Consider the following 127,886-nt stretch of genomic DNA (forward strand, 5'->3'; position numbering starts at 1 on the left):
TTTAGTCTGTTGATGAGTAACAGCCACCCCTTATCCTGTCCCTCCCAAGCTGGGGTTTAATAACACTCCATTCTTTTCATCTTTACCTCTGAGGGGAGGATTGTCAAGGAGAATATTCACAGTTAAAGTATCGAAACCAACAAGGTACGACGGGGAAAGGTGCTAAACTGGGAGCCCAGAGATCTATCCTAGTCCAAGCCAGTTCTAACTAGCTTCCCTTTGGGCCTCAGTTTCCCCATCTGCCAAATGAAGGGGTGGAACTGTTCAATACTCAAAGCCTATATAGATCCCTATAAATTAGGAATCACAAACTTCCTGTGATTTTATGTTGGATTTATTCCCCAATCATGAGTCATCAGTCAATCTCTGACCTTGCAAATACAAATTCCTCACCAGTGATGGAAATTAAAGCACTTAATTCTCTTATGAGTAGGTTGTACACTCTGAATGATGTGTACTGTACTGTCTGGGAAGTCGAGGCAAAGGAAATGGCTCTTTAATCCCTCCTGGGATCTAAATGGAAAACAAGACAGGCTGTGACATCAGCTCCCATTTCCTCTGTGATCAGACTAAATAATACAAATATCAATATTAAATTATGCGTGCACACTTTTTATTTTTGCCTTCCACGGCAAATCACAGTGAATCCTTTGCTCTTAGCTTTTAGTTCAAGGTTACGTAGGAAGAACAGGAAAGATGAACACAGAATTACGGCATTTTTAGAAATGCAGGCAACTTTAAAGATTAGACCCAACCTCTAATCATCCCATCATCGAGGAAGAATGAGGGGTCCAAGACGTGAAATAGCTCTATCCAGTGTTGACTTCCTGAAGCGTATTTTCTCAATTTGCCTCACCTAAACCCACTGTCATTGGACAATACCGCCACCCACGTGCCAAATAAATAAGCACTTTTTGAAAAAGCCAAAAAAGAGAAGCGAATCTCTTTTCATGAGTTTCCTTCATTACAACTAGATGAACCATGCAAGGGGAAAACTGAATTCACCAGGAGGAACGTATCTGAGACAGGAATGGGTCATCCTCCTAGCCTGTATCCAACACAATTCTTCACTCCAAGATCTAGCTATCCCATATTTCTATCCACTACCTACTTCTGTCTACAGGTACGCAAGCACCAGACCTAAGAAAATTGTTATGAAAATAATATTGCCCTTTAACAGGCTAGCCATTTGCTACCATATCACCTACCAGGTGTAAAGGTGCTGCTTTAGCTGGGCATGGTGGCGCTTGCCTGTATCCCAGCTACTTGGGAGGCTGAGGCAGGAGGATCCCTCGAGCCCAGGAGTTTGAGACTAGCCTGGGCAACATAGCGAGACCCTGTCTCAAAAAATTAACTTAAGAAAGTACTGCTTTAATTTAGGGAATAAAATTCAAATGCTTAAAATCTGTTCTTTTCACCAAGAAAGATGATTTTTGGCTAATTTATCCCATCTTTCATTTCCTATGAAAGTTACTCAAAAGCATCTCCGCAGAGAAAATAAATTAATTGATAGTTTCATATGTGAGCTGTTTTTCTAAACTTGATCAGCATTAGGGTTTGAAGTTACTGGAACCACGTAACAAGAACTCACCCCTTCCCAATCACTTCGCCTCACTATTCGGATGGATGAGATTTGCCTTATTTTTACATCTATCCTATTGTGGAACACACACACACTGACCATTTTGATGTCTGACCAAATTTGATGATATTTTCAGTCATACGCTCCATACCAGAAAGTTCTAGAGGACACAATTAAAATTCAAGATGCATAAGTTGTTTTAAAAAATGCATAGACTGTTAGAACTGGAAGAAACTTTCAAAAGCATCTCAGTATATGCCTTCGCTTTCCAACTAAACAAATGGAAGAACTGGGTGCAGTGGCTCATGCCTCAGTCAGGAGACTGAGGCAAGAGGATTACTTGAGCCCAGGAGTTTGAGACCAGCCTGGACAACACAGCAATATTCTATTTCTAACAAAATAGAAAAAAATAACCAGGTGTAGTGGCACGTGCCTGTAGTCCCAGCTACTCAGGAAGCTAAGGCAGGAGGAGGACTGCTTGAGCCCAGGAGTGTGAGGCTGCAGTGCGCTATGATCACACCACTGCACTCCAACCTGGGCGACAGAGCAAAACTTCATCTCTTAAAAAATAAAAAAGAAAATTAGCCGAGCGTGGTGGTACACGCCTGTAGTCCCAACTACTCGGGAGGCTGAGGCAGGAGAATCGCTTGAACCCGGGAGGCAGAGGTTGCAGTGAGCCAAGATCACGCCACTGCACTCCAGCCTGGGCGACAGAGCAAGACTCAGTCTAAAATAAATAAATAAATGAATAAATAAATAAATAAACAAATAAATAAGAAGAAAGAAATGGAGTTGCAGTGAAATCAGATACTCGTCCCTCATCACACCACTAGTTGGCAGCAGTGCCAGATCTAGAGTCCATGTCTCCAGTGTTCCTGTTCATGTTCTTTCCGCAGTTCTTGCTGCTTTCAACATCACTGCAGGCTTTCTAAACACTCACAAAGGGTTGGCTGGAGGCTATTCCTTGGGAGTCAGTCCCTCCCATTCCAGAGCTGCCTCTGCTATTCCATTGCATGAATTACAGATGCAAAAGGTTGCTAAAGCTAGAATAAGCAGATGAGTTCCCTTTCTTGCCCCAGTGTCTTACATTCTGTCAACCAGAAAGTTGACCGCGCTTATAGTTATTAGTTGCTCTCATAGTAAATTATTGTCCTAATTTATCCAAAGTCCATTGTTGCTATGCAATATGCAGTCAAGAAGGAACATTCTGGTTTTGAATTATGTGAGCAATTCAGTCATCTGGCTTGTGTGTAAGAAGTAGATATGGCTAGTTGGCACGCGTAACTTGGGGCAGCAGCCTACTAACTCTGTTTGGATGCTTCTGTGACAGGAAATCTGGTTGCATCAAACTCCTGACTCTAGCGATGTCCATCCATGTGGGCACTAACTGTTAAAGACTAACAGATGAGCAGTAGGGTGCAGGGGAAAGATAATTCAACTTGACATGATAATTATCTGCATTAGAACCCTGCCCGTGCATCACCAGCAGAATGACTTTAGACTTTAGTGCACTTTAGACTTCAGCCGCGATGTTCCAGATAAAGGGCCTCACACCAAAGCTGGACTTGGTTTCTGAGCCTCCTTCTATTCACCTGTAAAATGCTGATCAGATTTGAACTTGCTTTATACATATTGTGTTACTTGGCTAACAGTATTTTAAAGACCTCTGTGCTTCAATAATCTGTAAAAAGGCCAGGTGCGGTGGCTTATGCCTGTAATCACGGCACTTTTGGGGGCCGAGGTGGGCAGATCACCTGAAGTCAGGAGTTTAAGACCAGCCTGGCCAACATGGTGAAACCCAGTCTCTACAAAAAATACAAAATTTAGCCAGGCGTGGTGCTGCGCACCTGTAATCCCAGCTACTCAGGAGGCTGAGGCAGGAGAATCACTTGAACCTGGGAAGCAGAGGTTGCAGTGAGCTGAAATCACGTCACTGCACTCCAGCCTGGGCGGCAGAGCGAGACTCTGTCTCAAAAAAAAAAAAAAAGTTTCATCTTTGTCTCTTTGTTTTAACTTACGTAAAGTTTCAAACATACTCAAGAAAGACTAGAATAATTAACTAAAATGAAGTACTAGTCACCAGCAGTTTTTAATATTTTGCTTACATCACTTATCACTCTCAATACTTTTTTCCGCTCTGAGGTATTTTTAAGCACATTTAGGGGCCAGGCGCGATAGCTCACGCCTGTAATCCCAGCACTTTGGGAGGCCGAGGCGGGAGGATCGCTTGGATCCTGGAACCCAGGAGTTCCAGAACAGTCTCAACCACAATTAGCAATAAAAAATAAATAAAAATTAAAGCACATTTGGGCCAGATGTTTTAAAGATCTCTGTGCTTCAATTTTCTAATCTAGGAAATGACGATTATAATATCGAATTCACGGGGGACAATTATATTGAATATTCAATAGATGTTAGTTATCACTGTTTACAGTGGTACCTATGTGCACAGCCCCCTCCAGCGCGTAAAAGCACTTTACAGCGCAGCGCTCCAGGCTCAAGACAGATGTTATTGTTGTTGTTGTTGTTATTATTATTATTATTTGGGACGGAGTCTCGCTCGCTCTGTCGCCCAGGCTGGAGCGCACTGGCGCGATCTCGGCTAACTGCAACATCCGCCTCCTGGGTTCAAGCGATTTTCCTGCCTCAGCCTTTCAAGTAGCTGGGATTATAAGCACGCGCCACCGAGCCGGGCTGATTTTTGTATGACAGATGTTATTAAAGACAGCGTGGAGAAACCAGAGCCTGCGTTGCTGAGATTGCGGCCGCCCACTTCACACCGCACTTCAGATCCGCCGGCTCAGGACGTGGATTGTCCCTTGCAGGCATCCATCGTCGAGTGTGGCAACGAGGGGGCGGGAACAGGAAATGAGGACAGGCCGAGTTCCGGGCGCGAGGCTGCCACTGTGGAGAGCGGAGCGCGGCGGCTGGAAGCAGCTAAGACAGACCCGCGATGTTCCGGATTGAGGGCCTCGCGCCGAAGCTGGACCCGGAGGAGATGAAACGGAAGATGCGCGAGGATGTGATCTCCTCCATACGGAACTTTCTCATCTACGTGGCCCTGCTGCGAGTCAGTGAGTGTCTCCCGGGCTGTGGCTGTGAGACCAGCGGGGAGCTCACCGACGGGCACCCTTTAACTCTAAGGGGTCATCGGGCCTTTGAACTGAGCTGAACGGTAGCGGGGAGCAAGGAGGGTGCGCGTTGAAGGCGACGGGCATATGCGCGGTTTGAGGTCTGCGGGTCAGGGTCCGGGCACTGAAGTGCACGTGGTGGCCGGCGCGCGTGGTTAATCATCCTGGTTCTCCCAGCTTTAAGAATGTTTGAGCTGCCGGGCGCGTTGGCTCCCGCCTGTAATCCCACCCAGCACTTTGTGAAGCCGCGGCGGGCGGATCATTTGGGGTCAGGAGTTCGTGGTGGCGGGCGCCTGTAATCCCAGCTCCTCGGGAGGCTAAGGTGGGAGGATTGCTTGAATCCAGGAGGCGGAGGTTGCAGTGAGCCCAGATCGCGACACTGCACTCCAGCTTGAGTGACAGAGCAAGACTCTGTCTCAAAAAAAAGAATGTTTTAGCTGAAAGAGCTCAAGTAATGATCCCTAGAGGAACCTCCTCGTTTTTGCAGACAGAGAAACAGAGGAAGAGAACCAGAGTTCTGTTTCTTGGGAAGAAACAGCCTTCTTGGGAAGGTTGGCCCAAGGTCACTCAGCGATTCAGTGAATGATCTTGACCTAAAATCCAGAACTCTTAACTCAGTACCAGGTTCCTTCCCTTTCTTTTCTTTTCTTTTTTTTTTTTTTCCTCGAGTCAGAGTCACGCCCTGTTGCCCAGGCTGGAGTGCAGTGGCGCAGTCTTGGCTCACTGCAACGTCTGCCTCCCGAGTTCAAGCCATTCTCCCACCTCAGCCTCCCGAGTAGCTGAGATTACAGGCGCACGCCACCACGCCCGGCTAATTTTTGTATTTTTAGTAGAGATGGATGTTTAACCATGTTGGCCAGGCCGGTCTCGAACTCCTGACCTCAGGTGATCCACCTGCCTCAGCCTCCCAAAGTGCTGGGATTACAGGCGTGAACCAGCGGCCGGGTTCCTTCCCTTTCAAAAGTACTGACCTTTGAAATCCAGAAAGTTTTGCTTCATTTCTGTTTCTTTGTATAGAAGGTGAAGTGAGTCATTACTTTTTTGGAAAAAATGGGAAAAAAGAATATGGGTCTATAGGATTAATGCAAATATTTGAGGTTTTTTTTTTTCTATATTTTACAATTGACAGGAAGTTACTCCCATTATATAGTCTTGACAGTGGACCTTTGAGGGAGGCAGGGCCTAAGATTCTTTATATCATTTTACAAATGAGAACTTGATTTTCACAGGGGACTTAGCAAGGAAGAAAGGTATCAGAGTTATAGGAACACTGAATATAAGAACTGGAAGCAGCTTTATGATCAGTTCTCAAATGCCCTGCCTTCTCGTTCTCAATTCAGTATCCTTTCCATTGTTCCTTGCTGTATATTATTGGCCAGCCAGTCTGGATGGAGCGGCAGCGATGGTTCAAATAAATGAAGGCCATACCAAAGTCATCCTATTGAAGGCTCATGTTGGGCTTAGGCCAGAGCTCACTGATACCGAGATCTCCCTTATTCTGTGTCTCTTTCACTGTCTATGGTATTACTCTGCTTTCACAGAAGAGCGAGTCTTGGGGAACAGAAACACCCATATCATCCTAATTCAACAGCTTCTTGCAACTTCCAAATTTACTTATTTCCTGCCTTCTGCCTTTTTCATTGATCTAGCTGCCAGTGAAATATTTGCTGCTTCTTAGTGACCTTTGTATTTGATATGAATTGTTTATTTTCACTTTTAAGTTGAAATATAATTTGTATATTATACAATATACCCATTTAAGGTGTACAATTCAGTGGTTTTTAGCAGTCAGTTGTGCAGCCATCACAATTTGACAATATTTTCTTTCCCCCTAGAAGAAACACCATACGAATTCATTGTTACCCCATTTCCCCTTTTCTCCAGCCTTTCACAACGACTAATCTACTTTTTCTCTATGGATTTGTCTAGTCTGGATTTTTTTTTTTTTTTTTTTTTTTTTGAGACAGGGTCTTGCTCTGTTGCCCAAGCTAGTGTGCAGAGGTGGAGGCTGCGGTGATCATGGCTCACAGCAACCTCGACCTCCCAGGCTCAAGTGATCCTCCTACTTCAGCCTCCTGAGTAATTGAGACTGCAGGCACACACCACCACGCCCTGCTAATTTTTTAGTTTTTGGAGACACAAGGTTTCATTATGCTGCCCAGGTTGGTCTCAAACTGCTGGGCTCGATCAATCCTCATTTCCTCCTCCCAACGTGTTGGGATTACAGGTGTGGTCCACCACACCTGGCCCTGGGTATTTCATTTAAATGAAATCATCAAATGCATGGCCTTTTGTGTCTGGCTTATTTCACTTAGCATAACATTTTCAAGATTCATCCATGTTGTAGCATGTGTCAGAACTTCATTTTGATGGCTAAATAAGTTTCCATTGGAAGGATGTATCACATTTTGCTTATCCATTGATCATTTCATGGATTTTTTTCTGTCGTTAAGAATTAGTAGGAAAAATTGGATATACTGCTGACTTTATCAGCTTCTGACAGATCTCAGTGTCTTCAGTTTAATATTAACAAATTGAGCTGGGCACAGTGGCTCATGCCTGTAATTCCAGCACTTTGCGGGGCTGAGGCGGGCAGATTGCTCGAGCTCAGGAGTTCAAGACCAGCCTTGGCAACATAGCGATACCTCGTCTTTTAAAAAAATACAAAAATTAGCCAGGCATGGTGGCATGTGCCTATAGTCCCAACTATTCAGGAGGCTGAAAAAAATAAATAAAATAATGTTAACAAAATTCTATTAGTATGAGTATTGAGAAAGAAGGTGATTTGGGTAGCTTTTTTTTGGTCACAACACTTTTACACAGGACAGTAGTATCACTTCTTTAGATCTATATGTCGACATTTAGTTTTCTAGACATTTCTATGTACATGATCTTACTAGACCCTCTTAATGACTGAGGTAGGACCGTATCAGATGTGATCTAGAGTATGTTAAGTGATATATAGCTAATCAGTAAGAGACCCAAAATAGGTGTCCAGCTCTTCCGGTTCTCTAGTTCAGTGTTTTCCCATATCCTCTGCCTTTCAAATGAGTTTTTAAAGGTGAAAAATGCCCATTTGTTTCCTCTAGAGTTTTGTTCCTTTTACAGTTAAAATAAATCGCCAGAGTAAAGGATTGTCATTTGAAAGAGAATTGGATTTATACTTTATGGCCCTAAGGGGCAAACTATGTGGAGAAAAGGTTTTATGTAGTATAAGAATGAAATTTACAATAATAGCTGAATGACAGTGGAATGGGCTGCTTTGGAAGGCAACTAGTCCCTTTTGCTGAGCTGTACAGGCACATGCTTGACCATCACTTGGAGTTATTTTCAAAAACATGTTGAATAAACCTGATAATTCTATAATGTAGCCTATGGGCTAATAGATTTGAAAACTAATTTTAGATTTGTTTTTCTTTCAGCTCCATTTATCTTAAAGAAATTGGACAGCATATGAAGACAGGACATCACATATGAATGCATGATATGAAGAGCCTGGTTACAGTTTCGACCCCTCTCTGCAAGTGAATAGGCCCAGAAAGGTGTAAGAGACTCTTTGAATGGACATAAAATTCTGCTTGTTAAGAACAAGTTTGGCTCTGGTAACTGACCTTCAAAGCTAAAATATAAAACTATTTGGGAAGTATGAAACGATGTCTCGTGATCTGGTGTACCCTTATCCCTGTGACGTTTGGCCTCTGACAATACTGGTATAATTGTAAATAATGTCAAACTCCGTTTTCTAGCAAGTATTAAGGGAGCTGTGTCTGAAATGGCACTGTCTTGTCAGTCATTTCTGTTTACTTTTTTCTTCTGCCCAGAGTGTATTTGTGAAGAGTCTCTTATAATTTGTTAATGTTTTGTGGAAATCAGCACACAGTCACAATGACATTTAAGCACAGGATCATTATTAGTCTATGTTTTTAATAAACATATCAATTAAGAAAAATTGGGTTTCTATTTTTCTTTTTGCTGCAAACCAACAATCACTAGTGAGACTTGTATTATATTGAGATTATTGCAAGCTTCAGTAAGTTCATCTTGTTTTGGACTAGAGAATTTGCCAATCCTGATGAAGTGTCATTGTGTTTTATTGCCAGGCAGTCTTAATGAAAGGTAGCATTACTGCTTGATGCTGAGTATATGAAATATTAATACTACCAAAGGAAAAAAGTACTATATTTTTAAGCCAAATAGTTCTCCAAGTTTGTTGAGTGGAGAGGGGATAGTCCTTAACCTTCTCCCCAGGAGCAACTACATACACCTCTTTTTAGCTGATTTTATTGGTATTTACCTTTTTGTCTCTAAATAATGTGATGGTCGTGATTGGGATTTGGGTCTCTGTCCTCTCCTTAGTGCCATCACTCACACGTATCTTGTCATCTCTTCCTTCCAAAGGAGAACGTAGTGTGATCTTGAGTAAGTTAGTATCATTAAGATTCTGAGTATAGTACCTGGTTTTCTTTTGCTGTATATCTTTTTGTTTTTTTCTAGGCTTGGTTTTTCTATGGAATTTCCACTAAATCAACTAAACTTTTTGCCATTTATCTAAATCATTCACAGCAATCAGCTTTATTAGGTACTCTGTTTCATTTTCCTGAGTAAGCCTTTCCTGGAGTCTTCTGACCTGCCCCTGACTGGACTGATAGCCTTCTATGCCTGATGTGTGGCTATATTCTGGGAACTGCCTTCTCTATGCCTGATGTATGGCTATATTCTGGGAACTCCCTTCTCTATGCTGGATGTGTGGCTATATTCTGGGAACTCCCTTCACTATTGTCTGGGAATTCCTTTTCTTCTCTCTTATTATATCTCTTGTTTTTTGTTACCTAGTGTCTTGGTTTACTCCCTCATTTGATGGAGCCTATTTTCTCCCGCAGTGTCCTCCTGAGAAAGGTAGCATAGGAGGTAAATGACCTTGCTGGTCTAAAAATGTCTTTTTTTTTTTTTTTTTTTTACATGGAGTCTTGCTCTGTCAACCAGGCTAGAGTGCAGTGGCATGATCTTGGCTCACTGCAACCTCCACCTCCCAGTTCAAGCGATTTTCCTGCCTTAGCCTCCCAAGTAGCTGGGATTACAGGCACGCGCCACCACGCCTGGCTAATTTTTGTATTTTTAGTAGAGACAGGGTTTTGCCATGTTGGCCAGGCTGGTCTCGAACTCCTGACCTCAGGTAATCTGCCCACCTCAGCCTCCCAAAGTGCTGGGATTATAGGCGTGAGCCACCATGCCTGGCCTTAAAAATGTCTTTATTCTATAGTTTGCTGAATATAGGGTTCTAGATTAGCAATCATTTTCCTTCAGAATTTTAAAGCAAAGCCTCTAGCTTTCAGTGTTGCTGCTGAGAAATCTGAAATCATTCTGATTCCTGATTTTTTTGTGGGACTAAATATTTCTTCCTGAGAAACAAGGATCTTTGTTCCTAGTATGCTTATATTCCATGATGACATCATTTAGTGTGTGTTTATTTTAATACACTGTGGTGGGCACTTGGTGAACCTATTTAAACTTGAAACTTGTATCTTTATTTCTCAAATTTTGTAGGTTTTAAAATAATTTTATTATTTTTTATTGGTATGTAAGTGTATATATTTATGGGGTGCATGAGATATTTTGATACAGGCATACAGTGCCTAATAATCACATCAGGATAACGGGATTATCTGTCACCTCATTTATAATTTCTTTATGTTACAAACATTCCAGTTATACTTTTAGTTATTTTTAGATGTACAGTAAATTATTATTGACTGTAATCACCCATTATGCTATCAAATACTAGAACTTATTCATTACATCTAACTATGTTTTTGTACCCATTAGCCATCCCTGCATTCCTCCCCTAACCTTTCCTAGCCTCTGGTAACCATCATTCTACTCTGTCTCCATGAGTTCAGTCGTATTAATTTGTAGCTCCCACCAATGAATGCTTATAGGTTTTTATTGATTTCCTCCCCTTCTTTTTCCTTCTGTTCTCTTTTTAGAATGATGGTACTTTTAATATTTTCTTTTTCCTTTATAGTCTATTTTATCTATAATTGCTTTTCTCTTTTTTTGTTTCATGTTAGATGCTTTCCTTGGTTGTCTGCTCACACTTAAAAACTGAGAACTAACATGGATTAAAGGCCTGGAGTGGAGCTTGTTGATGTTGAACTTTGCCAAAGGGCCATCTATCGGGCCATTTTTGTTGAGAAAACTTTTTGCGTCTGTATCTTTAGTTATTCCCTATTGAGCTGGTCATTCCTCAGAGAACAAAGACTTCCAATCTCCCAAGTGCTGAATGAGGCCCTGCCAACGTTCTGGGATTCAAAGGAATAGGGCTGTGGTGAGGCTTAGGACAGAGAGGTGTGTTTGTGTGTGTGTGTGTGTGTGTGTGTGTGTTTCAGTATCCAGTACGCATTTGCTCACTGCGTCTCTGTTTTGAGTATAGTACCTCTGCCCAAACTGCCTGGCATCCCATAATCTAGAGACCTTCTATTTTACCCTTTTCAGAAAATAAACTTTTTATTTTTTGGAGACAGAGTTTTGCTCCAGGCTGGAGTGCAGTGCACGATCTTGGCTCACTGCAACCTCTGCCTCCCTGACTCAGACGATTCTTGTGCCTTAGCCACCTGAGTAGCTGGGATTACAGGCGCACACCACCATGCCTGGCTAATTTTTGTAGTTTTAGTAGAGATGGTGTTTCATCATGTTGGCCAGGCTGGTCTCGAACTGCTGGCCTCAGGTGATCCGCCCATCTCAGCTTCCCAAAGTGCTGAGATTACAGGTGTGAGCCACTGCACCTGGCCTAGAAAAAAAAACTTATCATTTTGAGAGGGTACTGTGTAATGGAGGGTGTTTTGCTGCATAGAGTTGCAGAGAGCATCTGATTACTTAAACCTTACACCAATTCTTATTTTAATGTCTACCCTTCTACCCCTTATTGCTAGAGGCACCTGAAGCCACTAGTTTCTGAGCCTTTTAGGGATACCATGATATAAATTAGGTTGTGAGTTTTTGTTGTTGTTTGGGGGTTCTTGTGGGTTTTTTTCTTTTCCTACTGCTGGCTCAAAATTCAGTTTTTCAGTCTACTGATTTACTGTTGATCTACCTATTTTCCAGCTTCTAACATTTTATTCCTGTTTCCTCTTTTCTTCCATCCTTTTAGGTTTATATCTTAGAACAAAAACCTTTACTGTCATTTAATGGGATTTGTGGGAGGGAGTGGAGGTGGATATACATGCTTCGTCTACCATCTTTACCTGGAAAGCATGTATTTTAATTCTGTGGCTTTGTATTTATTTCTTAAATTAAGAAAGTGTAGTGTATGGCACTGTGGTCATATGAATACTGGCTCTAAAGACAGGCAGACTTGATTTTGAGTGTTGGCTCCAATACTTACGAGATGGGTGATTTTCAGCAAGTGAGCTCTGAATCTCATTTTCTTTAACTATAAAGTTAGGATAATAGAAACATCTCTCTACTTCAAAGTGTCGTAAGGATTAAGTGAAAAAATGCAAGTAGAGCAGTTGGCACAATTGCTTGACATTTGGTAAATGTTATTAATGGCTAGTCTTTGGTATAAGGCATTTAGAAGTGATTTGTGCTGGCATTCACGGCATAGATGGATCTCATTCCTATTTCCAGATGCTCTGAGATAGCATACTCATCCTCTAATTGTGTACAAACTTCAAACTTACCAAACACTTAAGTTCATTATCTAAAAATAGCCTTAACCAATCAATAATAATGCCATTTTACAGGTGGAGAGGTTGAGACTGCAAGTTTCAGCGGCCAATGAATAGCAGCTGGCCAAGGCCTAGGGGACCTTTTTTTTTTTTTTTCATTTAAAAACATTATTTCTAGTCAGTCTGTGCTTATCCAGGGGACTTATAGTGTTTATTTATTCCTTGTACCCCATCCTTACATGCTTTTCTTGGAGGAAAATAGTGTAATTGTTACCCTGGATTCTAGTGTATGTTCAGGCTGGAGTAAGAGAAAATGTGATGGTTCAGCTTTTGTGACCAGCTTTTTAACTTTCAGGCCATAAACGCCACAGAGGGGTTCAATACTTGGAATAAGCAGTTCTGAAACAGTACATTAAGAAACAGTTGGAGAGATATATACAGTTTGTTTGAATATGTAACGTGAAATAAGAAAGAACCATAGCAAATTTGAGTTTGGTAAACTCTTGAAAGGGGTACGTTGAAAGAAATGGGGATAGTGAAAAATGTTTATTCTCCACAAACAGGTTACCAGCTGAGTAGGAATGTTGCTCCTAAATTAAGGTAGTGTTCTTCCTGCTGTCAGTGCAACATTAAAAAAAAAAACTGCTTTATCATTGCTCTTTATAGTTCTTCTGTGGAGTAAGTTAGTATTACAGTTAACAACGTGTTCAGCAGTTCACAGGCTGGAAAATTTGGGCCTACATTTGGAATGAAGAACAAGTACAGGAATCAGGACTTCTTGTTCTCTTCCCCCTCTTTGTTTGAGCTAAGCATGTCTCTTATAATATCCAGGCACCAGTCTTTGTACTCGATTTTGCTTTTATAGCTTGATCATGTCATAAATACTGCATGTAGCTCAGTCGTCAAGCCACTAAAGCAGGGGTTGGCAAGCTTTCTGTTGGGGCAAATGGTAAATATTTTAGGCTTTGTGGGCTCTTACGATCTCTCAACTCTGCCAACTGCAGTTGGTAGTATGAAAGCAGCCAGGGACAGTATGTAAATGAGTGGGTGTGGCTGTGTCCCAATAAAACTTTATTTACAGAAAAGATGGCTGGCCGGATTTGTCCTACAGGACACCTTCTAAAGTAAAGAGCAAAATTTGGCTAAGTGTGAAATGGTCACCAAATCACTTTTATTACTTTAAAGATGTTCATTCTATCATAGATCAAAGCCCTGAGATTACAAATTCATTCATCAGCATTACTGAGTTCCTGCTATGTGCCAGGCACTGTGCTAGGAGTTGAGGATATGGACGGGCAGGGGGACTGCCTTTTTGAGGTCTATAATCTGCCATAAGATGCCATGTGAGTAAATATCTCAAAGACCTGAAAACCTTGCTGGAGGCTCAGAGAAAACTTACCTGAAAACATGACATTTAAAGGAACCTGAAGGGTTAGGTCCAGGTTATCTACGGGGAATAGGTAAAGGGAGGGTCAGGCAAAGATCGTGTTGATCAAGGTGGGGAGTTCAGAATTGTCCACTTAAAACAATATTGGATGCAATATGGGTACTGCATTTGAAGGAGAGGTCAGAGGGGTATATGAGCAGCTCAGCATTTGTTTAGATATGTGTAATGAGGAAAGAAAGGCATCAAAGAAGACTCCCTGATTTCTGGTTTAAGCGCAGGGTTGACGGTGCCATTTGCTGAAGTAAGGAACGAGTGTCAAGGGGAAAATAATGGGTTCGATTTCGAGCCTGGGAGGCAGTAGGGAGGACTCCCTTAGGAGGAGACACACAAAGTAGGTTTGGGTGAATAGGAATTGGCCAGATAGAGCGGGGCATCTTTGAAAAAGTGTTAAAGCAGATGTATTTGAGGAAGAAAGACCAGTGTGACTGAAGTGTGTTGTGCACAGAAGAGCAAGAAAGCCTCAGTCCTTCCAGAAACTCCTGTTATTTATTGTTTTCATACTTGAGTCTTAAGAGATTCCATTCTGACATCTGCTGGCTATTGTGTATACTGCAGTTCCAAATTCCACTACACAAGAACAACCTTTAATAACGTATTTTTTGAAATTTGTCATAATAAATTTGAGATAAAACACAAGACCTTTTCCTTACTCTGTGTTATGGACATCACCCAGGAGACAGTGAACAGTTGCTACTTACATGCTACTTGTGTATACTCAGTATTACAGATATGCATATGTGGTGTCGGTTGCCTACTTTAGCATAAGTACACAAAACATAGATATCACATATATAAAAGTTGAATATACTTGTTACTGAGATGTAAAACATTACAAAATCATTTATGCACTTTGTCTTTTAAACATACGAAATATTTTCAGAGTTATGAAATATGTTCTTAAATTGTTTCTTTCCTTCAGAAATAAAACACAGCTGGTTTTAGTCCAACAGTCATTATAAGGCTAAAAAGATCTATTTTAAGCATGTCTAATAGTTTTTCATCTTTTTCTCAGTCACATTAGCAATAGTAGAGTTGACCCTTGAACAACACAGATTTGAAGTGCACAGGTCCACTTACGTGCAGATTTTTTTCAAAAAATGCATTGAAAAATTGGAGATTTGCAACAATTTGAAAAAAGGACACATATGTAGTCTAGAAATATTGAAAAAATTTAAGAAAAAGGATGTCATGAATGCATAAAATATATGTAGAGTGTAATCTATTAGTGCCATAAAATGCACACATCTATTATAAAAAATTAAGATTTATCAAAACTTATGTACACAAACAGACCATAGATAGCATAATTTGAGGTCAAGAGAAAGATGCAGTATTAAATCATAACTGCATAAAATTATCTTTTGTAATAGTGTAATACAGTAAGTCCATAGCCACCTCTTGTTGCCACTGCAGGGAGCTCAAGTGTTATAGGTATCCACTTAAAATGCCATGTGACACTCATCTCTGCATGAGCAGTTCCTCTCTCCAGTAAATTGCGAATCAAAGTAAAAGCGATCCCTCTCTGTCTCAAGTATTTTTTGTGTTTAATGCCATACCACAAAACTTTGAATAACTCCATGGGATCTATACAGAGTGCCACTAGTGATGCTGGAAGTGCTCCCAGGAAGCAGAGAAAAGTCATGACATGAAAGGAAAAAGTTGAATTCTTGATATGTACTATCGATTGAGGTCTGCAGCTGTAGTTGCTGATTTCAGACATGACTAATCTTGTAAACAGACAACCTAAACTTAGAATCTAAATAAATACAGTGTAGTACTGTCAATGCTTTTTCTCTCTGTGATTTTCTTAACATTTTCTCTAGCTTACTGTGTTGTAAGAATACAGTATATAATAGATAATGATACAAAATATGTATTAATCTATTTTTTATGTTATCAGTAAGGTTTCTGTGCAACAGTAGGCTATTAGTAGTTAAGTTTTTGGGGAGTCAAAGTTACATGCAGATTTGTGACTGTGCAGGTGTTGGGGCCCCTAACTCCCACGTTTGCTCAAGTGCGGGGTATTTTCATTTCCACTTAAGTCTACAGAGGCCAAAAATGCAAAAAAGAAAGAAACTATTACATAAACAGATGTTCAAAGATACTACTGCATTTGAAATACAGTCACTTGAAATGTTCACTAATCAGCTTACATATTCAAGTATAAATTCGGTGAACAAAATGATTTAGGGGCAGCAATATGTAATGTAAAAATTGTGGGTTGTTGGAAAGTAGAGACCTGTCTACATGGAAAGAACACTAGAATTAGGATTTCAATGTCCTAGATTATAGTTTCAGCTCTGCTATTTATCATGTGACTATGTGAGTCAGATTTTTTAGTTGCAAACACCAAAATCCAATTTTGACAGAAAAAGAAAAGTATTTTATTAAAAGGATAATAGGGAGTTCAGTATCACCAGGAGGCCTAGAGAATTAGGCTTGGAGAGTAGGCAACTGGAACATCACCCTTTGTTCCTTGGTCATACTCCACAGAGCTGGGGCAGTGAGGACACCATTTCTGCTGAATATTAGGTGCCACCACTTACTTTGCCAAAGCCACAGGCACAGAACCCTGGATCATGGCAGCCAGTGTTGCTCTAAGAACTTGCCACACTTGCCACGGTCCCAGAGAAAATTATTCCAGAGACTTTATTGTGTCTCTGGTTCTTAATTCAAAATCAAGAGTAATTTGTAGCATTATAGAATCACAAGGAGAAGCAGAGACAATACCCGGAATTTCCACTTCTACAGTGAAAGGCATGTTCTGCTTCCCAGCAAACTCATAAAAAAGGAATTCCCAAATGTAGGAAGGGACCTCAGATCCCGGGCAGCCAAAAAGCATGGCATGTCCACTATGTTGACCTGGGACACCACTCTGTGTGAGCCTACTTTTTCTGGAAAGCAAAGTAAATAAAGCTTCCATGGCTGAGGAGATTGTGTGTGTTCACTTACACATTTGCCAGTGAACACCAACCAGGTGCCAGGGTATAAAGATGAGTAAGTTTCCTCTCAAGTCTAATGGTAGGAGAGAGGCATGCAGAACTGAGATGAGGGCAGAAAGAAGAGAGGGCTCAACTGTAGTTTGTGAATGATGTTCTTATATTTAAATAGTTATATTTTTGGCCGGGTGCATTGGCTTACACCTGTAATCCCAGCACTTTGGGAGGCTGAGGCAGGTGGATTACCTGAGGTCAGGAGTTTGAGACCAGCCTAATCAATATGGTGAAACCCTGTCTCTACTAAAAATGCGAAAGCCTATAGTCCCAGCTACTCGGGAGGCTGAGACAGAAGAATCGCTTGAACCCAGGAGGTGGAGGTTGCAGTGAGCTGAGACTGAGTCACTGCACTCCAGCCTGGGCAACAGAGCGAGACTCTGTCTCAAAAAAAAAAAAAAAAAAAAAAATCCCTGGCCAGGTGTGGTGGCTCACGCCTGTAATCCCAGAGCTTTGGGAGGCTGAGGCGGGTGAATCACCTGAGGTCAGGAGTTCGAGACCAGCCTGGCCAACATGGTGAAACCCCGTCTCTACTAAAATACAAAAATTAGCTGGGCCTAGTGGCTGGTACTTGTAATACCAGCTACTGGGGAGGCTGAAGCAGGAGAATCACTTGAACCCGGGAGGTGGAGGTTGCGGTGAGCCAAGATCGTGCCATTGCACTCCAGTCTGGGTGACAAGAGCAAAACCCCATCTCAAAACAAACAAACAAACAAAAATTCCCATGTGGCATGTGATGCTTGCACCACTAATAGGGAAGACAGCTTGCTCTTGTAGGACACTGCTGTAGCACTTTGAAAGTCAGCTGTTTTATAGAAACACCAACATGATAATGTTAGCTGGCACAAATCCAGAAACTCAAGCTTTTGATTGTTTATTGACAGTCATATCTGGACTGCCAGTTTCATGGAGTAGGATACTTTTCAAAGGATTAAATATGGCATAGTTTTGTCAGTCAGCAAGGTAAATCATCAGGCTCATTGCAGTGTGAGACTACCCCTGTGGTCTTTCTACTATACCTAGCTACTGTACAACTTTGTGTCTTAAAATAAATTGTTGGCTTTAGGTTTTAGTGTTTGGTTTTCCTGTTTATAAAAGAGACCAGCTACATGGTAACTTAGACCTCACCCAGAATCATACCACATTCATCATATGGTAATAACAGATGGAATACATTTTTATGGAACATATTCTATAGAACCAGGGACTGAAAAAGGTCAGTAGGACCACGGGGTCAATTATTTCAGGCCACAGTTTCATGTAATAATTTCTTTTTCACAGTATTCTTGGTAAATTATGTTTCTATAGATGATATTCTCTCGTAAATTCCGGAGGTCTGTATCCAACTCCTTTTTTTTTTTAGAGACAGGGTCTTGGTTCGTTGCCCAGGTTGGTCTCAAACTCCTGGGTTCAAGCGATCCTCCTGCCTCAGCCTCCTGAGTAGCTGGGATTACAAGTGAACTGCTTTTTTTTTTTTGAGACAGAGTCTCACTCTGCTGCCCAGGCTGGAGTGCAGTGGCGCACGATCTCTGCTCACTGCAACCACCACCTCCCAGGTTCAAGCGATTCTCCTGCCTCAGCCTCCTGATAGCTGGAATTACAGGTGCGCGCCACCACACCCACCTAATTTTTGTGTTTTTAATAGAGACAGGGTTTCACCATGTTGGTCAGTCTGGTCTCAAACTCCTGACCTCGTGATTCGTCGGTTCGACCTCCCAAAGTGCTGGGATTACAGGGGTGAGCCACCACGCCCAGCCGTGAACTGCTTTTTTAATCACTCCACTTGGATGACACACAGGCATCTCAAAATTAATTATTTTTAATTGATAGATAATTGTACATATTTATGGGGTACAGGTGATATTTGACTTATGCATACAATGCGTAATGATCAAATCAGGGTATTTAGGATATCCATCTCAAAAATTTATCATTTATTTGTATTGGGAGCATTTAAATCTTCTAGCTATTTTGAAATATATAATAAATTATTGTTAACTATAGTGTGCTATCGAACACTAAAATTTATTCCTTCTATCCATGTTCGTACCCATTAACCAACCTCTCTCTATCCCCTTCCCCTCCCAGCCTCTGGTAACTGTCATTCTACTTGCCAACTCCATGAGATCAACTTTTTAGCTTCCACGTATGAGTGAGAACATGCAATATTTGTCTTTCTATGCGTGGCTTATTTCACTTTACATAATGACCTCCAGTTCCATCTGTGTTGCTGCAAATGACAGGCTGAATAGTATTCTGTTGTGTATATATGCCACATTCTTTTTATCCATTCATCTGTTGATGAAGACTTAGGTTGCTTCCATATCTTGGCTATTGTGAATAATGCTGCAATAAACATGGGGATCCAGGCATACCTTTGATATATACTAATTTCCATTCCTGGATAAATAGCCAGCAGTGGGACTGCTGGATCATATGGCAGTTCTAGTTTTACTTTTTTGAGAAACCTCCATGCATTTTTCTATACTGGCTGTATAATTCAGTGTATGAGATTTCCCTTTTCTCCATGTCCTCACCAGCATTTGTTATTTTTTTGTCTTTTTGTTAATAGCCATTCTAACTGGCAGTGTCAAATTTAACAAGTTCAAATGGGAGTTCTTGATCTCCCCCCACTTCCAAATATATTCCCCTTACAATAGTTCCCATTTCAATAAATAGCACCTCCCTGGGCCCAGTTAATAGGTTCAGCTACCAATCTCTGCTTCCACTCTTAACTCCTGTCTTCACATAGTAGCTGACATACTGTTTTAAAAGGTATCAAATCCTCCATCCCCTCAATGGCTTCCTGTTACATACAATTTTAAAATCCTTGTCCTGGCCTACTAAGTGCTGCATGATCTGGCCCCTACCTACCTTTCTGACCTCACTTATACTGTTCTTTCCGTTAAAAAGCTTAGACAAGCTAGACGTTTTCCATTTCCACAAACAGCAATTTTTTCTCCTCCAACCCAACCCACCTGGCCCAAGAGTTTTCACAGGGCTTACCCTGCCTCTCTTCCATTTGGCTAACTCTTTATCTTACTCTGAGAGGTCTTCCTTGACTACCCTTCCTTGGTCCCTAATTTATTTAGTTTTATTTTTGAAACAAGAGTCTCGCCCTGTCACCCAGGCTGGAGTGCAGTGGCACAATCATGGCTCACTGTTAACCTCGAACTCCTGAGCTCAAGTGATCTTTCCTCCAGCCTCGGCCTCCAAAAGCGCTGGGGATTACAGGCATGAACCACCACACCTGGCCCCTATTTTTAAATTACAGCTCCTTCCGTGTATTTTCTACAATTTTAAACACATATTGGTTTAAATGACACTTGATTACCGTCTACCTTCTCCACTACAGAATTAACTTCAGGAGACTAGGAACCATATCTGCTTTGTTCACTTTTGTGCCCATAATAGTAACGGCACCAGCAGCAACAAACATACAGCGTTTACTTTGTGGCAGGCATTATGCTAAGCGCCATACATACAACTAATTTAATACGTACTCCTAGTACATTGTCTGGCGGGTAGCCAATGGTCAGTTTGTTCAGTGAATGAACCCAGCCCCTACATGCTCATCTACAGGGTGCCTAGCACCCCTGGAAACTGCTCCTTACACTGTTAGATAACTGGTGCTCGCAAGAATCTTATTTACACTGTATTGGCCTTAGCATGCCTCCCTGCAGTTTCCACCCACTGGTTCTATTTCTGCCCCTTCCGGGGCCACGCAACACGAGCCTGAATCGTCCTTCCGCAAGCTCGCCTTTGCAGTACCCGAAGCCCCACGCGCCCCCTCCTCGTCTCCCTTCCTCCCGCCTCCCGGTGCCCCTACTGCAGATACAGCTTTTCTGCGCGGTGGTCGGGAAGCCCAGCCCCGGCCAGCCAGCTGCTCCCGGCATCCTTCGCCGCCTTGCGCGTCACATGACGGCGGCGGCTCCGCACGATCCCCAGGCAGCTGTCCGCCCCCGGGCGGGGCTGGCCGCACGCCGCAATCCTACCGGCTACTGCGGCTGCAGCGGGGGCGGTGGGTGGCTTCCAGGGCACCGGCGGCCGCGGCCCGGACTCCGCGGTGGGCGAGCGCCCTGCGAGGTAAGCGGCCGGTGCGCAGAGGCTGCGGGCGAACTTGCGCGGCCGGGGGAGGGGACCCGGGGCGCTTCCCCAGGCGACCGACCCAGGAGGCGCCGCTCGGTCCCGGCCGAGGCTGAGCGTCTGGTCGGGCTTCGGGCATCAGGGGTCTGGCAGGACCATGAGGCGTACCTCAGGCCGCCCGCGGCTCCGCGGTCTCCCGGCACCCGGAGGCTCAGGCGCGCCGACGGAGAGCTGTGCCTTGGTTTACCCTCCCGTAAAACTACCGGACGCGGAGGATGTATCTCCGCGGTGCCTCCAGCCCTGAGATTTTTGAGTGTGTAAGTAAAGTCGAAGAAGAAGCAGCTGACTCTTGGGATGGGAAGAGCCTTCACCTAGGAACGTAGGGGCAAATATGGGGCTGGGCACCCACTGTGTATTTTATGCAAATCTCAAGCCTCTCAGACGGTTTTTTCACCTTTAAACGAAACGTGATAACCCCTGTCCTGCCTCGCTCTCAGGACTACAGTGAAGAGCAGAGGGGAAAGTCATTTGAGGAGCCAGAACTCTGGAGTCAGTTAGCTCTGGTTCAGATCCCAGTCCTGCCACTTACTGGCTTTGTGACCTTCAGCCAGATTGATTCCTCATCTGTGAAAAGGAGGTAATAAGCTCATGGGTTGCTGGGAGGATTAATTGTAAAGGGTTTAGCACACAGTGTCTGGCACAAAAGCCTCAGTAGATAATGCTGTTAATATAAGCATTATTAGTAAGCTAGAGATTGCCCCACGTGAAGGGTTTTTTTTAGCAGAATAATCGCATTTGTTTCTATATTTTTAGTCCTGAAAACTGCCGTTTTGGTTTGTAAGACCTTCCCTTTTTCTCATTCTGGGCCCCCTTTGCCTTCTCTTTTACAATTGGCATATGAACCTGTTGTTCCTACCATGAGTCAGGCTGGATGGGAACATCAATTTACTTGAGCAGATGGGTATCAGATTCCCTCTGAGGGGAGAGAAAAGTGCCAGGCATGTGTAGCCACCAAAAAAAAACACAGTACGGTGATTGACTGTCAGAGCTGGAGGATGCCTGGGAAACCATCTAATCCAGCTGTCTCCTTTGCAAATGGAGAGACTGGACCCAGAAGGACGACAGGACTTTGATTTTGCTCAGGACCCAACAGAGTACTGGCAGTGGGTAGTGGAGAGGACGGACCTTTTACCAGGCACTGTGCTTTCCCTCAGTTCTAATCTCATTCTGCATTTATTCAGCAGCTATATGGAACCCCTACTCTGTCTTGTACACCTATTAGGATCTGGACATAGAGCTGTGAACAAGATACACATGGTCCCTGTCCTCAAGGGGCTTTTTCCAGAGCTAGCTATGTTAGTTTGAGGTTATATAATTATATATATATATATCCATCTCCCTGCCCGTTCTCAGTACATTTTTAAATAATAAGCTGCAGCTCCCAGTGAGCTTACCTCATAGCAGCTGGCCTCCAGGGATAGGAGCACACAGAGAGGCCTGAATTGTTTCATGATTCCCTCACACCAGTTCCAGAGCCTTCGCTGGAGCCTGGTGATATTTGAGAGACTGGAGAAAAAGCTGCTTTGTCAGGGCTTTTAAGAAAGGATTTCCTTCTGCCCTGGAGCACTTGGATTTCTTTGTCTTTCTGGTTTTAGGCCTCTTATTGTTTTTAGATTTCTGAGAAGAGCCGCCTTCACCGTAGTGCCATCATTTTGGTTGCCGTGGTTGTCAGGGGAATTGTATTTTTATGATCGCACAAGTAGCTGTTAAGCAATAAATGGTCAAGCAGTCACCAGGTCACCATGAGTTTCCATTCTCTGGTTTGTTTCAGTTGCAGTGCAGTTACTATCCCTTCCTTCCGTCCCTCCTTTTTTCCTTCAATAAACGTTGGTGGCAGTGCCAAGAGGAGTGGGAGTGAGTAGAAATAGATAAAAACATACGTAGACTCTGGCCTTAGAGACCTCAGATTCTTTGGCAGGGATAAAACTGAGGGCAGATTAGTGGGGGCTCTGATGATGTAGATAGGGAGTCAGCAAGAGCTCTCAGAGATGGGAGGGATGGTGTCCTGGGCAACCAAGAAGACATCACTTGCTTTTCACAGGAAGATGTGAAGTAAACAAATTCCTTTTACCTGCTTCAGTCAGGAAATACATGGAACAAGCATTTTGTTCTTTCAGTTTGCCTTAATGAATGAACCTATTCTTGAGTTACCTGTCATGGGTTTTGTTTGAAATATCTGCTAATTTCTCTCATTTCCCTCTTTCTGTTAGTTTAGTGATTATTAGTTTCCCACTCGTCTAAAATGTTTGATTCTGTATACATAAAGGAATGTATACAAAGAGACATTTGATTAAGATTTTGTCTATTTCAGTTTAGATGTTTAACATATATGTCTCATTTCACAAGTTGGGTTTAAATTCACTCTTGTATTTCCTTATTTTTTTCTAAGTAGACTCCCAAGTCCTCTCTAATGCCCTTATTAGTGAGAATTCCAGTGTCTCCTTCTCCAACCTCTCTGGGGGCTTATACATTCCAATGGGGTCAGTCTTACTGTCACTCTCCAGAGGAGAGAGAACTGCATTGTCTGAGCAGTCCACACACATTGTCATTCCTGACACAGCTATATGGCATCACTGTTGAAGAGCTGTCCTACACAGTCCACGGATGTGTGATCACTGCTGCTCAATGCCCTTATTGGACCAAATCTCTGCCAGCATGATTCCATGCTTGGTTTCCAAGGTTAGAGCTTGTTTCATTTATGCTTGCGTGCTCAGCCATTCTCCCCAAAGCACCTCACTCTGGGCTTTTGTTGAGCTTTTCACCAGGCTGGGTTCCCCTGGTCTCCTAGAGAGTTCTCTTTTAGGGCATTTGGGGCCCTTCCTGCTAGCAACCTTGGTCATGGCCATCTAGACCACCCAAGAGATGTCTCTGTTTTCAAACTTCTTATCAGAGTTTGTGAGCTCAGTCCCTTCTCTTCCTAACCTTAACCCAAATAGCTTTGGCAAATTGGTTCCGCATACTCTCCAGGGTTCTGCCTACCGAGGATTCTCAGGAATGACAGCCTTCAACAAGATAGCTACCCCAGGACTTTGGGTGCCTACTCACCTTACTTTTTGATATGTAAAGAGGGGTCGTCAGGTCACCCTGAGCCACATAGATTTAGGCATTCTGGAAAATTTACTTGGCATGTACCCTGTTAGGGATTTTGCAGGCAAGGTTTTAATTTAAAAATAAAGGATTTTAGTTTTCTCAATTTTTCTAAGAAACAATAATCAGTATATTTATTTCATTTATTTGTTTTAACTTTTTGAATATGAAATACAGCAAATATGCATGGTAAAAAACACAAATATATAGTTTAACAAATAACTCTAAAGGAAATACACATGTAATCACCAACATGTCAAGAACTGGAACATTGCCAATACTCAGTACCTGCTTCCAAGTCATAATTTCCTACCCCAGAAGAAATCATCTTGTGATAATCATTTTTTTGCTTCTCTTTGTAATTATATCACCTATGTATATATCCCTAAACAATATAGTTCTAAGTTTTTTAACTTCATACATATAGAATCATACTTTTGCATTTTGTGTTTTGCTTCTTTTGCTCAACTTGTTTGTGAGATGCATCTATGTGGCAGCCTCACTTATTTTCGTTGCTAACAGTGTTTCATGGTATGACTGTGTCACAATAGATGTCAATAGATGTATTCATCCTGTGGCTGATGGATACTTGAGTTGCTTATAGTTTCTGACTGCCAAGTACGTCCTTAGATATTTTCTGCTGTATTTGAATAAGTTTTTTTACATTATATATGTTAGAAAACAATTGCTTTACTAGATAGTGTCAAACAGTTTACTTTCCTACCGGGAGTATATGAGAGTTCCAGTTGCTTCTTATCCTGGCAAATAGTTGGTTTTATTGGTTTTAATATTTTAACTATTTTCATGTGTGTGTCATGATATTTCTTGTGGTTTTAACTTGCTCTCCTTGGTTACTCTTGAGGTTGAGCACTTTTTTCTTTTTTTCTTTTTTCTTTTTTTTTTTTGGAAACAGGGTCTTGCTTTGTCACCTAGGCTGGAGTGCAGTGGCATGATCATGGCTTACTGTAGCCTCAACCTGCTAGGCTCAAAAGATCTCTCCCACCTCAGCCCCCTGAGTAGCTGGGACAGCCGGATAATTATTTTAAGTCTTTTTGTAGAGACCAGGCCTTGCCATGTTTCCCAGGCTGGTCTCAAACTCTTGGACTCAAACTGTTCTCCCACGTCAGCCTCCCCAAGTGCTAGGATTACAGGTGTGAGCTACCATGCCCAGCCCTTGAGCAGTTTTTTGTTGGTTAATTGGATTGCCTCTTTTGTGAACTGTCTATTCATGTCTCTTGCCATTTTTAATTTTTTTTTTTTTTTGAGACAGCATCTCACTCTGTTGCCCCAGCTAGAGTACAGTGGTGCGATCTCGGCTCACTGCAACCTCCGTCTCCCGGGTTCAAGCGATTCTCTTGCTTCAGCCTCCTGAGTAGCTGGGACTACAGGCACGCGCCACCACGCCCAGCTAATTTTTGTATTTATAGTAGAGATGGGGTTTCACCATATTGGCCAGGCTGGTCTCGAACTCCTGACCTCGTGATCCGCCCACCTCAGCCTCCCAAAGTGCTGGGATTACAGGCGTGAGCCACCGCACCTGGCTGATTATTAAATTTTTTAAACTGATTTTTCAATAAGGAAATATATAAAGGAAATATATATATATGGCTCTCTTTTCACCCTCTTAAATGGTGATATCTTAGATCCCATTCTGTAGAAGCAGGGCATAATATAGGGATTCTTGTATAAGTGAGACTGTGGGAGAAGCCCTCAGGATGAGGAGTATGAGGAAAGCTGTACTGGGGGAGGAGAGGCACAGCCTGATGAGAGGGCAGTTGCAGTTTTCTGGAGAAAGGGACATCTGTGAGTTGTTCTCAGCTGACACCACATCTCAGTGACAGGTGTGCTAGCCAGTAGAGAGGATCTGGGTGGAACCAGTAGTATTCTCTACAGTCCACTTCTTGCACCATACAGATAGGCTTGCTTCTTACATTAAGTTCATTCTATCCAGGTACAGCTTCTCCAGGATTCTGGTTAGTCACAAATCCTGGGAAAACTTATAAGAGGAAGATTAGTGAGACAAATTACAACCCTTGCTGCAGCAGTTGGTCCAGAAATCTAACAAATACCCATATCATCCTCTTCCACCATCCATTTTAGTTTCCCCTTCTTTGTCCCTTGAATGTATGATAGAACTTGGTGATGAAGCCACCTGGGCTTGGAGGTGTGTTTTCTTTGCAATCTTATTTTTGACCACAGATTCAATGTCTTTAATGGTTCTAGGGTGATTTTGTTTTTATAATTTCTTAGCTAAGTAATATTTTCCTAGGAGTTTATCCCTTCATATTTATTTGTATAAAGTTGTTTATAATTTTTTTTTTTTTTTTTTGAGATGGAGTCTTGCCTTGTCACCAAGCTGGACTGCAGTGGCACAATCTCAGCTCACTGCAACCTCCGCCTTCCGGTTTCAAGCAGTTCTCCTGCCTCAGCCTCCTGAGTAGCTGGGATTACAGGCACGCACCACCACGCCCAGCTAATTTTTTGTATTTTTAGTAGAGATGGGGTTTCACCACATTGGCCTGGATGGTCTCGATCTCTTGACCTCGTGATTCACCCGCCTCAGCCTCCCAAAGTGCTGGGATTACAGGCGTGAGCCACCGCACCCGGCCGTTTATAATATTTTCTTATCCTTTGGTGTACAACATCTGTAGAGATATCCACTCTTTCATTCTCATTTCATTTTAATGCTTTTTTTTCCTTCTTCTTTGGTTTTAGCAGAGATTCTTTTCAGAGAACCTGCTTTTATCATCAGTGATAGTCTTCATAATAAATTTGTTTTCTGTTTCATAAGTTCTGCTCTGTTCTTTATCTTTCTCTTCTATTTTCTTTGGATTTATTTTGTTCTTTTTCTGACTTCTTGAAATTGATGTTTAGTTTCATTAATTTTTATCTTTTTGATTCTTTCTATTTAAGGTTATACATTTTTTTCCAAATTCTGTTTCAGCAGGAGTTCACAAGTTTTGATATGTGGTATCTCTGTTGTTTATTTCTTTTCTTCTTTTTTTCCGAGATGGACTTTCACTCTTGTTGCCCAGGCTGGAGTGCAATGGCACAATCTCGGCTCACTGCACCCTCCGCCTCCCGGGTTCAAGGGATTCTCCTGCCTCCTCAGCCTCCCAAATAGCTGGGATTGCAGGCATGCGCCACTACGCCCAGCTAATGTTTTTGTATTTTAGTAGAGACAGAGTTTTACCATGTTGCTCAGGCAGGTCTCGAACTCCTGACCTCAGGTGATCCACCTGCCTTGGCCTCCCAAAGTGCTGGGATTACAGGCATGAGCCACTGTGCCCAGCCTTCTTTGTTGTTTATTTCTAAAAATATTCTAATTTCTATTGTAATTGTTTCTTTAACCAGTAGATATTATATTCGAGAAATGTGTTTTGTAATATCCAAACATACTAACATTTTCTAATTATCCTTTATTTATGACTAATTATGACTGTGGTCAGTGAGCTTGTTCTGTTTTTGGTTTGTTTGTTTGTTTTTACAGTCTCACTGTCTCCCACATTGGAGTACAGTGGTGTGATCATAGCTAACTGCAGCCTTGAACTCCTGGCTCAAGCAGTCCTCCTGCCTCAGCCTCCCCAGGTAGCTGGAAAGACTACAGGTGTGAGCCACGGTGCTTGAAGCTGTATAATTTTAATCCTTTGAAATTTCTTGATACTTCTGTTAGAGCTCTGTTTATGGTCAGTTTTTATAAATGTTCCATGTGTGTTTGAAAGTAAAGTGTATTCTACAGTTATTGGATTAAATGTCCAATGAAATTCCATTAGATCAAGTTTATTAATGGTGTTCAAATTTCTTTATCTTTACTGGGTGTTTTTTTTTTCCTATGAATTACAGAGGGATGTGTTTAAATATCCAAATCTACACAAGGTGTATTTTTTTCCATTAGTTGCATCTTTTCTGTAACTGTTTTAGGTAAGTCTCTTACGAATAGCATATAATTGGGTTTTGGTTTTTTAAACCCTGGGAAAACTTATAAGGAAGTTTTAAAGTCAGGGAAAACCCTGACTTTGTCTTTTAATTAGAACATTTAGTCCATTTTCATTAATAGCACCACTGATGTATTTTTGTTTAGGTCTGCCTTATTTTATGCTTTCAATCTGTTTGTCCTGACAGTTCTCCATTTCATTATAGCTGTCTTCCCTTCTTTGGAGCTATTTTTCATCATTCACCTTTTTTTTTTCTACTAATGTGGATGTTGAACACTTTTTCTTAATGGTTATGCTTGAAATTTCAATTTGACCAAAGTTGATAGATTTCCTTTATAAGTGGTGAATATCCTTACTCTTTTGGACAGACAGTACAGCAACCTTAGACCACATGAACTCCATTTATCCTTTTTCCACCTTAGGGTAGGGGAGGTGTAAATACAATGTATCAACTTTGATTGGAGTCTTACTAGCCTACAGAGAGAAAAAGGAAGAGAGTAAAGAATTTGCCTGAGAAAACGAAGTAAATTGTTTTCTTGAAAACAGGAAATTGCGGGGGTGGGGGTGTGTGCCAGTGGCTCACACCTGTAATCCCAGCACTTTAGGAGGCTGAGGTGGGCGGATCACCTGAGGTCAGGAGTTGAAGACCAGCCTGGCCAGCATGGTGAAACCCCATCCCTACTAAAAATACAAAAATTAGCCAGGCGCTTGGTGGCAGGCGGCTGTAATCCCAGCTACCCGAGAAGCTAAGGCAGGAGAATCACTTGAATCCAGGAGGCGGCAGTTGCAGTGAGCCGAGATCGTGCCATTGTACTCCAGCTTGGGCAACAGAGCAAGACTCCATCTCAAAAATAATATAATAATAATAATTTACTTGAGAAAACTGTGTATTTGTCAGGATTTGTTTGCTTGTAGGTGATCAGCTTAAACTATCTGAACTTGAAAAAGAACATCAGTTGGCTTTAAAAAGAAAATGTTAGTGTGTCCCTGGCCCTTTGATCTCTTGCAGTCTCTCACCTTGATTGTCTGAGTTTGGCTTCATTGCTCATATGGACTCTTTTGAGTTGCCCCATTCCTTGCAAGGGGATGGGGGATTCTTACTGTCTTCTTTGGGTCAAGTATCCATCCTATGAGGTAGAGGACTGCAACATTCTCAGTGGCAGCCCCAGCAGGACTAAATAAAGTAGAAGCAAGGTTCCCCTGAGGACGCAGAAGAGGGAAGGTGCTGGGCAGACATAGCTAAGGCCAGGTGCAGTGGCTCGTGCCTGGAATCCTAGCACTTTGGGAGGCCGAGGCGGGCGGATCACCTGAGGTCAGGAGTTCAAGACCAGCCTGGCCAACATGGTGAAACCCCGTCTCTACTAAAAAATACAAAAATTAGCCAGGCATGGTGCCTCTTAGTTCCTTTCTTGGAGTACTGGGGTTCCCTAACTTGTGAAGTGATGATATAGGAACTTCTAGCCTCACCATCACATATATATAAACTCATAGATCATGAAATAAAAATGAATTTGATCCTGCAATTGTTATGCACTAAAATATCACCACACAATAAATGTTTACTCATAGGAATTGAGGATAAGCATACTACATTTTGGTTGTTATAAGTGCTCATTAAGATGATATGTAAGGCTGGGCATGGTGGCTCACGCCTATAATCCCATCACTTTGGGAGGCTGAGGCAGGAGGATTGCTTGAGCCCAGGACTTTGAGACCAGCCTGGACAACATAGTGAGACCTCATCTCTAAAAAAATAAAAAATAAAAATTTAGCTAGGTGTGGTAGTGTGTGCCCAAAGTCCCGGCTACTCAGGAGGCTGAGGCTGGAAGATCACTTGAGCCCGGGAGTTTGAGGCTGTAGTGAGCCAAGATCACATCACTGCACTCCAATCTGGGTGACAAAGCAAGACCTTGTCTCAAAAAAAAAGAAAAAAAAAAAACAAAAACAACAACAACATATAAAAAGCACCTGGCATTTAGTACGCCCTCAAAACACCCTTGCCTGCCCCTTCAAGGACACGCAATAAATTTATGTGAGAATCAGTACTAAAACCCAGATCTGGGGACCCCCCTGCAACTCCCCTTCTGTCTCCTAGGTAAACCAAAATGAACAGGCAGTGCATTGAAAGGAGAGGGGGTCCTTATGGCTCCAAACCCACTCAGAAAGCACCATCAGAACAGAGCTTTCTGGTTTATGTCATCAAATTTCAAAGCTGAAAATAAGAAACAGATGGTTATTTCTCACGCTAAAGAGAGCTACAGTTTGAAGAAATGATGAAAAGCCCAGCTGAAGTTTTTCTCATCTTCAAATTTAAGTTTCGTCTCATTTCCAGTGGTGTGTGTACAGGGCTCTTTGGGGTTATAATATTTTACTATTACTTTAGAACCGTTTACTCCACAAAACTAGGGACATTTACTTTGATTTGAAGAAAGATTTTAAATCATTAATCCATTACAGTTGCTCAGTTAATACAGTTTGTAGTTATTTACGTTGTGCCTATGAGGCTTGTGTGCCTCATAATGTTGGAAGAGAAATTTTTTCTTTTCCTGTCAATACTAAATAGAGTTCTGAGCAGCCCTTGATTTTTTTTTTCACTTTTTTTTTTTTCTGTGACAGAGTCTCACTTTGTTGTCCAAGCTGGAGTGCAGTGGTGTGATCTCAGCTCACTGCAGCCTTCAGCTCACTGCAGCCTCCACCTCCCAGGTTCAAGCGATTCTCTGCCTCAGCCTCCCAAGGAGCTGGGATTACAGGTGCCCACCACTATGCCTGGCTAATCTTACTTTTTTATTAGAAACTAAATTCCAACACTTTGATACTAATGTGGCCCTCTGTAAGTAGAAAGTGTGTTTCCCTTGTTATACAAACGTGAAACAAGAGTTAAGTCACCTGCCCTCATGATGAGTCTGCAAGGGAGAGGCAGAGCCCAAACTAGAGTGTGAATGAAGCCTGCTGGGTCCCTTTTGTCAGAGTCATTTCAGCACGCATAGGGCCTTTTGTGCTGGGACTCACGGCAGCTCCCCATGGTCCCCCAAATTAACTAGAAACTGTTTACCTTTGGCTAAGGGTGTTCCATGTGAACTAATACAGGTGGCCTTTCTCAGTGATCCCTTCAGACTCCTGGAGCTGCAGCCAGACTGAACCTCCCAACATGTCCTAAGCCCAGCTGAAGATTTTCTACCTCAGGGGCTTTTGCTGATGCTGTTTCTTCTGCTACAGCCTCCTTTCTTCCTCCTCTGAATGTCCCAGTCCTGTGCAAATTTCAGAGTCCAGTTCAGATACCAGCTCCTCCATGAAGCTTGGCTTAGTGGTTAAAACAGAGTCTTTGGGGACAGGCTGGGCTTTAGTGGTTCTGCACCTCTCTAACAAGTGATTGGGGCAAGTCATTTGTCACATAAAGTTTAGTTTCTTGAACTGAAAAATGAAGACAGTATTAATTTCAGTCATTGCTTCTCAAATTTAGGGTGCACATAGGTTCCCTGGTGATGTTGTTAAAGTGCCAAATCTGATCCAGGAAGTACAAGGTGGTGCTCAATGTCTGTCACTTCTGACAAGCTCCTAGGTCCTGGGAGCACATTTTGAGTTGTAAGGCTTGAAGAGATCTTCAGGGAATAAGATGAAATAATGCATGAAAAGCATTTAATATTATGCCCCTCAAATAGCAGTACTTAGTAAAAGCTACCTGCTGCTGTTTTTGTTGTCTTCCATTATTATTGGTTTGTTTCCCTAGCTGGAGGTCACATTTTTGTTCTTTAAACAAGGGCTTTCCCTTTTTTATGGCACTGTATTAGTCTGTGCTCACGCTGCCATGAAGAAATACCTGAGACTAATTTATAAAGAAAAGAGGTTTGACTCACAGTTCCATGTGGCTGGGGAGGCCTCAGGAAACTTACAATCATGGTGAAAGGCACCTCTTCACAGGGTGGCAGGAGAGAGAATGAGTGCAAGCAGGGGAAATTCCAGAGACTTATAAAAGCATCAGATCTCATGAGACTCAATATCATGAGAACAGCATGGGGGAAACCATGCCCCATGATCCAGTTACCTCTAGTTGTCCCTCCCCTGACAAATGGGGATTGTGGGAATTATAATTCAAGATGATATTTTGGGTGGGGACACAGCCAAACCATATCATTCTGCCCCTGGCCTCTCCCAAATTTCATGTCTTCATATTTCAAAACACAATCATTCCTTTCCAACAGTCCCCCAAAGTCTTAACTCATTCCAGCATTAACCCAAAAGTCCAGGTCCAAAGTCTTATCCGAGACAAGGCAGGTCCCTTCTGCCTATGAGCCTGTAAAATCAAAAGCAGGCTAATTACCTCCTAAATACAGTGGGGGTACAGACATTGGGTAAATATACCCATTCCAAATGGGAGAAATTGGCCAAAGGGGCTACAGGCCCTTTGCAAATCCAAAATCTAATAGGTTAGTTATTAAACCTTAAAGTTCCAAAATGTTCTCCTTTGACTGCATGTCTCATATCCAGGTTATGCTGATGCAAGGAGAGGTGGGTTCCCAGCCTTGGGCAGCTCCACCCCTGTGGCTTTGCAGGGTATAAACCACCTCCTGGCTGCTTTCACAGGCTGGTGTTGAGTGTCTGCAGCTTTTCCAGGCACATGATGCAAGCTCTCGGTGGATCTGCCATTGTGAGGTCTGGAGGATGGTGGCCTTCTTCTCACAGCTCCACTGGGCAGTGCCCCCGTGGAGACTCTGTGTGGGGGCGCCAACCCCACATTTCCCTTCTATACTGCCCAAGTAGGTGTTCTCCATGAGGGCTCCGCCCCTGCAGCAAACTTCTTCCTGGACATCTAGGTGTTTCCATACATGCTCTAAAATCTAAGTAGAGGTTTCTATACCTTAGTTCTTGACTTCTGTGCACCCACAGGCTCAACACCACGTGGAAGCTGCCAATGAGTAGGGCTTGTACCCTCTGAAGCAATGGCCCGAGCTGTACCTTGGCCCCTTTTAGCCACGGCTGCAGCTGAAGCAGCTGGGATGCAGGGTACCATGTCCCAAGGCTGCACAGAGCAGAGGGTCCCTGTGCCTGGCCCAGGCCCATGAAGCCATTTTTCCCTCCTAGGCCTTGGGCCTGTGATGGGAGGGGCTGCCTTGAAGTTCTCTGACATGCCCTGCAGACATTTTCCCCATTATCTTGGTGATTAACATTCCTCGTTACTTGTGCAAATTTCTGCATTGGGCTTGAATTTCTCCCCAGAAAATGGGGTTTTCTTTTCTGTCACATCCAGTAGGCCAGTCATTAAACCTTAAAGTTCCAAAATGATCTCCTGCAAATTTTCCAAACTTTTATGCTCTGCTTCCTCTTGAATGCTTTGCCATTTAGAAGTTTCATCTGCCAGATACTCTAAATCATTTCTCTCAAGTTCAAAGTTCCACAGATCTCTAGGGGAGGGACAAAATGCTGCGAGTCTCTTTGCATAGCAAGAGTTACCTTTACTCCAGTTCCCAAGAAGTTCCTTATCTCCATCTGAGACCACCTCAGCCTGGACTTCATTGTCCATATCACTATCAGCATTTTGATCAAAGCCATTCAACAAGTCCCTAAGAAGCTCCAAACTTTCCCACATCTTCTTGTCTTCTGAGCCCTCTAAGTCTCTAGGAAGTTCCAGACTTTTCCACATTTTCCTGTCTTCTTCTGAGCCCTTCAAACCATTCCAGCCTCTGCCTATTACCCAGTTCCAAAGTTGCTTCCACATTTCAGGTATCTTTACAGCAGCACGCCACTCTCTGTGGTATCAATTTACTGTATTTGTCTGTTCTCATGCTGCCGTTAAGAAATACCTACAACTAGGTAATTTATAAACAAAAGAGGTTTAATTGACTCACAGTTCTGCATGGCTGGGGAGGCCTCAGAAAACTTACAATCATGGCAGAAGGCACCTCTTCACAGGGTGGCAGGAGAGACAATGAGTGCAAGCAGGGGAAATGCCAGATGGCTTATAAAACCATCAGATCTCGTGAGACTCACTGTCATGAGAACAGCATGGGGAACCGCCTTCATGATCCAATTACCTCTACTTGGTCACACCCCTGACACGGGGATTATGGGGAGTATAATTCTAGATGAGATTTTGGGTGGGGACACAGCCAAACCATATCAGGCACTAAGCATTTTTCCCCTTGAATTGTGGGATTTCTTTGGTTTTCTTTTTGTCTTTCGGTTGTTTTTTGGTAGACATATCTTTGTTCTGCCAGACTTGAGAGCAGGGTCTTTATCTGATTCCCACTGACTCACAAGGTGCTAACCACTTGGTCTTACACACAGCAAGTGTTGAATACATACTTGGATTCTTATTTACTTCTTGTTTTATTCCACAGGGATCTGTGTGGCAGCAGGGAATCTATAGCTAATGATTTGAGTAGTCTCAGCTATGCTAATATACCAGATAATGATGAGGGTGATTATTTATTCAGTGAATGATTGTTGAGCACCTGCTATGCGCCAGGTATAGTTCTGGGCCTAGTACAAGCCAGTGATGCAAAGTTTCTGCCCTTCAGGAGCTTACGTTTTACTCAGGAGAGACAGACAATAAATGAAGAAAAACATTTAATTCCACAGTGAATTTCCTCCTAAAGGTGCCCAGCTCTGTCACCTGGTGCTCTGGGTCCACAGGTGTGTTTCCCTTTTCCCGTGGTTCATCCCTGTGGAATAACTCAGCACTTCCTGTGTCCCCTCTGCCCCCTCACAGATCCACTCACATAAAGGAATTTGTGAGTGACGGAGACATTATTAGAGAGCTTACAGGGAGCCAAAGCAAGGGCTTCACTTTATACTCAACTGTTAATACCAAAGCGTTCCCTGTTGCCACTTCCTCCCACCACACAGCTCCCAAGTGCAGATCCCTGAGGGATGTTTTTATTCCTGACCCCAGCCTGCCTGCCCATCTTGGTGCTTGTTGAACGGGCACATGGAGCCCACCCTTCCCAGAAGCAGTGGAGTACAGACAGCAAATGAACAAAGCAGCAGCCTTCCTTCCAGTGCCTCACAGGTGCAGAGCTCTGGACAGTGCTGTGAGGGAGGTTGTTCCCACTTTCCCCTTTACAGATGTGTTTCCATTTCATGCCGTTTAGATGTTAGACTGGCCAAGGGCTTGTTCATCAGATTGCTTCTCTCTCTTAACTCCTTCACTAGTGATCTCAGCCCATGCCATGGCTTTAAATGTCATTCAGGTCTCTATTCAAATGTCATTTCCTCAGAGACCTTCCTTGACAACCCTGTCTGAAATAGCACATGCATGCACATATACCCCTTAACCTGCTTTATTTCTCTTCATAGCATTTATGTTAATATCTTCGTTTATTGTCTGTCTCTGAAGGTAGGGACTTTGTCTCATTTACTGCTTTTCAGTTCTTGGAACAATGCTTGGCACATAGTAGGCAATCAATGAATGTTTGTTGAATAAATGATTTTTTTCTCTGGAAATTCTCAAAATCTTCATGAGGTGTATCAGGCCAGCCATTGTCAGCCTCAGTTTAGAGGCAAGGAAATAGGTTCAGAAAGGTTCAAGGACGTGCTGAAGTCACAGGGTGAGGCAGCAGCAGAGGCTGCTTGTTGAGAGCCGAGTCTTATGGGACTTGCCTCCTGAGAGGGTGGCCTCCTCCTCTCCCACTGAGGCTGGGGACACCAGGTGGCCCAGAGGCATGTGGATACCTCCAGTGGGAGGTTAGGAGAGTGCTACACAGAAACTCTGAGTTCTAACACTCTTGGGACCATAAAAAAAGGAACAAGGCTGGGCATGGTAACTCACGCCTGTAATCACAGTATTTTGAGAGGCTAAGGTGGGAGGATCACTTGTGGCCAGGAGTTCGAGGCTGCAGTGAGCTATGATCCTGCCACTGTTTTGTTTTGTTTTGTTCTGTTTTTTTGAGACGGAGTCTTGCTGTTTCGCCCTGGCTGGAGTGCAGTGGCACGATCTCGGCTCACTGCAAGCCCCGCCTCCTGGATTCACGCCATTCTTCTGTCTCAGCCTCCCGAGTAGCTGGGACTACAGGCGCCCACCACCATGCCCGGCTAATTTTTTGTATTTTTAGTAGAGACGGGGTTTCACCGTGTTAGCCTGGATGGTCTCAATCTCCTGACCTCGTGATCTGCCTGCCTCGGCCTCCCAAAGTGCTAGGATTACAGGCATGGGCCACCGCGCCCGGCAAAATAAAAAGTTTTTTTAATCAAAAAATGGAACCACTTGGGGCCTACTTCAGGCCATACTCCCTCCATCCCAGACAGGCTTCCATCATTGTTTTTCCAGTTCTTTACAGGCATCACACTCCAGGTGCACAGGCTCTGGGGACATTTGTTACTTTTAATTCCACATGCAGAGGCCCCAGTGGTAAAAAGGAAAGGCAAAACTTGAATGCGTTAAAAAAAATAAAATAAAATAAAAAGTGTTACCTTGTTCTAAGAAATCCCTGTTGTTTCATGACTCTCCATGGATGAGTGTAAAGATATAGTAAATAAAGCCAAATGGAATGATAGGAAATGTGCATGTGTGCTTGGAGTCAAGAGGGAGCAATTGTTGGCTTCATTCTAGATACAGAGCCCTGGAGTTGGGTACACAGGCAAGTTTGGGGGAAAACAAGTGCTGAAGGGTTGACAGTAACCTGCTAGGAAATCCCCCTTCCCCTGAGAGGCCAGTGACTAAACCATGTGCTTCCTACTATAGGTGGGCTTCTTGGAACCCCAAGAAACCGAAGCTCCAGTAGTTTCTACGTCAGGTGGCTTGGCCCAAAATCCCCCAGACACCCTCACATCATCCTAAGGGAAAGAAATTATAATTAATATTTGCAAAATTGTGAGTTCGTGCCCTCACTGTTCCACCTAAATACCTCTCCTGGATGGATCTCCTTAAAATATAGCTCTGATCAGGCCACTTCCCTTCTGAGGAATCTATAATAGACAAGTACAAGCTTCTTAGTCTGGCGTTCAAGGCCTTTCCCATCATGCAACTTGTGAAAGAGGGTCAAGCACCAGTGGCTCCAAGGGGTCAGAACTGACACCACCTGGGGAAGAGTAGTGAAGTCAATCTCAAGGTGTCCGAGGGCTTTAGAATAATGCCCTTTAGAGTTTCATATGCTCTTTCAGCCAGAAATGGCTGGGCTCTGCTATGGTAACAAACAATCTGCAAGTTCTTAGTGCCTTAACCCAAACAAAGGTGTATTTTTCATGCATGGTGTTTGTCCATCTTGGCTTGGTCGGGATCTCTGCTTACTCTAATCATGTAAGGATCCAGGTTCCTAGAGTAACCGTCATCTCAAATGTTGCCAGTTGCTGTGCCACAGAGAAAAGCAAGCTCTGGATGATCTTGCATAGGCAATGAAGTGCTCTAGTCGAGAAGTAACGCACATCTCTTCTACTCAAAACCCATTGGTTAGTACTAGTCTTGTGGCCCCATTTGACCTCAGGAGGGATCAGATGTACAATGTTGTCACGTGCCCAGAAGGAAGGAAAACTGGAAGTAGTTGATGAAGAGCATTGATTCCCAATACAATGTGCATTCAATTTTTTAATCATCACAGCAAGCCTTTGGGGTGCTATCAAGGTCCCCAATTTATATATGAGGAACCTGAGGCCCAGAGAGGTTAAGTGACTTGTTCAAGGTCACCTGCAACTTGATCCCAGGTCTTCTGGCTTTGAAATGATTGGTCTTTGCATGATACAGAGACAGCTGCTTCACTGAAAGGGTTGAAGCTGAGGAAGAAGGATGCTGCATCAAAGTGTGGGTGGGGCCCTTTATCACAATCACCAGGGAGCTTGTTAAAAATGCACATAATTGGTTCCACTCCAGATATTCTGATTCTGGAGGTCTGAGATGGAGCTAGGAATAGGCCCCAGGTGATTCTTAGGTGATGATTGAAGAGCCACGATTAAAGAATCACTGCTATGGGAGGTCCTACTAAGTCTGGCTTAAAGATTTTCTTTTCTCGGCCAGGCGCGGTGGCTCATGCCTGTAATCCCAGCACTCTGGGAGGCCGAGGCGGGCAGATCACCTGAGGTCAGGAGTTCAAAACAAGCCTGACCATGGTGAAACCCCGTCTCTACTAAAAATACAAAAAATTAGCCGGGCGTGGTGGTGCGCGTCTGTAATCCCAGCTACTTGGGAGGCTGAGGCAGGAGAATCACTTGAACCTGGGAGGTGGAAGTTGCGGTGAGCTGAGGTCACACCATTGCACTCCAGCCTGGGCAACAAGAACGAAACTCCATCTCAAAAAAAAAAAAAAGATTTTCTTTCTTCTTGATCTCTATAAGCTGCAGTAGTGCTTAATTCTTTCTATCTCACATTGTTATTAGCTATGACAGTAAATGGTTGCTATCACCTAATGGGCGATACATTAATTATTCACCTAAAATTTGAGGTGGGGGCATGATGGGGGCTCATTTCTGCTTATTCATTTACTTAAAAACACTGTTATTAAGCGTGTACTTTGTGCTGCATATTGGATAGTATGTGGGGTTCTTGCTGTATTCTCTGTAAGTGAATTATGATAGCCTAGGGTATTCATTATTGATGAGCTACTATGGGAAACGGGGGATACCCATCTGGGACAGAAATTGTCAGTGCTGGGTACTATGGGATGTCACATGGGGCACACAACGCATTGACTGGGTTGAACACTTATTATAGTAAAGTAAACTAGGCTCGAGTTGACAGAGAAGCAGAGAGGCATTTATGAGGGTTGGTGGTTGCAATTTGGGTCTCTCTTATAATCCCTCCTGAGACTTGGAATACTGACCATTAGCAATAGGTCCCAGGAGAACCCTAATGGAAAGTCCTGCAAAAGACCATATGGAAGCCTCTCACCTGGAAGGTTGTATAGGTTAGGTTCCTTTAGTGTTAGCTGATTCACTCTTGAACACCTGTCAGAGTTGCCCCTTGTAGAAGGAAAGAACATCATGGATAAAGCATCTCAGAAAGTGCACAGTATATGGTGCTCCCTGAAAGAAGAGCATACGGTTATACTCAGAGGAGCTCAGAAATCAAAAGCAGACTGTGGGGACGATGAGAACACAGATTCTAACAAGTAGGTCAAAGCTCTTAGCAACGATTAAAGATACTCCTTTCAGATGCAGCAGTTGGTCCTGGTTAAGATGAGATCACCCACTGGGAGGAAATGTTTGGGTAGTTGATGGTTAGCATGCTTTCATATGGAAGGTTATGAAAATGGGGATAATGATGTCCTTCTGGTGGTTTTCAATTGAAGTGCCTAAATAATAAGGAAAAAAGAAACCAGGACAGCTAGAAAAGTATTATAGATGAGCCCCTCTTTATAGGGAGATAGATAAGAAATGTAGAAAGATAAATGTAAACCGTGTGGGGACATCGTATGTAAGCTGTTATGTGGGAGGGAGATTATCTGAGCTAGCTGGAAATGGACTGTGTGAATGGTCAAGGCCAGCTAGATGAAATGTAATATGTGAAGTCATTGAATTCAGAGAACCACATATAGGTCACCAAAACTTTATGGAAAGACAGCAAAATAACATTTTAAAACTACTTCTCAAGTGAGGCAAGCCAAGAACATGGTTGGAGGAGAGGGCCTAACTGAGGCTGAACTGCATCTACCCCACTCAGGGGTCCTGGCAGAGCTCCTTCCTCATGAGAATGACTTTGTGAAGAGAAAAGCAACATTCAAATTAAGAAAAGAATAATTAGAGGCAGAGCCATCCAAGGCCTCCGAGGGGGTAAAGAGGTCTGGGGTAAGGTTCAGAAGGGATGTAGAGTGCAAGGATATGAAGTTGTGAAGGAAAGAGTGAGTTACGTGAGAGTTCAATATAAAAGGGTTCATTTGAGCTTCCAGAGGTACTACTGTCTTGTGATGATGGTCAGGTCAATTGTAAGTAATCATAAATCATCACTTATTGGCATCATTGCCTGAAAGAACCCATAGCCTGGGAAAAATCAGAATCCTATTCTCACAGTGCATGGACACGTAGACCCAGTGTTGGAATAATGTAGGCATCCTGTAGCTAAGAATGCTCTCCTTATCTTTTCTGTTGCCCTGAATAGTTGTAATAGAGAAAGGAGTCAACACCAGGTATTGAGTCTTCAGAGAGAAAAGTACCCAGTACCTATCATAAACAATCCAGTGGAGGATGCAAAAGGCTTAGAAACAATGACCAAGCCAGTAGAAAAAGCATCTCTAATATCCAGATTGTGGTTTTGACATATTCCATGAAAGAATACAGAACAGGCCGGGTGTGGTGGCTCACACCCGTAATCCCAGCACTTTGGGAGGCCAAGACAGACGGATCACCTGATGTCAGGAGTTCAAAACCAGCCTGGCCAACATGGTGAAACCCCTGTATCTACTAAAAATACAAAAATTAGCCAGGCGTGGTGGCACACACCTGTAATCCCAGCTAATCAGGAGGCTGAGGTAGGAGAATGGCTTGAACTCGGGAGACAGAGGTTGCAGTGAGCCGAGATTGTGCCACTGCACTCCAGACTGGGCAAAAGAGAGAGACTCTGTCTCAAAAAAAAAAAAAAAAAAAAAAAAAAAAGAATCCAGAACAAAAATATCCTCAACCAATTTATCATTTTTTAACAAAAGTACAAAAGCAATTCAATGGAGAAAGGATAACCTTTTTAACAAATGGTCCTGGGACAGTTGGATAACCATAGGCTAAAAAGAAAAACTTCAACTTACACTTCAATAAGAAATTAACTCAAGATGGACCATAGGCTTAAGTATAAAGTGTAAACTATAAAACTTTTAGAAAAAAACACAGGAAAAAATCTTCAGGATCTAGAGCTAGGTAAAAAGTTCTTAGACTTGATACCAAAAGCATAATGCATAAAAGGAAAAAAAAGTGTCAAAAATGTGGTGATACTGTGGTGCTGGTGTAAGGATTGACAAGTAGATCAATGAAACAATAAATAGTCCAGAAATAATCCCACACTACCATTGTTTGTTTTTTTTGAAAAAGGCACCAAAGCAACCCAGTAAGGAAAGGAGACTGTTTTCAACAAATGGTGCTAGAATAACTTGATATGCACATAGAAAAAGAATGAACCTCAACCACTACCTCATACCATAACAAAAATTAATTCATGGTGGATCATAGAACAGTATGCGAAAGTCAAAACCACAAAGCTTTTAGACAAGAGGTTATATCCATGACTTAGGAATTAACAAAGCTTTCTCAGACAGATAGAAGAAAATAATTATAAAAAGAAAGAAATGGTAAGTTAGACTTCATCAAAATTAAAAACTTCTCATCAAAAGATTCCATTAAGACAATGAAAAGGCAAACCACAGATTGAGAGAAAATATTCAAAGAACATGTATCTGGCAAAGGACATATAAAGAAGTCCTGTAATTAAATTTAAAAAAAAAAACAATTAAAAACAGACAAAAGGACCGGGCACAGTGGCTCATGCCTGTAATCCCAGCACTTTGGGAGGCCAAGGTGGGTGGATCACCTGAGGTCAGGAGTTTGAGACCAGCCTGACCAACATGATGAAATCCCATCTTTACTAAAAATACAAAAATTAGCTGGGCATGGTGGCGAGTGCCTGTAATCCCAGCTACTCAGGAGGCTGAGGCAGGAGAATCACTTGAACCTGGGAGGCAGAGGTTGGAGGTTGCGGTGAGCTGAGATTGCACCACTGCGCTCCAGCCAGGGTGACAAGAGCAAAACTCCGTCTTAAAAAAAAAAAAAAAAAAAAAGACAAAAGATTTGAACAAGTACTTCAAAAAGGTGATATATGAATAGCCAATAAACACATGCAAAAAATCTCAACATCGTGTATTATGAAGAAAATGCAAATTAAAACCAAAATGATATACCATTACGTACCCACCAGAATGATAAAATTTTAAAAACCAGCAACAGGCTGGGCATGGTGGTTTACTCCTATAGTCCCAGCACTTTGGGAGGCCGAGGCAGCAGGATCACTTGAGGCTGGGAATTCGAGGTTGCAATGAACTATGATCACACCACAGCACTCCAGCCTGGGTGACAAAGTGTGACTCTGCAAAAAAACAAACAAAAAACACCACAACAAATGTGGAGCAACTGTGTTTCTTATTCTTTCTTGGTAGGAGTGTAAAATAGTATAGCCTCTCTGGGAAAAGAACCTAGGAATTCCACTCCTAAGTATTGACTCAAGAAAAATTAAAACATGTCCACAAAAACACTTATATAAGAATATTCACAGCAGCATTATCCATAATAGCCCCAAACTGAAAGTAATTCAGGTTTCCATCGAGGAGAATTAATTTTTTTAAAACTGTGATATATTAACACTTAACACAATGAAATACTACTGAGCAGTTAAAAAGTAAACTACATGCAATGAAATGAATGAATCTCAAAATATTATGCTGAATGAAAGAAGCCTTACACAGAAGAATACATACTGCATGATCCCATTTATATGCAATTGTAGAACAGACAAAACTAATCTGTAGTAGAAAATCATGATAATAGGAATTTGAGGAGATAAGAGAAAAAAAACAGTGGTTGCCTCTTGTGGTCGGGGGTGGAACTTGATGGAAGAGTCATGAGAGAACTTTCTGGGGTATTCCATTTCTTGGTAGGGGGTTGTATTGCACATATGAATGCTATCTGTCAATTCTGCAAATACACACTACTGGATATGGTACATCCATAGCACGAAATAGTCCTCAGCATCATAAACAAACTATTGATGCACACCACAAGTAGGATGAGCCTCCACCGAATTACACTGAATGAAAAAAAGCCAGTCTCAATAGGTGACACACTGTATAATTCCACTTATATAACATTTTCAAAATGATACAATTTTAGAACTGGAGGACAGATTAATGGTTGCCAGTGGTTAGGGACAGGAGAGAGGAGGCAGAATTGAGAGGTGTGTAGTTACAAAAGGGATCCATATGATGTTGGAACTGTTCACTGTCTTTACTGGTCATAGATACACAAAGTCACACAAGTGATAAAATTGTATAGAACTTAATACACATACACAAGTGAGTACAAGTAAAACTGGAGAAATCTAAATTAGACCTTGGACTATATCAATGTCACCATGCTAGTGTGATATTATACTATAGTTTCACAAAAGGTTACCATTGGGGTAAACCAAGCAAAGGATCTCTATTATTTCTTTTTTTTTTTGAGGCAGAGTTTCGCTCTTTTTGCCCGGGCTGGAGTGCAATGCCATGATCTCGGCTCACTGCAACCTCTGCCTCCCAGGTTCAAGCGATTCTCCTGCCTCAGCCTCCCTAAGTAGCTGGGATTACAGGCATGTGCCACCACGCCTGGCTAATTTTTTTTTTTTTTTTTTGTATTTTTAGTAGAGACGGGGTTTCTCCATGTTGGTCAGGCTGGTCTCAAACTCCCGACCTCCGGTGATCCGCCCGCCTCGGCCTCCCAAAGTGCTGGGATTACAGGCATGAGCCACCGCACCCGGCCAGGATGTCTATTATTTCTTATAACTGCATGTGAATCTACAATTTTCTCAATGAACATTTACTGCATGTGAATCTACAATTTTCTCAATGAACATTTTTTAAAGACAGCTTCTTAAAGAAAGAAGCTGTTATGCTATCTTGACATACCACATAGCAAGGAAGCTATCAAAGGGTACAGGGGTTGTGCCAGAAGGACTGAGGAACCAATGTGGGACCAAAGATAGCTTAATTTGAACTTTAATAAAAGTAGAGATTTCAAAGACTTGAAACCCATAAAATACGTTTCAGTCCATGACTTCATAACAATAGTTTAAAAACATACATGTGGCCGGGCGCGGTGGCTCACGCCTGTAATCCCAGCACTTTGGGAGGCTGAGGCAGGTGGATCATGAGGTCAAGAGATCGAGACCATCTGGCCAACATGGTGAAACCCTGTCTCTACTAAAAATACAAAAATTAGCTGGGCATGGTGGCACGTGCCTGTAGTCCCAGCTACTCGGGAGGCTGAGGCAGGAGAATTGCTTGAACCCGGGAGGCAGAGGTTGCAGTGAGCTGAGATTGCGCCACTGCACTCCAGCCTGGTGACAGACCGAGACTCCATCTCAAAAAAAAAAAATATATATATATATATATATATTCACACACACACACACACAAAACCTGAATTGGTCACTGCTGTGGTCTGAATATGTCCCCCCCAAAATGTGTGTATTGGAAACCTAATCCCCAATGCAACAGTGTTGGGAGGTAAAAGGTCATAAGGGCTCTTCCTCATGAATGGAAGGGTTTGTGGGGATGCATTCTCCATCCTTCTGCAGTGTGCAGACACATATTTTCATCCCTCTTGCTTCTCTACCTTCCACCATCTAAGAACAGAGCAAGGACGTCCTCACCAGGTGCCAGCACCTTGATCTTGGACTTCCCAGGCTCCAGAACTGTGAAAAATAAATGTCTGTTCTTTTTTTTTGAGATGGATTCTCGCTCTGTCACCCAGACTGGAGTGCAGTGGCGCAATCTCGGCTCACTGCCAGCTCTGCCTCCTGGGTTCATGCCGGTCTCCTGCCTCAGCCTCCCAAGTAGCTGGGACTACAGGCGCCCACCACCATGCCCGGCCAATTTTTGTGTGTGTGTGTTTTTAGTAGAGACGGGGATTCACCGTGTCAGCCAGGATGGTCTCGATCTCCTGACCTCATGATCCTCCTGCCTTGGCCTCCCAAAGTGCTGGGATTACAGGCGTGAGCCACCGCGCCCAGCCATAAGTGTCTGTTCTTTACAGATTAGTCAGATTCAAGAATTCCGACATAGTTGCACTAAACAGACTAAGACATAAATTGGTACTGGAGGAGTGGGGTGTTGCTGTAACAAATACCTAAAAATGTAGAAGCAACTTGGAAACGGATAATGCATAGAGGCTGGAACAGTTTTGAAGCAAATGCTGGAAAATCCTTCACTGACATGAATGCCACATTAAGGGTGGTTCTGGCCAGGGCCTGGGGAAAGAAGGGATATAGGAGAAGCCTTGTTCTTCTTACAGATTGCTTGAGTAGTTGCAACAGTGAAGACTAGTCTGATGAGGTCTCAGACAGAAATGAGGAACAAGGTATTGGAAACTGGAAGAAAGGTTATCTTTCTTATAAAGTGGCAAAGAACTTGGCTGAATCAATGTCTGTGTCCTAGGACTCTGTAGAAGGCAGAAAAGAGAGAAAGCTAGAAAAGCTAGGTGATTTGGCAGAAGAAATCTCTAAGCAGCAGAGCATTCACGATGTTGCGTGGCTGCTTCTAACTGCTTATAGTAAAATGGGAAAAGAAAGAAGGATTTAAAGACAATTTATAATTAAAAGGGAAGCAGAACACAAAGATTTGAAAAACTCTCAGTCTGGTTATGTAAAGAATTTTTTAAATGGTTTAGAAGAGAAAACCAAGGGTGTGACCAAGTGACCATTTGATTTTCAAGGCTGCTTGTGCCGTCATAGGCCTTCAGTGCTAGTGCTATGAGGGCAAACCAGCTTAAAAGGGCCAGGCCCGGGGCACTCTTGGAACCTTGGAGCTCATTGCTCAGGGACACTTCAGGCCTCTGTTCCCTGGTCACCCTGTCTGTGGCTCAAGCAGGCCCAGGTGTGGCTGGGCTACAGATCCCAGGGCACAAGCAGTCTACCTTGGTGCTATCCCCGTGGGGCTAACTGTAGACTTGCAGAGTACAAGAGCTGTGGAGGCTTGTGTGCCTCTACCTAGATTTCAAAGGATGCTGCAGGGAGCCCCTATTTGGGCATTACCTGGTGGAGTCTTGGAAGCAGGGCTGCCCCCAAGACTCCAGACCTGTAGAGCCACCAGCACACAGCACCAGCCTGGGAAAGCCACAGGTATTGACTGCAACCCTTCAGAGCTGTGTGGGCTATGTCCAGCAATGCTGTGGAGGCAGGGCCTTCCAGGGCCTTGGAGACCCAGCCCCCAACCCATTGTGTCCAGAAAGTTAGACATGGAGTCAAAGAAGATTATTCTCCAGCCTTAAGATTTAGTGTTTGCTCTGTTCTGGACTTACTTCAGGCCAGTGACTTTTTTCTTCTTGTCTGTTTCTCTCTTGCAGTGGAAATATCTGTTCTGTGCTATCCCACCACTGTATTTTGGAAGCACATAGCTTGTTTGATTTTACAGGCTCACAGCTGGAGGGGAATTTGCCTCAGGATGAATCATGCCTTGACTGTCATCCATATCTGATTTAGATGAGACTGTGGACTTAGACTTTAAAATTGATGCTGGAACAAGTTAAGACTTTTTGGGGCTATTGGGATGGATGCACTTTGCATGTGAGAAGAACATGAATTTTGAGAGCCAGTCACCTTCAGAGAACAACAGGGAACCCATTCATTATCTTGAAAACTGAGAAATAGGCTGGGTGCAGTGCCCATAATCGCGGCACTTTGAGAGGCCGAGGTAGGTGGATCACTTGAGGCCAGGAGTTCAAGACCAGCCTGGCCAACATGGGTAAACCCCATCTCTACAGAAACTACAAAAATTAGCCAGGTGTGTGGCGCAGGCCTGTAGTCCCAGCAACTTGGGAGGCTGAGGCAGAGAATCGCTTGAACCTGGGAGGCTGAGGTTACAGTGAGCCAAGATTGTGCCACTGCACTCCAGCCTGGGCAACAAAGCGAGACTCTGTCTCAAAAAAAAAAAAAAAAAAAGGCCGGGCGCAGTAGCTCATGCCTGTAATCCCAGCACTTTAGGAGGCTGAGGCGGGCTGATCACTTGAGGTCAGGAGTTTGAGACCAGCCTGGCCAACACAATGAAACCTCGTCTCCCTACTAAAAATACAAAAATTAGCCAGGCATTGTGGCGGGTGCCTGTAATACCAGCTACTCAGGAGGTTGAGGCGGAACAATCACTTGAACCTGGGAGGTGGAGGTTGCAGTGAGCCAAGATCATGCCACTACACTCCAGCCTGGGCAGTAGAGCGAGACTCCGTCTCAAAAAAAAAAAAAAAAAAAAAACCTGAAACAACAAAAAAAGAAAACTGAGAAATAAAATGAAAGCATTAAGCTGGCTCTTCCTGTATGTACTGTGCCACTGGATAACCAAATAGTGGATGAATAGAATTATAAAATCTCCTTATAAAATTATTTCAGCTAATCAAAGCCAAATGAGTTTTGATTGGGGTTGGTTTTTGTTTTGTTTTGTACTGTTTTTAGTGTTCTTTGGTGAATTAAGAGTATTAACATTTCGTTACCACCAGTGAATTGCTGGATAGAGGCATTGAGCACCACTGGCTGCTAACATCAAAAAACAGACAACCAGAAATGTGGCTCCTAATAAAAAGGTGCAATGCCACTTGTAGTATTGCTAAAGGGGTTGAACCTGAGTTTGAGCAAGCCTCTGGATCCAGCTGCCAGCATGCAGGAAGTGCAGGTGACAGGAACAAGTGAACTCTCCTTCAAGTAATGCGTGCAGTCAGCAAAATTCAGACCATGAGAAACTGATGAGTCAGATGAGTCAGGGTTTTCAACAAATAAATTGTAAAGAAAAGATAGAGGGGAACCGGCAGATGAAATGAGAATCAAAAGACCTATCAAGCCAAAAACTTAAGGACAAAACTAAAAACTATGGCCTCTAAGGATGCATACTGAGGTGATAAAACCATAAAGAAATGCTCAGATGTGATTTCTACACAAATCAAGATTGAACTTACTTTTTGAGGAAGGGTTGGAATGGGGGACACAGAGAGGATTTTAGGGGGCTGGCAAGGTTTTGTGTTTGATCCAGGTGGTGGTGAACAGGATACTTGCCTTGTAAAATGATTCTCTAAACTACACATTTGCTTTCTGTGCTCTGTGTTTTGTTTGACACGTTTAAAATGTTGGCTAGAGCTGTTCTCCGGGTGCTATAGGAGCCCAGGGGAGGCACTTAATTTCTGAGGGGAGAGGATAAGGAAAGGTCCTCTGAAAGGTTATTATTGGGAGGGCGAGGGTAGGTCGGGAGGAATGTCAGAGATGAGGCTAGAGAAAAAGACAAGCTCACAACTGATCTTCTGTACTAGGCTTGACCCAGGACTCCATGGGGAACCACTGAGGAATTTTAAGCCAACAATTGACAAGATTAGAGGTGTATTTTAGAAAGATCCCCAGGTGCGGTGGCTCACACCTATAACCCCAGCACTTTGGGAGGCCGAGGCGGGTGGATCATGAGGTCAGGAGATAGAGACCATCCTGGCTAATACAGTGAAACCCCGTCTCTACTAAAAATACAAAAAATGAGCAGGGCCTAGTGGCGGGCACCCTGTAGTCCCAGCTACCTGGGAGGCTGAGGCAGGAGTATCGCTTGAACCCAGGAGGAAGAGGTTGCAGTGAGCCAAGATGGCGCCACTGCACTTCAGCCTGAGCAACAGAGGGAGACTCCGTCTCAAAAGAAAAAAAAAAAGGATCTGTCATAGTAATCCAAACCAAAGAAGTAATGCAGGGACAGGGAGGATAGTGAAGAAAGTACTGATAGGAGAGATTGCTTAAGGAGGCAGAAACACAGGACTTCAGAGAGTATCTGGGGTAGAGAGGGAGGGAAGGAGGGATAAAAGAAATCAAGGAGGTTTCTCTAGTTCTGACTTGGGCAGCTAGGTGGAAAATGATGGTGTTATTAACCAAGGAATACAGTACAGGTGGTGGAGCAGGGATGGGAAGAGATGATAATATATACTATTTAAAAAATGGAGATGATGTTTACATGCAATGATATGCACAGAGCTGAAGCATACAATCCAGTAAGGTTTCTATTTTTTTATTTTTTATTTTTTGAGATGGAGTCTTGCTGTGTTGCCCAGGCTGGAGTGCAGTGGCACAATCTCAGCTCACTGCAACGTCTACCTCCTGGGTTCAAGTGATTCTCCTGCCTCAGCCTCCTGAGTAACTGGGATTACAGGTGCACACCACCATGCCCAGATAATTTTTGTATTTTTAGTAGAGGTGGGGTTTCACCACGTTGGCCAGGCTGGTCTCAAACTCATGACCTCAGGTGACCCACCCGCCCTGGCCTCCCAAAGCTCTGGGATTACAGGCATGAGCCACTGCGCCCAACCTCCGGTGAGGGTTTTTAGATGTATGCACCCATATAACTAACACACCAGTCAAGATATAAAACATTTCCTTCACCCTAAAGTTCCCTCGTAACCCCTTCCAGTTATTCTCCACCTTGCTGGCAAGCACTGTTGTGTTGTGTTTGTTTTTTGAGACAGGGTTTTGCTGTCACCTAGGCTGGAGTGCAGTGACACCATCAGCTTATTGTAACCTCAAACTCCTAGACTCAAGGGATTCTCCCACCTCAGCCTCCCGAGTAGCTTGGACTACAGGTGCACACCACCATGCCTGGCAAAATTTTTAACGTTTTTGTAGAGATGGGGTCTTGCTATGTTGTCCAGGCTGATCTCGAACTGGACTCAAGCTGTCCTCCCACCTCAGCTTCCCAAAGTGCTGGCATTACAGGTGTGAGCCACTGTGCCTGGCCTAAGCACTATTTTGATTTTTATCACCATAGACTAGTTTTGTCTTTTTTGTTTGTTTTGTTTTGTTTTTTGAGATAAGAGTCTTGCTCTGTCGCCCAAGCTTGAGTGCAGTGATGCGATCATGTTTCACTGCAGCCTTGATTTCCTGGGCTTAAGTGACCCTCCCAACTCAACCACCCTAGTCACTGGGACTACAGGTATGTGTCACCACACTCAGCTAATTTTTTATTTTTTGTTTTGTTTTGTTTTGTTTTCAGAGATTGGGCTCTCAGTATGTTGCCTAGGCTGGTCTCAAACTACTGAGCGCAAGCAGTCCACCTACCTGGACCTCCCAAAGTGCTGGGATTATAGGCGTCTGCCACTGCGCCCAGCCCCAGCATATTATTTTTGAGGTTCATACATGTTCTTGTCTACATCAATGGTTTATCCCTTTGTATTGCTGAATAGTACTCTATTGTACAAATACACCAGAACTTGTTTATCCACACTTCTGTTGATGGATGTTTGGGTTGTTTCCAGTTTGTTTGTTTGTTTTACTATTATGAATACAGCTGCTGTAAACATTCGTGTGTAAGTCTTTTTGTAAACACCTATTTTCATTTATCTTGTATAAATAACTAGGAGTGGAATTCCTGGGTCATAGGATAGGTATGCATTTAACTGTAGAAGAAACTGAAACACTTTTCTAAAGTGATTCTAAGGCCAGGCGCAGTGGCTCACGCCTGTAATCCCAGCACTTTGGGAGGCCAAGGCAGGCGGATGACTTGAGGTCAGAAGTTTGAGACCAGCCTGGCCAATATGGTAAAACCCCATCTCTACTAAAAATACAAAAATTAGCTAGGCATGGTGGCACACGCCTGTAGTCCCAGCTACTCGAGAGGCTGAGGCACGAGAATTGCTTGAACCTGGGAGGCAGAGGCTGCAGTGAGCAAAGATCATGGCCACTGCATCCAAAAAAAAAAAAAAAGACATCTCTAGGAGTTACTCCATGATTTTTCAACCTACTAGTGAAGGTCTTTTGCCAACTTTGTTTTGTCTTTCACTATGTCTTCTCCCCTCTTATTAAACTGTCAGCAACTTGAGCACGGAGACCATGTCTTAATCCTGATTTATTAATATTTTCTCTTAGGACCTGTTACATAATAAGGCTTAATAGATGTCTGTCAGATGAGTGAGTGAACAAAATTAAACACAGAAGTTAAGCGGAAAATTAGAATAAATTTTCGTAGCAGGTGATCCCTACTACATCCGATGAAGTCTTGCCCTGTACATGTGCAGCCCAGCCTTCAGCCTAGGAACTGCCCCTCCTCCCCACCCGCTCTGTGCTATTCACTCTATTCTGGTACCTTGCCTCACAAATGCCAGCCTCTTCAGCAGCACAGAACTCAAATCTGCCTGCTTGGTGGGACTGCCACTCTGCTTGGGCGCTGTCTCCTTACACCATAGTAAGGAAGTGCCTCGGAATGAATGCCAGGATGTTCTTGGCACTCACCTCCTATGTTTCCTTTCTTTCAAAAATCACAGTCTTTTTTTTTTTTGAGATGGAGTTTCACTCTTGTTGTTCTGGCTGGAGTGCAATGGTGTGATCTCAGCTCACTGCAACCTCTGCCTCCCGGGTTCAAGCGATTCTCCTGCCTCACCTCCCAAGTAGCTGGGATTACAAGTGTGCACCACCATGCCCGGCTAATTTTGTATTTTTAGCAGAGATGGGGTTTCACCATGTTGGTCAGGCTGTTCTTGAACTCCTGACTTCAAGTGATCCACCCACCTCGGCCTCCCAAAGTGCTGGGATTACAGGTGTGAGCCACCGTGCCCGGCCAGAAATCACAGTATTGAGCAGCTTGCTGCTCAGTGCCTGAAAACACATATTCACTTGCCTCATATATTTTGTCCAGCTTTATGGTTGTTTATGGCAGGAAGGGAATATCCAGTTTCAGTTATTCTGTCATGGCCTGAAGTGGAAGTCAGAGTTCCATTTTGGACATGATGTTGAGTTTTTGTTATCTGTGGAGCATCCAGGTAGAAATGCCCAAAAGAGAATTGGGCATTCATGTGTGGAGCTTGAAAGATGACTGGGGCTAGACATTTGGATTTTGTAGTCATGCATTTCCAGTGGTAGTTGAAGCCAAGGGAATGGATGTCCATTTTGCTCAGCTACAAAATGGGTAGAGAATGAGTAGAAGAACAATTTTCTCTTAAAAAGCCTGAGAGGCCAGGCTCGATGGCTCACGCCTGTAATCCCAGGACTTTGGGAGGCCAAGATAGGCAGATCACGAGGTTAGGAGTTCGACACCAGCCTGACCAACATGGTGAAACCCCGTCTCTACTAAAAATACAAAAAAGTTAGCTGGGCATGGTGGTGTGCACCTGTAATCCCAGCTACTCAGGAGGCTGAGACAGGAGAATCACTTGAACCTGAGAGGCAGAGGTTGCAGTGAGCCGAGCGCCACTGCACTCCAGCCTGGGTGATAGAGCGAGACTCTGTCTCAAAAAAAAAAAAAGCCTGAGAATGTATAACTAAAGAAATAAATGAAGAACAGGAAACATCAGTGTCATAGAAGCCACCATAAATAAACTGGTGTCCATCTTGGGGAGTGGCACATGTCAGGAGCCCAGCCTTTCCCCTATTATGCTTAACAGTCCAGAGCCCAGCTTTTCTCTCTTAGTAAAGTCTCGCTGGTGATCATTAGAGAAGAACCTACTCACCTGGGCTCCAGTACAAATCTGCAGAATTAAAGCCACGCCAGTCTTGAGGAAGCTCAGCATTTCTTCCAGACATAATCAGACATTTGTGCTCCTAGCCTTCTTGGGGCTTAGATAACTGACAAGTATGATTAGCATTTTCATAAAATTGAGAGGATACCCAAGGCCCTAGAGAGGTCGACAATTTGATGAACGTCAGTTGTTTCTAGTCCTACTTTATTTATTTATTTATGAGATGGTGTCTCAGTCTGTCACCTAGGCTGGAGTGCAGTGAAGCGATCTTGGCTCACTGCAACCTCTGCCTCCCAGGTCCAAACAATTCTCCTGCCTCAGCCTCCTGAGTAGCTGGGATTACAGGTGCCCACCACCACACCCGGCTAATTTTTGTTTTGTTTTGAGACAGAGTCCCGCTCTGTTGCCCAGGCTGGAGTATAGTGGCACGATCTTGGCTCACTGCAACCTCCACCTCCCAGGTTCAAGCAGTTCTCCTGTTTCAGCCTCCTGAGTTGCTGGAACTACAGGCGCACGCCCCCAAACCCGGCTAATTTTTTTGTATTTTTAGTAGAGGCAGGGTTTCACTATATTGGCCAGGCTGGTCTTGAACTCCTGACCTCAAGTGATCCACCTTGCCTCGGCATCCCAAAGTGCTGGGATTACAGGCACGAGCCACTGCAGCCAGCCAAATTTTTGTATTTTTTAGTAGAGACAAAGTTTCACCATGTTGGCCAGGCTGGTCTGGAACTCCTGACCTCAGGTAATCCACCCACCTTGGCCGCCCAAAGTGCTGGGATTACAGGCGTGAGCCACATGTCTGGCCATAGTCCTACTTTCTAGTTGTCTAGAGACTTGGGTTTCAGACTTGGAAGTTGCTCTAGGTCATCTACTTGGCCCCTTTGTTTTTTAAGTGGGAAAATTGACACTCATAAATGAGAGAACTTGAACTAGGTATAAAAACAAGTAAATGAAGCCAGCTTACATCATCAGGGATATCTGATGGCATTCAAAGGGCAAGGATAAAGCTAAGCTTTGAGAATAGACTAGAGCCATGACCTGCAGTGCTATAGAGAAACTGGACACCCCTTGCTTCTGCCCTTTTCTCTGCTTTTTTCTGTGTCTCTAATTTATTCTTCTCTCAATGTAGACTGGCTTCTTCTGTCTTGTCTCCTCCTATGCCCCAGCCTGGGGAAAATGATCACCAGAGGCTATTCCTGAGTTTATAGCTTAGAAAAGGGGCCACTCATTCCCCACCATTCAGGAATAAGGCCAGCCTGATTCTAGAATTGCAACTCCTGTTCTCCTGGAAAAGGGCTCGATGGCCCCTTTAGAACCATCCAGAGTCCAATCAGTTGCAGTCAAGAGGTTGGGGATCCTTTGTTCTACATATACATCTGCTGGGAACCTTACCTCTATAATCATGTGATATAAATCACTGGTAGGGGAGAAGAAGATTTTCCAGAAAAAGCAAGTAGGTAGATGGCTGGGCAGCCAGCCCATAGGTGTTCAGAATAACCAATTAACTGCTCAGGATAACCAATGGCAGAGCCAGGACCAAAACCCACAGCATCTGACTCAGCAGTAGTCTTTCCTGGGGCTGCCCCACATGGGGAAACAGCAATTACTTGATCTGGGAACAAGCAGAGACAGACAGATGGACAGTCACTGCCTCAGTTCTCATTCCTAATAGTGTGAAGAGATAGAGGTCTCTTCCCTGAGAGTGTAGGGGATCCAGAGCTCTAGGACCCTAACAGCCAAAGGTTGGTTCCCTCTTAGGAGTCCAGACTCTTCTAGTTGCAAGTCACAGAAACCCAAATCAAACCAGCTTGAGCAAAAGGGGGATTTAGTAGAAGGCCATTGGGATATCCTACAAAATTGAAGGAAGAACTGTAGATTCCAAGACATCTTTAAGAATCTGGAGTCAGTACTATCAGGACACACACACACATGTGGCTCACCTTGTTTTCTTCCTCTTTTTAAAGGTCATCTTTCTGTTTGGCTCTTATACCACAAGGTTTCCTCCACACAGTGGTGAACCTGGCAGTTCTGGAGTCATATCCTTTTTTTTTTTTTTTTTGAGATGGAGATTTGCTCTTGTTGCCCATGCTAGAGTGCAATGGCGCGATCTGGGCTCACTGCAATCCCTGCCTCCCTGGGTTCAAGCGATTCTCCTGCCTCAGCCTCCCAAGTAGCTGGGTTTACAGGCATGCACCACCACGCCCAGCTAATTTTGTATTTTTAATAGAGACAGGGTTTCTCCATGTTGGTCAGGCTGGTCTTGAATGCCCAACCTCAGGTGATCCACCTGTCTCAGCCTCTCAAAGTGCTGGGATTACTGGCCTGAGCCACTGCGCCCGGCCTGGAGTCATATCTTTGTAACATCTGACCATAGAGAAAAGAGAGTCTTCCTTGCTAATTCCTGGTGGAAAAATCTAGAGTAGGATTCACATTGAAAGGATGGAGTCCTCTGACTGGCTGAGCCTTGTTTATTTGCTCACCCTTGGGCTCAGGAGATGGCAGGGGGTATTTTAAGAAAAGGACTGGAGGCTGGGTGCGGTGCCTCACGCTTGTAATCCCAGCACTTTGGGAGGCCAAGCCGGGCAGATCACCTGAGGTCGGGAATTCGAGACCAGCCTGACCAACATGGAGAAACCTGATCTCTATTAAAAATACAAAATTAGCTAGGTGTGGTAGTGCATGCCTGTAACCCCAGCTACTTGGGAGGCTGAGGCAGGAGAATAGCTTGAATCTGGGAGGCGGAGGTTGTGGCGAGGCCGAGATCGCGCCACTGCACTCCAGCCTGGGCAACAAGAGCGAAACTCCATCTCAAAAAAAATGAAACGGGGACTGGTAAGTAGGATAGACAGAAATCTCTTTTGTTTTGTGTCTGTCTCCTAGGTGACCATGGAGGCTGGTGGCCTCCCTTTGGAGCTATGGCGCATGATCTTAGCCTACTTGCACCTTCCCGACCTGGGCCGCTGCAGCCTGGTATGCAGGGCCTGGTATGAACTGATCCTCAGTCTCGACAGCACCCGCTGGCGGCAGCTGTGTCTGGGTTGCACCGAGTGCCGCCATCCCAATTGGCCCAACCAGCCAGATGTGGAGCCTGAGTCTTGGAGAGAAGCCTTCAAGCAGCATTACCTTGCATCCAAGACATGGACCAAGAATGCCTTGGACTTGGAGTCTTCCATCTGCTTTTCTCTATTCCGCCGGAGGAGGGAACGACGTACCCTGAGTGTCGGGCCAGGCCATGAGTTTGACAGCCTGGGCAGTGCCTTGGCCATGGCCAGCCTGTATGACCGAATTGTACTCTTCCCAGGTGTGTACGAAGAGCAAGGTGAAATCATCTTGAAGGTGCCCGTGGAGATTGTAGGGCAGGGGAAGTTGGGTGAAGTGGCCCTGCTGGCCAGCATTGATCAGCACTGCTCAACCACACGCCTGTGCAACCTCGTCTTCATGCCAGCCTGGTTCTCACCCATCATGTATAAGGTGGGTGTCCACATCAATAGACGGCCTTTCTAGTTCTGCCCCCAGAGGCTTGGCCTCTTTTCTAGGCTTTTAATCCCTTTTTTTGTTGGAATTGAAAGTTAAGAGTTATTATTATACTCATACTCCTCTGAGTGCTGAACCAGTTGAGAAACAGGCACAGTGATCAGTAGAGTTCAGACTTCTGCTTTATTCCTGGTAAAGCAGTATTTAAAAATGGCTTGGGCTTGGAACCAAAATTCTTTTGCACCTCTTCCCTTTCCAACTGGACCAACTGGAGCCACCAGTCTAGCAGCGGCAGGAAAGCCAGGTTCTGGGAGCGTGCCACTTGGTGACAGGAAGCAGAGAGCACATTAGCTGCTCATGGAGGCGTGCCCAGAGTGACAGCCACAGAGGAAAAAGGCTATACAGGACTAGTCACCTTCAGCACATGAACCCCACCCTGTATGGGATCAAGGAAGGGCAGGCTTTTACCATGATTTGCTAATTCTCAAGGGCAATGGTGAGAAGGTCAGAAAATATTTGTCCAACATATTCCTTCCGTGAACGCAGAGCCAGAAGATGGTTCAAAGTAAAGCAGGTATCCAGGTGTTGGTAGTTCCTGGCAGAACAGTCTATAGCTTATACATTGCCTAGAAACTTGGATTATGTAGGTAGTCAATAAAAATTACATTGCTTTCCTGCCTGCTCATAAAAAATAAAAGATTTTTGGCCAGGTGCAGTGGCTCACACCTGTAATCCCAGCACTTTGAGAGGCCGAGGCAGGCGGATCACCTGAGGTCAGGAGTTCGAGACCAACATGGTGAAACCCGTCTCTACTAAAAATAAAAAATTAGCCGGGTGTGGTGGCGCATGCCTGTAATCCCAGCTACTCGGGAGGCTGAGGCAGGAGAATCGCTTGAACCTGGGAGGCGGAGGTTGCAGTGAGCTGAGATCGTGCCATTGCACCCCAGCCTGGAGGACAAGAGTGAGACTTTGTCTCAAAAAAAAAATCATATATATATGATTTTTGAAAGTATATTGCCAATAACAATTGCCTTTCATGTTTGTAATGATCCTTATACCACTGGTCATTTATGACAGATGTAGTGTGTGCATGCCGTATGCCTTATAGCCATTATCTCATGGGTTCCTCTCCACATGCCTATGAGATAGGTAATGTCATCTGATTTTATAGATGAGGAAACTGAGGCTCAGCAAGATTAAGTGACATCAAGGTCTCAGACTTAGTAAGATCCAAAGCCTATTCATAATCTAGGTGACTTTCCATCTGTGACCTCATTGGACCCCCACAGCAAACATTTGTGTAGATGAAGTAGATGTGGTATGCCTATTTTGCAAATAAGGGCTACTGGAGGTCAGAGTTGGTAAGTAACTTTCTCAAGTGGGTAATTAGGGAAGTTAGATCTCAAATTCAGGCCTTCTCATCTAAATGCTTATAAAATTACATCATGCTATGTTACCTGAAAGCTTAAAAGCTTGTGTTTTAGCCCTAGAATATTTCAGAAGAACTGATGAACTTCTCTGGTGCTGGTCTGCAGGCCCAGAAGGAGAGTTTGTTCCTAGAAAGAAATAATGTTCCAGACCCTTCACATTTTGTAATACATTTATTCTTAGAGTAATATTTTGATTTCAGCCTCTACTTCTCCCTCAGAAGTATAGCCATAGATCCTCAAGGGATGAGGCCTGGCGTTAGACTTGTTTGTAGCCTGCCCTCTGGCTTAGTGCTTAGCATATAACATATATTAGTTAGTATTCAGTCCATGATTGTTTTTCAACTAAAGGAGACATGGGGGCCTGGGATGCCCTTGCCTGAAAAATGGAAAGGCCAAGGCGATTTCACAGCAGTTTTCAGTGACTTCCAAGGAGAACCTTAGCAGTGGCTCTGCATCTCCAGAGAGCTGGCTTTTATCTTTAGAGAGAAAATGGATTTAAATAGCAAGGAAAAATTAGGTTAGCCATATGGAAGAAATTAGAAAAGTTAAGGGGGCTTAAATTCTGGGACAATCTATCAAAGGTCAATTTTAAAACTTATTCAAGGGGTAGGTACGTCTGGATTATTAAATGGAATCATGAGATACTCCCTCATTTGATGGTTCAAATACATCTGATGAAATATGTATGAAATCCAGAAACAGCTCTTTTTCAGGAATAGAGAATGAATGGGCCTCACCAAGACTGCTTCTCAGTTGGGCCCAGATTGCTGAGGGGCCCAAATGAATTAGGCAGGCGAGTTTGGCACTGCCCCATCCCCACTCCAGACTCTTGAGGACACTCTGCTCCTTGTGTCCCTGACCCCAGATGATAATAACTGACTTTTATTGAGTGCTAAGTTTGTGCCTAGCATGGTGCTTTGTGAACTAGTGAGCCCCATGCTGCAGACAAGGAAACTGAGGCTTAAAGAGGTGAAGTCATTTGTCCAAGATAACACTTGCAGTCAACCCCCAGAGCCCATGCTTTTTTTTTTTTTGACACTAAGCCTCGCTCTTTCGCCCAGGCTGGAGTGCACTGGCACAGTCTCGGCTCACTGCAACCTCTGCCTCCCAGGCTCAAGCTATTCTCATGCCTCAGCCTCCCAAGTAGCTGGGACTACAGGCGCGTGCCACCACGCCTGGCTAATTTTTGTGTTTTTAGTGGAGATGAGGTTTCACCATGTTGACCAGGCTGGTCTCGAACTCCTGACCTCAAGTGATCTGCCCATCTTGGCCTTCCAACGTGCTAGAACTACAGGCGTGAGCCACCACACCTGGCAGAGCCCATGCTTTTAACCACTGTTCAATGCTTCCTGGCAATGGCAGTATACCTTGTCCCCTCTCTTTAGAGACATATTTTGCTGTGCACCGCGTGCATCAGTTGCCACAGAGTCAGAACTCTTTGCCAGCACATGCGGCTAGGCCTCTCTCACTGCCTGTCCCAGCCCTGGCACATGATTGAGACTTGAGGTTGTAGGAGGAGCTGCAGTGTAAACTTTTCTGCCATCATCTACTTGTCTCCCTTCCTTTGAGATTAGAAGGATGGAGGTGCGGGCAGCTCCAGTTTCCCTCCCTCTCTGATGCAGAGCAGCTCCCCAGTTCCTTTTGGGGACAGCTGACATCCAGACCCCAGTGGGGAGGGGAAGATGATCAGCAGAACAAATGGCCTTTCCATGTTCTACCCTCCTTAAAGGGCAGCTAGAGTCCAAAACCAGTCTCATCCTTCTTACAGCCATTTTATTTTCATTCCCCAGACAACATCAGGTCATGTCCAGTTTGACAACTGCAACTTTGAGAATGGGCACATCCAGGTCCATGGCCCAGGTACTTGCCAAGTGAAGTTCTGTACCTTCAAAAACACCCATATCTTCCTGCACAACGTGCCCCTGTGTGTCCTGGAAAACTGTGAATTTGTGGGCAGTGAAAACAACTCTGTGACTGTTGAGGGTCACCCATCTGCAGATAAGAACTGGGCCTACAAGTATCTACTAGGGCTCATCAAGTCCTCGCCCACTTTTCTCCCCACAGAGGACTCTGACTTTTTAATGTCCCTGGACCTAGAGAGCCGGGACCAGGCCTGGAGCCCAAAGACCTGTGACATTGTTATCGAGGGCAGCCAGAGCCCTACCAGCCCAGCCTCTAGCTCCCCAAAGCCAGGCTCCAAGGCTGGCCCACAGGAGGCAGAGGTGGGTAGTGATGGTGAAAGGGTGGCCCAGACTCCAGACAGCAGCGATGGAGGCCTGAGTCCCAGCGGTGAGGATGAAGATGAGGACCAGCTGATGTACAGACTATCCTACCAAGTGCAGGGCCCATGCCCTGTATTGGGGGGCTCATTTCTGGGCCCACCTCTACCAGGAGCATCCATTCAGCTGCCCAGCTGCCTAGTGCTGAACTCACTGCAGCAGGAGCTGCAGAAGGACAAGGAGGCCATGGCACTGGCCAACTCTGTGCAGGGCTGCCTCATCCGCAAGTGCCTCTTCCGGGACGGGAAGGGAGGCGTCTTCGTCTGCTCCCATGGCAGAGCCAAGATGGAAGGAAACATCTTCCGGAACCTGACTTACGCAGTGCGGTGTATACATAATAGCAAGGTGCTGTCATGACTTTAGATTGGTCAGGGGGCTCCTGTGGCTATATGTAGGAAGGGTTTGATGGGGCTATTTTGCATTTTTAAAATAATTTTCTTTAAACTTATTCACACACGCTTGACGTCATGCCCATCATCTGATTTGGAAAGGACAGAAACACTTTTTCTCATTTCACAGGAAGAGAGGCCCAGAGAGAGAGCGTGGCTTACTCAGGGTCACATAGGCAGTTAGGCAGAACTGAGACTAGAAACTCGGGTCTCCTGCCTCTTTTCACTATGTCATGCTGCTGCTCACATATCTCACCGTGTCGGAGTAGGAGAAACAAAGTCTTTGGCCTGGATAAGAGAAAATTCAGGGAGATATGATTACTGCCTTCACTCCAAACTGGAGTAGGGTTGTTGAGGAAACGTCTATGCTGGGTACAATGAGAAGAAGGTCCAGGGAAATTGGACACATGTGATGAGAAGGGGTGGAGAGTGAGGGTGTCCCAACAGCAGGAACATCCTGCGCCAGGGCCTGGGTGTGAGGTTGAATTTAACCATGCAGTGGGGGTAGGTTGAAGGATGAAGCTGGGGGTGAGCAAAAGCTACCTTACCCAGGCCTGGAATCCCCCTTGAGACATTTGGGCCTTATGCTAAGAACAGTCATTCTAGCCACTGCGACAATCAACACCTTGTATGTGCTGGGACTTAGGGCACCACAGGACAATCTGCAAATCCTGTAAATGGTTGATGACAGGAAGGCCTTCTGAAGGGAAAGACAGCCCATGCAGAAGAAAGCATGGCATAGCACCTAGATTTGAGTCTCACCTCTCCACTAACTCACTATGAACATGACCTTCACTTCCATAAAATGAAAATAAGCATCCCTATTTTTCTTCTCTCACTGGCTATTGGAAGGTCCCATGCTGGAAGTACTCAATAAACTAAAGAACATTGTACAAAGGTCACTCATGAGTGTTGCAGGCTTCTAAAATGGCTAATAGCAATCACATTTTAATTAATTTAAATTTAATTGTGTTTTACCCAGCCCACTTCCAAAGAGGATTTCAGGTGATGTTACTTTGAAAGCATAATGCAAGACTCCTGTACACAGAATAAAAGAAAATGGCCAAATAAAAAGGGAAAGGTGATAGCTTTGCTGTTGTGAGTACCACAATGAAAGGATCTGGTTCAAGCCCTCAAGGAGGGCGTTCTTCCTTGCATAGTTATTGAGAATATGGCTTTCTAGTTAAATTCTGGCTCTGCCCCTTAAGTCCTGTGGACTAATGTTACTGCCTTTCTCCAGGGCGTGATGAGGATTAGCTAAGGTCACATATGTGAAGTGCTTAGCAGTGTGCCTGTTATATAGCAAGTGCTCGATAAATGTTCTAATTAATTAATTTTTTTAAGACTACTGCAGTCCAGTTTGAGAGGCCCTATGATAGAGGTAAACCATGGGTGGCATAGAAGCCCAGAAAAGCGGGTACCTGACCCAGCCTCGAGGAACCAGAGAAGGTTTCTTAGAGGAATGGTGCCTGGACTGAGCTGCACAAGAAGAATAAGGGTTGGCAGGGTGAAGATGCGAGGCAAAGGAGGTGTGTGTGAAGGCCCAGAAGTAAGGGGAGACGCACCCTTTCACCCTTTCAAGCAAGGCCTTGATCCTTGCTCCTCCACAGAAGGCTGTCACCTGGCTCTGTCCTCTAGAACATCCCAGGAGGGTAAAGGCTGGCAGGAGGAGCCTGGTTGCTTGAGGCTCCAAGAAGAAAAGTGTCGGCCGGGTGCTGTGGCTCAAGCCTGTAATCCTAGCACTTTGGGAGGCCGAGGTGGGCGGATTGCCTGAGCTCAGGAGTTCGAGACCAGCCTGGGTAACACGGTGAAACCCCATCTCTACTAAAATACAAAAAAAAAAAAAAATAGCCGGGCATGGCAGTGGGCACTTGTAGTCCCAGCTACTCAGGAGGCTGAGGTAGGAGAATTGCTTGAACCCGGGAGGTAGAGGTTGCAGTGAAAGCCAAGATCGCGCCACTGCACTCCAGCCTGGGTGACAGAGCAAGACTCCGTCTCCAAAAAAAAAAAAAAGTGTCACCAACTGTGATTTTCTTCTTTATGTGTCATAAATTTTAGTTGGAAGTCAGATATCTCATGTAGGACAGTGGGGACTGAGGTCTGCAGTATTTAGTTTGGAAATGGGCACACCTCTTCTTTTGCCTGGCTTTGAGGAGGTCGATCTAGTTAGGAGCTGAGCCCATTTGAATTATGGTGATGATAGGATTATCCTCAGCGTCCCGTAGGCTTCAGCTCTCTCCAGCATTACCTCGTGCTAGTTTTCTCCGCTTCAGGTCATCCTTTGCGCCTGCTCCTCAGAGGCGATCTCTGCTGCTCTCGCCCTCCCTCAGCAGTAGACTGCCATTATTTGTCACCCTACATGATGGCAGGGTTTCTCTTTTGTCCTGGGTCATCCTTAGTCTAGGTAGGTGCTGTGTCTGTGGTCTTGAGAGCGGAACTTTTTCAGTGACCCTGGCTCACCCCCAGCACTAGGGGACCTCTGATGATCTGGGCCTAAGTCACTTTCCTTCCAACACCCCCAGAGATAGTGTTTTCCCGCTGTTTCTCTGTGCATACGGTTTGTTCTGTAAGAGAGTTAGGGGGAAAGAACACAGGAGAGGGGCTTAATGCCTCTCTCACTTTTGTCCCCAGCCTGCATCAGGAGGGTGCTGTCTCCAGTCTCTCATCTGCCCCCAGTTTTCTCCATGAGCACCTAGTGAAGGCCACAGAGAAGTGAACAGGTGCAGCTACTCCCAGAGTTTCTGCACTCACACTAGTCTTTAACAGTGGTCTTTAACAGTGCATTGAAAATGTTAGCTGCGTTCTTACTGGCTTGTGTGACACATGCAGCCCTATATTCAGCAGGGAAGTGCTCAGGCCTCATCTCCTTGGAGGCGCCTGTCTTTTTGTAGCATTCAGGCTAGCCAGTTGTCCAGCAGCCTCAGCTCTGATGGGTTCCAGAAAGTCTGTGTTTGTGTATATTCTTTCTACTTTCTCCATCCTAAGCAGAAGCTGAAACCTTACAATTTATACTCTTGTTCTACTTCAGTCTTCACAGAATTTTATCCTAATGCAATATATTATTAGTAGTACACAATTTATAATAATATATTTTATGATTAATCTATAATTGTTTAGACAGCATTGATAGATGTATTCCAGATTTTTTATATATTATCATGCTTTGGTATCTGTGGGGGCTTGGTTCCAGGATACTAAAATCCACAGATGCTCAAATCCCTTATATAAAATGGTGTAGTATTTGCACCTAACCTGCACACATCCTCCCACACTTCAGTCATCTCTAGATTACTTATAATACCCAATACGATGCAAATGCTATGTAAATAGCTCTTCTACTGGGTTTTTTTGTTTGTTGGTTGTTTGTTTTTTTTTTTTTTGAGACAGTATCCACTGTTTAGCCCAGGCTGGAGTGCAAAGGTGTGATCTCAGCTCACTGCAACCTCTGCCTCCCGGGTTCAAGCGATTCTCCTGCCCCAGCCTCCCAAGTAGCTGGAACTACAGGCATGAGCCACCACGCCCAGCTAATTTTTTGTATTTTTAGTAGAGATGGCGTTTCGCCATGTTGGCCAGGCTGGTCTCAAACTCCTGACCTCAGGTGATCCGCCCGCCTCAGCCTCCCAAAGTGCTGGGATTACAGGCATGAGCCGACACGTCTGGCCTACACTGTTTTTTTTTTTTTATTCAATTTTATTTTATTTTTGAGATAGGGTCTCACTCTGTCGCCCAGGCTGGAATACAGTGGCACAATCTCGGCTCACTGCAACCTCTGCCTCCCTGATTCAAGAGATTCTCCTGCCTTAGCCTCCTGAGTAGCTGGGACTACAGACATCTGCCACCACGCCTGGCTAATTTTTGTATTTTTAGTAGAAATGAGGTTTCACCATGTTGGCCAGGCTGGTCTCAAACTCCTGACCTCAAGTGATTCGCCCACCTCGGCCTCCCAAAGTGCTGAGAGTACAGACGTGAGCCACCACTCCTGGCCTGGTTTTCAATTTTATTATTTATTATTTTTAATAATGTATATTCAATCCACAGTTGGTTGAATCCGTGGATGCGGAACCCACAGACATGGGGAGACAACTGTGCTTATTAAATATAAAAAGAAAATGTAATTGGAAATATATCCCTTTATTAGCAGGTTGCTGGGTTATGGTACCTTGTTTGAAGGAGGCTTTGTTATACCATTATTTCTAATCATCCCAGAATTTGGAGTCTCAGTAGTTTTCCACCCCAGGGTGATATACCATGAAAGATTTAGGATGTGCAAGAACAGGCCTTTGTTTTATAAAGTGGAAGGGAGGGTGGGAGAGGAGAACCTGTGTGGTACCTTACTGTCCAGGCCATCTCAGACAGGTGGATTCTAGTGGAGGTGCATTGGAAGTGGTGGACCTGGAACTTTCATTAAAAGTAGCTGCACCCTTGACCCCTGGGGAAATCTTCATGCAAACTTAGTGCCTGTAGAGTTTGAAGACCACTCAATCCCATCTTCCCCTAAGCGTCCTTTCTATCCCATCATCCAGCTATGCAGCTTGCAAGTTCTGAATGTAGAGCACAGGGCCAAGCTTTGGTCCAGGTTTTAGTTAAAGGACCAGTGTGGGCCAGGTATAGTGGCTCATGCCTGTAATGCCAGAAGTTTGGGAGGCCAAGGTGGGAGGATCGCTTGAGCCCAAGAGTTCCAGACCAGCCTGGGCAACATCTCTACAAAAAATAGAAAAATTAACAACAAAATTACTCCAGCCCACATCCATAGTAAAAATAAAAATAAACAAAAATTCAAAAATTAGCCTGTAGCCCCAGCTATTTGGGAGGCTGAGGTGGGAGGATCACTTGAGCCTGGGAGGCGGAGCTTGCAGTAAGCCGAGATCATGCCACTGCACTCCAGCCTGGGCAACAGAGCAAGACCCTGTTTCAGAAAAAAAAAAAAAAGAACCAATGTGAGACTGCTAAGGAGCCTGCAGGGCAAAGCCAGGTAGGGCCTGGAGGTGGCTGTGTCCTGGGAGCACACAGTGGGAGCGTGGCTGTGCCAGCACTGAGGCATTTCTCTCGCCTACGGGGTAAACTGAATGGATCAGGTGGTGAGGAAAAGACTCAGGTGTTCCCCCAGTGGTTTCTAAAAAAATATTTGTAACAGGAAAATAAATGGCTTTCTCTTTTCTGCTTAGATCATCATGCTCAGGAACGACATTTACCGCTGCCGAGCGTCAGGCATCTTTCTTCGCTTGGAGGGCGGTGGCTTGATTGCCGGCAACAACATTTACCACAATGCAGAGGCTGGTGTAGACATCCGGAAAAAGTCCAACCCACTCATACTGGTACTTTGTGTTCGTTCCCTATTCAGGGTGACTCTTGATTTTCAGAAACCATTTGTGAGGATATTTAAATACACGTTGCCTTCTTGTATTTACGTGCTTCCTGTTTGCAGGTGGCTCCTGCTCTGTCCTCTGTGTGTCCTTGTGACTCTGTGTCTCTCTCTGTGTATTAGCAGTGACTTTGGACAAGTCATTTTCTGGTCATCTCCCCGTTAATAAGGAAGAGGACCAGAAAGACAGGGAAACCTCACAGGGCCCTCAGCCCTCATATGCTGTGGTTGGCTTTGAGTTTGATAAGGATAGAGAGGGATGTCTGCCCTAAAGACACTTGGATACAAAAACAAACAAAAACAACAGCAGCGAACCCCACCAAGTTAGTTTATTCATTTGTGTAAAAGGACATTTCGGATATTTAGTTCTGAAGATTGTTTCGTGGTTATTGTGAGGGCATATTGAGTTTGATTTTCTACCAGTGTGAAAACCACTTAAAATCCTAGAGTATGTGGCCAATGACATGAGAGACCAGCTCCTTTTCTGCTCTGGCTCTTCCTAAGAAGCAGATTTGGGGTTTGGGGGTTTTTTATTTTGTTTTTACACAGATTTATGGGGTATGGGAGAAATTTTGTTACATGTATACTGAGAGACAGATTTCCCAGAAGTTGGGAAATGTAACAGACTTTTTATGGGCTTGAAAAATTAATAGCCACCATTAATGCATAATGCTTATTATACGCCAGATACTTTTTTAAGCACTTTGTAGATATTTACTTATCATTTAATGCTTACAGAACCCTGTGAAGAATTATTATTATCCCTATTTTATAGTAAAGATATAGAGCACAAAGAGGCAGAGGATCCTGCCCAAAGTCCTACACCTAGTGACAGAGCTGGGATTTGAATCCAGGCAGTCTGACTCACGAGTAATGCTGAACCCATCATATCTTGACTGCCCATAAAGATACAGAGAGAAGGCTGGGCACGATGGCTCATGCCTGTAATCTCAGCACTTTGGGAGGCCAAGGCAGGAAGATCACTTGAGTCCAGGAGTTTGAGACCAGCCTGGGCAACACAGCAAGACCCTGTCTGTATAAAAAACTGTAAAAATTAGCTGGGCATGGTAGCTCACACCTGTCGTCCCAGATACTTGGGAGGCAGAGGTGGGAGGTGGGAGGATCGCTTGAGTCTGGGAGGTCATGGCTGCCATAACTATGGCGTGGTCGTGAGCCATGATTGTGTCACTGCACTCCAGCCTGGGCAACAGAGCGAGACCCTGTCTCAAAAAAAGAAAAAGAAAATACACACAGCTAGCCAGTGTCTCCTGCCAACCCCTTCCCCTCACTGTGTTTCTACCATGCAGCTGGTGGTTGATGCATGGCCTTGGCTTAGGAAATTATTGCCCCTCTGGCTAGAGAGATGAGGGGTTTGCCCTTCTGAGGACAGAGGGACAGCAGGTGGAGGGGGAAGGGAGTGGTATATTTTAGTCCTGGCGTTGTGAAAGGGTGTAGGGATGGAAACGCCGCTGCATACTCCTTTTGGAGCTCTTCAGCCCTGTGCGGGACTTCTCTTAGGCAGTGGTTGCTCTGATGAGCCTGCCAAATCCTTCAGGAAAAATCTGGAAAGAGTAAGAATAAGGAGAGTTTGCACACACAACACTTTAAAACCAACTAGAACTTTATTTCTGCGAAATCATTTTGGAAGAGATACAGCTAACTTCCCAGTTTACAAAGTATAGAATTCGACTTCAGCTATAAATTAACAATTAGAGTAAGATAATTTTATTATTATTCTAATCTAAAAATATTAAGTCACTGTGCAAAAGCAACTAACTGGAATGGGAAAGAGAAAAACTAGATTTCAGATCTGGCTCTTCCACAAATGTACTATATAATCCTGGGCCTGTTTTCCCATTCGCACAAAGAGATATTAGAAATTAATATCTTGCCGGGTGTGGTGGCTCGCACCTGTAATCCCAGCACTTTGGGAGGCCAAGATGGGAGGATCACTGGAGGCCATGAGTTCAAGACCAGCCTGGACAACGAAGCAAAACCCTGTCTCTACAAAAAAAAAAAGATATCTCTTGGCATCCTGTAGCTCATACACTTTCTAAGACCTTATGCCCCATGGGACAGCTTGGCCCCCCAGTGTCTGCATCTTCCGCTGGCCCTCCCTAAATGAGAAAGGACTAGAAGTCAAACGACTCTGACCCCTCTCTGGATGTGGCCCCTTTAGGACTGCAGTTGGCCAACATTTGGTTGCACTGGGGTGCTGCCTTTCCCCAAGAGATGGCCTCCCTGGACCCTAGAAGTTATTGTCTCGCCAAATGATTATGTGTTTAGGGGACTCATTAGAGGCTCTGAAACTTTCAGTAGCCTGCCTTGCAGATGAAGACCAAGAGCCCTCCTAAGAGGCTGGGCAGCGAAGACTCCAGTCTTCGTAGTCTCCCTTACAGGTTTTGATGTATGTACTGGTGCAGGAAGGGCGGGGCGGCAGCATGACCCATTCCCTTTGTCACAGGCTAGGGATCTTACAGTGACATCATTTTCTCCACTGTGTTCATCCCGCCGTGGAGGTGTGGGCGGCAGCTGGGCACTCTGCTTCGCTGACATGTCTGATCTGGCTTCTGTGGTGTCTCATTTTCACTTGCAGTGTAACCAGATCCACCACGGCCTTCGCTCTGGCATTGTCGTCCTTGGCAATGGGAAAGGCATCATCCGGAACAATCAAATCTTTTCCAATAAGGAGGCTGGCATTTACATCCTGTACCACGGAAACCCCGTTGTGAGGTGTGTGCTGCTGTTTCCCTCCTTCATCTTTGTTAACCTCCTCCCTGTCTCTCCTCCATTTGAAAACACTCTTTACGGAAACAACTGTACAGATGCAAGCAGAGAAGAGACTTCACTCATCATCCCACCCCAGTAACACAGCTGCTTTTGTGTTTATGTGCCCTTCCAGTTAACTCTGTGTAGGAGTTCTATTCGGCAGTCACTACTGAGCACTTCCAACATGGGCAGGCTCTGCTCCCTAGGAGCTTACTCTAGCCTGGAGAAATGGGCACAGAAGTACCCCCAGGCAGGGATGGAACAGAGATTTCAGCTCACCTAACAGTTTTAGTTAGTTGCTAGTGGTGACTGGGGGTGCTGTGTCAACATCCTGGTGCTGCACCTGGCCTCAGCACGAAAGCATGCTGTCGTCAGGGACTGATATAAGTGATAGGTGAGAGGCAGCAGTGGCAGTCCTGGGACCCTGTCTGCCATCCCAGCTCTAGTATGGGGCAGACTGTGATAAATGCTGTCAGAATGGTACCAGAAGGAGAGACTCATTCTGACTAGGAGGATGTGGGAAGGCCTCATTTAGGAGGTAGCATCAGAGTCAGACTTTGGAATATGGGTAAGACTTGGACTCATGGAGATGGGGGTAGGGAGGGGTCGGTGGATGTTCCTAGTAATGGAACAGCATGAGCAAAGGCAGCAGGGCACAGCAGATTCAGGGGTTAGCAAACCGTTCATGGTGCCTTGAGAAAAAATCTGACATGGTGTGACAGTGCTATAGAATATTTTAAATTGGGATGGTCCCAGAATATCTTGGGCCCTGTGGTCACTGCAGTGTGACCCTTGACGTCCTTGTGGCAGACCGTCTGTGCCACACAGCAGAGTGGAAAGGAATGATGGAAAGAAAGGCTTGGGCCAGATGAGGAAGGCCTTGCGTAGACCAAGCTGAGGCGGGGGAGCCTCTTCTGTCTACACAGCGGGGACTCATTAAAGGCTCTGAGCAGAAGACTCACACAGTTATGTCTGTGCTTTAGGAGAATAGCTGGCATGCATGGGCAGCAAGTATATTCAGAGCGCTTTCCCCCCTGCATTATTCCATAGGTATTTTGTCTCCATGTTGTTGCACGCATGGCCTTTACATTCATCACTTTGGAAAGTTTCAACATATTCCAGTATTTCGATATGCCATAATTTTTTAACCAGACCTAATTGCTGGTTCAAAAATTACGGAATATAATCCTATTTTTCACCGTTACAGACAGCTTACAAAAACAATTAGTGGTCATAGAGCTCTTTCCCTTCTTCTGCATTATTGCCTGAACAGAAGAGTGTGTATTTGTATGTGTGTGTGCTGTTCATTGAACACACATTCCAGCCACTCTATATAAGGGGGCAGTGATACACAACATGTACAAGAACAGTCCCTGCCCCGTGGAGTTGAGAGTCTCATGCTGGAGATGGACACACACTCACACAGCCATGATGGAAGACTCACCAAAATGAGCACTTTACTAGGCATTCATGCAGACTGACCAAGGAACTCAGCCGTGATCTCAGCTGAGCATGTCAGGAAGCTGACATTTGAGTTGCGCTTGAAAGATAAATAAGATTTTATGGCCAGGGAAAAGGCATTCTGGGCCAGAGGCAGTGAAATTCAGGGTATGTCTGAGAAAATGGTGAGAAATGTGGTATGTTCGGACACGAGATACCAGAGGGCTAGTGCAAAAGCAGGTTGCTGCTGGACGGCAGAGGACCTTGAATGCCAAGCATGATAGGCAGAATAATGGCCCCAAGGAAGTCCATGTCTTAGTCGCTGAACCCTGTGCATATGTTGCCTTACAAGGCAAGAGGAACTTTGCAGATTTGATTGACTGAAGGACTTTGGAGAAAGATGAAGGGAGGTTATTTTGGATGACACAGGTGGTCCCATTGTAACCACAGGCCCTTATGAGAAGGAAGCAGGGGAATCAGATTAAGAGAGCAGGGGCCGGGGCGGTGGCTCATGCCTGTAATCCCAACACTTTGGGAGGCTGAGGCGGGCGGATCACTTGAGGTCAGGAGTTCGAGATCAGCCTGGCCAACACAGTGAAACCCTATCTCTACTAAAAATACAAAAAATAGCCAGGTGTGGTGGCAGGTGCCTGTAATCCCAGCTACTCGGGAGGCTGAGGCAGGAGAATTGCTTGAACCCGGGAGGCGAAGATTGCAGTGAGCCGAGATGGTGCCACTGCACTCCAGCCTGGGTGACAAGAGCAAGACTCCATTTCAATAAATAAATAAATAAAAATAAATAAGAGAGCAGGAGATGTGAGGACAGAAGCAGAGGTCAGAGTGATGAGGCCACAGCCCAAGAAGTGCAGGCGGCCTCTGGGAGCTGGAAAGGATGAGGAATGGATTCTCCCCTGGAGCCTCCAGATAGAACACAGGTCTGCTGACACTTTGATTTTAGCCCTGTGAAGCCCATTTTGAACTTCTGACCTCCTGAACTGAAAGACAGAAATTTGTATTGTTTCAAGCCACCGAGTTTGTGGTAATTTGTTATAGTAACAATAGGAAACTAATACACCAAGCTGAAAAGTCTGGGCTTTACCTTGGGGATGCTGGGGAACCATGGAAGTTTTGGGTGAGGAATACCATAATTAGATCCATGTCGGGTTCTTAAAACATAGTCATCTTGAAAGAATAGGTTGTGCTTTTTTCCTTTGTTTCTTTGCAATGAGAGATAAGAATCTGGAGCAGGATACAGAATGAAGTTTAAGATCCCTGAAATGGCCTGGATGAGACAAACCATAGCATATATTTTTGCCACAGAAAGTTATATTTTTTTCTCTTTTTATATGTTATATACGTTTCTCTTTTTTCCTTGGATGCATAGAAGCACAGGACTCAAATTGTGCTCATCTGCAGTTAATATCCCATCCTGGGCTCTTGGTACACTGATCTGTCCCCTTCTTCTAAATGTTTTCTCATCCCTCCCATATCTTTATTCTGCTTGCCCCATGTACACACACACACACATTTCTCCAGGTGGCCATGGATCCTTTCTGGAGGCGAGATTTGTAGTAAAAATATGCCAGGGCTCAGTTACTCACGCTGGTAGTCCCAGCTACTTGGGAGGCTGAGGTGGGAGGATCACTTGAGTGCAAGAGGTTGAGGCTAGCCTGAGCAACATAGCAAGAACCCATGTCTTAAACAAAAAAATTGTAAACATTTTCTGTTTCAAACATTTGAGGGTTGGATAAAATACATATAAGGCCAGGCGTGGTGGCTCATGCCTGTAATCCCAGCACTTTAGGAGGCTGAGGCGGACGGGTCACTTGAGGCCAGGAGTTCGAGACCAGCCTGGGCAGCATAGCAAAACCCCATCTCTACAAAAAATACAAAAAATTAGCTGGATGTGGTGGCGCACACGTGTAATCCAGGCTGTGGCATGAACATCGCTTGAACCCAGGAGGTGGAGGTTGCAGTGAGCTGAGATTGTGCCACTACACTCCAGCATGGGCAACAGAGCAAGACCTCAAAAAAAAAAAATGTATATACATATATATGCATGGGTATATATGTAGATGACAGTCAAGTGAGGCTACAGTGAACTGGATATCATTGTGCGTGTATAGCATAGTTGGGGGTTTAGTTTTTGGTCAAGCTGTCCCAGTGACAACTAAACATTTCTATATGCCTGGCTTATAAAGGGACTTTAGGAAATGCTTTTATGCTCCTGTGGACTTGAGCCATAGGGAGGCTCAAGTGATCCTCCACCCCAGCCTCCCAAGAAGCTGGGACTACAGGTGCACACCACCACACCCGGCTAATTTTTTTGTATTTTTTGTAGAGACAGGGTTTCCACGAAAGAAGGCAGTCTCCTGGAAGCATGACATTGATGCCCTGGGCTCACCTCTTTGTTTTGTTCTCCTTCCACTTTAGCGGGAACCACATCTTCAAGGGCCGTGCTGCCGGCATAGCAGTGAATGAGAACGGCAAAGGCCTCATCACAGGTACGGATGGGAACTGCCTGGCACCTGGCAGCCAGGCCAAGGTCCCCTGGCGTCACCCCCCAGCTTCAGGACCTCACACTGCTCCTTTACCCCCACAGACTATGGCCTCTTTCTCTGACTGGTGGGCTGGAGCTCAGGGACGCCAGCTGCATGGTGGCTGTGCTTCTTACAGGAGGGCCTAACACAGAGTGGGTGTCTGCTCCTTCCAGGCCCAGAGCCGACAGGCCCTCACAAGGTGGCTCACAGAACAGTTTCAACAGTTTCAGAAGCACTGATGCCCAACCACCTGTCCGAATCCCTCCTCTTGGTCTTTGTACGGACCTCTGCCTGCTCTGGAAACCTCCACCCGGCTAACCCCTGCTTATCCTTTGGGTGTTAGCTTAACTGTCACTTCCTCCCCATTGTACACGGATACACACACTATACCCAGGATGCCTCCTCTCTAGGGCCTTTGACTTAATTTCTTAGTGGTTTGTGGTGTCCATCTCCTCTGTTATAAAGTGGTAAATTCCACAAGGTGAGGGTCAAGTCCGTCTGGTACATCAATGTAGCCTCAGCACAAAGCAGAGCCAGGCCTGAGATATGAAAGGGATTCCGCAAATACTGGTCCAGGGAATCCCCCTGACTGAACTTATCAGACATGGATTGAGCACGTGTTGTATACAGACCGTGTTCCAGGAGCTACAGGTGCAGCAGTGAACGAGGCTGTCAGCCACTGACATTTTAGGAGAGGAAGTGAATAAATAAATAAAAGCCTACATATATGAGCAAAAAACATCCTATCTGAGGGTGACAAGTGCTCTATGGATAATTAAGGCAAAAGAGGGACTGGGTGGGCATTTGGGATTGTGTGGTCAGGGCAGCCCTCTGAGAAGGTGACAAGGAAACCAGACCCTGAGTGGGAGTGGCTGGAGGAGCTGGGAAAGAACCTTCCGTGTAGGGCCGCCTGTGAGAACAGACTTGGCATGGCCAAGTGGACATCGCTTGTGGGACTGGAGTGTGGTGCACAAGGGGCCTGCAGTCGGGGCATGCAGACAGGAAGAGGCCAGTCACACAGAGAGCCCTGAGCCATTGCAGCCATTGCGCCTCAGTCCCACGAGGCTGTGTCTTCGCTGCCAGTGTTGGAGCAGCAGTGTCATGGACTACGCTTCTGACCCGTGACTCTTTCACCGACCCCAGAGAGGTGGTGGCTCCCAGGAGGAGGAGGGGATGGGTGTGGTCACAGTTCAGAGCTGAGGCTGAGAAGGACAGGTGAGCCTAGCACCTTCTCACAGGCTTGTGGGTAAATGGCCACATTCTGCCTCTGAGGACTCTAAAGCCAGTTTATTTATTTATTTTTTTTTGAGACGGAGTTTCATTCACTCTCGTTGCCCAGGCTGGAGTGCAATGGCGCGATCTCGGCTCACTGCAACCTCCGCCTCCCGGGTTCAAGTGATTCTCCTGCCTCAGCCTCCCGAGTAGCTGGGATTACAGGCATGCGCCACCATGCCCAATTTTGTATTTTTAGTAGAGACGGGGTTTCTCCATGTTGGTCAGGCTGGTCTCGAACTCCCGACCTCAGGTGATCTGCCTGCCTCAGCCTCCCAAAGTACTGGGGTTACAGGTGTGAGCCACCGCATCCGGCCTATTCTTTGTTTTGTTTCCTTTTTGTTTGGTTGGTTGGTTTTTTGGACACCAGTGTCACTCACCAAAGCTAGTTTATTATTTTTTTTGAGGCAGGGTCTCAGTCTGTCATCCAGGCCATAGTGCAGTGGCACAATTATAGCCCACTGCAGCCCTGACCTCCAGGGTTCAAGTGATCCTCCCACCCAGCCTCCCAAGAAGCTGGGACTACAGGCACACACCACCACACCTGGCTAATTTTTTTTGTATTTTTTTGTAGAGACAGGGTTTCCCCATTTTGCCTAGGATGGTCTGGAACTCCTGGGCTCAAGTGATCTACCCGCCTTGGCCTCCCAAAGTACTGGGATTACAGGCATGAGCCATCATGCCTGGCCAAAACTAGTTCATTTTTAATCATCAGTCCTCAAGGCCATTGGGTATCGTAGGTGCCGGGGAGATAGGAGTGCACAAGATAGACACAAGCCTTGCCCTTGGGGAAAGGAGTCAGCAGATAAGTCCCTGAAACATCAGACAGCAGACAAGATTTACAGTGCTAATTGCTGGCAGGGTAAGGCCAGGGCCTTCTGGTCTGGAGTAGCCTTGATCAAAACTGTCCAAGTCCTATTTGCCAGCACTGGAGCTGGCCCTTGGGTACTGACCTTCTTTTCTGCTTCTCTCCATAGAAAATGTCATCCGTGAGAATCAGTGGGGAGGTGTGGACATCCGCCGTGGAGGGATCCCCGTTCTCAGGAGTAACCTCATCTGCTTTGGCTATTCAGATGGTGTGGTTGTGGGAGACGAAGGCAAAGGCCTCATAGAAGGAAATACCATCTACGGTGAGGAGCTTGTTCCCAACCCAGCCGGGGAGGCAGGAAGCCCAGGTTCCATCTCCAGCTTGTGGGTCCTGAGAAGGTCACTGCCTTTCCCTGTGCCTCAAAGACCTCATTTGAACAGGCACTCTCAGGCCACAGTCACCCAGGCCCTCTCAGAACAAAGAGCCTCTTACAAATCACATCGTAGTACAGATTGACCCCATGGGGTTAGCAAAGCAGAAGGCTTTATCCCCTTTTAAAATAGCAAAAGACAGGAGTTGTATCATGTCTTAAGGACAGGACCATTTCAGCCCTGGCTCATGTGCATCTAACTCCTCTTATCCTTTCTTTTGATCCAGAGAACTGAAAATATAATGGGAAAACAAGATAATCACAGGAAGAAAACTCTTCTCACTCACGCAGTGACTTTGGGCTGAGCCTTAATCTGTCTGGACTCTAGCTCTAATAATACAGTGATAATAATAAAGATGACTCAGGCCCACCTCTCTACTCGGCCCTTTCTACGCATGGTCACATTTAATCCTCGTGACTGCCTTCTGAAGGAGGCACAGTTATTAACCCCATTTAAAAGATGAGAAAACTGAGGGACAGAGAGAGGTCTGGTAACCTGCTCAGGATCTCACAGCTGGGAAGTGGTAGGGCTGGGATTCCAACTGAGGCTGCCTCCTATGCAGGGAGGGATTGGTGCCCCCTTGGCACTGTCACTGTGGGCTCATGTGCTTCTGATGTGGACATGTGGCCTTGACAGTCCTCAGAGCACTTTCACGCTGTGTGGAACGAGCCGAACTTGTGAGGTTCACCTGATCCTGATGACCTCTCTTGTGTGAAGGTGAAGTCTGCAGCTAGAGCCACCAAGTGGCTTGTCCAAGGTCATTAGCAAGTCAGGGACTCTCTCCCAGGCCAGTGGCTTTTGCTTCCCCTCTCAGGGAGACTCAGGTGCCGCTTCACCTGAGTTCAGTGTCCGTGACCAGCTCCTCTCACTGTCCCAGCTAACAAGGGCTGTGGTGTGTGGATGATGTCGTCCAGCCTCCCCCATGTCACCAGCAACCACGTCAGCTACAATGGCCTGTATGGAGTGGCAGTATTTAGCCAGAAGGATGGCTCCAGCGAGTTACCTCGAGGCCACAGGGCTCAAGAGAACTTCAGCGAGGATGGGGATGCCATCCTCTGGGAGACAGAGCTGGAGAAGGAGGATGACCCACTGCGCCGGCCCATCACCATAGCTCTTGTTGAGTCTAACAGTATTAATCACAATGGAGGTGAGTGTACCTCCTCAGCCCCTGCTCAAGAACCTTCCATGGCTCCCCACTGTCTTTTTTTTCTCCAATTTAAAACTTTTAATTTAATTTAAATTTAAAAGTAAACTTTAATGTCAAAGATGCAAACCTGGGTAGGGCAGAAAAATCACACACAAGGTTGCCACTTCACACTTGGAGGGTTGCACAGCGGCCAGGCAGAGGCGCTCCTCACTTCCCAGACGGTGTGGGGGCCAGGCAGAGGCGCTCCTCACTTCCCAGACAGTGTGGGGGCCAGGCAGAGGCGCTCCTCACTTCCCAGACGGTGTGGGGGCCAGGCAGAGGCGCTCCTCACTTCCCAGATGGTGGGGTGGCCAGGGAGAGGCGCTCCTCACTTCCCAGACAGTGTGGGAGCCAGGCAGAGGCGCTCCTCACTTCCCAGATGGTGGGGTGGCGGGGCAGAGGCGCTCCTCACTTCCCAGACAGTGTGGGGGCCAGGCAGAGGCGCTCCTCACTTCCCAGACAGTGTGGGGGCCAGGCAGAGGCGCTCCTCACTTCCCAGACAGTGTGGGAGCCAGGCAGAGGCGCTCCTCACTTCCCAGACAGTGTGGGAGCCAGGCAGAGGCGCTCCTCACTTCCCAGATGGTGGGGTGGCTGGGCAGAGGCGCTCCTCACTTCCCAGACGGTGTGGGTGCCAGCCAGAGGCGCTCCTCACTTCCCAGACGGTGGGGTGGCCAGGAAGAGGCGCTCCTCACTTCCCAGACGGTGTGGGGGCCGGGCAGAGGCGCTCCTCACTTCCCAGACGGTGTGGGGGCCGGGCAGAGGCGCTCCTCACTTCCCAGACGGTGTGGGGGCCGGGCAGAGGCGCTCCTCACTTCCCAGACGGTGTGGGGGCCGGGCAGAGGCGCTCCTCACTTCCCAGACGGTGTGGGGGCCGGGCAGAGGCGCTCCTCACTTCCCAGACGGTGTGGGGGCCGGGCAGAGGCGCTCCTCACTTCCCAGACGGTGTGGGGGCCGGGCAGAGGCGCTCCTCACTTCCCAGACGGTGTGGGGGCCGGGCAGAGGCGCTCCTCACTTCCCAGACGGTGTGGGGGCCGGGCAGAGGCGCTCCTCACTTCCCAGACGGTGTGGGGGCCGGGCAGAGGCGCTCCTCACTTCCCAGACGGTGTGGGGGCCGGGCAGAGGCGCTCCTCACTTCCCAGACGGTGTGGGGGCCGGGCAGAGGCGCTCCTCACTTCCCAGACGGTGTGGGGGCCGGGCAGAGGCGCTCCTCACTTCCCAGACGGTGTGGGGGCCGGGCAGAGGCGCTCCTCACTTCCCAGACGGTGTGGGGGCCGGGCAGAGGCGCTCCTCACTTCCCAGACGGTGGGGTGGCCGGGCAGAGGCGCTCCTCACTTCCCAGACAGTGTGGGGGCCGGGCAGAGGCGCTTCTCACTTCCCAGACAGTGTGGGGGCCGGGCAGAGGCGCTTCTCACTTCCCAGACAGTGTGGGGGCCGGGCAGAGGCGCTCCTCACTTCCCAGACAGTGTGGGGGCCGGGCAGAGGCGCTCCTCACTTCCCAGACGGTGGGGTGGCTGAGCAGAGGCGCTCCTTATTTTTGAGACGGTGCGGCCGCCAGGCAGGGCCTTCTGCAGACTGATCCCAACTTGCCCTCAGGCCTCATCAGCCACTTCTTCCAGCCTGATCCCCAATCCCTCTATTTATTCATTAAACTTGAATCCATTCTTTCCCGCCTCCTAACCCGCTGGCCTTTCTCCCATCCACACGTCCCAAATTAACTTGAACTTCAAAACCTGCTGTGAATGTCCCCCTTCATGCCTTCCTCCTTTGAACTGGGGCCTCCCCATCCCCACTGGCACTTGTTAGGAGGCCTCGCGACTGTATTTATTTCTGTGGCTGTTTCATCAACACTGATAGGCCGTGAACTTAAGACAAAGAACTGAAGCCCACCCAGCTCAGTGCCCCTGTCCCTGCAGTACCAAATCCCACCTCTGGCACCCACGCTTTTAATCAACTCTAGGATACATTTCTCAAAATTCAACATCTCCCATGAGAGGCATATCATGGTTTAATTGGCAGTGAGTTTTCCTTCTTAGAGAGGCGGAAAATAAAAGTGTTTTAAATCCATGTTATCCTAAACCTGATGAAGAATGGAGGCCAGGTGCCAGGGATCAAGCCTGTAATCCCAGGACTTTGGGAGGCCAAGACGGGGGGACTGCTTGAGGCCAGGTGTTCAAGACCCACCTGGGCAACATAACAAGACTTGGTTTCTACAAAAAAAAAAAAAAAAAAAGAAAAGATGGAGAAGAAAAAGAAAAATTAGCTGGATCTGGTGGCATGTGCCTGTGGTCCCAGCTACTCAGGAGGCGGGAGTATCACTTGAGCCCAGGAGTTCAAGGCTGCAGTGAGGTTTGATTGCACCACTGTACTCTAGGTGCTCAGAGCTCAGGAACGACAGGAGCAAAACCCTGTCTTAAAAGAAAAAAAAAAAAAAAAAAAAAAAGATGGTAGAAGATGTTTGATATTTCTTGAATTAAAAAAAAAAAATTACTGTGTAGTTCATCTAACTCCAGGGCTCCCAAAGCTAGCTGATTATCAAAATCACTGTGGGGTGGGGGTTGGAGGGTAGGATGGATGGGTGGGTCGGGAAATGGAGGAACACTTATTCAGAACAGATTCCTGGGCCAGGTGCAGTGGCTCACACCTGTAACCCTAACACTTTGAGAGGCCAAGGCAGGAGGATCGCTTGAGTTTAGGAGTTCAAGACCAGCCTAGGCAGCATAGAGAGACCTCAATCTCTACTGAGAAAAAAATTTTTTTTTCAGATTAGCTGGGCATGGTGGTACATGCCTGTAGTTCCAACTACTAGGGAGGCTGAAGTAGGAGGATGCTTGAGCTCAGGACTCAGAGTTTGAGGTTGCAGTGAGCTATGATGGTGCCACTGCACTACTGCCTGGGCAACAGAGCAAGGCCCTGTCTCTAAAACAAAATTAAATTAAATTAAAAGAGATTCCTGGGCCTGGTAAGCACTTGCTTCTGGTAGTGGTAGAGGACAGGGAGATGGATAACCAGCAGCCCCAACCCACTTATTCGGAAAATGAGTTCTGTCCCCTCCCAGGTCAGAGTTTCCTCCATGTGGCCATGCTGTCTGTCCGGTACAACAGGCAAAGCCACCTACATTCACAAATACTTATTTTTGTTGTTCTCAACCAAGCCAGGAGAAGCAACAGGCTGGTGCCACCAAGAGATTTGAGCTTGCAGGCTCATGGCTCCAGTCACTGCTGCAGGGCCCCAGTCATCGTCCTGCACACGACCTCCCCCAGCACTGCCCCAACCCTTGTTGCTGTTGTGGTGGGCAGAGGGACCTACCGCAGAGCCCTCCCCTCCTCGACCCCGGGTCTGGCTGCCCTGCTTTCTTTTCCTGACAAGCCATGGGGCTCTAATCCTGCTGACTTGGGGCTTTTCTCCTCATGTACCTAGTGTCTCTAAGTACACACAACCGCAAGCGTCAGTTTTCCTTTCCCAAATTTCAAACACATTTTTGACACATATTACTCGCTTAGTAAGTTTTTGTACTCCAAAATTACAGAACTTACATTAAGAAGAAAATTTCCGGCCAGGCATGGTGGCTCACGCCTGTAATCCCAGCACTTTGGGAGGCTGAGGTGGGTGGATCACGAGGTCAGGAGATCAAGACCATCCTGGCTAACACGGTGAAACCCCGTCTCTACTAAAAATACAAAAAATTAGCTGAGCGTGGTGGTGGGCGACTGTAGTCCCAGCTGCTCGGGAGGCTGAGGCAGGAGAATGGCGTGAACCCAGGAGGCGGAGGTTGCAGTGAGCCAAGATGGCGCCACTGAACTCCAGCCTGGGTGACAGAGCGAGACTCCGTCTCAAAAAAAAAAAAAAGAAAATTTCCCCAAACAGTAGGGAGGCAGATTCCAGCTTAGTATAGGAAGGAGAGCAAAGCAAGACCCTCTAATGAGTAGATCTGCCTGTCCAGAGGGGGAGTGAGCAGCCCGTCGGGGAGGTGTAAGTGGCAGTAGGATGGCGGTGGTACAGGAGGCATTCAAGCACACGGTGGGAGCTCAGGCCAGAGGAGCCTTCTCACATCATGTTTCCCTGGCTGCACTGAATAAGGACTTCATGCAGAAGAACCAGAGTTTTGTTGACACACCTGGATATCCTCCTGCTGTTTCATCAGCTTGGAAGATGCAAACTCAAGGGTTGTTTCTGAGTGTTGGTACCTCTTCTCCACTCCGTTCTCCTGGAGTGCACAATTCAGGGAAGGTTTTTCCTGACTGGTGGCGTCAGGGCTGACCCTGGGACCCCTTGTGCTTTCCAACCCCTCCACCCATAGCCTCAGGACTCTATGTCCAGAGCAGCGAGGCACTGCATGTCATCACCAATGTGATCCACGCGAATGGGGACAGAGGCATTACTGTGGCCCAGAGCAGCCAACCCACTCGAGTGGCCAACAACAGCATCTCCTGCAACCGGCAAAGTGGGGTCAAGGTTGAGGCCCAGTGCAAAGTGGAGCTCCGGGGCAATGGTATCTATGACAACAGAGGCCACGGCATTATCACCAAGGGCGACAGCACCATCGTCATTGAAAACGATATCATTGGCAACCGGGGCAGCGGGCTGCAGCTGCTGCCCAGGTCCGACACTAAAGTGAGTATGTCTGCATGTGTGTGACGTGTGGTGCCCACACAGGGCACAACCCTGGGACAGTCCTCGTGGCCTCTGCTGAGAACAGAACTGTAATCACTCAGCACTACAAGGGACAGTATCCCTCCTGCCAGGACTCAGCCTGGGAAATGTGGGTGGGACTTCCCACAGGAGGGGACAGAGAAACTGAGTCCTGAAGGATGAACAAGGGCTCACCAGCAGGAAGCCAGGGATGGGGTGTCACCTCCTTGTCATGGCGTTGGGAGCCTCCCGAGGTATCTTCATGGTCTCCAGGTCAAGGTCAGGACTATTTCAGCTCTTTCCTTAACAGAATAATCATGCACAGTGCCTGGTGTACAGTAGATGCTTAATCAGGAGAGAGATCCTGCCTTGGGGCCTTTGCATACACTCTTCCCTATATACCCCACATACCCCCTGCCCCCCTTGCACTGCAGTCCTGCAGCTTAGCTGTGTCTTTGTTCAGGAAGAGTCCCTGAGCCCCCACCTCCCACCCCAGGCTGTTTGAGGTACCTCTTGTCTAGTGCTTTTGCCCACACATACCTCACAGAGCACTCCCCACAGGGCTTGGTCCTCACAGAGCACTCCCCACAGGGCTTGGTCCTCACAGAGCACTCCCCACAGGGCTTGGTCCTCACAGAGCACTCCCCACAGTGCTTGGTCCTCACAGAGCACTCCCCACAGGGCTTGGTCCTCACAGAGCACTCCCCACAGGGCTTGGTCCTCACAGAGCACTCCCCACAGGGCTTGGTCCTCACAGAGCACTCCCCACAGGGATTGGTCCTCACAGAGCACTCCCCACAGGGCTTGGTCCTCACAGAGCACTCCCCACAGGGATTGGTCCTCACAGAGCACTCCCCACAGTGCTTGGTCCTCACAGGGCACTCCCCACAGGGCTTGGAATCTCTTCCTTTACCTATTTGTCTCCCCACCGGACTGAGCTCTGAGCACCTTTCTTTGCAGAGCCCTGTTTCGTTGTGGAGCCAAACAGATCTTGTTCCTGCCCTTATGGAATTACGATCCCAAGGGCTCTATTTTTATTTTTAGTTCAACAGTTTTTGGGGTACAGGTGGTTTTTGGTTATATGGATAAGTTCTTTAGTGGTGAATTCTGAGATTTTGGCGCCCCTGTCACTCAAGCAGTGTACAGTGTACCCAATATATAGTCTTTTATCCCTCACCCTGCTCCCACCCTTCCCCCCGAGTCACCAAAGTCCATTATATCATTCTTATGCCTTTTGTTCCTCATTAGCGTAGCTCCCACTTATAAGTAGTGAGCAAGTAAGGACATAGGATATTTGGTTTTCCATTCCTGAGTTACTTCTCTTAGAATAATGGCCTCCAAGTCCATCCAAGTTGCTGCAAAGGCCGTTATTTCATTCTGTTTATGGCTGAGTAGTATTCTGTGGTATATATATACCACCTTTTTTTTTTTTTTTTTTTTTTGAGATGGAGTTTCACTCTTTTGCCCAGGCTGGAGTGCAATGGCATGATCTCAGCTCACTGCAACCTCCGCCTCCCAGGTTCAAGCCATTCTCCTGCCTCAGCCTCCCAAGTAGCTGGGATTACAGGCATGTGCCGCCATGCCCAGCTAATTTTGTATTTTTAGTAGAGACACCATGTTGGTCAGGCTGGTCTGAAACTCCTGACCTCAGGTGATCCACCCGCCTCAGCCTCCCAAAGTGCTGGGATTACAGGTGTGAGCCACTGCACCCGGCCTATACCACATTTCTTTATCCACTCTTTGGCTGATGGGCAGTTAGGTTGGTTGCATATTTTTGCAATTGTAAATTGTCCTGCTATCAATATGTGTGTGCATATGACTTTTTTTCCTTTAGGTAGACATCCAGTAGTGGGATTGCTGGGTCGCCTAAAGCCTCTTTACAGTTCTGCAGCTTCATGGGTTAGTGACTTTAGGCAAAGAGTAAAGAATGCTGGGGCTTTGCCTCTGAGCACTGCGGGAGCAGAGGAAGGGAGAGAGGGACACACTTTTGTCTCAGTTGGGTTGCCAGTGGCCCTGACTTCTGACACTACCTCCCCTCTCTGCCAGGCCTTTGCATATTGTTTCTCCTTCCTACAACAGCTCTCCCTGTTCTGCAGCTGATAAATGCCTACAACTTACCTATCACCTCTTCCAGGAAGGCTTCCCTGGCTCCCCCAGGCTGTTCTTGGTGCCCTCCTTTGAGCTCACAGGCTCTTCACTGACCTGCCTAGCATGTTCCTGCCTCTTGGTTTTAGAACTGATAATTCACGTGCCCAGCTCTCCCACTCAGTCTGTGAATCCCTGAGGTGTGACAATCTCTGGCTGCCTCTCCCAGGTAATAAAGAACCGGATCCACTCGTTCCGGGCCTACGGCATCGCAGTGCGGGGCCGTGCCAAGGCCCTGGTGCAGGAAAACATCATCTTCCAGGGCAAAACCAGTAAGACCATCTTTCAGCAGATCTCAAACAACCGAGAATGCATCATGCAAAACAACAAGTTCCTGGTCTTCAAGAAAAAGTGAGTGCTTGGGGTTGCCTGAACCAGTCCTCTAGAGCCACAGTAAGCTCCCTGAAGAAGCCAGGCCCACACCCATGGACTGTGGCTGCCCGGGCTCCCTGCAACCCTGCCAGCTGTCGACGCCAGTCAGAAAGAGGCCTGTGTCTGGCTCTATGTCAGGCCTGGGCTGAGGACTCCCCAGGAGGGAATAAGCTTTTTAAGAGTCAGGAGGACATGGTTTCAAATCTCAGCTCTGCAGGTTACTGGCTGTGTGACCTTGGGCAACTTACTTCACATCTTTGAGCCTTAGTAAAATCCACTTAATAAGATCACACTATCTGGCTGAATCTCTGAGGGGTTGTAAAAATGTTAGTTGATGCTGCTGCTGTCCTTTAGTCACTCTGCCTCAATGTATCACAATTGCCGCCACCCATCTTCCTCAAACCTCTCTGTCCTTTCACGTTCCCCACTTCAGCGACATCACCATCCACTCAGTGTTCTGAGAACAACACTTCTGCTCCCTTTTTCTCCCTAATCCGAAGATGTCCAGTCAGTCACCAGGTCTTGTTGATTCTGCTTCTAAAATGTTCCTTTTTCCAGCACCTCCTCTTCCCCAACTTCTGCCATCCTAATTCAGGTCTCAGCACCGCTCACCCTAACCTGTACTGCCTGTGTTACTGCAATGCACAGCTGTTCCAGTTGCTTCTGCTTGGGCTGTGTTCTGATTGGTCCATGCTTTCGCTTTTGCATTCTGGTTGTAAAATCATACTGATATTTGCTGTAGTTGGTATCACTACTGCACCGCCAATGTCACCTGTCCCCCTGCAGCAGCCTCCTGCCAGTCTCCCTGCCCGTGGCCACCCCCTGCTCCACTCTGGAGGTTGTCCCATGCATCCTGCCAGGTTCTTCTTTCTAAGTGAGAGCTCTGGTCACATCACATCCGTGGTTAAAAACCTCTCATGGATCTTCATGTTCTGTAGTAATGATCTCCATACTTTTTGTATCACACACCCTCTCGGGAAAAAATATTCTTTGAAGAAACCCCCTGATGTAGGTATACCTAATATTTATTTATTTATTTAGAGACCAAGTCTCACTGTGTTGCCCAGGCTGCAGTGCAGTGGTACGACCTCGGCTCACTGCAACCTCTTCCTCCCAGGTTCAAGCGATCCTCCTGCCTCAGCCTCCTGAGCAGCTGGGATTACAGGTGCCCACCACCACTCCCGGCTGTGTTTTTAGTAGAGACGGTTTTGCCATGTTGACCAGCCTGGTCTTGAACTCCTGACCTCAGGTGATCCACCTGCCTTAGCCTCCCAAAGTACTGAGATTACAGGTGTGAGCCACTGCACCTCACCGGTATACCTATTTATAACTTATATGTGTGTATTCTAGCAGTATATTATTTACATTATAAACTATCCCCAAAATAGAAAATTTTAAAGTATAAAGTTAAAAAAAACCAAAATTCTAGTATTTTCTTCCCATATCCCAGCAGATTATATTGTGGACTCCCTGGGATCCACCTCCTCTTCCCCTTTGGAGACCCCAGGGCACAGGATACGGCCTGTACTTTGCCAATGCCAGCTCTGGTATTGTCCACTGTGTACCCTGAGGTCCTAATTGTCTTTTCCAACCTCTCATTTCATCACTCCTTTTCAGTTGTGCTCCCCTGCTGCCAAACTCAAATACATGCAGTCCTCCCGACATAGCTTAGGCCTTTTTACTCGCATGCTAGTAGCCAACCTCTGATTCTGTCCACACCTTTCCAGTCCTTTCATTGTAACATCGTTATCATAAAAATACATATAAGACAATGTGTTGCCTTAAGCAAATGGAGACTTAGTGTGTAAAGCTGGTTCCTTGTAACTCAAGCATCAGAAAACTCTGACCACAGCTTCACTATCATTTTTTCCTTGGCCCTCCATGCTGTCTACAAGAGTTTGGGTGACTGGAAACCCACCAACTTCTATCCCCCATAGATTTGCATTTTCCCAAATGTCATATAAAAGAAATTGTGGCCGGGTGCGGTGGCTCACGCCTGTAATCCCAGCACTTTGGGAGGCCAAGGTGGGTGGATCACCTGAGGTCGGGATTTCGAGACTAGCCTGGCCAACATGGTGAAACCCCATCTCTACTAAAAATACAAAAATTAGCTGGGCGTCATGGCACACAACTGTAGTCCCAGCTACTCGGGAGGCTGAGGCAGGAGGATCACTTGAACCTGGGAGGAAGAGGTTGCAGTGAACCCAGATCGCACTACTGCACTCCAGCCTGGGTAACAGAGCAAGAGTCTGTCTCAGAAAAAAAAAAATTAAAAATTAAAAAATAAAAGTAAAAACAAAAAAAAACCCAGAAATCCTGCAGTATGTAGTCTTTTGAGTCTGGCTTCTTTCACTTAGCCTAACATGCTGGAGATTCATTCATGGTGTTGCATGTAAGGCGTTCATTCCTTTCAATTGCTGAGTAGTCTTCCCCTGTGTGGGTGTACTGCACATTTATTCAGTCATCAGCTGAAGGGTATTTAGGTAGTTTCTAGTTTTTGGTGATTATGAATAAAGCTTCTGTAAACATCTGTGGTCATAGAGCTGAAAAGAAATGAAAGAGGAAAAGCTGGCACCGTGGCACACACCTGTAATCCCAGCTACTTGGGAAGCTGAGGCAGGAGGATCACTTGAGCCCAGGAGTTTAAGACCGGCTTGGGCAACATAATGAGACCCTGTCTCACAACAACCACCCTATGATCTTATCCAGGTCCTTATTTAAAGTGGGGAAATCGGCTGGGTGCAGTGGCTCAAGCCTATAATCCCAGCACTTCGGGAGGCTGAGGTGGGAGGATCACTTGAGCCCAGGAGGTTGAGGCTGCAGTGAGCCATGATCATGCCACTGCACCCCAGCCTGGGCAACAGAGTGTCTCAAAGCGGGAAAATTGAGGCCTACAGAGGGACCTTGTCCAAGGCTACATGCAGAGTTGAAGGCAGAGCTGGACGTGGAATGCAGGGCTTTTGCCCCTTAGTTTCTCAACAGCCCACCTCTTTGGACTAACACTAAACTGGAAGATAAAACCTACACCCAGATTTAAACACCTGGATCCACCGATCTGGAACCAAAGTTAAGACTGTGCAGGGCACTCAGCCAGCACTGCACGCCCCTCAGAAGTTCACTGACTTTCATTTTGCACCTCCAGGTCTGATACGTGGCGCCTGGTGAACCCACCAGCACGGCCCCACCTTGAAAATTCTCTCAGACGTCCCTCGGCAGCCCACAATGGGCAGAAGGTGACAGCCATGGCAACGAGGATCACAGCCCGGGTGGAAGGTGGTTTCCACAGCAACCGCAGTGTCTTCTGCACCATCCTGTGAGGACACAGACCTGCTTCAGGGCCAAGCCTGGATGGGTGCTCAGAGGAGCTAAGGTGGAAATAGTGCCTGAGAAGACTCCGCCCCTCCCCCTCCCCCTCGAACAAATGGGTCCCAGGCCTCCAAAACACGGTACCTCCAGAACACTTCAGCTCCACAGCCCATAGCAAGAAGAAAGTGGGCAATGTTTTTCAGGGAGAAGGGATAGAAGCTGGTGGGTTTCCAGTCACTCAGTCTATAAAGATTGTGAAGAGCTGGGGAAGCTCAAATGCTGAAGCTTTTGGTCATGATTTTCTCTGAGTTCTAAGGAACCGTGTTTTACACACAGCAAACCCAGACTCTTCTCAGGAAAGAGCAGATTTACTTCTGATGGCGGGAAGTGGTTCTAGTGAGGTGGAGAGAGACAACTGCTCCAGAATTTTCCCCTTTGCTAGACCTGTCTCCCTCTCAATCCCTCCAGGGACCCCACCACACCCTCCCAGCTGTCTTTGGAGGCTGGAGGAGTTGAGTTTGGTTGACTTGAGGACTTGGACATGGACCTGGGAGGGAGGAAGGACCTGGGAACAACAGGAGGCCCCATGGAAAGGCTGCCCCAGGGATGACAAGAGGGACACGCTGAAACGGGTGGGGCTGCAGCGTGCAGGCAGGTGCTAGGCTGGGTGGGCAGGGATGCACAAGGCTCTACTCCATCCCCAGAGAGCTCCCAAACGCAGGAGGATTCAAACCCCATGTGAGCGCGCCCACACCAGCCGCCCCTCCTGAGCACCAGCCTGTTCAGATGGGGGTACCTGGGCCTCTCGTTCGCATCTGTGTTCTCATGGCTGACCCTCCCAAGCCTGCCCACTCTGTGCCTTGGCTCATGCTCTTTCCTCCTCCCGGCCAGCATGCCCTTCTCCCCCATCGCCGTGTCCCCGTTCCTCAAGGGTTAGCCGAGACACTGCCACCTCCACATAGCTCTCCCTGCTCTTTCCGCCTCTGGGCCTCAGTGGCCTTTCTCTGCTCCCTCTCAGGGTACTGAGCACTTTCTGCCTTGTCCTGGAGCTCTCTGGGTCTATAGCCTGACCCCCCACTCACCTGTGTGCTCCCCGTAGGTAGGGCCACATCTGACTGTGTCCCCAGATCCCAGCCTGGGGCTGGGGTAGGATTAGTGGCCTGAGTGAGGAGAGGAAGGCCAGCTCCCAGAGGACTTTACTGAACCGTACTGTGAATATGTCCAAGTCCCAAAGCCAGGCGAGCTCAGACCCCACTGCTTGAGGAACGGGGCTGGATGCAGGGTCAGCTTAGCCTGAACAATCCCCTCCCACTCGGCCTTTCCTGTGGGGCCTTCACCAGCCTGCTGGGGTCACTGTCGTGCACTTGGCTGCATGGCTGGTTCTATTGGCCCTAGGTGCTGCTCTGTTGGGTGGGATGGGAGGGGGTAGAGGGAGCCAGGAGCACTGGGTTCTCCCTGAGAACATTGGGCACAAGAGTACTGGCCTCTTCTATCCCTGGCACTGTCCTTTGCACTTGTTTGGTGGCCCCAATGTGAGTCGCTGTACAAAATGCTGCCTTTACTATTTTCTAAGAAATGACTTTTCTGTGAACCAACAGTAACAAAAACCTCAGTAACCAAAATAAAGTTCTATATTTTAAAAAAGGCACTTTTGGAAGCCTTTCCTTGGTCTGGGCATATACTGGGGCTCCCAGCTGGCCAGGCCCAGCCCTGTTTCCTCTGAAGGAGACAGGAGAATCCTGGGGCCATCTTGTTGGGTCAGCTTGTTCCTGTGACAGTTCCAGATATAGGGCTGAAGGGCTCAATCGGGCTATAATTCCACTCCTGCCTGCTTGCCCAGTGGGGTTCTGTGAAGACAACAGAAACAGGCTGTTCCTGTGGATCACTGGACTGTCAGCTTAGGGACCTCAGACTCCAGAGCACACTTCCCCAACTTCACTTACTCAGCATCTTAGAATTTTTGCTATATCCATATGTCACCTGAGAAGTTAGTACTTTTTTCTTTAAATCTACTTAATTTTTAGAAGTTTTAAATATGCAAAAAAATTGAGCAGATGATTACTAGAGTTCCCATATCACCCTTGCCACCCCCAAGTTTCCGTGTTATTAACATCTTATGCTATCAGTGTATATTTGTAAAAATTCATAAACTAGTACTGGTACATTATTAACTAAAGTCCATAGTTTATTCAGATTTCTTTTTTTCTTTTTGAAACGGGATCTCACTTTGTTGCCCAGGCTAGAGTGCAGTGGCATGATCATGGTTCACCACAGCTTTGACCTCCCCAGGCTCACTCAGGTGATCCTCCCACCTCAGCCTCCTGAGCAGCTGGGACTACAGGCATGCGCCACCATGCCTGGCTAATTTATGTATTTTTTTTGTAGAGATGGGGTTTTGCCATGTTGCCTAGTCCGGTCTCAAACTCCTGGGCTCAAGTGATCCGCCTGCTTCAACGCCCCAAAGTGCTGGGATTACAAACATGAGCCACTGTGCCTGGCCTCAGATTTCTTTAGTTTGTTATCTAATGTCCTTTTTCCATTCCAGGATCCCATCCTACAACATGTCTTTTTTTCACACACTGAAAATACTTTTTGTATTACTATAAATATACATTAAACTATTAAAATGAAAATATTCATTGGTTTTGGTAGTTAACTAATGTTTGCTGCCCCTCAGGGAGAGTAGCATGCCCTATCATGTTGCCACGTGACCTGATTTGCCCAGTGAATGTGGGCAGAAGTGGTTAATGGTTACTTCTGGGCAGAAGCTTTAAGGGCCAGCAGAACTTGCCCCGATCGTGTGTCCCTCTGCCAGTAGACCACCATGTGTCAGACATGGCAGCCTGAGTCCCAGGGTGAAGCTAAGCTGGAGCAGGGTCCCAGGTGCCTGCTGGCTGACAGACATGTGCCACAAGCAAATGAACTTTGTTGAAACCAGACATTTGAGGGCCATTTGTCACTTCAGCTTAGCCTAACCAGCAGAACACAAGTACTTTATTACATCCCTGAGCCACCAAAAATCATCTCAAGTTCTGTCAATAATATATTAAACATCGACTTGGTGAGGTCATTGTCCCCATTTTGGAGGCTGGGAGTGCTGATGCTCCTGAGATCCGGCAGGGGAAAGTTCCCTATCAGATGTTAAGAGCTTGTAGGCAGAGAGCTGTGGGGAGGGCTATTACCTGGAGCAAAGGTGGCTGGGAAGGGAACAGCTGGGACACAATTTCCCTCCAGGTCATTTGGAGGCAGAAGTGGGAGGAACAGAACACCCACCTTAGCTCTTGTGTTTGGGGAAGAATCAGGGAGTGCGGGTGCTTTGCGCAACAGGCCAGACTTGCCCAAGAAAACTGAGCCCATGTAACTTTTTACTTAATTGAGCCAAAGTCTCTCTCCCTGGCTAAATTTTACCCCCTCCTTCAGAAGCTCCTTAGTCACTACCTCTATGGAACACCTTCCCGTCTCTGCAAATAACAGTTAACTGTGCCTTCTCCATGCTCCTGTGCCCACTCAGCCACATGCCACCTGCAGATGGCACTGAATCCTCTCTCTCTTCGGTCTGTTGATTGAGAGCAGGGACTTTGCCCATCTTGTTCACTGTTGATTCTCTATGCCCAGCACAGAGCAAAACTCACTAAGAGTTGGATGGATGGTGGACAGACAGGCAGACAAATGAGGAAACAAACTCAACCTCATTCCTAGAATCTCTACCTCCTGGGGCCCCCAAAGGACATCTCTTCACTCTGTTCTGTGACAGCTCTTCAGAGATTTGCAGGCAGCACCCTCATCCCCCTGGGGTCTGCTGCCCTCCTGGGTTCCTCTTGTATGTGCCAGTTTGCAGGGTGTCTCTTCACCACTCTGATCATTTCTCTAGACTCACTCCAGTGGCCTGGGTAGGTCTGGGAGAACCCAAAGAAGCAGAGTTGAGGAGTCCTGTCCTGTATCTCAGGAGGAATGGCCCATCTCCATGGGCAGCACTCATGGATCTAAAGAGAATTCTCTAAGGCACTGTGTTTCCTTGGAATCATTTGCTTTCAGTCTGCAGTAGCTTCCCTCCCACCCACAGGAATACTACCACGGGTGAAGGCTTCACTCTGGTGCAGAGTTCACAAGAGGTTCCAGGTGACCTCTACCCAAGCAGCTTATACTGTGTCCTCCCTGGACTTCCCTGTTGGCCAGTCAGGCCCAAACACTGATGTTGCTGATGGGAATGTACAAGCACAGCAAACACCAGTATGATTTCATCATCTAGGCCTCCAGGTCTTGGTGAGGCCACTGCCCTGGTGCCCAGAAGAAGTCCTAAGTACAGCGGATGTGGACATGGTATGGCCAGACCAGGCAAGAGCCAGAGTTGAGCCTTGGAACAGCACATGAGCCTATACTGTCAACAGCACCCCTGGGCCCACCTTCTTCAATCTCCCTTCTGACAACACAGAGCAAGCTTTCTCTCCAAATGCATCCTCATGGTGGGCTCACGTGGGGCATGCTAGGCTTATTCCTACCCGGATCAGCGTCCCGACATAGGCATGCTCGCCCCATTGGTACCTTCTCACTACCCTCCAGACCTCTGCAGGGTGCCCTTCATGGAGCTCCTGAGCCCATCAGCTGTGGTTAGTGTGCTTTTTAAATGAAGTCAAACCTAGCATGGCCTCCTGGTGCAGCCTGAGCTACCCATCACAGAGCTGTCACCTCTACTCTGAGCCCAGTTCTTGCCTGAGTGCAGCTGAAGATCCCATCTGTCTGGTGGTCAGGATTGCATTTCACTTCCTGCTTCAGGCCCATCATTCATGTCATCCTCTATTCTCCGCTAAAAGGCCAGAGCTCCTTGGATAAAAGACTGATTCAAAGCTGGGCGTGGTGGTGCATGCCTATAGTCCTAGCTACTCAGAAGGCTGAGGCAGGAAGATGGCTTGAGCCCAGGAGTGGAGTGAGCTGACTGTACCACCGCTCTCCAGCCTGAGTGACAGAGCAAGACCCTGTCTCTAAAAAGCAAAACCACAACAAAAGACTGACTCCAGGGCTGCAGCAGGGAAAGTACAAGGTAGGCCTGGAATATCTTATGCCAGAAAGTAAGGAAGCACCCTTAAAACGATGGGATCCAGAAGGTTTCCTGAAGGAACTCAAGATTGGCCAAATAAGTACAATCTGGGCATCACAAGGAATCACAGTAACAGACTCCACATAGAACACGACTCTTGAGTGTATGCCAATAACTAAATGAACACAAAACTTCTAAGGTCGAGAAAACAAACTCTGCCTTATAAGAGCATGCCAATAATTAGAAGAAATGATAATGTTGCAAAATCGCCATTTTGCAACCATCTTGGGAATTGATTCAGCAAGAATCATCAATTGAGGCTGAAACTAGTAGGTGAAAGTTTGATGAGGAACAGGATACTTAGTTTCAAAGTATCCCTCCACCAATTACTTATTAAAAGGAAAAACAGTAACTTCAATGGGGAAAACACAACCTTAACTAATAAAAGTTAACACCAGCAAGGAAAGCCCAGTCCCACATCATGGGCCCCTAATGTGATGCATGTGGTCACAGCATCACTTCTGTGCTATTCCTGCCAAAAATGTAAATCCTGGATCCGATCACGGGAAAGCCCCAAATGTAAACTGACAGACACCCTACAGAATAACACCTCACTCTCCAAAATGTCAAAGCCAAGAAAGGCCAATAAAAATCTGAACTGTTTCAGATTAAGCAAGATCAAAGAGGCATAGTGCTCAGTAAAATTTGAACATGAACTGCGGGCTAAGTCATAGTATTGTGTTATTGTCTTATTTCCTGCATCTGATGGACTGTGGTTATGGAAGAGAAAGTCCTGATTCTGAGGATGTACACACTGAAAAAGTACTTATGGATAGAAGGGTAGGATGTTTTCCTCAAATGGTTCAAAAAGAAATCTCATGTCTAAAGCAAATAGTAAATGGGACAAAGTATTAATAGTTGGAGAATCTGGGTAAAGGATATACAAGAGTTCTTGCAAGTTTTCTCTGTGTGAAACTGTATCAAAATACTTTTTTAAAAGAGGAGACACTTGAAAGAATGTTATGTAATTCACTATTTCCAGGTTAGGGTCTCCTGCAAATGTGGTAACTATGCCTTCTTTGACCTCATCCCAATTAACAGTGTCCAACAGGTCAGGGCAGCAAGCAGAGACTTCCCTCCAAGGAACAGACTTCATTCTGTTAATCAGACCCTGCCAAGTTAAGACTATCCCACAAACTACAAATCTTCAGGGCACCAGCATCTGGCTCACAGTCCCCCTTTCTTCAATGAGGCCACCAGGAGACATTCTGGCAAATAGCTTGGTGAGATCAAGGTATCCTCTGGGAATCTATTAGTGAACAAATGGGTTTCTACAGCCAGAAGAAACCCTAGTACAATCCCATTATTCTGCAAGTATTTACTACCTACTAACCCTGCCAAGGAAAGTACGGTTCATGCCAACTCATTCTGCAGACACTGACCACTTCTATGTCAGGTATTGTGCTAGGTGGAGCCCTCTTCTGAGCCTTTCCTAAGAACTCACAAATCTCCTAATGTACAGAAATTTGCTTTTTAGCCTCTTGGAATGTGTCCCCGACATTTAGCAAGATACACCTGTTGACACACATGCCAAGTATTTGCCCGCCTAGTCTTTCCCTATCCATACCTACAGTCATTACCACCTGCTTCTCCACTAGGTCAGAGGTTGTTCAGAGGGTCCCAGCCACATGCTGTGTCCAGTCATTCCCAGAAATTAAGCCTCCAAGTGTCAAACCCATCTGAATTTTAAAAGTAATCACAAAAGGCCGGGCGTGGTGGCTAACGCCTATAATCCCAGCACTTTGGGAGGCCGAGGCGGGTGGATCACCTGAGGTCAGGAGATCGAGACCAGCCTAACATGGAGAAACCCTGTCTCTACTAAAAATACAAAATTAGCCGGGCATGGTGGTGCATGCCTGTAATCGGGAGGCTGAGTCAGGAGAAGCACTTGAACCCGGGAGGCAGAGGTTGCAGTGAGCCGAGATCGCGCCATTGCACTCCAGCCTGGGCAACAAGAGCGAAACTCCGTCTCAAAAAAAAAAAAAAAAAGTAATCACGAAAACACATTCTACCCTGAGGATGTATTAGAAATCCTTTTCTGAGAAATTATTTTTTCCAAGGAAGAGTCACATACTTGATTTTCACAACGGCTTAAAGAAAAACAAGAGACAAGTAGATTCCCTGCCCACACCTCTGCTGAAGGAAGACAAAGTATGCTCCAAGTGCCTCCTACCCAGGGCCAGAGGCAGATGGGGACAAAGCTGAGGAGCACAGCTCTGAGGGCATCCCAGAGCGCAAAGAAAATAAGGTGCACCTGCCCCAGAGTTCAGCCAAGACTCCTTTCCACCGTGACTCCCAAATGGAGGGCCCCAGGTGCTGTGTAAACTTCTCCTCTCAGAGGAGCTGAGTTCTGTCTCCCTCCTTTCACTGACCCGGCCTCCCAGGTACTGAGTGTCACAGATCTCAACTGCTCCCACTTGAAGCAGGACCCTGGAGATCTGAGACTGGGCCCAGGCCACGTACCTAAGCCTTCCTGTGTCACACTCCTGTCCTTATAGCACCCCTCTGGACACAGCTTCTCCATCTCCTCAGTGGCACATACAATTGGTTGGCAGTTATAATCCACTCATGTCCTTCTAGAATGCCTCCTGTAACTAGAGGCTGGTGAGCTGAAACCTATTTCAAAGACTCCCTTTCTGCTAGGATTCTACATGCAAATCAGGCTCCTATATATGCGCACCAGAAGGAAGCAAGATGGAGGCCAGCTGCTTGACCTTTTGGCGGTCTGTGGTGACAAGGTGGTGGAAATACAGGACCTTTGAAAGCACGGGTAGGCTGGGCACGGTTGCTCACGCCTGTAATCCCAGCACTTTGGGAGGCCAAGGCGGGTGGATCATGAGGTCAGGAGTTCAAGACCAGCCTGGCCAACACAGTGAAACCCTGTCTCTACTAAAAATACAAAAAATTTAGCTGGGCATGGTGGCACATGCCTGTAATCCCAGCTACTCGGGAGGCTGAGGCAGAACTGCTTGAACCAGGCCATGGGGGGCGGAGGTAGCAGTGAGCGAGATCGTGCCACTGCACTCCAGCCTGGGCTACAGAGCAAGACTCTGTCTCAAAAAATAAAAAGAAAAAGAAGAAAGCATGGGTAGCTGAAATCAGCAGCCCAGTGTTGAATCTTCAGCTTCATGAATTCCAGGAGCAGTTATGGAGCAGAAGTGGCTTCTGAGTCCCCGATGGCAACCCCGGCAGTGTGTTCTTGAATTCAGCAGTCCTGACGGCAACCTTCCGATTCCCAGTCCTCTGGCCCTTGTCACAGTTCTACAGCACCTTATCCATATATTAAAATCCTTTCTTCTTAAGATACCTAGAGCAATTGATTTTCTGAACTGAACACTGACTGATTCATCCTCTTCAAAGTGTGGCTTTCATAGCTGACCCCTGCCTTCTATGTGGCCCCCGCCAGACAGAGAAATTGGGTCACCACTTCCTCTGACTTGGCTCCACCCCATCACAACGGGCTGTATCCTACTGGCCTGTGGCAGCCCCCATCACACTGGTGACCCAGTTAGCTTCTGATAAAGCCTAAAGTGTCATTTCCCAGGCGTGCTGAGCCAGATCCTCCTTCCTCACCACGTATTCCACTGGCCCTTCCAGACCTAAGCACGCCACTTCACATTTCTCTTTGGAAACCTTCATCCATTAGATTTGACTCAGCCTGGTGAGTCAAATTTGGGAGGGAGGACCCACCCTCCCAAATCCCCACAGGTGAACGAACATGAGAAACATCTGCCGTTTATAATCACAGCAATAATACCAACGGAGAGAGATGAAGTCCGACCCGGCCATCGCTTTATATTTCTGCGTAAGACAAGCACAACTGAGATGCTGGCTTCTGGCTTCATACCTGTGCCAAAGCAAGGCTTCTTTTTTCCTTATGTTACTTTTTTGAGACAAGGTCTCACTCTGTGACCCAGGATGGAGTGTGGCCACACAATCATAGCTCACTGCAACCTTGATTTCCCAAGCTCAAGTAATCATCCTGCCTCAGCCTCCCGAGTAGCTGGGATTACAGGCGCACACCACCAGGCCTGACTCTTTTTTTTTTTTCTCCGGTAGAGACGGGGTCTCCCTATGTTGCCCAGACTGGTTTCAAACTCCTGAGCTCAACGATCTTCCTGCCTCGGCCTCCCAAAGTGCTGGGATTTCAGGTGTGAGCCACCATCCTCGGACCTTTCCTTTTTAAAACATACATAAAAATGGAAATGAATAGGACCAGCCAGTGGCTGTGATGCAGCCAAAATGCCCTGTCTGGAAAGCATGCGTCTAGGTAATCTTCCTCCGCTTTGCCAGGCGGTCTGAGGTCTGGGCTGGAGGCAGCGGGAGGGACAGGGTGCCCAGTTTGTGATCTTCACTGCCGGCGGCCACAGACACCCTTCTTTTGGAGATCTTCAGCCTCATGGCTTTGGCTATCTCCATCATCCTAAGGAAGACACAAACAGAACAACTGGAGAGACCCCTCAATGTGACTGTTCAGGGAGGTTTGGCGAAAGGCAGCAGCACATTCATGCTCCAGGCCATAAAGGCAGAATCGCAAAGGTTGCCAGCAGGTACAAAGCCCCTGGCAGAGAGGCAGGCAAGGTCCCCTCACCCGCTGGGAACCATCAGACAGCCAATTTCATTTTAATGCCCTTCAAAAGATCCATATGGATGATGAAAAACCAGGGTATCTAGAGCCCTGTGAGCAACTTTCTTTACCTCCCATAACCAAACTTTTAGCAACCAGGATTGAGCACTTGCTAGAATCTGACAGGTTCCAAGTACCTGTTCTCTTTTTTTCAGCCTCACTGTCTGTGGGAACACAGTTTGTGGACAGCCCTCAGAACAGTCCCTCCACGGACTGCTAGAGAGTCCAGACAGAGGTGTGTTCACAGGCTCTCCTAGACACCCTCTGGGCCCCTGGATGTCAGATGCCCCTAAATCACTGACAAAGATCAGCTGACCCCACAGTTCAGGTTCCTGGGCAGCTCTGCCCCTACTGTCTGAATCTCCTCTATAAGGCTAGACGGAGCCTAAAAGGTCACCTCCACCACCAGCTCTCCCAGTCGGGTCAGAGAAGTGCAAACATGACATCCCTGCCAAACAGCGGTTCCACCTGGCCTTGAACACCTCCCCTGGTAAACCCTTCCATCTGATTGTGAGGAAGCTCTTCTTACTAAGCTCAAATTGGGTTGTCCTACAACTTCCACCCTGGGCTGCACTCCTCAGAACCATACAGAATCCCTCTTCCCTGTGACAGCAATTCAGAGAATGGAGGCTGCCTGGTTATTCAGGAACAGAATGTTATGGAAAGGCTCAGGTCTCAAGGCCAGCTACTCCCCTCTTGGTTGTGTAACCTTGAGAAAGTCATGTACTTTTCTGAGCCTGATTCTTCCATTGTTTTCTAGGGAAATCAGTGAGATAATGACATAATTTATCCAGCACAGAGAAGGCACTCAGTAACGTCTGGTTGCTCATTCAGTCAATGATTCATTCATTGAAAACAGTCCTCTAGTTCCAAATTGTTCCCACATTTAAACATCCTCATTTCCCTTGGTGGTACCTCATGCTTTCCAGTGGTACCAGAAATAAGACATCAAGGCACCCTGAGGGAGCTCTTTATTCTGTCGTGCTCACCTTTTCTCACTGAGCTTCAAGTCCCTCTGTAACATTGTCAGGTCAATTTGGAAGTCATGTATGTGCAAGGCAAGTGTTATCACATATGCAGTAACCTTCGCCTTCATAGAATCCGAAATTAAGTTCCGTAATCTAGAAAATCAGTGGCAATAAAGGAGAAACAAAATTAAACTCTCCAATAATTTCTCCAAAAGCAAAATAAGAACATCCAATCCTATTCTCATATGCACTCAATGTCTTCCTAACTTCAGGAAAGGAAAAGGAATGTGGGTGACTTTGCCCTTCCAAGGTTCCTGGGCCTCACACACAGTGGAGCAGTGTGCCAGTCCATGTTTCCCTCTGAGGCAGATAGAGAAAGCTGGGCCTACACTCTTTCTGGGCACCACTAGCGCTTTGAGCTGGTGAGGGCCCTGTGAGTCTGTCCCCGCCTGCCCAGCAGGGCTGCTGGGAAAACAATCATCCCGAAATCAGCTGTGCTGATTCTTCCAAGCACACTCAAGAGCAGAAAACACACTCCATGCAAATGGCAGGAAGGAAGCCCGGGGGGCAGTGCTTGCGGGTCTTTCCCCAGAGTCACCGAGTTGGGCTGCCCTTTTCTGCAACCCTGCCTTTCCGCAGAACACCAGCTCTGTGGGACATCAGGAAGGGCTCTTCAAAAGTATGTGAAGTAAAACAAGTCTTTATTGTAGGACTTCCCAGAGCTTCTAAGGTTCCCAAAAGGTAATACTTTTCCAAGAAGGGCAGAGTATGTCATATTTAGCATTCGCTAAACTTACTGGGGCCCCAGGAGCCTTCCAAATGGCAGCAGTCTTTTCAGCACTGCATCTCCGTGGACATGGAATTGAGTCCAAGCCCCTGCTCCTCACTCCCAACCCCCACCTACTTTCTCCTGCACAAGAAAAATCCCAGCAACCACCCCCTGACCTGCCATTGTTGTAGGTCAAGCAGGTAAAGTGCTTCAGCAGTTTGGTGTTGATGATGTGGGGAACTCCAGGTCCCAGAGCACCTACAACACAAAGTTGAGTTTGATCATCTTCTCTCAAAACCCTCAGGCCACACGTCAACCATGAGCTGAGAGAAAAGGCCAACAGCTGGGCCACTGCCATGACCAGAACCAGCTGGTAAGAGAAGCAGGGCCCATACAAAGCAGAACAGCCACATCAAAATGAAAACATGCTTGGTGTGCTGCAGCTTGCAGTTTGCCCTGCATGAGAGACGCTAGTGATGGGGCAGTGACAAGAAAACACAGCCTGAGGCCTAAGGACGCAGATTTAACATGACCTTAGAAAACAAAAATTGTGCTGAAAGCTCAGGGAGAGAGGGGGAAAGGTGGAATTGGAATGTGAAAATAAGAACTAAGTGGCCAGGCGCGGTGGCTCACGCCTGTAATCCCAACACTCTGGGAGGCCGAGGCAGGCAGAACACCCGAGGTCAGGAGTTCAAGACCAGCCCGGCCAACATGGTGAAACCCCGTCTCTACTAAAAATACAAAAATTAGCCAGGTATGGTGGTGCAAACCTCTAATCCCAGCTACTTGGGAGGCTAAGGCAGGACAATTGCTTGAACCCGGGAGGCAGAGGTTGCAGTGAGCCAAGATTGCGCCACTGCACTCTAGCCTGGGCGATAGAGTGAGACTCCATCTCAAAAAAAAAAAAAAAAAAAAAAAAACAACTGGCTGGGCATAGTGGCTCACGCTTGTAACCCCAGCACTTTAGGAGACCAAGGCAGGCAGATCATGAGGTTAGGAGTTCGAGACCAGCCTGACCAACATGGTGAAACCCCGTCTCTACTAAAAATACAAAAATTAGCCGGGTGTGGTGGCGGGCGCCTATAATCCCAGCTACTCAGGAGGCTGAGGCAGGAGAATCCCTTGAACCCAGTAGGCGGAGGTTGCAGGGAGCCGAGATCAAGCCACTGCACTCCAGCCTGGGCGACAGAGCGAGACTCTGTCTCAAAAAAAAAAAAAAAAAATAACTAAACAGATAGAAGCTGGGTGCAGTAGCTCATGCCTGTAATCCCAGCCAGCACTGTGGGAGGCCAAGGAGGGTGGATCACCTGAGGTCAGGTGTTCGAGACCAGCCTGGCCAACATGGAAAAACCCCATCTCTACTAAAAACACAAAAATTAGCTGGGCGTGGTGGCCCGCCTGTAATCCCAGCTACTCGGGAGGCTGAGGCAGAATTGCTTGAACCCAGGAGATGGAGGTTGTAGTGAGCCAAGATCATTGGACTGCACTTCAGTCTGGGTGACAGAGCGAGATCCTGTCTCAAAAAAAACAAAACCAAAAAAAAAACAAAACAACAACAACAAAAGCATGACTAAGCAAATACAGTCATGTCCCACATTACACTGTTTTGGTCAGTGACAGGCCACATATATGACAGTGGTCCCATAAGATTTTTTTCACACAGGGTCTTGCTGTCACCGAGGCAGTGGTGCAATCATAGCTCACTGTAACCTTGAACTCCTAGGCTCAAACACTCTTCCTGCCTCAGCCTCCCAAATAGCTGGGAATACAGGTGTGCACCACCCCAGCTAATATTTTTATTTTTCTGTAGAGACAGTGTCTCGGTATGTTGCCCAGGCTGGTTTCAAACTTCTGCCCTAAAGTGATCCTCTCACCTTGGCCTCTCAAAGTGCTGAGATATAGGCATGAGCCACCATGCCCAGCCGGTCCCATAAGATTATAATATCATAGTTTTACTATTCCTTTTCTGTTTAGATATATTTAGATACACAAATGCCATTGTGTTACAATTGCCTATAATATTCAGTATAGTAACATGCTGTATAGGTTTGCAGCCTAGGAACAGCAGCTTATAGCATATAGCCTAGGTGTGTAGTAGGCTATACCATCTAGGTTTATGTAAATATACTCTATGATGTTTGTATAATGACAAAATTGCCTAAGGATATATTTCTCGGAACATATCCCCATCATTAAGCGACACATGACTATACTGAAAAACAGGAGTATAGACTACTGGATGCCCACAGTAACAACAACTAAATACACCTTGTGCCTAAAACCACAGACATCTTCTGGGTTTCCAACTCTGGGTAGGTATGAGGGTGTGACCTGCAAAGGGTCCTAGCTACAGGTGACACTGGGTTACCATCAGATTGACTTTCTCCTGTTAGAAATAAGCTGACACAACACAAACCTGCCACAAGCCTTCAAGATACATCTGTGTAACTCATAAGCTCTCTCTCTATACACACACACACACACACACACACATGCACACACATGTGGCTGATGTTTGTTCTAACAGTCCCTTAAAGTTTTCATTTTATTTGACCTGGATATTCTACTTTGCCTCATGCAGAATAGAAGTAGCAAATGTTAGCTCTGGAAGGACCCTGAACTATCATATAATCCAACGTGACCCCAATTTTCAGATGAGAAAATGGGAGATCCAGAGAGAAAAAGGGGCCTGGCAAGTCCCCTTGACATGTCAGCAGTACCAGCAGGAATCTCACAGTTGACAATAAAGACTTGGACAGACATATCCATTTTCTTCCCTCATTAGAACTCATCTAAGAATTATAGACAAATAATATACTGGAAACAATTAGAATAAAATGTTTATCACAGACTTACTTTTCCGCTTAACTACCCTCTGAGCTCGAAATTTGATGAGGGTATCCAGAAACCATATGCATCGGGCCTGGCGGTCTCGGCTCTCCACATCTGATGGCAGAGACTTCAACGCTTCTATGACAAAGGTGCAATGGCTAAAACAAGGAAAAGAAAGGGAGGCCTGTGTCAGGGTAAGATGGGCTCTGTCAGGAACTATTTCCGTCTTACAATGAGAACAGCAGGCGCCTCTCACCCCGACACACTCAACAGCTGATGAAACCCTGGGCAACAAGGCAAGACCCCGTCTCTACAAAAACGTAGCCGGCACGGTGGCACACGCCTGTGGTCCCAGCTACTTGGAAGGCTGAGGTGGGAGGATCACTTGAGCCCAGGAGGTCGAGGCTCCAGTAAGCTGTCTGCGCCACTGTACTCCAGCCTAGGTGACAGAGCAAGACCCTGTCTCAGAAACAAAAAAAAACAAATGAACAAAAGCAGCTGATGAAGGGCCAGTACACTCAACACTCCTTATAATAGGAGAACATGGTTTAGTGCAGGGATCAATAAAGGGCTAGACAGTAAATATTTTAGACTTTGGAGGCCATACAACCTCTGTTGCAACTACTTGACTCTGCCATCGTAGTGCGAAAGCAGCCACAGATATTACTTCAGTAAATGAACAGGGCTGTGCTCCAATAAAACTTTATTTATACTTTACTTACTCACAGGCAGCAGGCCAGACTTGGCATGTGGGCTGTAGTTTGCTGACCTCTGTTTTTGTAGTCAGGAGCATAGACTCTGTAGTCAGCCTGCCTGGGTTTCAATCCTTTCTCTGCCATTTAATGGCTTAGGCAAGTTTCTTTTTTTTTTTTGTTTGAGACTGAGTCTCACTCTGTTGCCTAGGCTGGAGTGCAGTGGCGCCTTCTTGGCTCACTGCAACCTCCGCTTCCTGGGTTCAAGCGATTCTCCTGCCTCAGTCTCCTGAGTAGCTGGGATTACAGGCATGCGCCACCACACCCAGCTAATTTTGTATTTTTAGTAGAGATGGGGTTTCTCCATGTTGGTCAGGCTGGTCTTGAACTCCCGACCTCAGGTGATCTGCCCGACTCAGTCTCTCAAAGTGCTGGGATTACAGGTGTGAGCCACCGCGACCAGCCGGGCAAGTTTCTTGACATCTGGTGGTGCCCTGTTTTCTCCATCTATAAATTGGGGCCAACGATAGTACAGGTACTCTCCTCCTATGGATTTTTTCTGGATTAAGAGACAATGCCAGTAAAGCTCTTAGAACAGTGCCTGGCAAAAATGTTAAGGCTCAGTCAATGCTAACTATTATTTTCAGGCACTGTTCTACTGCTAGCAAGACCCTGGACTCACAGAGATAAAAAGGCTCTTCAAGATCATCTCATAGATGCCTCATTTTACAGATAGAAAAACTGAGGCTTCAAGAAGGGAAGATAAGGGCAGAGCTCGGGGACTCAGTTTTCAGACTCCCCACTCAGAGTTCGTTCCTGCACCTGCCCCTGAGTCACAATCACATTAAGACAACTATGAACTAGTAATGAGCTCTTTTTTGGAAATAAATCTTTGAAGCAAAAAAAAAAAAAAAAAAAAAGTAATAATAACAGTAATAATTCCAAGGCACTGGAAAGGCACTGGATTTCAATGATCAGTAAAATTTTAAAACAAAAACTGGAGGAACAAACCTCAGATTGACAACTCTTTATCAAAATAAAATTATTAAAAGAAAAACTCAAAAGCAAAAAAAAACTCACCATCATCATAAAAGAAGCTGTTTTAATGGGAAAGGGGAGGGAGAAGGAAATCTCTGAATTATTTAAAATATACAATATTTTAAATACATAAATTTAATGTTAGAAAAGCTTGCCTACCACATCATCACAGAGAAACCATCACTTTGGCCAGCACCCATTCCCGGGCCAGCATTTGGGCCCTGCCAGTGACAATCAGCACCAGCATGACACTGGGTGACACAGGCCAGCTCTAGTTCCCAGCCCCAGAGTAGAAGGCCTCACCACCCTCTACCCTGTCGCAGGTCCCAAGCACTCAGAGACCAACCCTCTCCCTGGAATGTGACCCACAGCTCCTGGAAGCCCAAACATTCAAGAAAACACTGGCTTATTCATGTTCAAATGCTCCAGACACACCTCCTCACTGACTGACGCCCAGAGGACCTGCACAGTGTCTGACTACTGTTGGGTCCCAACAGCACTCCCCAGAATCCCCATCTGCTTAAGTCGGGGTACCTGTTCTCCTCAATCATCTTCAGTATTTCTTCTGACGTGACGTTCCTGAATGCTTCAGATGGGCTCTGAAGAGCTTCATACTCCGCAGGGGAAAGAACTAGTTACAGGTCAAGAATATAATCCAACCAAAATAGAAACATCCAACTAGCTAGATCATCTCATAGCAGCAGCATTTCACAGACAGAGAAACTGAGGCTCAGAGAGCTGAAGATCACACAGGGCAGATCACATAGGGGCAGAGTTTGGTGACTCAGTTCTCCAACTCCCAGCCCAGAGCCCGTTCCCTGCCCAGGCTTTTCTGCCTTTTCTCATCACAAAGCCACTGCAGGCATTTTCCTTCTGACCGGACCCATTGAGTGGTGAAATTCTAAGCTCCAACCCTTCCTTTAACAAAAGTGGTCTGCCCTAGACTTTGGGCATTTGGCTAGTTCAAAAGTCTTATTTTGACTATCCATGGAGAGTGAGCCCCACAGGTCTAAGCTGTGGGCATTTGGCATTTTGCTGAGGAATGGATTTGAATCCCAGGGGCTGGTCCCTCAGCTAGTGAGGAAGCCAAGTTAACCTCCTGGCAAGAGCACTGAGCAACTGCAAAGGTTTGGATGGAGCTCTTGTGAATGTCACAGAACACAGACACCCTCAGAGAACCTGACTGTGCACCCACATGCAAACATCTCAACTTGTGAAATAAGGCAGCTTTTCTACTGCAAGAAGGATACGATCTTCAAATTTATACACGTCTTCAGGCTTGGTTGCATCATCATAGCAGGGAGGAAGGTAGAGGGAGTCATCTTGCAAGTCATTGTGGATAGCATCGCTGACCAGAGCTTTTCAATAAAGAAACAATCCATGTATCACCCTGTTTGTTTCCGGTTCCCCAACATTCTTTTCAGTCTGTGCACTTCAGACCATCAATGGTCCAGAAACCCCAAGTCTGAACGCTTCTGCCAAAGTGACCTGGCCTCCCCATCAGGCTGACTGCTTCAGGACTGCCATGTTCACTCACAAACACATGAGCTAGGCACTGGAGAAGGTGGAGGTGGCAAGATTCCCCTCAGGTAACTTACAGTAGAGTTGGGATAGACAGCTGTGCTAATACATAAACATTTACAATATAAAATGAGAGAAACTAAAAGTGAGGGACGTCCAAAATAGCCTTTAATGGCTTAACTTCTAGAAAAATTTGCCACACATTGTAGGTGGAACAAAACTTTCAGAATATAACACTGTAACTGCCCTACAAGAATAACTACGCAGCCAGGTGTGGTGGCTCACACCTGTAACCCCAACATTTTGGGTGGCCAAGGCGGGAGGATGGCTTGAGCCCAGAAGTTTGAGACCAGCCCAGGCAACATGGCAAGACCCTGTCTCTCCAAAAAACTAAAAAAATTAGCTGAGCATGGTGGCACACATCTGTGGTCCCAGCCACTTGGTAGGCTGAAGTAGGAGGATCACTTGAGCCCAGGAGGTTATGGCTGCAGTGAGCCATGTCTGCACCACTGCACTCCAGTCTGGGTGACAAAGCAAGACCCCAACTCCAATCAATAAATAAATAAATTTGTGAAAGTGTTGAAATCTATATAATCACAGGGTATGGAAAGATTTTCCAAAAATTACTAGAATTTCATTCTTAATAGAAAAACTGCTCTGCCCAGGGCACAGTGGTATGCGCCTATAATCCTAGCTACCTGGGAGGCTGAGGCGGGAGGACTGCTTGAAGCCAAGAGTTCAAGATCAGCCTGGGCAACATAGCAAGACCTCATCTCCAAAATCAGTAAAAAGAAAAGCTACTCTTATACAAACTTGTCTGTGTTCTTATAATGTATTTGAACAATAAATACATTTAAAAATAATACAATTAAATACTCCAGCTGCTGAATACCGGAAACAGAGCCACTGATCCCAAAGTGAAATGCCACCTCTGGAGGCTCATTTCCATCAACACATCAGCCTTTTTGACCAAAGCTTCCCTGCAATGCACAAGGAGAGACCTGAGGCCTTCTCCCTCCTCTGTGCCCTGCAGGCCGTAACCCCAGCACCATGACCACAGCAGGCATGTATCCATTCATGCCTGTCCCTATACTTGACTATGGATCACTAGAAGACAAAGCCATGTCAGATGTTTCTTACTACTTCCAGAGCCTGTCCGTGAGAAGGCCTTCAGCAAGAGGCTGAAAGGAATCCAGCCCTAGCTCCCAGCATTCCATCTGTGGGTGGGTAAAAGATCTCAAGAGAAGAGAAAGCTGCCATTATGGGCAGACTCTTAGCCCAAGTTCCAACTTCTTACCAGTCACACCCTTCGTATCAATGATAGTCTCTGCAGCTTTAGCCACTGCACGATTCAAAGATTCATTGCCAACTCTGTTCATTCTCCTGGTGTTCAGAGCTCGCTTCTGTTTGGTGGTACCAAAGGCTTCAATACAAGAATCCATCTGTTTACGAGATAAACCTGGTTACTGGGGACAGGACAGGTAGGTGCTGCCCCTCCTAGCTGTGTCACTATGGGGACACTCTCAGCATCCCAGAGTGATCACTACCTCACCTGTGAATAAGGCTGAATCGCATGTATTTACCTCACAGGACTGCTGTAAGCACCAAATGATATTAACAGATTGATCAATCAACATCATCTCCATCAGTAAGAATAAAGACTTGACTAGAATTAGGGCTGGCAAATCTGTAGCACACGGCTTACCATTCTCCCATCCCATACCCGTAACAGACAGGAATAGTAGAATGGTAATTCTCCCATCCTACACCCATAGCAGACAGGGCTAATAGATCACCGACTCCTTCCCCCTGAACCAAAAAGTAGCCTCACAACCCTTCTCAATACAGTGCTCCACACAGCACCAGAGATTCAATCAGTTTGCCATCTTGGGGTGAGATGACCTTTGTAGGGACCTTCTACATTGAAAATCCCCAAGTTTACTTTGTTTTAACGTGAATGTTTTCAGGCTACAACCAATATATTCTAAAACTTGGACTAAATCCTAAAAACAAGCATTATGCTACACTTGTATCAGCCCAGAGAACCGACTCCAAACATTGGCACAGAGCTGTGTTCAGCTGCCCCAGATGGGAGCCAGATTGTTCTCTGTGGGACCAAGGAGGCTTCTGCAGGTACAAACTAATTGTCCAGAGAAACAGACTGAATGAGCTGGGAGCAGCCAGGGAGACCCCTGAGTTCAACAAGCTTGTTTCACTGATGGAGAAACCTGAGGTGTAGAAGGAACTTGCTTAAGGTCCCACATCTTAAATTCTATCACACTCACCTTTTCTCTGTAAGTTTTGGTCTGACTCTCTAGCGCCAGTTCACTCTCAACTGATACATCTATCAAAACACACAAAAACAGAGAGAAAGAAAAGTCAATTGGGAGGCCTACAAATAGTAATAGTGTTTAATATTCGTCTATCTAAGAATAATAGATTTCTTTACTATAGGACTTCCCTGAGCCTAACATGAGTGTATACTGTGAATATTTAATATGTAGCTTTAGTATACAGTTAAAGAACTTGGAGAATAAATTAGCCAAATCAAGCGGTCACCCGGCCCAACCTCTTCATTTTAGAAACTAAAAAACAGAAGGCCCACAGATGAAATGACTTGCCCCAGGTCAGTTCACCAAGTGGCAGAGACAGGATTAGAAAACAAGTCCTTGGCTCTTTCCAGAAAATAATTTTGCTTTCTTGGTGAAAGACCTAAAAGCAGGTATAAACATGAGGTATGTGCTACTTACACGATGCTCTCCAATCATCTACAAAGTACTCAAATAAGGGCAGTATAACTTAGTACACAACAGTACAAGCTCTGGAGTGGCCTTGCCTGTTATCTCAGACATCACCCCTGATAAGGTCATCTAACCTCTGTGCCAGTTTCATCACTGGTAAAAAAAAGAACAACAGTACTTACTCCAGAAGGTTGGTGTATGCATGGAAAGTGCTTAGAACAGTGACTAGCATATAGTAAGGACTTAAATGTTATCTCTGTGTGTGTGCTAGCTAGAATAAACTCATATTTACAAATTTCTTACATATAACAACAAAAATCTGTTTAATCAACACGTTAAATTACAATTTGCCTTGCCTCCTTGGATTTCACAAGAACAGTTGGAGGATGATTTAAATATAGTTATATATGTTTGCAAAGCAGGGGGACACCTAGGAAATTCACAGATGGGTGTCTGGACTCAAGAGACCTTTAAAATTACGTGTAAAATTTGGCCAGGCATGGTGGCTCACACCTGTAATACCAGTACTTTGAGAGACCAAGGTGGGTGAATCACTTGAGGCCACGAGTTTGAGACCAGCCTGGCCAACATGGTGAAACCCCATCTCTACTAAAAATACAAAAATTAGCCGAGTGTGGTAGCGCACACCTATAACCCCAGCTACTCAAGAGGATGAGGCAGGAAAATCGCTTGAACCCGGGAGGCAGAGTCTTCTGTGGGCCCAGATTGCACCATTATACTCCAGCCTGGGTGACAAAGCGAGACTGGGTCTCAAAAAAAAAAAAAAAATTATGTATAAAATCCCATATTAAAAAAAATTTCTATATGTATTTGTGTATTATATATGTTTCTCAGAAGTAGGTCTGGGTCTTAGCAGAGTCTCAAAAGGGATGGAAGCACTGCTTCGAGGGAATAAAGCTGGAATTAACGCCTCTGAGGTATCAGGCAGATTCACAATGCTCCTAATGATTCTTTCTTGTCTACTGCCCTATCCTGCCATGGTTCTCAGTATTTAAGGGCATCACTAAGGATTCAAGTTCTGAGATTTAAGGAACAGAAGCCCCTTGAGTGTGACCCTCTTATTTATTATTTTGGGAGATCTCACTCTAGCCCTGAGCATTCTAAGATGACAAAGCAGAGAAACAATGTAAATTCTTCTACTGGATTAGGGAAAAAAAATAGATCTTCCTCAAATTAGTGTAGAGACTTGTCCTCAACATGGAAGTTACTATACAACTTAATAAGCAATTTCCTTTGTCTACCAGAAATTCTAAAACCTCTTTACCCCAATTATAACAGTTAAGAATTAAGAAAGATCCCTTTCAGCCAGAACTGCCATCTTGCAGTAATTCATCAAAATGACAAACACAAAGGGAAAGAGGAGAGGCACCCGATATATGTTCTCTAGACCTTTTAGAAAACATGGAGTTGTTCCTTTGGCCACATATATGTGAATCTATAAAAAAGGTGATATCGTAGACATCAAGGGAATGGGTACTGTTCAAAAAGGAATGCCCCTCAAGTGTTACCACGGCTAAACTGGAAGAGTCTACAGTTTAGCATGCTGCTGGCATTGTTGTAAACAAACAAGTTAAGGGCAAGATTCTTGCCAAGAGAATTAATGTGCGTATTGAGCACATTAAGCACTCTAAGAGCCGAGAAAGCTTCCTGAAACGCGTGAAGAAAGATGATTAGAAAAAGAAAGAAGCAAAAGAGAAAGGTACCTGGGTTCAACTGAAGCACCAGCCTGCTCCACCCAGAGAAGCACACTTTGTGAGAACCAATGGGAAGGAGCCTGAGCTGCTGGAACCTATTCCCTATGAAGTCATGGCGTAATAGGTGTTTAAAAAATGAAAGACCTCTGGACTGCAAAAATGTTTCTCTTCATTGAGTAGAAGTGTGGTGTTCTCTCCCCCAAAGAAATATTTAAAGCAAACTTTAATTATGTCCTAGTTCATTATGTAATGTCTTTACTCTTCAAATTTAATGTATTTCTTGCTGAAAGATGTGAGTGAGCTTATCGTGCAACAAATTCCTCGATTGTTTAGAAAATGGCCAGGTATTACGTATGAAATATTTGTACTGGTTTGAAGATAGTCCCTCGAAATGATCAAGGAAGAAATAAAGTAATTTACAAAAATAAAAAATAAAAATAAAAAGAATGAAGGAAGTTCTTTTATGGAAAATATTTTATATCAGACATGTCCTCTAATATTCTGCTCTGATCATTGCTCAGATTGCTTTTATGAACCTCTGACCTCAAGTCTCTAAACACTATGGGGACAGGATCTGTGTCTGTCTTGCTTACTGCCACATCCACAGCCCCAGCTTGGTGCCTGGTACATTAGGTTATCAATAAGTGGTGTGCTGAATAAAAAACTCTAGGCCAGGCACAGTGGCTAGCGCCTGTTATCCTAGCACTTTGGGAGGCCAAGGCAGGTGAATCACCTGAGGTCAAGAGTTTGAGACCAGCCTGGCCAACATGGTGAAACCCTGTCTCTATTGAAAATACAAAAATTAGACGGGTGTGGTGATGTGCACCTGTAATCCCAGCTACTTGGGAGGCTGAGGTAGGAGAATCACTTGAACCCAGGAGGTGGAAGTTGCAGCGAGCCAATATCACACCACTGCACTCTAGCCTGGGTGACAGAATGGGACTCCATCTCAAAAACAAAAAACAAAAAACAAAAACAGTATGTATATAAAAAACCATTTTCTCAACACAGACAAAGCAGAAAAAACAGAATAAATAAATTAAAATAACTACAAAATGTGTTTTATAAATCTAAAACTCAAGCCAACTCATCCAGCAAACCCAAACTATGCATTATTTCTGTCAGCTTTCATGACTGGGACCTACCTGAAAATAGTGGCTGCATGTTGAACAATTCAGCATCATATACTTCCATTTGGCCAGAGGTCTTGTTCAAAATTCCCACAAAGTGCCTGAATAAAGAAGGAATAATACAAATAACAACGGATTATTCAAAAGCATTATTTGTACAGCTTTCTTTTTTTTTTTTTTTTTTGAGACAGAGTCTTGCTGTCGCCCAGGCTGGAGTGGACTGGCATGATCTCGGCTCACTGCAACCTCCACCTCCCAGGTTCAAGCAATTCTCCTGTCTCAGCCTGCCGAGTAGCTGGGATTACAGGCTCACGCCACCATCCCTGGCTAATTTTTGTATTTTTAATAGAGACGGGTTTCACCATGTTGTCCAGGCTGGTCTCGAACTCCTGACCTCAGGTGATCTGCCCCATCAGCCTCCCAAAGTGCTGGGATTACAGGTGTGAGCCACTGCACCTGGCCCTTTTTCCTGTTTAAAAGTTCTCAACCTTCTCTCTGCCCACACATCTGAGGAATGCATCATCTACTCATGGGTAACAATAATCTCCCCTACCCCTACCCCACAGCAATTCTCTGCACAGAGAGGGAGAAGGAAAGGATAGGATGGGATGGGAGGATATGAGGTGGTTCGGGGTGGGGAGGGGGGGAAGCTACCAGGTGATTCTGATAGTTGATCCCATTGGGGCTCACTGCTGTAGTGTAATGGAAAACTCTTTTGGGGTGTAGGAACCTAGAATTACACTAGAATGTATGGCACAACAGTTTTATGGAGGCAAAATCAAGTAAACGGGGAGGAGACCAATTGGAACTAGGGCATCTTTGAGGGGAGAGTGCAGGGTTAATAGTTCTCAGCACCTATACACCAATCTGACCTCTATCGGAGTATGGTCCACCGGGGCTCAGAAAGGGCCTAGTTTGTAGTTCATTGTTGGGTACCATCACAGGGCCCTGTCTGCATCATGCCAGCCCCTGAGAGTGACACAGTTCAGGCTGGACAATCTTCACTGTACATAGGGGGAGGCTGGGGGTCAATGATGCGCAGAGTTACCCAGCCACTCAGTCAATCAGCAGCACAGCTGGATGGGAATCCCAGGCTCCTCTTTCCCAGTCCAGAGCCTTCAACGCTACCAAGTTCTTTACCTGTCATTAGTTCCCAGGTAAACTTCACGCAAGCTTTGACCTACTAGTCACACATTCCAAATTAATGGAGAGAGCTGCCTTTTGGAATAAGACAGCTATAAATAAACAAGATTACAAATGAAAGAGGTTTTTAGGAAATTCAAGTTATCTTTCCTTTCCGGCAATGTCTACACATGCAGGGAAGAGCTCTGGGTCTAATAGGAACACAGGGATCACCGAGTAAACCTCTCTAGATGGCTCCTGCTACCCTTAAAACAGACAGGAAACAGCAGTGCCAGTGCTGCCACCACTCCCAACCCCATCACCCTTCCCACTGTCCCTTCCCCTGCCATTACCTGCACAAAGTGTTGCATTTGAGGGCTCCAGTCCCAAAATTGTTTCCCACATAAGAAAGCCTATCTGTTTCAGCTGCCTAAAATGCAGAGAGGGGAAACTCCATTTACAACCAATGTTGAAAGGTATTAAGCATCATTTCTCTTTTCTACATTTGCTGAGGCTTTTGAATCCAGACTCACAATGGATTAGAACTAGTTCATCTTTGGCAGATGATCCAGCCCCACTATCTCCAAGGGAATATGGGGTGTCCCTGCAGGGGAAGCAAGACGACTTCTGGAAGAGAAGCCTCAGATGGTGCTAGCTTCTAAATGGTATGAAAAGCTCTTGCGGGAATTCTGCCACAAGACTTGAGAGAGAGGCCCTGGGCTTCTGGCACTTAAAAGAATGCAACAAAGTGATTCTGTAAGCAGTCTCTCTTTGGCCTGTTCTTTGTATACTCTCAGGATCATGGCTGATTCACTCCCCAATCATAAGCAAGCTTTCCTGCTTCTCTGCATTTGTCCTCGCTATCCTTTTCACTCGGAACATGAAACCTTGACTGCCAAACCCTCATTCCAGCCTTCAAGGCTCAGCTCCAACATGACCTCACCAAGGAAGGCATTCTGGCAGAGACCTCTCCTCCCACTGAGCTCACTCTACCCTGTACTCTTCCCCACGTGGCCTCAGAGCTTTGTGTAAAAGTGTCCCTCACAGCCAGTTCTCATCTCTCTAGAGCAGAGGTTCTCAATCCAGGGAAATCCACTCTGGTGCTACTGGCATCTAGTGAGTAGAGACTAGGGATGCTGCCCCCACAGCAAAGAATTATTGGCCCAAAAAGTCAATAGTCCTGAGGCTGAGAAACCCTGCTCTAGAGTATGAACTCTGAGTGGGGCTAGGCCTGATTTGGCTGTTTTCCTAGAAGCTTGCAGCACAGGGATGCAGAGGGGCGGGTTCCATAAATGCTTGTTGAAAGAACAAATGAATGAAAGATGGAGCCTGTCCCCACATCCCAAGCTGCTGGGCATCAGAGTTCTTCAAAGGTCCATTTGCTACTACTCCCCTTTTTCTCCCCTCACTCCCTCCCACATCCACCCACTCCCAGGGGCCTTCTGAGCCCTGCAGAGTGGAGACAGCTGGCAACTGCTTCATTTACCAGGATCCGTTGATTCCTCTTCCTGGGGTTGGTGGAATCTTTGTTCTCATACAAGGTAAAGCGCATGTTGCCTGGACTCTGTAGCTTCCCGTTGGAGAACTGGACTGTAAGAGTGCAGCCCAAGAATGAGATAAGAGCAGAAGGCCACACAATGTACGGTGGGACTAGACTGTCACTGGGAGGGAGTGTCAGAATGGGGATGGCAAGGAAGCTCGGGTCCTGACCCGAAGGGAACTGGAGGAGATCCGGGGCCAGCTGAGAAGGGGAGACAGGGAGGTGGGAGAACCCTGGGGAGGGGCTGTGACAGGAGGGAATGTCTCGCGGGAGGAGGCTGACGGCAGAGGCCTGGTCCATACCTAAACTGACAGAAGGAACCCCTGCCCAGTGAAGAGAGGGAAACGGGGGAGGTGGGAGACCTGGTGGGTGAGGGGGACAGCAGGGTCCTGGACACAGCCCTGGGGAGCGGGTGAGTGGGATGTCCCAAGCTGGCTGGGAGGTAGTGACAGAAAGACGGACAGGGGAGCCCTGACCGAGCCCAGGGGAGTGGTGGAGACTAGAGGGGTCCCGGCCCCGCTGGGGAGAAGCCTAACGGAGGGCGAGAGGACAGCTGAGATACCGAGACGGAAGGGGAGAGGGTTAGAGGGGCACTGCTCCAGCTCCGCAGTCTTTACCCAGTACAGCTCTCTGGCTCCCGTCGGGCGCCCCACAATACTGCCACCTCGCACTCGGCAACTCCTCCGCCGCCATCTCGCCTGTCTGTCCGCCAAGCACAGGAGTTAAGACAGCAGCAGCCACGAGCGCACTTCCAAACACGCCGGAGCCCAGGCCTCGCTGCGGGCCGGAAAAGGCGTGGCCCCGCCGGGCACCGCCCATAGCGCGCAAGCCGCGTGTCCCCGCCCCCCGCGTGGAGAGGCGTGGTCTCCGCCCACAAGGTGCCACACACCCGCTCGACTGGCCGAGGCGCAGCACCTGATTGGCTCAGCGCTCGCGTGCACTCTGGGTTTTGTAGGTCCAGAGCCCGAGGCGCCAAAGGATCCTACGGCTTCAGGCTAAGCTTGCTGTGAGCCTTCTTCCGGCTCAGCACCTTCTAGAGAGTGTCGTCTCTTTCTCCTACCGTGACAAACTCATCTTCCCAAAACCTGAAAGACCAAGTTCAAATTTAGAATTCTCTGACAGGAACTGCTTGAGCCCCAACTAAATGTGGCCGCTGGCGAAGAGCCGCCCCTCTCTAGGGCTTCCCACCCACCCACGTGGACATCCAGCTCTAGGTACAAACTTTGTCCACAGTCCTACAAACAGCTCCCCGCCATGGGCTGTGGCGTGCACACCTGTGGCCCAATCAACCCTGAGGTGATGGAACAGAAGCCCAGCCAACCCTGGAGCCTTTGGGCAGGAGATTCTGGACTGGAAGAGAAGAGGGAGTCCGAGCTGATGGACATGTCCCTTTTTCACTGGGGATTCAACCCTTCTTCTGCACGGGGAGTTTTCAGAGCAGAAAGAAGGCGAAAGCAGGGCCTTTAAGCATGGACGCTGGCCGAGGCCCCCTTTGCCCAAAGATGCGTACTATTGAAGGGCAAGAACTCTGGTTGACTCCCCTCTGTCTTCCAAATCACCTTCTTTCAAGACTCTTTTCCTTCCACACACCCTCAACACCCGCCTCCAACACCCAGGATCCTAGGAATAACCCTAAAGCCTGCACGCCCCTTTGCCTGAGCACTTGTCACGCTTTTCTAATTACTCAACCTCAAACTTAAAGAAACACTGCAAGAAATGTTTTTGCCCTGAACCATTTAGAGTAAGTTGTCAACCTGATACCCTTTCAACCCTGAGGACTATAGTATTTCCTACAGACAAGGACATTCCCTAAATAACAACACAGCCATCAGAATCAGCAAATTGCCAGGCGCAGTGGTTCACGCCTGTAATCCCAGCACTTTGGGAGGGAGAGGCAGTTCTATCCTTTGATTCCAGGAGTTTGAGACCAGGCTGGGCAACATAACAAGAACCTGTCTCTACAAAAAATAATATTAGCCATGTGTGGTGGCGCACGCCTGTCGTCCCAGCTACTCGGGAGGCTGAGGTGGGAGGATTGCTTGAGCCTAGGAGGCAGAGGCTGCAGTGAGCTGTGGTGGTGCCACTGCACTCTAGCCTGGGCGACCAAAAAAAAAAAAAAAGTAAACGGAAAAGAATCAGGAAATTAACACTGGTATATTACCACCATGTAATCCTCACATCCCATTTAAGTTCACCCATTGTCCCAACGTTTGTTGTTTGTTTGTTTTTTTAGACACGGTCTCACTCTGTCACCCAGGCTGGAGTGCAGTGTTGCAACCAGGGCTCACTGCAGCCTTGACCTTCCAGGCTCAAGTGATCCTCTCACCACAACCTGGGAATACAGGTGTGTGCCACCACACTCAGTTTTGGTTTTTTTTTTCTTAATTAAAAAAATTTTTTGTAGAGACTAGGTCTCACTATGTTGCCAGGGCTGGTCTCAGACTCCTGGGCTCAAGTGATCCTCCCACCTTGGCCTCCCAAAGTTCTGGGATTACAGGCGTGAGCCATTGCAGCTGGCCCAATCATGTTTTTATAGCAAAAATGTCCTGTCAAGAATCATGTGTTGCATTTAGCTCTCATAGCCCTTCCTCCCTTGGAAGGCTACCTTGCTTGACCCCACCTCATGATTTTGGATTGAATTGTTCAGGAAAGGAAAAGGGAAGAAGAAGAAAGAAGAAAGAAGGATGAATGAAGAAGAGCTTAATTGTGTGATTGTCTCCCCCATTGATTGTTTTCTCACTCAACTTATTTGGGGTTCACAATAAACACTTTGGAGGTTAATAAACAAATTTATGTTTGTTTTGATCACTGCTTTGTCTCCAACTCCTGAACGTAGTAGACCCTCAATAAATATGGAATGAATTAATGAATGACAGGGCAAAGAATGGGCCTGAATTATCACTAATCTTGGAAGCCTAGCACAGGGACTAGAACTCAAAGATGTTTGGTAATATTGGTTGAAATCAACTAGCATAGGGTTTACACATAACAGACTCTATAAATGTTTTTTGGTTGAATGAAAATATGAACAGTTAAATCAAAGTTAAAGGTGACCAAGATAACAGTGGCTACAATGAGTCAAGTATAGTTCTTAAGAGAAGTATCTTGTGATATAGGAACACATTATATGGCCTTCTTACTCAAAGTGTGGTCCATAGAAACAGCAGCCTCGACAGCACCTGGGAACTTGTTAGAAATATATGATCTCCAACCCTATCAAATCTTCTGAATCAGGATCCGCAGGTGAATCACGTGCACTTGAAGTTTAGGAATCACTGTTATACCGGACTGATTCCCTTTTAAGGCACATCTTTGCCAGTCAGACAAATTATGTGCAAGTGCCCTGGATTGACTGTTTTGTAGCGAGGACAAAGACTGAAGAGTACAACACACCCACTGAAGCAAAAACTCCGAGAATTACCACAGGCAAGAATTCCAAATGACAGAGATTCTATCCATGGAAGCAAAGTGTTGATGGTCAGGCAGCTGGGAAGGGGATCATAGTACACCCCTGTGTTGTTTAATTATTTAACAATTATTCAAAAGACACACCTATACACACCATGTACATATACATACATGCCTGTGTAACTAGGATGGGGCAGGATGGAGGTGGGATGGGGCAGGATGGAGGGAGCCCTACATAGGCATTAACCAAAATGCAAAAACCTATAGTGGCCTCTTTTTTTTTATTTTATTTTATTATTTATTTATTTTTTGAGACGGAGTCTCACTCTTGTCGCCCAGGCTGGAGTGCAGTGGTGTGATCTGGGCTCACTGCAACCTCCACCTCCTGGGTCCAAGTAATTCTCCTGCCTCAGTCTCCTGAGTAGCCCGGATTACGGGTGCCCACCACCACGCCCGGCTAATTTTTGTAGTTTTGTTAGAGACAGGGTTTCACCATGTTGGCCAGGCTGGTCTCGAACTCCTGACCTCAAGTGATCCACCCGCCTCAGCCTCCCTAGGTGCTGGGATTACAGGCGTGAGCCACCAAGCCTGGCCAGGTGGCCTCTTTTATATTCAAATTGTGGGTAATCACAGGCAAAATTTACCACATAATATTTTTTGGAAATTTAGTTTGGAAATAATTCAGAGACACCTGGAGTTCTCTTTTAGTATCATTTTTCAGAGAAGGAAAATGGTTTTCCAGAGGGCGAAAGGAGAGGGAGAAAAGCAAAGTCCTCCTTTCCTGGGGTAATATCTCCACCTGCTGGTGTTTCAGGATAACACTAACAAAGACCTGAAAAGGCGAGTCAGATTCCATACTGTTTGCAGTGACTCGCCCTGTACTCTGGGGAATGGCTTCTTTTTTTTGAGACAGAGTCTCGCTCTGTCACCCAGACTGGAGTGTAGTGGCGCGATCTCGGCTCACTGCAACCTCTGCCTCCCGAATTCAAGCAATTCTCCTGCCTCAGCCTCCTGAGTAGCTGGGATTACAGGTGTGCATCTCCTGCCCAGCTAATTTTTGTATTTTTAGTAGAGACGGGGCTTCACCATGTTGGTCAGGCTGCTCTTGAACTCCTGACCTCATGATCCCCTGCCTCAGCCTCCCAACGTGTTGGTATTATAGGCGTGAGCCACCGCGCCCGGCCGAGAATAGCTTCTTTTGTCTCACCTCTTCTCTTCCTTTCTTGTCCCTCTGCTTCTCTTTTTCCTCCCTTCCTTTCTTCTTCTGTGTTTGTCTCACTCTCCTGTTCTCTCCTCTGGTCATTCCCATTCGCTTCCTTCATATCCCTGCTGCAGACTCTCTTTGCATACCTACACACATGGATGACTCACTCCTTATAAGGCGGACTTCTCACCTTGAACAGGTTTTTTCCTTACATGGAGCTGACTCTACCTTCTGTAGCTTCTTCCTATAGCTCCAGTTCTTCACTCCAGGGTCCTGCAGAACACAACCAGCTCTTCTTGCCTGTGCCCTTCAAAAGCCTGGAGACGTCTATCATGCTTTCCTTGTATCTGTTCCTCTCCTCTCCTAGCCAAAATTATCCCTCACATACCAAAGTTTCTAGGTCTCTCCTCTTCCTGGTCACCTCTGCTAGACATATGCCAGTATATCTGGATCCTTCAGGGTTCCATACAGATCAGTACTTCAGCACTGGGCTGGGTAGCACAGAACAAGGAGAATTCATCACATCCCTTGTGCATTTGTTGTAAACATCTATACTGCTCAGTTAACTCACTGGGGTTAAGAATAAACAAAAGTTCTTAGCTTTGCTTCTGCTAAGTTATATCATCCTTGTAACTTTTTTTAAAAACAAAAATTCAGAGCTTTGTATTAAGGGCTGTTAAATTTACTCAAGTTAGATTCAGCCTGTTTATATATTTAAATTTTTCTGAATATGTATTAGATTAAAAACTTGTCAAAGAAATACGTATTTGATGTTGAAAATACAGAAACATATTAATAATAAAATTACAGTAATCTATGATATCTTCCCCACAAAAAGGCAAAAATTATTCAATTTGGTTGTGTTTCTTTCTAGTTTTTTTCTCTGTGCATATGCACATTTATATAATTGATATAATACTGTATTCAATTTTGTACCTCCCTTTAAAAAAATTTCACCCAGCGCTTTGGGAGGCCAAGGTGAGCAGATTGCTTGAGGCTGGGAGCTCAAGATCAGCCTGGGCAACCTAGACTCTGCCTCCACAAAAAATAAAAATATTAGCTGGGTGTGGTACATGTGCCTGTGGTCCCAGATACTGGGGGGCTTAGGCAAGACAATTGCTTGAGCCCAGGAGTTCAAGGATGCAGTGAGCTATGACTGCACCACTGCATTCCAGTCTGGGCAACAGAGCGAGACCCTGTCTCAAGGGAAAACAAACAAACAAACAAACACTGTGCCTGCTATTTTGGATGAAACTCTAGGATTTGAATTGAACATGAACATTTTTAAAAGATTATTTTTTGTTTTAAGTTCAGGGGTACATGTGTAGGTTTGTTACACAGGTAAACTCATCTCATGGGGGTTTGTTGTACAGATTATTTCATCACCCACATATTAAGCCTAATATCCATTAGTTATTTTTCCTGATCCTCTCCTTCCTCCCACCCCCCACCCTCCTATAGGCCCCAGTGCGTGTTGTTCCCCTCTATGTGTCCATGTGTTCTCATCATTTAGCTCCCACTTATAAGTGAGAACAGTATTTCATTCTGTTCCTGTGTTAGTTTGCTAAGGATAATGACCTCCAGCTTCATCCATGTCCCTGAAAAGGACATGATCTTGTTCTTTTAAAAATATTCTTTTTTTTTTAACACTTTATATCATTTATACATTAGATCTAAAATCTGCAGTTTCTAAGCACACCATGTTTAGATCTTTCAGATCCTTCCGCAGTTTTAGGTTATTTCTACAGAAGTACCTTTAAGTGAATGAATAACACATTCTATAATTCCTAAAAATATAGTACAGAGTGAAATGATTTAAATATAATTTAGGCACATATTGATTATGAAAATAGATTATCTCCCCATACAATACTTCACTGTCTTGGTAAAAATAATAAAGCAAAGAAAATAATTCATTTCTGAAGTTGCTTTCCTTCACTCGTAAAGGTCTGATCTTCTCCCACTATGCATAGGTACCCTTTACTGTTAAGGAAAGCTTTGCATATGTAGATATGGAAGAATAAGCTACGTAAATACTAAAGATATGTCATTCTCCCAAAGGAGACAAAAGTGGTTTTCAATGATTTCTTGCCTCATGTTGATGAGTCTGTAGAATTTAGAACCCATTTGGACACAGCTAATATCCCTGCTCTTGGGGTAGACATAAGGACACCAGGCCATTTGTAGGGAATACAGGCCCTTCCTCTGCTGCTGCAGAGAGATAATGACTCAAGAAAATTGGGCTAAAATTTGTTTTTAAAAAAATAAAAAATATAAGTGAAAGAATCACAGATACTGACTGATTGGTATTACATCTTGGACCAGCCAAATGCCTTTATTTTTACTTTATATATATTTTTTGGTGGCTGTAATCAAATTCTGTTTAAAATTCCTCATTCCCCACTGTAGGATTCTAGCTGCAATTATATTACATTGCCTTTTAACAGGCAACTCTACCATCTTCATTCATATAGTATAAGCTTTGATTGCAGTAGATCTGGATTTAATATCTATTTCTAAGCTGGCCCTATGTAAACTATTTGGTATTTGAATTAAATGAATATTAATGATGCACCTTGGTTTTTTGGTTTTGAAGTATCTTCCTATGCTTGTGATGATTGTATTAGAAAACTAGGCTAAGGCCAGGTGCAGTGGCTCAGGCCTGTAATTCCAGCACTTTGGGAGGCTGAGGTGGGCAGATCACGAGGTCAGGAGATCAAGACCATCCTGGCTACCATGGTGAAACCCCACCTCTACTAAAAATACAAAAAAAATTAGCCGGGCGTGGTGGCAGGCGCCTGTAGTCCCAGCTACTCGGGAGGCTGAGGCAGGAGAATGGTGTGAACCCAGGAGGCGGAGCTTGCCGTGAGCTGAGATTGCGCCACTGAACTCCAGCCTGGGTGACAGAGTGAGACTCCGTCTCAAAAAAAAAGAAAGAAAACTAGGCTAATAGTATAAATAGATAGAATTTCTTGGTCTGGTGTTGAGTGGAACTTCCCTAGAATGCAATTCTGAGAAATGCTCATTTATAAGTGTTGTAGTGATAGGTAAGTTCTTCCTCCATCTGGAGTTCCACTGTACCTTTGGAATGACAGTGATGTACAATGATGTCTTTCTTTCCACTCTGCCTCAATCAGTAAAAACTGGATATTACTTTAATTTAGCTACATTTTGTTCTAAAAAGTAAACATAAAAATGAACCTGAAAAGAGTCTTAGGGAGTCTGATCTCACCATATTCATATGGTGTGACAGGTATTTAAAGACGGGAGGCATCACTGAAGCTATTTATAAACCTGAGCAACCTTTTCCAAGTTTTCATAAAGTTTTAACAATTTAAATATCCATACCACATCTAGGTATTCAATAAATATAATTGCATATGTTGTGCTTTCCATAAATTAAAATTCTCAAATGCATCTCAAACCAAGAGGGCATTTCCACATCATGCCTATTTAAAAGCAAATACAATAGATACTATTCCTGGTCATAAAACCAGGTAAACTCCCCTACCCCGTTCAAAAGGCAGCAATATCTAGTTTCCCTACATCTATTAAATGAGTGCTTTTGTGTTAAAAATCAGAATATGGAAAAAAAAAGTCAGTTTTTTCCCTTATGCACTGCTGAGAACAAGCATAATCCTCTAAATGATTTTTTTAAATTTCCTGACAGTGTTATTTCTTCTAGACAACTGAGTGGGTGGAAAAAGAAAAGTGATAAGGAAAACATTTTCATCTTGCACATCTTCCTTCAGCCCCTAAAATTCTCATCTGACACTGCGACATGTGTAGTGGTGTCAGCATTTCTTCAAATATAGCTCCCCTCACGTTGGACACTCTCAGGTTGGCTTCTTGAAGATCACACCCAGATAGATCACAATTCTCTAAATCAGTTCCTGCCAGAGTTGCTCCTCTGATGTTACAGTTCTTCAGCTTTGCATTTTTTAAAGTAGACATTCTCAGGTTAATTCCTGTCATCTGACTCCCTTCCATATCCACACCTTTCAGATTAGCACCTTCTAAATTGGCTTTAAGACCAGAAGGATCCTCAAAATTACACACTTTCAGAGATGCTCCTTCTGCATTAGAACAGAGCATCTTGACTCCCTGGAGATTTTCACAGTCAAGCGCTGATCCAGAGAGATCAGCTCATTCAAGATTTGCACAGCAAAGATTTGCATGTGCAAGATTGCAGCAGTTTAAATTGGTGATTTTGAAGTTAATGTATCGAAGATCCAAATGAGAAAGATCAGCACCACTGAAGTTCAAACCCTGGCATCGCATTTCTGACTTGATTGGAGTTGCTAGCAAACATCGGACAAATTCCTTTCGGGATATTGGTGAATGATCCTCTGGTGGTTGAGAATTCTTTATTGCCACTTTTAGGTGTTCAATTAATGAGTCAATACCAAAAAATCTTGCTTCTTCTAACACACCCAATAAATCAATGCCATCATTTACAATGAGCTGTCCATGACGCAAGTAGTGCAAAATGGGTTCAAAGTACTCAGGACTTTGGTCAATTAAGAAAGCTCTTCTATGATCTTGCTTATTTCCCCAGACACCTTTGTCCTCAAACATGTGGGCCAGCATAATGTCAGGTTCTTTATTCACTAAGGTAGTTGTAAAGTACTGCCCTCCAACATTTAATGTTAGCCAGTCTGTGTGGAATCCTAACAATCCTTCAGGAGGCTTAGAATCTGTCTGAGGATCAATAAATGGCTCTCCCTCACACACAAATAAAACATCATCATCCCTGATCAAAACAATATCATCATTCAGTCCACCTTTCCCATTATACACACTGGTGGCTTTTATGCCGAGTTTACTGCTGGCCACAGACAGCAAATCAGATAAAGTTCCATATGCAGCAACCACCTTTCTGTTCTTGGGGCTGCCGTTCAGGAACAGGGTCACCCGCTTCATTGCGCTGCCCCCGCGGGTTCCTGAGTGGGCCGCCACCCTCCCACCTGGTCCTCTTCCCACTTTTTCTCCTCCCGCCCTTCCCCTCCCTCCACCTACTCCGATTCACCTCCCTTCGCCAAATTCCTGCCCTTGGGGACACACCACACACACACTCTGTTAGGCTGGTCCTCCTTCCCACCCCTAAAAAGGATTCTTAATACACAGTCAAATTTATCGCTGAACAATTTTCAGATGTTTTAAAATCCTCATGCTGTCTTCTAACATTGTACAAGACTTTTCAAAAGATATAAGAATTAAAATCTACGATCCTTGCCTTCAGGAACTAACTTCCTAGGAGGAACACAGAAAATGGAAAAAGCATACTATAGGGTGGATACTGCTGAGTCTCTAGAATTGCCCTTTTAGGTTCTATCAGGTTTTTTTGTTTTTGTTTCTTTGGAGACGGAGTCTCACTCTGTCACCCAGGCTGGAGTGTCATGGTGCGATCTCGGCTCACTGCAACCTCCGTCTCCTGGGTTCAAGCAATTCTCCTGCCTTAGCCTCCTGAGTAGCTGGGATTACAGGCACCTGCCACCACGCTTGGCTAATTTTTTTGTATTTTTAGTAGAGATGAGGTTTTACCATGTTGGCCAGGCTGGTCTTGAACTCCTGACCTCAAGTGATCTGCCTGCCTTGGCCTCCCAAAGTGCTGGGATTACAGGTCCAGGGATTACAGGGAGCCACCGCACCCAGCCTGGTTCTGTCAGTTTTATTGGCTTCACATATTGCCATGGTTCGAATGTCCCCTCCAAAACTCATGTTGAAATGTAATTGCCATTGTGATAGTATTAAGAGGTGGGGCCTTTAATAAGTGACTAGGGGCAGGGCATGGTGGTTCACGCCTGTAATCCTAGCACTTTGGGAGGCTGAGGTGAAAGAATTGCTCAGGAATTCGAGACCAGCCTGGGCAACATAGTGAGATCTTGTCTCTACAAAAAAATAAACAAGGCTGGGTGTAGTGGCTCACGCCTGTAATCTTGGCACTTTGGGAGGCTGAGGCGGTTGGATCACCTGAGGTTGGGAGTTCCAGACCAGCCTGGCCAACATGGTGAAACCCTATCTCTACTAAAAATACAAAAAAAATTAGCTGGGCGTGGTGGCAGGTGCCTGTATCCCAGCTGCTTGGGAGGCTGAAGCAGGAGAATCGCTTGAACCTGGGGGCAGAGGTTGCAGTGAAGCGAAATTGTGCCACTTCACTCCAGCCTGGGCAAAAGAGCAAGACTCTGTCTCAATATAAACAAACAAACAAACAAACAAAATTAGCTGGGTGTGATGGCACTCGCCTGTGCTCCCAACTACATGGAAAGCTGGGGTGGGAGGAATGCTTGAGTTGGTGAGGCTGAGGCTGCAGTGAGCTGAGATCTTGCTACTGCACTCCAGGATGGGCAACAGAGTAAGACTCTCTCTCTCACACACACACACATACACGCGCATGCACACACACACATGAAGTAATTAGGTCATAAGGGCTCTGCCTTCATGAATTAATTAATGCCATTATCATGGGAGTGGATTAGTTATCAGAGTAGTGGTTTTCTGATTTAAAAAAAAGACTAGTTCAGCCCAATTTCTCTCTCCCTGTGTCTCATATACTGGCTTGCCTTTCTGGGCTGGAATCACCAGATTCCAATGCCGTGCTCTTTGATTTCCTGGACTCCAGAACCATGAGCCAACTAATTCCCTGTCTTTATGAGTTACCCAGTTTTATGGTTTGGCTCTGTGTCCTTACCCAAATCTCGTGTTGAATTGTAATCCCCAGGGTTGGAGGTGGGGCCCGGTGGGAGGTGATTGGATCATGGTGGTGGTTTCTAATGGTTTAGCACCATTCCCCTAGTGCTATCTCATGATAGAGCTCTCATGAGATCTGGTTGTTTGAAAGTGTATAGCACCTCCCCCTTCACTTTCTTCTTCTTGCTCCCACCATGTAAGACATGCCTGCTTTCCCTTCACCTTCTGCAATGATTGTAAGTTTTCTGAGGCCTCCCCAGCCATGCTTCCTGTAGAGCCTATGGAACTGTGAGCCAATTAAATTTCTTTTATTTATAAATTACCCAAGTTTCAGGTATTTCTTTATACCAGTGTGAGAATGGGCTAATACACCCAGCCTGTGCTGGTGATCTGTTATAGCAACAGATAATGGGCTAAGATGTGTTTTGAAGCTTTGTTACTAGAAACATGTTCATTCAGGGGAATTATCTCTTCTTGATTAATTAACCCTTTTATCATTAGAATTGTCTTTCTTAATCTCTTGCAGTATAACTTATCCTAAAATCCACTTTACCAAATATTAATATAGTCACTCCGGTTTTCTTATGATTGTCGTTTATATGATATATCTTTTTCCATATTTTTTACTCTCAACCTATTTATGTCTTTATATTTAAAACAGGTTTTCTATGCACTGCATATAGTTGGGTCTTATTTTTTTATTCAGTCTAACAATCACTGCCTTTTAATTGAAGCTTTTAGAGCATTTACATTTAGTGTAATTATCAACATGGTTGGGTTTAAATCTACCATTCAGTTACTGTTTTCTATTTGTCCCATCCCTTTTTTATTCCTTTTTCCCACATTCTTTTGGATTATTAGAATTTTTTTAGTATTTATTTTATTTCCACTATTGGTTTATTAGATATACCTCTTTAGTGTTTTCAGTGGTTGATCTAGAGAAGGGGGTGGCAAATATGACTGTCTTAGTTGGCTTGGGTTGCTATAATAAAATACCACAGAGTGAGTGACTTAAACAACAGACCTTTATTTTTCACAGTTCTTGAGGCTGTAATGTCCAAGATCAAGGTGCCAGCAGATTCAGTTCCTGGTGAGGGCCCTCTTTCTGCCTTGTAGACAGCCACCTTCTTGCTGTATCCTCACATGACAGAGAGAGAAGCTCTAGTGTCTCTTTCTCTTATTTATTTATTTATTTATTTTTATTTTTTTATTTTTTTTGAGGCAGAGTCTTGCTCTGTTGCCCAGGCTGGAGTGCAATGGTGCTATCTCGGCTCACTGCAACCTCCACATCCCGGGTTCAAGCGATTCTCTTGCCTCAGCCTCCTGAGTAGCTGGGATTACAGGTGTGCACCACCACACCTGGCTAATTTTTGGGTTTTTAGCAGAGACGGAGTTTCAACATGTTGGTCAGGCTGGTCTTAAACTCCTGACCTCGTGATCTGCCCACCTCAGCCTCCCAAACTGCTGGGATTACAGGTGTGAGCCACCACTCCATCTTCCTCTTCTTTTACAGCCACCAATCCCATCCTGGGTGCTCTACCCTCAAGATCTCATTTAAAGCTAATTACCTCCCAAAGGTCCCACCTCCTAATACCATCACACTGGGGGTTAGGGCTGCAACACATCAATCCAGGTGGAGGAGACACAAACATTCAGTTTGTAACAATGTCCCGATGGCTAAATTTGGCCTATTTTTATATAATCCTTGGGCTGAGAATGTTTATACATTTTTTAAGAGTTGCAAAAACAAAACAAAACAAAAACAAAAGGAGGAAGAAAAATATGTGATGAATATGCAACAGAGACCACTTGCAGTTTGCAAAGCCCAAAATATTTACTATCTGTCCCTTTATAGAAAATATTTGCTGACCCCTGCTCTAGGGTTTATAACATGCATCTTTGGCCAGACCTGGTGGCTCATGCCTGCAATCCCAGCACTTTGGGAGACCGAGGTGGGTGGATCATCTGAGGTCAGGAGTTTGAGACCAGCCTGACCAGTGTGGTGAAACCCCATCTCTACTAAAAATACAAAATTAGCTGGGCATGGTGGCACACGCCTGTAATCCCAGCTACTAGGGAGGCTGAGGCAGGAGAATTTGCTTGAACCTGGGAGGCAGAGGTTGCAGTGAGCTGAGATTGAGCCATTGCACTCCAGCCTGGGCAACAAGAGTGAAACTCCATCTCAAAAAAAAAAAAAAAGAAAAAAATGCATCTTTAAAATATCCGTGTTCATAGAGATAATATTACACCGTTTCACATACAATATAAAAGCCTTTTTTTTTTTTTTTTGAGACGGAGTCTCACCCTGTTGCCCAGACTGGGGTACAGTGGCATGATCTCGGCTCACCACAGCCTCTGCCTCCCGGGTTCAAGTGATTCTCCTGCCTCAGCCTCCTGAGTAGCTGGGACTACAGGTGCCTGCCACCACTCCTGGCTAGTTTTTTTGTATTTTTAGTAGAGACGGGGTTTCACCACATTCGCCAGGCAGGTCTCGAACTCCTGACCTTGTGATCCGCCCACCTCAGCCTCCCAAAGGGCTGGGATTACAGGCGTGAGTCACTGTGCCCGGCCAAAAGCCTTTCTTTTAAAGAAATTGAAAAACAATCAAAATCTTATTTTTATTATTCAGCTTTAGTCAGAATTTGAATGTTTCCCATCTCTGTGTGATTTTTGAGAATTGTTCTTTGCCTGGCCTTTTAGAGTTTCATCTTACTCATACACAGTTTGGTAATCAATAACAGACTGTGGAAGATTCCTATGAAGAATTTCTGGAAGGCTTTTTATGCCTAGGTGCCTCTTCTCCAGTAATTTACCCTGCAAATTCCTGCTGACTCACTCTCTTGGAATTCCAATCTCTCTCCTCAAATCAGTGAGAGACTTCCATGCTCTGTTTGAACTCTCCCTCCTGTGCCGTTGTCCAGAAAGTGTCTCCAGGAAGAAAACTGGAGCAATTGTAAGTCTCCGTTGCTTTTTTTTCCCCCTTTCAGGAATCACTGTTTTGTGCTGCCTATTGTCCAATGTCTAAAAACATTATTTCACCTTTTTTTTTTTCTAGTTTTCTAGGTGTTTACTCACGGAGGACAAGTACGGGAGCAGTTAGTTACTTGGTTATAGCAAAAGTGAAAGTCTCCTCATTCTTTTTTTTTCTTTCCTCAATTTTTTTTTTTTCTTTTTGAGACAGGATCTCACTTTGTCGCCCAGGCTGGAGTGCAGTGGCATGATCATAGCTCACTGCACCCTTGATGTCCCAGGCTCAAGTGATCCTTGCACCCCAGCCTCCCAAGTAGCTTGGACAGGTGCACGCCACCAAGCCTGGCTAATTTCTGTATTTTTTGCAGAGATGGGGCCTCCCTATTTTGCCCAGGGTGGTCTTGAACACTTGGACTCCAGTGACCCTTCTGCCTTGGCCTCCAAAAGTGCTGGGATTACAGGCATGAGCCACTGCGCCCAGCCTCCCTCAATATTTTGTTTAACAACTTCATAGATTCAATTGTATGGATGTACTCTAATTTATTTAGTTAGTCCTCACTGATGAATTGTTTGTTTTGGATTATTTTTTAATACAAATAATGTTGCAATAAATAACTGTGCATATGTGATTTTATACTTGTGTATATGTGTGGGATAAAATTCTAAAAGTGTGATCTCACTGAATATGAGGTTATTTGTAGATGAATTTTTACCAACTTAAGATTCAATGATTGGAGCCCTACAGATTAACTGAAAAAAGACAGATTGACAGAAGAAAAGACAAGTTTATTCATGTATGTGGAAGTGTACAAAAAAAGTGACACTCCCTACAGTTAGAGTTAAGGATTTATGTATCATCTTAATAAAGAGAGATAGGACCTCCAAGGAACAGAGTTCGGACTTCAAGGGAAAGCAAATGGTGAGAAACTAGTGAGAAACAAGTGAGAGCAAAGAAGTGGAAGGTACAGACAATTCTGATAACCTTTTGTTTATGTAATTTCTCGTCCAGGTGCAAATGAGCTATCTCCTTTCTGGTTGTAAACCACCTGGAAAGGGGATTTATGATGGTTGTATTTTCAGGAAGTTTTGGATAAATCAACGAAAGAAGCTTAGATAAGATTTTTTCTTTATGGCTGCTGTTTGTTAGATGTTTTCAGCTTAAAATAATCTCCATAGCACATCAGTAGTTCTGGGATTCCATTAGTAGATACTGCCAAATTGACTTCTGTAGAATCTGTACCAATTTCTACTCCCACTAGCTATGAATAAGAATGGCTGCTTATACCTAAACCCTTGCAAACATGGTGTGTTATAAAATATTTTGATTTTTTTCTGATCCGGATAGTTGAATAATGATATCTCATTGTATTATATTTAGTATTTCTTTTGTATGAGGTAGATTGAGAATCTTTTCATGTTTATCAGCCATTTTCTTTTTTCTTTTTCTTTTTTTTTTTTAAGACGGAGTCTTGCTCTGTCGCCCAGGCTGGTGTGCAGTGGCGCCGTCTGGGCTCACCACAACCTCTGCCTCCCGGGTTCAAGCAATTCTCCTGCCTCAGCCTCCTGAGTAGCTGGGATTACAGGCGCGTGCCACCACACCTGGCTAATTTTTCCATTTTTAGTCGAGATGGGGTTTCACCATGTGTGTCAGGCTGGTCTCGAACTCCTGACCTCATGATCCACCAGCCTCGGCCTCCTAAAGTGCTGGGATTACAGGCGTGAGCCATTTTTATGTCTTGTTCTATGAATTCTCTATTTGTGTCCTTTGCTTATTTTTACAGTTGGTTGTTGGTCTTACTGAGATACAGGAACTCTTTATATGTTTAGGAACCTAGCCTTTTAAATCTATGTTATGGCCGGGCACATTGGCTCATGCCTGTAATCCTAGCACTTTGG

The 127,886-nt window shown here is 45.6% G+C and overlaps 4 protein-coding genes, 1 long non-coding RNA gene and 1 pseudogene across 10 annotated transcripts; 3 read left to right on the forward strand and 3 right to left on the reverse strand.

The window, feature by feature from the left end:
• Positions 1-4,451: 4,451 nt before the first annotated feature.
• On the forward strand, positions 4,452-8,662 carry TOMM5 (translocase of outer mitochondrial membrane 5). The gene is made up of 2 exons (XM_054500255.2): positions 4,452-4,656; positions 8,136-8,662. The coding sequence occupies exons 1-2, from the start codon at positions 4,536-4,538 to the stop codon at positions 8,168-8,170; spliced, it is 156 nt and encodes a 51-aa protein (XP_054356230.1). The 5' UTR covers positions 4,452-4,535; the 3' UTR covers positions 8,171-8,662.
• Positions 8,663-20,542: 11,880 nt separating this feature from the next.
• FBXO10 (F-box protein 10) lies at positions 20,543-87,576 on the forward strand. 4 transcript variants are annotated; one of them, XM_054500256.2, is made up of 11 exons: positions 20,543-20,906; positions 54,977-55,567; positions 58,791-59,624; positions 64,834-64,983; positions 67,627-67,763; positions 71,673-71,743; positions 74,029-74,181; positions 75,168-75,437; positions 79,774-80,087; positions 82,420-82,601; positions 85,765-87,576. In XM_054500256.2, exons 1-11 carry the CDS (start codon positions 20,739-20,741, stop codon positions 85,937-85,939), a joined length of 3,045 nt encoding a protein of 1,014 aa, XP_054356231.1. In that variant the 5' UTR covers positions 20,543-20,738; the 3' UTR covers positions 85,940-87,576. The 4 variants fall into 4 exon arrangements, with proteins under 4 accessions (XP_054356231.1, XP_063506518.1, XP_063506519.1 ...); XM_063650449.1 differs by having other exon boundaries at positions 20,754-20,917; XM_063650447.1 differs by having other exon boundaries at positions 20,872-21,223.
• On the reverse strand, positions 82,682-85,934 carry LOC134737994 (uncharacterized). The gene is made up of 2 exons (XR_010123466.1): positions 85,808-85,934; positions 82,682-85,165 (listed from the first exon to the last, which is right to left on the reverse strand). It is a non-coding gene; the product is annotated as an uncharacterized LOC134737994 (long non-coding RNA).
• Positions 87,577-94,793: 7,217 nt separating the features above from the next.
• Positions 94,794-112,858, reverse strand: POLR1E (RNA polymerase I subunit E). 3 transcript variants are annotated; one of them, XM_054500275.2, is made up of 12 exons: positions 112,336-112,858; positions 111,665-111,768; positions 110,532-110,608; positions 109,072-109,157; positions 105,756-105,814; positions 104,768-104,912; positions 103,200-103,307; positions 102,484-102,580; positions 100,244-100,377; positions 97,564-97,645; positions 96,640-96,771; positions 94,794-95,446 (listed from the first exon to the last, which is right to left on the reverse strand). In XM_054500275.2, exons 1-12 carry the CDS (start codon positions 112,535-112,537, stop codon positions 95,290-95,292), a joined length of 1,383 nt encoding a protein of 460 aa, XP_054356250.1. In that variant the 5' UTR covers positions 112,538-112,858; the 3' UTR covers positions 94,794-95,289. The 3 variants fall into 3 exon arrangements, with proteins under 3 accessions (XP_054356250.1, XP_054356249.1, XP_054356251.1); XM_054500274.2 differs by lacking the exon at positions 112,336-112,858 and having other exon boundaries at positions 111,665-112,318; XM_054500276.2 differs by lacking the exons at positions 110,532-110,608; positions 111,665-111,768 and having other exon boundaries at positions 112,336-112,493.
• On the forward strand, positions 107,570-108,047 carry LOC129043592 (large ribosomal subunit protein eL21-like; annotated as a pseudogene).
• Positions 112,859-120,059: 7,201 nt separating the features above from the next.
• Positions 120,060-121,253, reverse strand: LOC129044458 (BTB/POZ domain-containing protein KCTD9). The gene is made up of 2 exons (XM_063650439.1): positions 120,599-121,253; positions 120,060-120,457 (listed from the first exon to the last, which is right to left on the reverse strand). Exons 1-2 carry the CDS (start codon positions 121,251-121,253, stop codon positions 120,060-120,062), a joined length of 1,053 nt encoding a protein of 350 aa, XP_063506509.1.
• Between the last annotated feature and the right edge of the window lie 6,633 nt (positions 121,254-127,886).

Source organism: Pongo pygmaeus, chromosome 13 (assembly GCF_028885625.2).
Source record: "Pongo pygmaeus isolate AG05252 chromosome 13, NHGRI_mPonPyg2-v2.0_pri, whole genome shotgun sequence".
NCBI lineage: Eukaryota > Metazoa > Chordata > Mammalia > Primates > Hominidae > Pongo > Pongo pygmaeus.

Coding starts and splice junctions, on each gene's coding strand:
- TOMM5 (XM_054500255.2), top strand. CDS start 4,536: ATGTTCCGGATTGAGGGCCTCGCGCCGAAGCTGGACCCGGAGGAGATG. Junction 4,657..8,135: donor CGTGGCCCTGCTGCGAGTCA/GTGAGTGTCTCC, acceptor TTTTTCTTTCAG/CTCCATTTATCTTAAAGAAA.
- FBXO10 (XM_054500256.2), top strand. CDS start 20,739: ATGACGGCGGCGGCTCCGCACGATCCCCAGGCAGCTGTCCGCCCCCGG. Junction 55,568..58,790: donor TCTCACCCATCATGTATAAG/GTGGGTGTCCAC, acceptor TTCATTCCCCAG/ACAACATCAGGTCATGTCCA. Junction 59,625..64,833: donor GGTGTATACATAATAGCAAG/GTGCTGTCATGA, acceptor TTTTCTGCTTAG/ATCATCATGCTCAGGAACGA.
- POLR1E (XM_054500274.2), bottom strand. CDS start 112,018: ATGGACCAGGCCTCTGCCGTCAGCCTCCTCCCGCGAGACATTCCCTCC. Junction 104,913..105,755: donor CCAAAACTTACAGAGAAAAG/GTGAGTGTGATA, acceptor TCTCGTAAACAG/ATGGATTCTTGTATTGAAGC. Junction 103,308..104,767: donor TGATACGAAGGGTGTGACTG/GTAAGAAGTTGG, acceptor TTTATTGAAAAG/CTCTGGTCAGCGATGCTATC.
- LOC129044458 (XM_063650439.1), bottom strand. CDS start 121,253: ATGAAGCGGGTGACCCTGTTCCTGAACGGCAGCCCCAAGAACAGAAAG. Junction 120,458..120,598: donor GTCAGAAATGCGATGCCAGG/GTTTGAACTTCA, acceptor TCTCTGGATCAG/CGCTTGACTGTGAAAATCTC.